The following is a 139843-nucleotide window of genomic DNA, read 5'->3' as shown; positions in this document are numbered from 1 at the left end:
AGAGGGGGGGAGAGAGAGAGTAATGATGCTGCACTTAACCTGTCAACTTCTCAAGAACTGAAGAACTGATAACCTGGGGGAGGGGGTATATTTGTGTCCTGCCTACGGGTCCATGGTGACTGCCTGCAAAGTTTGTCAAGCCTAGCCGTGAGCTGGACAGACGAATGGATAAACCTGATGCCTCAGCTACAGGAGCTGACCGTGAATACCCCAAGCAGACTGAGATAAAGAAAAACGAATGACTGCAAAACATCACTTGGGGGCAGATGAAAAGTAACATCCTGAATATGTGTGCTTGTAAAGTAGCTATTATTAGAGCTTGTGATTTTGTGTATAAAACCACCTGTATTTACTAGCTAGTTGCTAATAAGAAACTGCACCTTGTATTGTATAGATTTGTCACTTGTAAAAGAGATGTTAGAGTATGGAAATTTGCAGCAGCTGCTAGAAAATGCTAAGGCAAAAGCTAGAAAAATTTTAATGCAATGGTAGTGTTATAAAGCAGGTGATGGAACAAATTTAAGAGGGGGGGAGAATTCCACTGGTAAGAAATTTCTTTGGCTAGTCCTTCACTGCCATCAGCATCTTCAACATGCTGCTGCACCCTGTAATAGTTACTCTGCTAATGTAAATTTGTGTGTGCCTTGCTGTAGTAGCGACTTGTTACTGGATAAAACAAAAGGGGGAAGATGTGGAGACAGTGTTCTCACAGGAGAATGCATAAGTGGTACATAAACTTTGAATAGTCCTGAAAGATACAGCAAGGCCATGGGAGGCCCGAAGAAGCTTAAGCAAGCAAGATAAGAGGCTGGAATTCACCAAGTTAATGAGAACTGTGGACTGTTGGCAAGCTTTCAAGGTTGAGTTCTCACACCTGTGTTTAACCAATTATATGTTAGTCACTAAGGGTCTTCAAAACATGTATCCAATCATAATATGCCAAATCACTGTAAGTGCTTCAGCTGGGGCCTTGGCTCAACCAAGCAGACTGGGTTGCTGAGTTGCTAAGCAGACAATTCTACATCGAAGGCAATTCCTGATTTGTTTTAATGTTGACTCTGTAAGACATGCAACACTGCAGAACCTTTTGTTGTTGGAACAGGGACATGGATGTGAAGAGTTTGATGGAATGTGTTTTATGAGTCTCTCTGATTATGCTAATTGGATGCACGCACAGCTGAGAACCCTGGCTCAGCTTACCCAGCAATAGTAAATGAGCAGTATTCTAAGAGTAATTAGATGGTTGTTTTCACGGGGCATTACAGGTTGAGTCAAACACTGTTTAAAAGTATTGCACTTCTGTATCATTGATTAGGTTAATCATGGTAGCTATTAGACTTGTTTATAGTTGTGTGATAAAACAGGTGAACAGAATAACCCATAATGCCTTGCTTGCACAAAGAAAAAGGGGGGAATTGTTGCAGAATGACTCTAAGAGCAGGACCATAGAGTTCTGGAGGACTGTGCAAGCAAGGCAGGGGGTGGCCCCCACAGGTGGCCGGAGACCGGACCTGGGAGGAGAATGTGGAGGAAGCTGTGGGGGGCTAACCAATACTGTTATGCCAAGAAGGAGTGGCTGAATACCACTCCTATATATGTGTGAACTGCGTCACAAATAAGGTAGAAGTTGCTTATCACCCATCTTGGGTTGGCCTGTCTGCTTCTCCTCCCCGCTTACAAGGATAGGATATTGTTTATAGCCTTGTCCAGAGGGGAACAGAGCTGAGGCGTGTCAGAAGTTGCTGGGGGCAAGGTGCATGATTTTGGCATCGAGCCGTGAGGGCCAGACTGGCTGCTGAGTGAGTGCAGGAGGTCGGTGTGGGGAAGGTGCTGCTGACCCTAGAGAGAGGACAAGGCTCTGGGCCCAGCCCCTGACGCTGACCCTTGAGAAAGGGAGCGGAGGAGGAGAAAGCCAACCAATGAGCCTGCAATCTCCCAGTCCAGAGATGAAGGGCCACCTTTATTGTGCCGATGGAGGGGGATCAGAGCTGTCGCTCAGAGATGAAGCATGCTTGGTCCCACGGAGGTACCCGGGCAACGTGTTGGGAGATTGGGCCCGATGTTGCAAGCGGGAGTTGTCTCGCACCCACGTGGGCTTAGTGGGGATGGAGCTGCTTGCCGCGTTCCAGTGCTGCGGAGCCAGAGGATGCCACGGATGACCGCTGCCTGCCGGTGCTGGTGCTGCTGGGCTCAGGTATTGATAGGTGAGCACTGGGACAGTCCCGCACTGCTGGCTGTGGGTGCTCCTTTCACCACGTGGTGCTGGCGGTTGGCTTCTGGCCCACGTGTAGGGAGTTTGGTCTGACAGTTCAACTGGGAGCACTTTCAACCATCGATCGGGCTCCTGGGGGCTGGACCTGCTGCTGCCCTCACATATTGAGGGGCCGGCATGTGGCCCCAGTGTCGCATTGCCAGGGGCGGCTGATGTTTAGTACCAGAGAATTGTGGCATGGCTATAATGCCTCCTGGCTGTCACTGCTGGGGTTGCTGCTGTCTAAACCAAGGGAGCCGTGGGTGGACAGCGATGACTCCTGGCTGTCACTGCTGGCGCTGCTGCTCTCTGTTTCTTGGGAGCCATAGGAGGACAGCGATGACTCCTGGCTGTCACTGCTGGGGCTGCTGATGTCCAATGCTTGGTAGCCATAGGAGGACAGCGATGACTCCTGGCTGTCACTGCTGGGGCTGCTGCTCTCTGTTTCTTGGGAGCCATAGGAGGACAGCAATGCCTCCTGGCTGTCACTGCTGGGGCTGCTGCTGTCCAATGCTTGGTAGCCATAGGAGGAGAGCGATGACTCCTGGCTGTCACTGCTGGGGCTGCTGCTGTCCAATGCTTGGTAGCCATAGGAGGACAGCGATGACTGCTGGCTGTCACTGCTGGCGCTGCTACTCTCCGATGCTTGGTAGCCAGAGGAGGACAGCGATGACTGCTGGCTGTCACTGCTGGGGCTGCTGCTGTCCGATGCTTGGTAGCCAGAGGAGGACAGCGATGACTGCTGGCTGTCACTGCTGGGGCTGCTGCTCTCCGATGTTTGGTAGCCAGAGGAGGACAGTGATGATTCCTGCCTGTCAGTGCTGGGGCTGCTGCTCCCTGATTGCTGGGAGCTACAGGAGGACAGCCATGACTCCTGGCTGTCACTGCTGGTCGCAATTGCTGGGGAGCGCTGGGAAAGCCCTGACACAGCCTGTCCGGATGCCCACCTTTTCGCACGTGGTGCTGGGGTGTGGCTGCGCTCACGGAATCTTTTTCGCCGCATGGTGGGAATTTGGGCCCGACGTTGCAAGCGGGAGTGGTCTCGCACCTGCACAGGCCCCGTGCATCTTGAGGTGCTGCCTCTTTGGCTTGCTCTGGAGCCACGGGATGATGCTGATGGCCGCTGTCTTCTGGTGCTGCGGCTGCGGATCTCACATGCTGGGGGGCACTGGGACAGCCCTGACACCGCCTGGCTGTGGGTGCTGCTCGCAGCTTGGCTTCTCTCTCGCTCTCCTGTTGGTCGTGTATAGGGAGTCTGGGTCTGACGGTAACACCGGGTTCGGTTCCGCCGTCGATGAGGCCCAGGGAGGCTGGAGCGGCTGCTGTGCTCAGGCAGTGGGAAGCCATGGAATGGCCCCGAATCCAACTGTCTGCTAGTGCGCAGGCTGATGGTCTGCTGTGCTGGAGGTCCCAGAGTCTGCCCAGATGCTGCTGGGGTGCTGCTGCTGGGACCAGCAAGCTCTGAGCTGACTCTGGAGGCTGCAAGGGGAAGAAGGTAGGTCAAGGGTACGGCTCCCAGTCCTGGGGCAGGATAGGCCAGAGCCGTGCCACAGCCCTTCCTGGAGCCAAGCTCACAACAGCCACCCACTTCCGGGCCTTGCAGGGCCCCCAGCCCCGGCACATCCACGTGCTTTCACACTTACAGTTGCCCACGCCAGCACAGCTGTCACACTCCCATCTCTCCCTGCTGTTTCCCAAGTTGGAGCAGCGTCTGTGCGTGCCCTCAGCAGCGCAGGATTGGCACAGGAGCAGCTGCCAGGGCCTGCGGAAAGAACCACCTTCATGGTTCTGACGATAAAGCGCCCAGAGCATGGGATCGTTCAGTAGAGCTCTTGTTCTCAGCCCTTCTGCTTCAAGCCCTTACTGAGACAGAGATCCCATCCCGAGCCCCGCAGTGCAGCTTTGGCACCTTACCCCTCTGGCTCTGCCTCCTCCCTGCCTCCTGGACAAAGGCACTCCCTGGCATCGCAGCTGCTGTGCCTCTGGTACAGTGGTGCATATGCACTGTTGTCCTCCCATGACGCTTGTCTGATGGAGAAAGGAAAATTGATGAGCCCCTGCTGCCCCGGCAGACAGCAGATGCAGGGCAGATGCAGCAGATACAGATGCAGCAGATGCAGCAGGTCCAGGCGTGGCACAGCGCCGGGCAGGATGACACCAACCTTCTGGGGATTTGGATCCCCATGAGGAGCATTTCCTGGAGAAATATATTCCTGTTTCTACATAGAGGGCACTGTAAGCAAAAAAAGCCGGCGGAAACAGCCTGTTTCTGCAAGGAGAAACACAAGGAGCACAAGTGAGACTCCGGTGCTGCTGAGAGGCTGCCGTGCCTGGGGCGAGGGAACGGCTCCTACCTGGACGCAGGCCCTGTGGAACCAGGCGTGTTTGCACACCGGGCACACCATGGTCCCATAGGTTGTTCTGCCTTCGACAGGGTTCAGGCAGATGAGGCAGGTGGTGCCCCCTGGAGCCACCTCCTCTTGCTGCCGTGGGCGGTGCTCCCAGCAATAGGAGCTAGAGGAAGAAGGAAAGATGGGTGAGTTGAGTGCCACTGGGTTCTTCCCTGGTGACGGCGAAGAGGGGGAGGAGGTACCTGTGCGGTGGGATATAATGGTTGATGCATTCACCCTCCATGGCACAGGGGAGATGGAACCTGCGGTCGCAGCCCGTTGCCTGGCAGGTGATGGTGGCCCCGCTCTCACCACACACGAAGCAGTCCTGGAAAGAGCACAGCAGCCCCCATCAGCGGCAGCCTCAGGGCCTCCACAGCAGGACCCACACCTCAGGGGCAGGGCGCGGGATGTGCCCAATACCGGGTCACAGGCCACAGATCCGCCTGGCAGAGCAGGCTCCTGTGCTGGAGCCGATGTGCAGCTGCTGGGAGCAAGACTTTTGTCCCAGAGCTGGGTGGAAGGGCAGGGAATTTGGTCTTGGCATCTGGGCTAAGCTCCCGCAAACATCTCCTGGCACAAATCTCCCTGATTGTCTCAGATCCTCACCCTCTGGGCTGCCTGCTCGACTGTACGTTGAATATACACAGGGAGATGTTGCATGACTTCTTCCTGTTCACTCACATCTAGATGAATTTCGTTGGCTAAACGCTGCAGAAGAGAAGAGAGGAGGAGCTGATGAGGGGCGCGCGGCAGGGCCGGTGTGTCGCAAAGCTGCAGCCAGCCCCAGAGGTACTCACCAGGCAAAAGAAATGGGCACAGATCCCTTGATAGTCCTCTATTGGCCCGCAGACGTCCGGGTCTGCATCTGACCGGTGACACAGAATGCATGCTGGAGGGGAGAGAGCAAATGCCACTGGGAATGAGCACCCCTGTGGGGCCGGGGACACAGCCCTGAGGGATCGCCCCCAAGGGCTGCTGTGTCCATGCCTAGCTGAGTGCTGGGCAGGGCTGGAAGCCTTGGGGAGGAAAGGGCATTGCAGGCACGGGTGTCCCAGTGGGTGCCCGCTGCCCAGCCGGGTCCCGCTTGCCGAAGAGAGTAGGGGGCCTCTCAGAGGGTGGTGTGGGAGCTCCTGACACCCCCTGCCAATGCTCCCGGCCCCACGCTGACCGCCCCAAGACTCCCTCTGCCAGGCTGTAGGAGCGGGACTTTGCTCTCACCCTGCTCCATCGCGCCGGGTGTCCTACACCTCCTTGCGGATGTGTCAGACATGAACGGTGTGTGTTTGGAGACTCCCCGTCCCAGCAGTGCTGGGGCGTCTTCTCCAAATGCTCCTCTGCTACCTCTGAGGGAGAAGCGAGACGTGGGTGAGCTTGCAGCACAGGCCCAGAGCCCTGTGGTGTGGAGCTCCCTTCCTCCCTCTGCAGCCCCCCGAGAGCACCGTCCCTGCCCTGCCCTCTCCGCACCTCAACTGGTCGCAGTGACGCACTGTGCCCAGCGTTCCTTTTTCATAGGTCTCCCCTCGCCACTGGTCACAGTGGCCACTGTGATATCAGCATCGCTGGCCCGCGTGGGCCCCGAATACGGGCAGGGGCACCCTCGACCACACACCACCCACTGTGACACGGCCACTGCATCACCGGGCTGGCTCACATCACAGGCGGGGACCCAAGCTCTCGGCACCCACCTCACAGGGGCGGCTGCTCCAGCAGCAAGTGCTGAGTCAGGGGCCAGCTCAGGACATGGTTTCCTGGTGGACGCGGCAGTGTTCGGCTTACGCCTGGACTCGGTGACCTTTAGGGCCTTCTCCAATTTAAATGAGTTCTGTGACTCTCATTACCGTTCCGCTATTACTTTATCACCATTTGCTTACCCTATGATTTTCCTTCAATTGTCAATTCCTTACCGTTTGATCATCACTTCACCACGAAGAAAGCCCTTTTAATTAACCCGCCAAGGATGACTTCCCTGAATAATCCACCTGCGGCACCAGGACAAACACCAGGCCCTGTTTCGGGCGCAACCAGAGTAGGAAAAAGGAATCGTGGAATAGTTTGGGTTGGATGGACCTTCAATGGTCATCCAGTCCAACACCCCTGCAATGAGCAGGGACTTCTTCAACTAGATCAGACTGCCTCGAACCACACCCAGCCTGGCCTCGAATGTCTCCAGGGATGGGGCATCTACCATCTCTCTGGGCAGCCTGTGCCAGGATTTTACCACCCTCATTGTAAAGAAGTTCTCTCTCACATCCAGCCTCAATCTTCCCTCTTTTAGCTTAAAAGCGTTACCCCTCATGCTATCGCAACAGGCCCTGCTAAAAAAGTCTCTCTCCGTCTTTCTTACAGGCCCCTTTTAAGAAATGAAAGGCTGCAATAAGGGCTCCTCGGAGGCTTGTCTTCTCCAGGCTCAAGAAACCCAATCCTCTCAGCCTTTCCTCAGAGGAGAGGTGCTCCATCCCTCTGATGGTCTCTGTGGCCCTCCTCTGGACCCTCTCCAACAGGTCCATGTCTTTCCTGGCTGTTAGGCAGGGCTCCAGAGGGCTCCAGAGCTGGATGCAGGACTGCAGGGGGGTCTCACCAGAGCGGAGTAGAGGGGAAGAACCCCTTCCCTCCACCTGCTGGCCACTCTCCTTTGGATGCGGCCCGGGACACGGTTGGTTTCTGGGCTGCAAGCGCACACTGATGGGTCATGTTGACTTTTTAGCCAGCACCCCAAGTCCTTCTCCTCAGGGCTGCACTGACCAAGTAACCAGTGTTAAAACACTCACCTCAAGCAATAATCTATGCCTGTCTTCCCAAACATCTCTTTCTTCACTGAGGTCTACCGATTTACAAAATAACTTCGGGCCCCCTGCACAAAAAGAATATATTAACGTGGTTACACCCTTCTGAATATGCTCCTCTTTGTAACTCTCATGAACGACACAGCAACAAAGTCAGACAGCCCGTTCTCCATATTCCCCTCTCGCCCCCCCCCCCCCCCCCCCCCCCCCCCCCAACACCGGGGCCTCCAACAGAAATGTTACGTATTACAGCCTTGCGTCCTAAGAAAAACGAACGGCAGCAGCAGCTTCCCCTGATATGCTCAAATATAGACCGCAGTGAAACAGCATTTGTTTCATTAGAAGCTCAGCACCACTATCCTGCATCTGCCAAGAAATTGGCTAGAATATCAAAAGCAATTGCTTTGGTGGCCTACGAGTAGTTGCTGGTTTGTTTGTGGTTTGAGGCTTTTGGTTGTTGGTTTGTTGTTTTCTTTGCTTCAGGGCTTGTTTGGTTTTATTTTGGGGGGTTTTTGTTTGTTTGTTTGTCTTTTTGGTTGGTTGGTTGGTTGGGGATTTTGGGGGCTCTTTTTTTTTTTAGTTCAAAGTTAATTACATTAACAAGAAAAAAAACCCACAATATTTTGGATCAAAAACCTTGTGGGCATATGTGACTGATACGAATAGTCAATATTTTTAACAAGAACGTCAGAAACACTGGAAACAATTAAGTATCGGATATATGCCTGAAAGGATCCAAAATATCTAGATAACTTGTCAAAAAGAGGGTGACCAAGTCATGTTATACCTCTTAGGCGTGTTATACCTCCATCATCTTTGGAGAAGAAGAAAGATCTAGCACGTTCTGTCTGTGGTAAAGAGAAAAAACGAGAAAAAATAGAAAGGAAATTCAGCATCGTAAGAGTTAGTGTTAAATTCCATTAGCCCAAGTCCAAGCTGTAAGGCTGTAAGGCTCCAGAGAAATAGTATCTCGGGCAGGACACTATACCACAGTAACCCAATACAACCTCCTATAAGAAAACCTTTCTGAAGAAAACATCACATGCGATTTGACTTTGGGCCAAGCCCACTACCCAGCTGAGTTCTCATCACTGAGCTAGAAAGTCAGCTTTTCTTCTCAACAATCACGTGTGGCATTGGCATTTTTGACTACTACACTCTGTGAAGCAAGGAATGCTTTCCACAGACGACTGTACTTGCCCAGAGATGTGGAATGAAGATGTCAGTCTCCCCGTGAGCCAGGTGCTGTTATTAATATTCTCATAGCATCAACCCACCACAACCAAGTAGACAACAACTACAAATAAAACTTGCATTTCTTTGTCCCTTTTGCTTTCTGATACCCCTGGTTGATCATCAACCTCAGAACTGCCATCTTGGAAACATTGGATCTTCTTGCCATGTGACTTTGGACAGGTTTTATTGTTTCAGCTATGTTGGGCACTGCAGTAGTTAAAAAAAAAGTAAAATCGAATTCTTTCCCTACAACTAGATCATCACTTCATCATGATGAAAGCCCTTTTCATTAACCCGCTGTGGAGGACTTCCCTGAATAACTCACCTGCAATACCAGGACCATGTCTCGGGCACAACCAGAGTAGGAGCAAAGGAAGGTGACATCCTCCTAGTGGAGAATCCAGGTCCAATCCAGGCAATTCAGGACCAAGACGGGAACCTTAAGCCCCCAGAAGCCTTCCTCCGTTACCAGCCGGCTGACGCTGCTGAGAGTGACCAGAGGCTTCCCAGGCTGCTTCCTTCAGCTCCTGCCTTTAGAGCATCCTCAGCCACCCTCTTCTACCAGCCACGTTCCAGGACAGACTCTAGTGCTCAGTTTCCCCTTGTCCCCCGGCTTCCTGAGACTTTGCTCGGCCTTCCGACACCAGGGCGTTCGAGAGCTCCGTCACCTACAGAGCTGACCGGTGCCAGGGAACAAAGACCTCGGTTCACAGTGACGCTGTGCATGGCCACAGCCCTTTGGCCAGCTCCACTCGAGCACCGCTGCTCGGGAGTGCCTCGGAGCTCACCGTGCAATCCCCCTGAAGAGCACGACCTGCTCTGACCATGCCCACGCCTCGCGTCTTCCCAATCACAGCGGTCAAGAGGAAGGGGACAAAGTGTTGGCCCGAGTCCTCTTTTGCACCCTCGATACCTCCTTCCCTTCCGCACTGCCTCGATACCTCCTTCCCTTCCTCAAAAGCCTGACAGGTTCCCTCCCAGCTTCCCCTGCCTTGCTCAGAGAGGACGCTGCCCCCTACTCCACTGAATCAGTTTTCAAGCTGCATTAAGACCTATCAGGAAGGCACTTGGGGTGCACAGCACCTGTAAGACCACCTGTAATTTGCCTGAAGAGCAAAGGGCTGTTTGAACCTGAAAACCCTGTGGGATTTCCTTCATGCCTTGTCCCCCATTATTCTTTGATTCAGCCTTCCAGCCCTCCTCCAGCTTCCACAGAGCAGCTGCTTGGCAGTCGTTCTGCAGCCACATCTTTCCTCCGTCCTGCACTGCCAAGGTACTCACTGGTCTTCAAGACGAGGGCAATCCTTTCAGAGGACTGCCATTTCCCAGGGCCCCTGTCGCCCTCCTTGTGAAGTACGTGGGGGATTTTTGCTCTAAAGGGCACACGAAGGGACTCAAGCCCGCAACGCCAGGTAGCGCTCTGACCCTCCTGGACTTTGTGGCGGAAACTCCTTACCAGGTGTTTGCAATCTCTAGTCAAGAGGATTTCTTGGCTCATAGTGCTAGAAGGAAGCCTTCCGTTGGCACAGCAGCAGTGCGTCATGTCACAAACATGGACGTGACACTGAAGTGAACTCTTAAAGAACAGCAGCTTTGCCCCACTGCCACCATTCCCACTAACCTAGGCAATGAGGATACGTTGCAGAATGACTCTAAGAGCAGGACCATAGAGTTCTGGAGGACTGTGCAAGCAAGGCAGGGGGTGGCCCCCACAGGTGGCCGGAGACCGGACCTGGGAGGAGAATGTGGAGGAAGCTGTGGGGGGCTAACCAATACTGTTATGCCAAGAAGGAGTGGCTGAATACCACTCCTATATATGTGTGAACTGCGTCACAAATAAGGTAGAAGTTGCTTATCACCCATATTGGGTTGGCCTGTCTGCTTCTCCTCGCCGCTTACAAATGGCGCCCGAACAGGGACGCCGACTACAGGGCCCTGGTCGCTGGGGACCCGGAATACAGGGCCCCGACTAGCGGGGACCCGGGATACAGGGCCCCGGCCGACGGGGACCCGGGATACAGGGCCCCGACTAGCGGGGACCCGGGATACAGGGCCCGGTCGACGGGGACCGGGATACAGGGCCCCGACTAGCGGGGAAGCGGGATACAGGGCCCCGGCCGACGGGGACCCGGGTACAGGGCCCCGACTAGCGGGGACCCGGAATACAGGGCCCCGACTAGCGGGGACCCGGGATACAGGGCCCCGGTCGACGGGGACCCGGAACGGCGAGTGAGCGGCGCCGGCGGCAGCGGCCGGGAAGCGCGGGCAATGCTGCTGCGGTGGCGTGACGGACCCGGGTGCTTGGGCTAACCGAAAGAATCCGCCGCTGTGGTGAACCAGACACTGCTGCGTCGGGAGGCCGATCCGGAGACCGAGGTTGCAGGACGATCCAGGAGAAGACGATCCGGAAAACGCTGCCATGAAAATGGACCGAGAGGTAGCCCTGGACTTACTACAGTGCTTCTTATAAAAGCGGGGAACTGAGCCCTGAACTTTTTACAGTGCTTTTTATAAAAGCAGGGAATTGAGCCTGAGACTCTAAAGCAGCTATCAGGTCTACTGGCTGTAGGGAAGACTAAGATTTTTTTTTGCAGATCCTAATACAATATTTGAGGAGAGTGAGTGGCGAAAGTTTGGTGATGAACTATTTGACTCAGTGCTTAATGATTATAAAAAGACAAACTCAGTAAACCACGGAGGGAAGTAATGAACTGTATAAAAAGATACAAGGCAGAAAAGAAAACTGCTGCGGTAGCAACGGAGAAACTAGGAACAGACGTCCCCGGTCGGTTGAAACCGGGGGAAGATTACAACTCGTTTCCCCCAGCTCGCGGGAGCACAGGGTTTCCCCCCACCCCCTTCCTTTTCTCCCCCTCCATCAGAAGGTGCCGCGGAGGAGGTGTAACCCCCTGCTCCCCCACCACCCCAGTTCCGAAAGTAGGGACTTTGAAAAGGACAGAGAAAGTATATTAGAAGGTATACGCATGATAAATGTCGAGAAATCCGAAAGAAAGAGGGCGGTGCCTCGGCGCCGGATCGATTGCGGCGCCACTGTGAAGCACGCAGTAGAAAATAGGGATCACGCGCGAGCGGGAGATTTAAAGGAACCGCGAGCCTCTCCAACCCACTATGCCTTAGAGTGAAAAAATTTTTAACTCAGTCACGGAGGAGCCAGGTCTGCAGATGGCTACATACCGAACGAGATACACCTGATAAGAAAGACACAGCTGCGAGCAACGGAGACCCCGAGTTCGGCGCAGGATCAGCCCCCGAATCCCCTGAATCCGAGCCAGATTTATATCCTCTGCTTCCAGACCCTGACTCTTCGTCTCCCGGGTGGGTCTGCTCAGACTTACTGGCCCTGGAGACGCTCAGTTGTAACAATGGGTAACCAAAGAGGTGAACATTACTGGGGAATTTTCTGCAATGGGCATCTTTGCCTATCCTGTGTTTACTACACAGCAGGGGGCTAAAGAGTGGGAAGCTCTTGATCTCAAAATAGTTAAGGAGGCCTGACAAACAGTGACCACGTATGCGTTAAAATCCTCTTATACTTAAGCTGTATATATTATGATTTTTTTCTTGCAATTGACAGGGGGAGCCCATACAGTTTCTCTGTGATACTCATGTACTAGAAGTTGGTAAATATAAGTATGTCCAGGTTTCTGTCAACCCTTGGAGACCTCTGTAGATACTGCTGGCCACTTCTTCCAGCACAGGCTGGCCACCTGTGTCGGAATGAGTGTGCATTTTGGTCAGTATAAAAGCCCAAGCCTCATACGATGTGGGGGGAGGCAGAGCCTCTGTGGGGACGCCTGCTAAGGTTGAGCCTGCCACCTCGCACTGCAATGATGCTTCTCGGAGCTGGTTTGCTGTTAGTCTCCACAGGGTCCTTGTTCTGTACGTGGGACTGTAGTGGGAGTAATGATGGCTTTTGCAGGGACTCAAAAAAAAAAAGAGGGGGGGAGAGAGAGAGTAATGATGCTGCACTTAACCTGTCAACTTCTCAAGAACTGAAGAACTGATAACCTGGGGGAGGGGGTATATTTGTGTCCTGCCTACGGGTCCATGGTGACTGCCTGCAAAGTTTGTCAAGCCTTGCCGTGAGCTGGACAGACGAATGGATAAACCTGATGCCTCAGCTACAGGAGCTGACCGTGAATACCCCAAGCAGACTGAGATAAAGAAAAACGAATGACTGCAAAACATCACTTGGGGGCAGATGAAAAGTAACATCCTGAATATGTGTGCTTGTAAAGTAGCTATTATTAGAGCTTGTGATTTTGTGTATAAAACCACCTGTATTTACTAGCTAGTTGCTAATAAGAAACTGCACCTTGTATAGATTTGTCACTTGTAAAAGAGATGTTAGAGTATGGAAATTTGCAGCAGCTGCTAGAAAATGCTAAGGCAAAAGCTAGAAAAATTTTAATGCAATGGTAGTGTTATAAAGCAGGTGATGGAACAAATTTAAGAGGGGGGGAGAATTCCACTGGTAAGAAATTTCTTTGGCTAGTCCTTCACTGCCATCAGCATCTTCAACATGCTGCTGCACCCTGTAATAGTTACTCTGCTAATGTAAATTTGTGTGTGCCTTGCTGTAGTAGCGACTTGTTACTGGATAAAACAAAAGGGGGAAGATGTGGAGACAGTGTTCTCACAGGAGAATGCATAAGTGGTACATAAACTTTGAATAGTCCTGAAAGATACAGCAAGGCCATGGGAGGCCCGAAGAAGCTTAAGCAAGCAAGATAAGAGGCTGGAATTCACCAAGTTAATGAGAACTGTGGACTGTTGGCAAGCTTTCAAGGTTGAGTTCTCACACCTGTGTTTAACCAATTATATGTTAGTCACTAAGGGTCTTCAAAACATGTATCCAATCATAATATGCCAAATCACTGTAAGTGCTTCAGCTGGGGCCTTGGCTCAACCAAGCAGACTGGGTTGCTGAGTTGCTAAGCAGACAATTCTACATCGAAGGCAATTCCTGATTTGTTTTAATGTTGACTCTGTAAGACATGCAACACTGCAGAACCTTTTGTTGTTGGAACAGGGACATGGATGTGAAGAGTTTGATGGAATGTGTTTTATGAGTCTCTCTGATTATGCTAATTGGATGCACGCACAGCTGAGAACCCTGGCTCAGCTTACCCAGCAATAGTAAATGAGCAGTATTCTAAGAGTAATTAGATGGTTGTTTTCACGGGGCATTACAGGTTGAGTCAAACACTGTTTAAAAGTATTGCACTTCTGTATCATTGATTAGGTTAATCATGGTAGCTATTAGACTTGTTTATAGTTGTGTGATAAAACAGGTGAACAGAATAACCCATAATGCCTTGCTTGCACAAAGAAAAAGGGGGGAATTGTTGCAGAATGACTCTAAGAGCAGGACCATAGAGTTCTGGAGGACTGTGCAAGCAAGGCAGGGGGTGGCCCCCACAGGTGGCCAGAGACCGGACCTGGGAGGAGAATGTGGAGGAAGCTGTGGGGGGCTAACCAATACTGTTATGCCAAGAAGGAGTGGCTGAATACCACTCCTATATATGTGTGAACTGCGTCACAAATAAGGTAGAAGTTGCTTATCACCCATATTGGGTTGGCCTGTCTGCTTCTCCTCGCCGCTTACAAATGGCGCCCGAACAGGGACGCCGACTACAGGGCCCCGGCCGACGGGGACCCGGGATACAGGGCCCCGACTAGCGGGGACTCGGGATACAGGGCCCCAGTCGACGGGGACACAGAATACAGGGCCCCGACTAGCGGGGACCCGGGATACAGGGCCCCGGTCGACGGGGACCCGGAACGGCGAGTGAGCGGCGCCGGCGGCAGCGGCCGGGAAGCGCGGGCAATGCTGCTGCGGTGGCGTGACGGACCCGGGTGCTTGGGCTAACCAAAAGAATCCGCCGCTGTGGTGAACCAGACACTGCTGCGTCGGGAGGCCGATCCGGAGACTGAGGTTGCAGGACGATCCAGGAGAAGACGATCCGGAAAACCCTGCCATGACAAATGGACCGAGAGGTAGCCCTGGACTTACTACAGTGCTTCTTATAAAAGCGGAGAACTGAGCCCTGAACTTTTTACAGTGCTTTTTATAAAAGCAGGGAATTGAGCCTGAGACTCTAAAGCAGCTATCAGGTCTACTGGCTGTAGGGAAGGCTAAGAGATTTTTTTTTGCAGATCCTAATACAATATTTGAGGAGAGTGAGTGGCGAAAGTTTGGTGATGAACTATTTGACTCAGTGCTTAATGATTATAAAAAGGCAAAGAAACTCGGTAAACCACGGAGGGAAGTAATGAACTGTATAAAAAGATACAAGGCAGAAAAGAAAACTGCTGCGGTAGCAACGGAGAAACTAGGAACAGACGTCCCCGGTCGGTTGAAACCGGGGGAAGATTATGTCATAAATTGAGACCACAACGGATCATAATCCAATTAAAATTTTTATTAATTATAGCAAGTAGGATATGAGCAAAAACAGCGCTGGACGACAGGGGAGTCTGCGCTCCGACAACTGCCGTACTGAGCAGTTCAAATAGTCCCTTTTTATACATCTTTACTTCCGTGCTCGTGAAGTAGTGGAGGTACTCTGCGCATGCTTCAGCTGTTGCTAGGGGGTCACTTCTGTCTCCTGGTGGTCGTTGAGGCTGAAGTAAGAAATCTTCCTCCTTCATCCTATAGTTGACCTTTTACCCATATGTCCTTATATGGAGTTGTTTTATCTTATTTCTGCCAGTTCCTGAAACATCTTACTGTTATCTTTAGTCCACATCTGCTATGTTTGTCTAAGCGGTACTTGATTTAGTTTGTGTAAGTGTTTGCGGCTATCTTATCTTGCACAAGCTGTGTCCGGTGACTGTTTGAGTAAGTGATTTCACATTTTTTTGTTGTCTAACATAAATCTTAATAAACAATACCCTTATTCTTAGTTTCTTACACCTAATCTTTACGTTGGACTTAACATAAATCTTAATAGACAATACCCTTATCCTTAGTTTCTTACACCTAACCTTTACATTGGGCTTAACATAAATCCTAATAAACAATACTCTTATCCTTAGTTTCTTACAATCCCCCCTTTTTCTTTTTATCCTATTATTGTTTATTAGACGCTACTTTCATTCTCGGTACTGCAAGCAATCCTTTTTCCACACTCCCAACATTTATCATAACACTTACAATGCAATATCTCGCAATTACAAACATAGTTTTTACGTGGCATAACACATTCACAATAATCTTCATTCTCATTATCTTCATCCTCATTAATAGATACGCTCTTATATTTTGCTCCAGACCTCGTGGTTAAAATAAGCAGTTTAGCTATGTCAAACCGTTCTCTAATAAAGTGTAAAATATAGCGTAATATACAAGGCCCAAATATAAGTCCCAAGATCAACATAATAAGCGGTCCTGCTAAAGCAGACAACAAAGTGGTTAGCCAAGGTGAAACCTTAAACCAGTTTTCATACCATGACCTGCCCGCCTCACGATCTTTCTTACGTTGATCTAACCTTTTCCGGAGTTCAGACATGGTGTCTTGGACTATCCCCGTATGGTCAGCAAAAGAACAACATTCTTCATTGAGAGCTACACATAACCCTCCCTCCTTTAAGAACAATAGATCTAATCCCCTTCTATTTTGCAGTACTACTTCTGATAAAGACTTTACTGAAGTGGCTAAATTTTGGATAGATTGTTCTATTTTTGCTAAATCCTCATCTACAGCCATCTGCAAACTTTGTAATTCCTGACCTTTTACTAGGGAGGCTATGCCTGTGCCTGCTCCAACTCCACCCGCTATCAGCAGTGTAGCTAAAGTTACCACTGTAATTGGCTCTCGTTTTTGTCTATTCAGGTCTCCTTCAAAATGGTGTAACACCTCCTCAGAGGTGTGATAGATCAGACGAGGAACAATAATCACCTGTACGCAAAACTGAGATTGATTAAACACTTTTAGGGATAGGCAAGGCGTTACTCCGATGTCTGAACAAACCCATTTAGCTCCTGGTGTCGGGATAGCCCATTTGTCATTTTTATTCTTGTGTTTCTCTATAGTGTGTTTTTCTATAGTGATTGCTCGGTTGCACAAAGGTTGATACTTTTTGGGCACTGTACCTATACATTTTCCTTGACCTGTTACTAATTGAATAGTAATTCCTTGCATATGGTTCCTCTGGTCATTCCATGGGCATTCTCGTGGGTTTGAACCATTAGACCATTGAATCCTACCTGGTTTTCCAATTGCCTCAAAATATGGTGGCCTAACACTATAACATAACCAACATTCCTCAGTTAAATTTGGTTTGCTTTCATTAAGGGCATGATAAGAGGCTTGCATTAGATTCCATAAGGGGTCTTTGGATTCTGACAACTCTAGATCCCTGGATACAATGCCATTAGTTGTTTTCGAAAGGGAGTCTGGAGAAGTGGGTGCGACACTTGCGGGGGCAACCTTTTCTTCAGAGAAAGTGGGTGGATTTAGGACCAGATTTGGTCCTACTGGTAAAGGATCATGAGGAAGCTTTTCTTTAATTATTCTAAAGCAACTTCCCCTATCTGCTCCTGATTCCCAATATCTAATTCCCCAGATGCGGCCAACTAACCATGTGTCATCTTGGGGTTCTTTTATAATGATTTCAATTCTGGTACAGGACACGGACACGCTGCCACAGGGTCTTCTAGGGTGTCCATCAAAATCATGCTTTGGGGGAGTGCAGCCCGGGGGTCCCCAAGTTACATCTATATATTTATCTCCCCGCGTTTTCCAATTTGAAGCAATAGTTTCACAACCCCAATAGCCACAGTAAAAATGACCTGGATAATTACAATAACTTCTGCCAGGGTTACTTGCTGGACATATATAAAATGCCTTGCATTGGGCCTGAAGCTTTGCTAGATCTGGGGTAAAAACAGGGGAGTCCTGTTCTATAGGTATCAGGGAATATAGATGCACGGAGAAATTCCACTTCCCTGGACCGATCTGAGTTTGAATTAATTTTGACTCTGGTAAATTATATAATTTCCAGGCCATAGGTTCATGAGGGTTTCCATTTGCTTGGGTTATTATCAATAACAAAACTAATGGCATACCAGGAAAAAGGGTGTCTGTCAATTTTTCCAGTTTAAGTATATTTTTACCAGTCCTGGGGAAGTTCGGCCATTGCTGCTTTTGCGTCCCATTGCTCTGGTTCTTTTCTCCACAGTTTGTTCCTCCTCTGCCTCGCCCGTCGACTCGGTTGCTTCGAGCCACGGGGTGTACCATCTTCTTGGCAGCAAGGGAATTCTTCAGGAGAGTAGCTGTTTCGGGCTTTCTGCCTATTTACATAGGCTTCCCACTTTGCAGCTTTAACTAATGGGGCAAAGCAAGGCACAGTTAGTACTTCCCTTCTACACTTACACTTTATAACCAAAATTTCAGTTACAAAGGGGACTGGTTCGTTGGAGTGGTAACAATAATATTGAGGGTTTACTCCTTTGGCAAAAAAATCTTCCACTACTCATGGAATTCCCGAATAATTTCTTGTTTTAGACTCTAATTGTTTTAATTTCCACTCAGTGAGAGTTCTTTGGATTTTCCAATACCGTGTGCAAGCTTCTATCGGAGGGTATCCATATTCACAGTGTGCCCACCATTTATCCTGGCATACCTCACACCTAAAACAAGCAAATGGATAACAATTGCAGTTCAAATTATTACACCTAATTTTTACATCAGCATATCTTCTATATTCACTATTGTGTGGTTGCATAAGTTTAGCAATTTCCTTCAACACACTTTGTACACTTCCATATATAATAGAAAAAAAGAGAAATAATTATCGCAAATATAAACAGCAATACACACTTTATACCAAAAGGTAATGCGGCAAAATAATCAAATAAAGTCTCTATCATTATGTTATCTTTTCAGAATTATCTTGGTGTCACCTGGAGTACTGATTACTTTCCAGTGGGGTCTCGTCACTGGGCCTTTAATGCGACTGGCATGAGTCCATCCACGCTCAGCAGTCCGGACAGCTGTTTCTGTTGTAAGCAAAACAAGATAAGGTCCCTCCCAATTGGGTTTTAGGGTTTCTTCCTTCCACACTTTAATCAATATCCAATCCCCAGGTTTAACATTGTGAATTTTTAAGTCCAACGGGGGTCGTTGCACAATCAGTCCATGTTCCCAAAGCTTGTTACGATGTTCTGCTAATTGTGAAACATATGCATTAATCACACGGTCTCGAATTAAAACATTTGTTTGTGGACTTTCAATTCTGTAAGACATTCCATACACCATTTCAAACGCTGATATTCCTACATCTGCTCGGGGTCTGGTTCTGAGAATTAATAGTGCCATGGGTAGGCACTTAATCCATGATAATTTGGTTTCTATCATTAATTTAGTCAAAATAGTTTTGATTTCTCCATTCATCCTTTCAACTTTTCCTGAACTTTGTGGATGCCATGGTGTATGGTATTCCCACTTAATACCCAAGCTTTCTGTTAGATCTCTAACAATTTTTGACACAAAGTGTGTTCCTCTGTCCGAGTCGATTACTTCAGGTACTCCATATCGAGGTATAATGTGTTCAAGTAACACTTTAGTAACTTGGTTAGCAGTTGCCCTGGAGGTAGGAAAAGCCTCAACATAATGTGTTAAATGATCCACCATAACTAATAAATATTTATAACGCCCTGCCCTAGGTAGTTCAGTAAAATCTACTTGTATGTGTGAGAAAGGTCTGTATGCTGGGGAACGTCCTCCAAGAGGTCTTTGTCTCATGTTGTTTCGATTAATCTTTTGACAGGTCTCGCAGGCTGCCGTGACTGTCTTTGCTATATTATATACGCCTATACAGGCAAACTGTTGATTGAAATGATCAACTAACGCCTGTGTTCCCCAGTGTGTTTTACTGTGTATTTTTGAAAATATTTCGAGTGCTATGCCTTTCGGCAAGACTTCTCTCCCATCTGGCAATATGTACTTCCCATCTTGTTCCTTAGCTCCCATTTGTTCTAGTTTTTCCTTTTCTGCAGACTCAAAACTCAAATTCTTATTAACAGGTACTTGTTGCATAGTCAAAATCATACTATAATTGCCTGCCACTCGTTTTGCTTCTGTATCAGCTGCATTATTTCCCCTAACTTGATAACTTGTACCTCGCTGGTGTCCCTTTATATGTACAACTGCTATTTTATTCGGCATTTTCAATGCCCCCAGAACTCGCCGAATTAATTCCGGGTGTGTTAGTTCTTTTCCCTGTGAGTTAACAAATCCTCTTTCCTCCCATATTTTTCCAAAAGTGTGCACTACTCCGAACGCATAGCGTGAGTCTGTATATATAGTTCCATCCTTTCCTTTTAGTGACACTAATGCTTTCCACAATGCATACAGCTCACAGGCTTGAGCTGACCAGCTGGCACTCAGGGGGCCTGATTCTATTGTCCTAAATTCCCCTTTTTCCAACTTAACGATGGCATATCCAGATAATCGTTTACCTTTCACTATTCGTGATGACCCGTCTATAAATAATACTTCTCCACATTGTAGTTCTTCTTCTTCTAAATCTGGCCTAATGCGTGTCTGTTGTTCAATTGTTTGAAAACAATTGTGCAATAATTCATTACCTTCTCCTGGGTACAAAAATTCAGCGGGGTTAACTGCTCCAATAGTTTTCAAAGATAGTTTAGGGGATTCTATAAGTATTCCCTCATATTTTAATAATCGGCTATCTGTAAGCCATTTTTCTGCTTTTTGTTGTAACACTCCCCGGATGTTATGAGGCGCATATAAGACAACCTCTCCATTAAAGGTAATGCGATTTGTTTCCTCAAGTAATAAGGCAGCAGCAACAATGATTTGTAAACAACTCGGCCAACCCCTGCTCACAGGGTCCAATAACTTTGATAGGTATGCCACCGGTTTCTTCTGTCCGGCCCATTCCTGAGTTAATACTCCGAATGCCGTTCCTTCATGTATGTTAACAAATAAATGGAATGGCCGCTTTAAATCTGGTAGGCTTAAAACCGGTGCTTGACTTAACTCTCTTTTGAGACTGACAAACTGCTCTTGATCCTGAGGGGTCCACTTGGGTATTTTGTCTTTAGACAGTTGTTCATATAAGAATTTAACTTTAAAGCTATAGTTTTCTATCCATTGCCTACAATACCCAAATAGCCCTAATGCCTGCCGAATTTGCCTTTTAGTAACAGGCATAGGTAATTCCAAAATTCCTTTAATGCGCTCTGGATCCAATATCTTCTGGCCGTTAAACAAATAATGTCCCAAATATTTCACTTTTTCCTCCACAAATTGTAACTTTTCTTGTGATACCCGTAGGCCCTTTTGTGCAAGAAAGTTTAGAAGTCGAATGCTTTCTTTTCTTACATCCTCCTTATTATTCCCTGCTATGAGCAGATCATCTACATACTGTAACAGCACGTTCCCCGTTTGTACCTGGTATTCTTTTAAGAGCTCTTCCAGGGCCTGTCCAAACAGATTAGGGGACTCAGTAAACCCTTGGGGAAGCACAGTCCATCTCAATTGCTGTCTACGGCCTGTCTCTATGTCTTCCCATTCAAAGGCAAAATAATCACGGCATTCTTCTGCCAGTGGACAGGCCCAAAAGGCATCCTTTAAATCAGCCACACTATACCAGGAGTTATGGGGTCCTAGTTTGCTTAGCAGTGTGTATGGATTTGCTACTACAGGGAACCGGGTGATAGTTCTTTTGTTTATTTCCCTTAAATCATGTACGAGCCGATATTTCCCATTTGGTTTCTTTACAGGCAAAATGGGGGTGTTAAAGGGTGACATACAAGGCTCTAAGACTCCTTGTGCTAACAATCGATCAATTTCTGGCTTTAATCCTCTTCGTCCTTCTAGGGATATGGGGTATTGCCTTACCCTCACAGGTATGTGGGGTTCGGAAATTTGGATTTTAATTGGTGGAATTTCCAATCTACTAATTGTGTCCGGAGAGTACCAGACATCGGGGTTAATTTGTTTTTGATCATCCACGGTCAAAGGATAAGCAGACACTGTCAGCTCTTGATTTTTCACTTTAATTTCTAATTGCAATTCAACAATTAAATCTCGTCCTAACAGATTAAATTCTGCTTCAGGGACGAGCAAGAGTTCACCCATTCCAAATTTATTTTCAGTTTCGAATACCACATTTTTGATTTTGCTTACTTTAAAGGGTTCTCCTTTTGCCCCAATTACTTGTACTTTTTCAGGGGAAACTTTACATCCCTCAGGTATTTGCTTAATAGTTGATTTTTCAGCCCCAGTGTCTACTAAAAAGGTGAACTCTTGTTTATGGGGACCTATTCTTAATTTTATCAAGGGCTCATGATGACTCCGGTCCCCTAAGATATAGAGCCCCTGACTCTCCTATTCCGTTTTCAACATTTCCTCATCCCTGATCCTTTGTCTGCAATTCTTCTTTATATGTCCCTTCTTTCCACAGTAAAAACAATATCTCTGTTCCTTCTCTACTACTATGTTCCCTTGTTTCGTTCCAGCAGATCTGTGTTCACCAGTTCGCCCTTTGCGATCCTCTCTGACCACTGCTACCATCATTTTTACTTGTCGCTTGCTGCTCTCTTCTTCCCGCCTTACATAAACTTTCTGAGCTTCTCTCAGTAATTCATCCAGCCCTCTATTCTGCCAGTCTTCTAACTTTTCAATCTTCTTTCTGATATCTTCCCATGATTTTGCCACAAACTGAGTTTTGAGGAGCGCTTGCCCTAAAGGGTCGTCTGGATTTACCCCAGAGTACAGCTGAAGGGCTTTCCTCAGTCGTTCTAGCCACTCAGTAGGGCTTTCATCTTTCTTTTGCATTTCATTAAATGCTTTATTGATATTCTGGCCACGGGGTACTGCTTCTCTAATTCCCTGAATTACTATAGTTCTCAGATCCTGCATATGAGTTCTATGTACCGGATCTTGATTATCCCAATTAGGTCTTTGGAGTGGCCATTTAATATCTGCTTGGGGTCCCTGGACATGTTGAGCATCCCACAGTCTCATTCCTGCTCGTCTAATCATATCTCTTTCCTCAGTAGTAAATAATTGACCAAGGATAGATTGCATCTCATCCCAAGTATAAAGGTTTGGTCCCAAAAATTGATCTAATCTTTCTGCCACTCCGAGTGGGTCCTCAATTAAGTTTCCCATCTCGGTTCTTTTAAAATCTCGTAGGTCAGCCGAATTTAAGGGTACGGAAATATATCCGATCACAGGTTGAGGTCCCCCCATGGGTATTTCCCTTAGAGGGTACATCTGAGCTGCCCCTTTTTGACTTCTAGTTACGCGTCTAGGAGGAGGGGGAGACTCTTGTTCCGACTCTGGTGGGGGAGTGGATGCTCTGGGGGCCTCTGGAGGGGCTGTGGGAGCAGGAGGAGGAATATAAGGAGGGAGGGTTAGAAGGGTTTCGTCTAATTCTTCCTTCTTTTTCTTTTGTTTAGTTTTTATTTCATTCAACGGGTAAAGTCTAGCTCCCGATTTTTCTAGCCACACTTCCGCATATTGACTCTCCTCCGGGTTAAGGGGTTTTTTATTATTAACCCAGAGGTTTAATTGCTGTCTTACCCAATCTTCTTCTGACCCATAGACTGGCCAAAAGACATTTTTAGAAATCTTCTTCCCTCCCCATATCTTAGTACAATATTCTATCATTTTTTGTTTATCTTTTCCTAGGGTTCCAGGGAAATATCTCCAATTGTCTAAGATATATGCCAGAGGGCTATTCTTAGGTACAATGGGTACCCTTCCCATGGGAGTCGAAGGCTTGCTGCCCTTCGCCCCTATCTTCTGGAATATCCACAAACATACACTCACTCACTCCTCTTGTTCCTGGCCCAGTCCCTCGCGGGAGATGGGAAACGCAGTACTTAAGAGTCCACACTCGCTTGGTTCAGTATATCGAACCTCTCACTCGTTATATTCCAGGAAACCCAATCCCGCCCGAACGGCAAACCCACGAACAACTTCGCAATATACTTACGCATCCTGCGTCTTCGTCCGGACTCCCGTGCACAGAATTTTATGGGATTTTACCGGTTTCTCCTTTGCTCATTATTCTAGAATTTAGGTTCGTCGGTAAGGTTGGGGTGAGCTGTTGGTCGCGGGGCCGCGAAATGTCGCGGGGCGCCTCCCCGGAGGACCAAAGCCCACCGTTCCTTATCCGAGTCACGGCACCAGAAAATTGTCATAAATTGAGACCACAACGGATCATAATCCAATTAAAATTTTTATTAATTATAGCAAGTAGGATATGAGCAAAAACAGCGCTGGACGACAGGGGAGTCTGCGCTCCGACAACTGCCGTACTGAGCAGTTCAAATAGTCCCTTTTTATACATCTTTACTTCCGTGCTCGTGAAGTAGTGGAGGTACTCTGCGCATGCTTCAGCTGTTGCTAGGGGGTCACTTCTGTCTCCTGGTGGTTGTTGAGGCTGAAGTAAGAAATCTTCCTCCTTCATCCTATAGTTGACCTTTTACCCATATGTCCTTATATGGAGTTGTTTTATCTTATTTCTGCCAGTTCCTGAAACATCTTACTGTTATCTTTAGTCCACATCTGCTATGTTTGTCTAAGCGGTACTTGATTTAGTTTGTGTAAGTGTTTGCGGTTATCTTATCTTGCACAAGCTGTGTCCGGTGACTGTTTGAGTAAGTGATTTCACATTTTTTTGTTGTCTAACATAAATCTTAAACAATACCCTTATTCTTAGTTTCTTACACCTAATCTTTACGTTGGACTTAACATAAATCTTAATAGACAATACACTTATCCTTTGTTTCTTACACCTAAACATTACATTGGGCTTAACATAAATCCTAATAAACAATACTCTTATCCTTAGTTTCTTACAATTACAACTCGTTTCGCCCAGCTCGCGGGAGCACAGGGTTTCCCCCCACCCCCTTCCTTTTCTCCCCCTCCATCAGAAGGTGCCGCGGAGGAGGTGTAACCCCCTGCTCCCCCACCACCCCAGTTCCGAAAGTAGGGACTTTGAAAAGGACAGAGAAAGTATATTAGAAGGTATACGCATGATAAATGTCGAGAAATCCGAAAGAAAGAGGGCGGTGCCTCGGCGCCTGATCGATTGCGGCACCACTGTGAAGCACGCAGTAGAAAATAGGGATCACGCGCGAGCGGGAGATTTAAAGGAACCGCGAGCCTCTCCAACCCACTATGCCTTAGAGTGAAAAAATTTTTAACTCAGTCACGGAGGAGCCAGGTCTGCAGATGGCTACATACCGAACGAGATACACCTGATAAGAAAGACACAGCTGCGAGCAACGGAGACCCCGAGTTCGACGCAGGATCCGCCCCTGAATCCGAGCGAGATTTATATCCTCTGCTTCCAGACCCTGACTCTTCGTCTCCCGGGTGGGTCTGCTCAGACTTACTGGCCCTGGAGACGCTCAGTTGTAACAATGGGTAACCAAAGAGGTGAACATTACTGGGGAATTTTCTGCAATGGGCATCTTTGCCTATCCTGTGTTTACTACACAGCAGGGGGCTAAAGAGTGGGAAGCTCTTGATCTCAGAATTGTTAAGGAGGCCTGACAAACAGTGACCACGTATGCGTTACAATCCTCTTATACTCAAGCTGTATATATTATGATTTTTTTCTTGCAATTGACAGGGGGAGCCCATACAGTTTCTCTGTGATACTCATGTACTAGAAGTTGGTAAATATAAGTATGTCCAGGTTTCTGTCAACCCTTGGAGACCTCTGTAGATACTGCTGGCCACTTCTTCCAGCACAGGCTGGCCACCTGTGTCGGAATGAGTGTGCATTTTGGTCAGTATAAAAGCCCAAGCCTCATACGATGTGGGGGGAGGCAGAGCCTCTGTGGGGACGCCTGCTAAGGTTGAGCCTGCCACCTCGCACTGCAGTGATGCTTCTCGGAGCTGGTTTGCTGTTAGTCTCCACAGGGTCCTTGTGCCTTGTTCTGTACGTGGGACTGTAGTGGGAGTAATGATGGCTTTTGCAGGGACTCAAAAAAAAAAAAAAGAAGAGGGGGGGAGAGAGAGAGTAATGATGCTGCACTTAACCTGTCAACTTCTCAAGAACTGAAGAACTGATAACCTGGGGGAGGGGGTATATTTGTGTCCTGCCTACGGGTCCATGGTGACTGCCTGCAAAGTTTGTCAAGCCTTGCCGTGAGCTGGACAGACGAATGGATAAACCTGATGCCTCAGCTACAGGAGCTGACCGTGAATACCCCAAGCAGACTGAGATAAAGAAAAACGAATGACTGCAAAACATCACTTGGGGGCAGATGAAAAGTAACATCCTGAATATGTGTGCTTGTAAAGTAGCTATTATTAGAGCTTGTGATTTTGTGTATAAAACCACCTGTATTTACTAGCTAGTTGCTAATAAGAAACTGCACCTTGTATTGTATAGATTTGTCACTTGTAAAAGAGATGTTAGAGTATGGAAATTTGCAGCAGCTGCTAGAAAATGCTAAGGCAAAAGCTAGAAAAATTTTAATGCAATGGTAGTGTTATAAAGCAGGTGATGGAACAAATTTAAGAGGGGGGGAGAATTCCACTGGTAAGAAATTTCTTTGGCTAGTCCTTCACTGCCATCAGCATCTTCAACATGCTGCTGCACCCTGTAATAGTTACTCTGCTAATGTAAATTTGTGTGTGCCTTGCTGTAGTAGCGACTTGTTACTGGATAAAACAAAAGGGGGAAGATGTGGAGACAGTGTTCTCACAGGAGAATGCATAAGTGGTACATAAACTTTGAATAGTCCTGAAAGATACAGCAAGGCCATGGGAGGCCCGAAGAAGCTTAAGCAAGCAAGATAAGAGGCTGGAATTCACCAAGTTAATGAGAACTGTGGACTGTTGGCAAGCTTTCAAGGTTGAGTTCTCACACCTGTGTTTAACCAATTATATGTTAGTCACTAAGGGTCTTCAAAACATGTATCCAATCATAATATGCCAAATCACTGTAAGTGCTTCAGCTGGGGCCTTGGCTCAACCAAGCAGACTGGGTTGCTGAGTTGCTAAGCAGACAATTCTACATCGAAGGCAATTCCTGATTTGTTTTAATGTTGACTCTGTAAGACATGCAACACTGCAGAACCTTTTGTTGTTGGAACAGGGACATGGATGTGAAGAGTTTGATGGAATGTGTTTTATGAGTCTCTCTGATTATGCTAATTGGATGCACGCACAGCTGAGAACCCTGGCTCAGCTTACCCAGCAATAGTAAATGAGCAGTATTCTAAGAGTAATTAGATGGTTGTTTTCACGGGGCATTACAGGTTGAGTCAAACACTGTTTAAAAGTATTGCACTTCTGTATCATTGATTAGGTTAATCATGGTAGCTATTAGACTTGTTTATAGTTGTGTGATAAAACAGGTGAACAGAATAACCCATAATGCCTTGCTTGCACAAAGAAAAAGGGGGGAATTGTTGCAGAATGACTCTAAGAGCAGGACCATAGAGTTCTGGAGGACTGTGCAAGCAAGGCAGGGGGTGGCCCCCACAGGTGGCCAGAGACCGGACCTGGGAGGAGAATGTGGAGGAAGCTGTGGGGGGCTAACCAATACTGTTATGCCAAGAAGGAGTGCCTGAATACCACTCCTATATATGTGTGAACGGCGTCACAAGGTAGAAGTTGCTTATCACCCATATTGGGTTGGTCTGTCTGGTTCTCCTCCCCGCTTACAAGGATAGGATATTGTTTATAGACTTGTCCAGAGGGGAACAGAGCTGAGGCGTGTCAGAAGTTGCTGGGGGCAAGGTGCATGAAGAAGGAAGTCAAGGGTACGGCTCCCAGTCCTGGGGCAGGATAGGCCAGAGCCGTGCCACAGCCCTTCCTGGAGCCAAGCTCACAACAGCCACCCACTTCCGGGCCTTGCAGGGCCCCTAGCCCCGGCACATCCACGTGCTTTCACACTTGCAGTTGCCCACGCCAGCACAGCTGTCACACTCCCATCTCTCCCTGCCGTTCCCCAAGTTGGAGCAGCGTTCATGGTTCTGACGATAAAGCGCCCAGAGCATGGGATCGTTCAGTAGAGCTCTTGTTCTCAGCCCTTCTACTTCAAGCCCTTACTGAAACAGAGATCCCATCCCGAGCCCCGCGGTGCAGCTTTGGCACCTTACCCCTCTGGCTCTGCCTCCTCCCTGCCTCCTGGACAAAGGCACTCCCTGGCATCGCAGCTGCTGTGCCTCTGGTACAGTGGTGCATATGCACTGTTGTCCTCCCATGACGCTTGTCTGATGGAGAAAGGAAAATTGATGAGCCCCTGCTGCCCCGGCAGACAGCAGATGCAGGGCAGATGCAGCAGATACAGTTGCAGCAGATGCAGCAGGTCCAGGCGTGGCACAGCGCCGGGCAGGATGACACCAACCTTCTGGGGATTTGGATCCCCATGAGGAGCATTTCCTGGAGAAATATATTCCTGTTTCTACAGAGAGGGCACTGTAAGCAATTATTACAGCCTTGAGTCCTAAGAAAAACGAACGGCAGCAGCAGCTTCCCCTGATATGCTCAAATATAGACCGCAGTGAAACAGCATTTGTTTCATTAGAAGCTCAGCACCACTATCCCGCATCTGCCAAGAAATTGGCTAGAATATCAAAAGCAATTGCTTTGGTGGCCTACGAGTAGTTGCTAGTTTTTTTGTGGTTTGAGGCTTTTGGTTGTTGGTTTGTTGTTTTCTTTGCTTCAGGGTTTGTTTGGTTTTATTTTCTGGTTTTTGTTTTGTTTGTTTTTTTGGTTGGTTGGTTGGGGATTTTGGGGGCTTTTTTTTTTTTTTTACTTCGAACTTAATTACATTAACAAGAAAGAAACCCCACAATATTTTGGATCAAAAACCTTGTGGGCATATGTGACTGATACGAATAGTCAATATTTTTAACAAGAACGTCAGAAACACTGGAAACAATTAAGTATCGGATATATGCCTGAAAGGATCCAAAATATCTAGATAACTTGTCAAAAAGAGGGTGACCAAGTCATGTTACACCTCTTAGGCGTGTTATACCTCCATCACCTTTGGAGAAGAAGAAAGATCTAGCACGTTCTGGCTGTGGTAAAGAGAAAAAACTAGAAAAAAACACAAAGGAAATTCAGCATCGTAAGAGTTAGTGTTAAATTCCATTAGCCCAAGTCCAAGCTGTAAGGCTGTAAGGCTCCAGAGAAATAGTATCTCGGGCAGGACACTATACCACAGTAACCCAATACAACCTCCTATAAGAAAACCTTTCTGAAGAAAACATCACATGCGATTTGACTTTGGGCCAAGCCCACTACCCAGCTGAGTTCTCATCACTGAGCTAGAAAGTCAGCTTTTCTTCTCAACAATCACGTGTGGCATCGGCATTTTTGACTACTACATTCTGTGAAGCAAGGAATGCTTTCCACAGATGACTGTACTTGCCCAGAGATGTGGAATGAAGATGTCAGTCTCCCCGTGAGCCAGGTGCTGTTATTAATATTCTCATAGCATCAACCCACCACAACCAAGTAGACAACAACTACAAATAAAACTTGCATTTCTTTGTCCCTTTTGCTTTCTGATACCCCTGGTTGATCATCACCCTCAGAACTGCCATCTTGGAAACATTGGATCTTCTTGCCATGTGACTTTGGACAGGTTTTATTGTTTCAGCTATGTCGGGCACTGCAGACTCTAGTGCTCAGTTTCCCCTTGTCCCCCGGCTTCTGAGACTTTGCTCGGCCTTCCGACACCAGGGCGTTCGAGAGCTCCGTCACCTACAGAGCTGACCGGTGCCAGGGAACAAAGACCTCGGTTCACAGTGACGCTGTGCATGGCCACAGCCCTTTGGCCAGCTCCACTCGAGCACTGCTGCTCGGGAGTGCCTCAGAGCTCACCGTGCAATCCCCCTGAAGAGCACGACCTGCTCTGACCATGCCCACGCCTCGCGTCTTCCCAATCACAGCGGTCAAGAGGAAGGGGACAAAGTGTTGGCCCGAGTCCTCTTTTGCGCCCTCGATACCTCCTTCCCTTCCTCAAAAGCCTGACAGGTTCCCTCCCAGCTTCCCCTGCCTTGCTCAGAGAGGACGCTGCCCCCTACTCCACTGAATCAGTTTTCAAGCTGCATTAAGACCTATCAGGAAGGCACTTGGGGTGCACAGCACTGGTAAGACCACCTGTAGTTTGCCTGAAGAGCAAAGGGCTGTTTGAACCTGTACAATCACCCTGTGGGATTTCCTTCATGCCTTGTCCCCCATTATTCTTTGATTCAGCCTTCCAGCCCTCCTCCAGCTTCCACAGAGCAGCTGCTTGGCAGTCGTTCTGCAGCCACGTCTTTCCTCCGTCCTGCACTGCCAAGGTACTCACTGGTCTTCAAGACGAGGGCAATCCTTTCAGAGGACTGGCATTTCCCAGGGCCCCTGTCGCCCTCCTTGTGAAGTACGTGGGGGATTTTTGCTCTAAAGGGCACACGAAGGGACTCAAGCCCGCAACGCCAGGTAGCGCTCTGACCCTCCTGGACTTTGTGGCGGAAACTCCCTACCAGGTGTTTGCAATCTCTAGTCAAGAGGATTTCTTGGCTCGTAGTGCTAGAAGGAAGCCTTCCGTTGGCACAGCAGCAATGCGTCATGTCACAAACACAGACGTGACACTGAAGTGAACTCTTAAAGAACAGCAGCTTTGCCCCACTGCCACCATTCTCACTAACCTAGGCAATGAGGATAGGATATTGCTTATAGCCTTGTCCAGAGGGGAACAGAGCTGAGGCGTGTCAGAAGTTGCTGGGGGCAAGGTGCATGATTTTGGCATCGAGCCGTGAGGGCCAGACTGGCTGCTGTGTGAGTGCAGGAGGTCAGTGTGGGGAAGGTGCTGCTGACCCCTAGAGAGAGGACAAGGCTCTGGGCCCAGCCCCTGACGCTGACCCTTGAGAAAGGGAGCGTGGGAGGAGAAAGCCAACCAATGAGCCTGCAATCTCCCAGTCCAGAGATGAAGGGCCACCTTTATTGTGCCGATGGAGGGGGATCAGAGCTGTCGATCAGAGATGAAGCATGCTTGGTCCCACGGAGGTACCCGGGCAACGCGTTGGGAGATTGGACCCGGATGTTGCAAGCGGGAGTTGTCTCGCACCCACGTGGGCTTAGTGGGGATGGAGCTGCTTGCCGCGTTCCAGTGCTGTGGAGCCAGAGGATGCCACGGATGACCGCTGCCTGCCGGTGCTGGTGCTGCTGGGCTCAGGTATTGATAGGTGAGCACTGGGACAGCCCCGCACTGCTGGCTGTGGGTGCTCCTTTCACCACGTGGTGCTGGCGGTTGGCTTCTGGCCCACGTGTAGGGAGTTTGGTCTGGCAGTTCAGCTGGGAGCACTTTCACCATCGATCGGGCTCCTGGGGGCTGGAGCTGCTGCTGCCCTCACACACTGAGGGGCCGGCATGTGGCCCCAGTGTCGCAGTGCCAGGGGCTGCTGATGTTTAGTACCAGGGAATTGTGGCATGGCTATAATGCCTCCTGGCTGTCACTGCTGGGGTTGTTGCTGTCTAAACCAAGGGAGCCATGGGTGGACTGCGATGACTCCTGGCTGTCACTGCTGGGGCTGCTGCTGTCCAATGCTTGGTAGCCATAGGAGGACAGCGATGACTCCTGGCTGCCACTCCTGGGGCTGCTGCTCTCCGATTCTTGGGAGCCATAGGAGGACAGCGATGACTCCTGGCTGTCACTGCTGGCGCTGCTGCTCTCTGTTTCTTGGGAGCCATAGGAGGACAGCGATGCCTCCTGGCTGTCACTGCTGGGGCTGCTGCTGTCCAATGCTTGGTAGCCATAGGACAGCGATGACTCCTGGCTGTCACTGCTGGGGCTGCTGCTCTCCGATTCTTGGGAGCCATAGTAGGACAGCGATGACTCCTGGCTGTCACTGCTGGGGCTGCTGCTCTCTGTTTCTTGGGAGCCATAGGAGGACAGCGATGACTGCTGGCTGTCACTGCTGGGGCTGCTGCTGTCCCATTCTTGGTAGCCATAGGAGGAGAGCGATGACTGCTGGCTGTCACTGCTGGCGCTGCTGCTCTCCGATGCTTGGTAGCCAGAGGAGGACAGCGATGACTGCTGGCTGTCACTGCTGGGGCTGCTGCTCTCCGATGCTTGGTAGCCAGAGGAGGACAGCGATGACTGCTGGCTGTCACTGCTGGCGCTGCTGCTCTCCGATGCTTGGTAGCCAGAGGAGGACAGCGATGACTGCTGGCTGTCACTGCTGGGGCTGCTGCTCTCCGATGCTTGGTAGCCAGAGGAGTAAAGCGATGACTGCTGGGTGTCACTGCTGGGGCTGCTGCTGTCCGATGCTTGGTAGCCTGAGGAGGACAGTGATGATTCCTGCCTGTCAATGCTGGGGCTGCTGCTCCCTGATTGCTGGGAGCTACGGGAGGACAGCGCTGACTCCTGGCTGTCACTGCTGGTCGCAATTGCTGGGGAGCGCTGGGAAAGCCCTGACACAGCCTGTCCGGATGCCCACCTTTTCGCACGTGGTGCTGGGGTGTGGCTGCGCTCATGGAATCTTTTTCGCCGCACGGTGGGAATTTGGGCCCGACGTTGCAAGCGGGAGTGGTCTCGCACCTGCACAGGCCCCATGCATCTTGAGGTGCTGCCACTTTGGCTTGCTCTGGAGCCACGGGATGATGCTGATGGCCGCTGTCTTCTGGTGCTGCGGCTGCGGATCTCACATGCTAGGGGGCACTGGGACAGCCCTGGCACCGCCTGGCTGTGGGTGCCTCTCGCAGCTTGGCTTCTCTCTCGCTCTCTTGTTGGTCGTGTATAGGGAGTCTGGGTCTGACGGTAACACCGGGTTCGGTTCCGTCGTCGATGAGGCCCAGGGAGGCTGGAGCGGCTGCTGTGCTCAGGCAGTGGGAAGCCGTGGAATGGCCCCAAATCCAACTGTCTGCTAGTGCTCAGGCTGATGGTCTCCTGTGCTGGAGGTCCCAGATTCTGCCCAGATGCTGCTGGGGTGCTGCTGCTGGGACCAGCAAGCTCTGAGCTGACTCTGGAGGCTGCAAGGGGAAGAAGGAAGGTCAAGGGTACGGCTCCCAGTCCTGGGGCAGGATAGGCCAGAGCCGTGCCACAGCCCTTCCTGGAGCAAAGCTCACAACATGCTTTCACACTTACAGGTGCCCACGCCAGCACAGCTGTCACACTCCCATCTCTCCCTGCTGTTCCCCAAGTTGGAGCAGCGTCTGTGCGTGCCCTCAGCAGCGCAGGATTGGCACAGGAGCAGCTGCCAGGACCTGCGGAAAGAACCACGTTCATGGTTCTGACGATAAAGCGCCCAGAGCATGGGATCATTCAGTAGAGCTCTTGTTCTCAGCCCTTCTACTTCAAGCCCTTACTGAAACAGAGATCGCATCCCGAGCCCCGCGGTGCAGCTTTGGCACCTTACCCCGCTGGCTCTGCCTCCTCCCTGCCTCCTGGACAAAGGCACTCCCTGGCATCGCAGCTGCTGTGCCTCTGGTACAGTGGTGCATATGCACTGTTGTCCTCCCATGACGCTTGTCTGATGGAGAAAGGAAAATTGATGAGCCCCTGCTGCCCCGGCAGACAGCAGATGCAGGGCAGATGCAGCAGATACAGATGCAGCAGATGCAGCAGGTCCAGGCGTGGCACAGCGCCGGGCAGGATGACACCAACCTTCTGGGGATTTGGATCCCCATGAGGAGCATTTCCTGGAGAAATATATTCCTGTTTCTACATAGAGGGCACTGTAAGCAAAAAAAGCCGGCGGAAACAGCCTGTTTCTGCAAGGAGAAACACAAGGAGCAGGAGTGAGGCTCTGGTGCTACTGAGAGGCTGCCGTGCCTGGGGCGAGGGAACGGCTCCTACCTGGACGCAGGCCCTGTGGAACCAGGCGTGTTTGCACACCGGGCACACCATGGTCCCATAGGTTGTTCTGCCTTCGACAGGGTTCAGGCAGATGAGGCAGGTGGTGCCCCCTGGAGCCACCTCCTCTTGCTGCCGTGGGCGGTGCTCCCAGCAATAGGAGCTAGAGGAAGAAGGAAAGATGGGTGAGTTGAGTGCCACTGGGTTCTTCCCTGGTGACGGCGAAGAGGGGGAGGAGGTACCTGTGCGGTGGGATATAATGGTTGATGCATTCACCCTCCATGGCACAGGGGAGATGGAACCTGCGGTCGCAGCCCGTTGCCTGGCAGGTGATGGTGGCCCCGCTCTCACCACACACGAAGCAGTCCTGGAAAGAGCACAGCAGCCCCCATCAGCGGCAGCCTCAGGGCCTCCACAGCAGGACCCACACCTCAGGGGCAAGGCGCGGGATGTGCCCAATACCGGGTCACAGGCCACAGATCCGCCTGGCAGAGCAGGCTCCTGTGCTGGAGCCGATGTGCAGCTGCTGGGAGCAAGACTTTTGTCCCAGAGCTGGGTGGAAGGGCAGGGAATTTGGTCTTGGCATCTGGGCTAAGCTCCCGCAAACATCTCCTGGCACAAATCTCCCTGATTGTCTCAGATCCTCACCCTCTGGGCTGCCAGCTCGACTGTATGTTGAATATACACAGGGAGATGTTGCATGACTTCTTCCTGTTCACTCACTTCTAGATGAATTTCGTTGGCAAAAAGCTGCAGAAGAGAAGAGAGGAGGAGCTGATGAGGGGCGCGCGGCAGGGCCGGTGTGTCGCAAAGCTGCAGCCAGCCCCAGAGGAACTCACCAGGCAAAAGAAATGGGCACAGATCCCTTGATAGTTCTCTATTGGGCCGCAGACGTCCGGGTCTGCATCTGACCGGTGACACAGAACGCATGCTGGAGGGGAGAGAGCAAATGCCACTGGGAATGAGCACTCCTGTGGGACCGGGGACACGGCCCTGAGGGATCGCCCCCAAGGGCTGCTGTGTCCATGCCTAGCTGAGTGCTGGGCAGGGCTGGAAGCCTTGGGGAGGAAAGGGCATCGCAGGCACGGGTGTCCCAGTGGGTGCCCACTGCCCAGCCGGGTCCCGCTTGCCGAAGAGAGTAGGGGGCCTCTCAGAGGGTGGTGCGGGAGCTCCTGACACCCCCTGCCAATGCTCCCGGCCCCATGCTGACCGCCCCAAGAATCCCTCTGCCAGGCTGTAGGAGGGGGACTTTGCTCTCACCCTGCTCCATCGCGCCGGGTGTCCTACACCTCCTTGCGGATGTGTCAGACATGAACGGTGTGTGTTTGGAGACTCCCCGTCCCAGCAGTGCTGGGGCGTCTTCTCCAAATGCTCCTCTGCTACCTCTGAGGGAGAAGCGAGACGCGGGTGAGCTTGCAGCACAGGCCCAGAGCCCTGTGGTGTGGAGCTCCCCTCCTCCCTCTGCAGCCCCCCGAGAGCACCGTCCCTGCCCTGCCCTCTCCGCACCTCACTGGTCGCAGTGACGCACTGTGCCCAGCGTTCCTTTTTCATAGGTCTCCCCTCGCCACTGGTCACAGTGGCCACTGTGACATCAGCACCGCTGGCCCACGTGGGCCCCGAATACGGGCAGGGGCACCCTCGACCACACACCACCCACTGTGACACGGCCACTGCATCACCGGGCTGGCTCACATCACAGGCGGGGACCCAAGCTCTCGGCACCCACCTCACAGGGGCGGCTGCTCCAGCAGCAAGTGCTGAGTCAGGGGCCAGCTCAGGACATGGTTTCCTGGTGGACGCGGCAGTGTTCGGCTTACGCCTGGACTCGGTGACCTTTAGGGCCTTCTCCAATTTAAATGAGTTCTGTGACTCTCATTACCGTTCCGCTATTACTTTATCACCATTTGCTTACCCTATGATTTTCCTTCAATTGTCAATTCCTTACCGTTTGATCATCACTTCACCACGAAGAAAGCCCTTTTAATTAACCCGCCAAGGATGACTTCCCTGAATAATCCACCTGCGGCACCAGGACAAACACCAGGCCCTGTTTCGGGCGCAACCAGAGTAGGAAAAAGGAATCGTGGAATAGTTTGGGTTGGATGGACCTTCAATGGTCATCCAGTCCAACACCCCTGCAATGAGCAGGGACTTCTTCAACTAGATCAGACTGCCTCGAACCACACCCAGCCTGGCCTCGAATGTCTCCAGGGATGGGGCATCTACCATCTCTCTGGGCAGCCTGTGCCAGGATTTTACCACCCTCATTGTAAAGAAGTTCTCTCTCACATCCAGCCTCAATCTTCCCTCTTTTAGCTTAAAAGCGTTACCCCTCATGCTATCGCAACAGGCCCTGCTAAAAAAGTCTCTCTCCGTCTTTCTTACAGGCCCCTTTTAAGAAATGAAAGGCTGCAATAAGGGCTCCTCGGAGGCTTGTCTTCTCCAGGCTCAAGAAACCCAATCCTCTCAGCCTTTCCTCAGAGGAGAGGTGCTCCATCCCTCTGATGGTCTCTGTGGCCCTCCTCTGGACCCTCTCCAACAGGTCCATGTCTTTCCTGGCTGTTAGGCAGGGCTCCAGAGGGCTCCAGAGCTGGATGCAGGACTGCAGGGGGGTCTCACCAGAGCGGAGTAGAGGGGAAGAACCCCTTCCCTCCACCTGCTGGCCACTCTCCTTTGGATGCGGCCCGGGACACGGTTGGTTTCTGGGCTGCAAGCGCACACTGATGGGTCATGTTGACTTTTTAGCCAGCACCCCAAGTCCTTCTCCTCAGGGCTGCACTGACCAAGTAACCAGTGTTAAAACACTCACCTCAAGCAATAATCTATGCCTGTCTTCCCAAACATCTCTTTCTTCACTGAGGTCTACCGATTTACAAAATAACTTCGGGCCCCCTGCACAAAAAGAATATATTAACGTGGTTACACCCTTCTGAATATGCTCCTCTTTGTAACTCTCATGAACGACACAGCAACAAAGTCAGACGGCCCGTTCTTCATATTCCCCTCTCGCCCCACCCCCCCTCCCCCCCCTCCCCAACACCGGGGCCTCCAACAGAAATGTTACGTATTACAGCCTTGCATCCTAAGAAAAACGAACGGCAGCAGCAGCTTCCCCTGATATGCTCAAATATAGACCGCAGTGAAACAGCATTTGTTTCATTAGAAGCTCAGCACCACTATCCCGCATCTGCCAAGAAATTGGCTAGAATATCAAAAGCAATTGCTTTGGTGGCCTACGAGTAGTTGCTGGTTTGTTTGTGGTTTGAGGCTTTTGGTTGTTGGTTTGTTGTTTTCTTTGCTTCAGGGCTTGTTTGGTTTTATTTTGGGGGGTTTTTGTTTGTTTGTTTGTCTTTTTGGTTGGTTGGTTGGTTGGGGATTTTGGGGGCTCTTTTTTTTTTTAGTTCAAAGTTAATTACATTAACAAGAAAAAAACCCCACAATATTTTGGATCAAAAACCTTGTGGGCATATGTGACTGATACGAATAGTCAATATTTTTAACAAGAACGTCAGAAACACTGGAAACAATTAAGTATCGGATATATGCCTGAAAGGATCCAAAATATCTAGATAACTTGTCAAAAAGAGGGTGACCAAGTCATGTTATACCTCTTAGGCGTGTTATACCTCCATCACCTTTGGAGAAGAAGAAAGATCTAGCACGTTCTGTCTGTGGTAAAGAGAAAAAACTAGAAAAAAACACAAAGGAAATTCAGCATCGTAAGAGTTAGTGTTAAATTCCGTTAGCCCAAGTCCAAGCTGTAAGGCTGTAAGGCTCCAGAGAAATAGTGTCTCGGGCAGGACACTATACCACAGTAACCCAATACAACCTCCTATAAGAAAACCTTTCTGAAGAAAACATCACATGCGATTTGACTTTGGGCCAAGCCCACTACCCAGCTGAGTTCTCATCACTGAGCTAGAAAGTCAGCTTTTCTTCTCAACAATCACGTGTGGCATCGGCATTTTTGACTACTACATTCTGTGAAGCAAGGAATGCTTTCCACAGACGACTGTACTTCTCCAGAGATGTGGAATGAAGATGTCAGTCACCCCGTGAGCCAGGTGCTGTTATTAATATTCTCATAGCATCAACCCACCACAACCAAGTAGACAACAACTACAAATAAAACTTGCATTTCTTTGTCCCTTTTGCTTTCTGATACCCCTGGTTGATCATCACCCTCAGAACTGCCATCTTGGAAACATTGGATCTTCTTGCCATGTGACTTTGGACAGGTTTTATTGTTTCAGCTATGTCGGGCACTGCAGTAGTTAAAAAAAAAGTAAAATCGAATTCTTTCCCTACAATTAGATCATCACTTCATCATGATGAAAGCCCTTTTCATTAACCCGCTGTGGAGGACTTCCCTGAATAACTCACCTGCAATACCAGGACCATGTCTCGGGCACAACCAGAGTAGGAGCAAAGGAAGGTGACATCCTCCTAGTGGAGAATCCAGGTCCAATCCAGGCAATTCAGGACCAAGACGGGAACCTTAAGCCCCCAGAAGCCTTCCTCCGTTACCAGCCGGCTGACGCTGCTGAGAGTGACCAGAGGCTTCCCAGGCTGCTTCCTTCAGCTCCTGCCTTTAGAGCATCCTCAGCCACCCTCTTCTACCAGCCACGTTCCAGGCCAGACTCTAGTGCTCAGTTTCCCCTTGTCCCCCGGCTTCTGAGACTTTGCTCGGCCTTCCGACACCAGGGCGTTCGAGAGCTCTGTCACCTACAGAGCTGACCGGTGCCAGGGAACAAAGACCTCGGTTCACAGTGACGCTGTGCATGGCCACAGCCCTTTGGCCAGCTCCACTCGAGCACCGCTGCTCGGGAGTGCCTCAGAGCTCACCGTGCAATCCCCCTGAAGAGCACGACCTGCTCTGACCATGCCCACGCCTCGCGTCTTCCCAATCACAGCGGTCAAGAGGAAGGGGACAAAGTGCTGGCCCCGATTCCTCTTTTGCGCCCTCGATACCTCCTTCCCTTCCGCACCGCCTCGATACCTCCTTCCCTTCCTCAAAAGCCTGACAGGTTCCCTCCCAGCTTCCCCTGCCTTGCTCAGAGAGGACGCTGCCCCCCACTCCACTGAATCAGTTTTCAAGCTGCATTAAGACCTATCAGGAAGGCACTTGGGGTGCACAGCACCTGTAAGACCACCTGTAGTTTGCCTGAAGAGCAAAGGGCTGTTTGAACCTGTACAATCACCCTGTGGGATTTCCTTCATGCCTTGTCCCCCATTATTCTTTGATTCAGCCTTCCAGCCCTCCTCCAGCTTCCACAGAGCAGCTGCTTGGCAGTCGTTCTGCAGCCACGTCTTTCCTCCGTCCTGCACTGCCAAGGTACTCACTGGTCTTCAAGACGAGGGCAATCCTTTCAGAGGACTGCCATTTCCCAGGGCCCCTGTCGCCCTCCTTGTGAAGTACGTGGGGGATTTTTGGTCTAAAGGGCACACAAAGGGACTCAAGCCCCCAACGCCAGGTAGCGCTCTGACCCTCCTGGACTTTGTGGCGGAAACTCCCTACCAGGTGTTTGCAATCTCTAGTCAAGAGGATTTCTTGGCTCGTAGTGCTAGAAGGAAGCCTTCCGTTGGCACAGCAGCAATGCGTCATGTCACAAACAAGGACGTGACACTGAAGTGAACTCTTAAAGAACAGCAGCTTTGCCCCACTGCCACCATTCTCACTAACCTAGGCAATGAGGATAGGATATTGCTTATAGCCTTGTCCAGAGGGGAACAGAGCTGAGGCGTGTCAGAAGTTGCTGGGGGCAAGGTGCATGATTTTGGCATCGAGCCGTGAGGGCCAGACTGGCTGCTGAGTGAGTGCAGGAGGTCTGTGTAGGGAAGGTGCTGCTGACCCCTAGAGAGAGGACAAGGCTCTGGGCCCAGCCCCTGGCGCTGACCCTTGAGAAAGGGAGCGGAGGAGGAGAAAGCCAACCAATGAGCCTGCAATCTCCCAGTCCAGAGATGAAGGGCCACCTTTATTGTGCCGATGGAGGGGGATCAGAGCTGTCGCTCAGAGATGAAGCTTGGTCCCACGGAGGTACCCGGGCACCGTGTTGGGAGATTGGGCCCGATGTTGCAAGCGGGAGTTGTCTCGCACCCACGTGGGCTTAGTGGGGATGGAGCTGCTTGCCGCGTTCCAGTGCTGTGGAGCCAGAGGATGCCACGGATGACCGCTGAATGCCGGTGCTGGTGCTGCTGGGCTCAGGTATTGATAGGTGAGCACTGGGACAGCCCCGCACTGCTGGCTGTGGGTGCTCCTTTCACCACGTGGTGCTGGCGGTTGGCTTCTGGCCCACGTGTAGGGAGTTTGGTCTGACAGTTCAACTGGGAGCACTTTCACCATCGATCGGGTTCCTGAGGGCTGGACCTGCTGCTGCCCTCACACACTGAGGGGCCGGCATGTGGCCCCAGTGTTGCAGTGCCAGGGGCGGCTGATGTTTAGTACCAGGGAATTGTGGCATGGCTATAATGCCTCCTGGCTGTCACTGCTGGGGTTGTTGCTGTCTAAACCAAGGGAGCCATGGGTGGACTGCGATGACTACTGGCTGTCACTGCTGGGGTTGCTGCTGTCTGATTCTTGGGAGCCATAGGAGGACAGCGATGACTGCTGGCTGTCTCTGCTGGTGCTGCTGCTCTGTGTTTCTTGGGAGACATAGGAGGACAGCGATGCCTCCTGGCTGTCACTGTTGGCGCTGCTGCTCTCCGATTCTTGGGAGCCATAGGAGGACAGCGATGACTCCTGGCTGTCACTGCTGGGGCTGCTGCTCTCCGATGCTTGGTAGCCAGAGGAGGACAGCGATGACTGCTGGCTGTCACTGCTGGCGCTGCTGCTCTCTGTTTCTTGGGAGCCATAGGAGGACAGCGATGCCGCATGGCTGTCACTGCTGGGGCTGCTGCTGTCCAATGCTTGGTAGCCATAGGAGGACAGCGATGACTCCTGGCTGTCACTGCTGGGGCTGCTGCTGTCCGATGCTTGGTAGCCAGAGGAGGACAGCGATGACTGCTGGCTGTCACTGCTGGGGCTGCTGCTGTCCGATGCTTGGCAGCCATAGGAGGACAGCGATGACTGCTGGCTGTCACTGCTGGGGTTGCTGCTGTCTGATTCTTGGGAGCCATAGGAGGACAGCGATGACTGCTGGCTGTCACTGCTGGGGTTGCTGCTGTCTGATTCTTGGGAGCCATAGGAGGACAGCGATGACTCCTGGCTGTCACTACTGGGGCTACTGCTCTCCGATTCTTGGGAGCCGTAGGAGGACAGCGATGCCTCCTGGCTGTCACTGCTGGGGCTGCTGCTCTCTGTTTCTTGGGAGCCATAGGAGGACAGCAATGCCTCCTGGCTGTCACTGCTGGGGCTGCTGCTCACCGATGCTTGGTAGCCAGTGGAGGACAGCGATGACTGCTGGCTGTCACTGCTGGGGCTGCTGCTCTCCGATGCTTGGTAGCCAGAGGAGGACAGCGATGACTCCTGGCTGTCACGGGTGGGGCTGCTGCTCCCCAATGCTTGGTAGCCAGAGGAGGACAGGGATGACTCCTGGCTGTCACTGCTGGGGCTGCTGCTCTCCGATGCTTGGTAGCCAGAGGAGGACAGCGATGACTCCTGCCTGTCACTGCTGGGGCTGCTGCTGTGCGATGCTTGGTAGCCATAGGACAGTGATGATTCCTGCCTGTCAATGCTGGGGCTGCTGCTCCCTGATTGCTGGGAGCTACAGGAGGACAGCCATGACTCCTGGCTGTCACTGCTGGTCGCAATTGCTGGGGAGCGCTGGGAAAGCCCTGACACAGCCTGTCCGGATGCCCACCTTTTCGCACGTGGTGCTGGTGTGTGGCTGCGCTCACGGAATCTTTTTCGCCGCATGGTGGGAATTTGGGCCCGACGTTGCAAGCGGGAGTGGTCTCGCCCCTGCACAGGCCCCGTGCATCTTGAGGTGCTGCCTCTTTGGCTTGCTCTGGAGCCACGGGATGATGTTGATGGCCGCTGTCTTCTGGTGCTGTGGCTCTGGGTCTCACATGCTGGGGGGCACTGGGACAGCCCTGGCAGCACCTGGCTGTGCGTGCTGCTCGCAGCTTGGCTTCTCTCTCGCTCTCCTGTTGGTCGTGTATAGGGAGTCTGGGTCTGACGGTAACACCGGGTTCGGTTCCGCCGTTGATGAGGCCCAGAGGGGCTGGAGCGGCTGCTGTGCTCAGGCAGTGGGAAGCCGTGGAATGGCCCCGAATCCAACTGTCTGCTAGTGCTCAGGCTGATGGTCTCCTGTGCTGGGGGTCCCAGAGTCTGCCCAGATGCTGCTGGGGTGCTGCTGCTGGGACCAGCAAGCTCTGAGCTGACTCTGGAGGCTGCAAGGGGAAGAAGGAAGGTCAAGGGTACGGCTCCCAGTTCTGGGGCAGGATAGGCCAGAGCCGTGACACAGCCCTTCTTGGAGCCAAGCTCACAACAGCCACCCACTTCCGGGCCTTGCAGGGCCCCCAGCCCCAGCACATCCACGTGCTTTCACACTTACAGGTGGCCACGCCAGCGCAGCTGTCACACTCCCATCTCTCCCTGCTGTTCCCCAAGTTGGAGCAGCGTCTGTGCGTGCCCTCAGCAGTGCAGGATTGGCACAGGAGCATCTGCCAGGGCCTGTGGAATGAACCACGTTCATGGTTCTGACGATAAAGCGCCCAGAGCATGGGATCATTCAGTAGAGCTCTTGTTCTCAGCCCTTCTACTTCAAGCCCTTACTGAAACAGAGATCCCATCCCGAGCCCCGCGGTGCAGCTTTGGCACCTTACCCCTCTGGCTCTGCCTCCTCCCTGCCTCCTGGACAAAGGCACTCCCTGGCATCGCAGCTGCTGTGCCTCTGGTACAGTGGTGCATATGCACTGTTGTCCTCCCATGACGCTTGTCTGATGGAGAAAGGAAAATTGATGAGCCCCTGCTGCCCCGGCAGACAGCAGATGCAGGGCAGATGCAGCAGATACAGATGCAGCAGATGCAGCAGGTCCAGGCGTGGCACAGCGCCGGGCAGGATGACACCAACCTTCTGGGGATTTGGATCCCCATGAGGAGCATTTCCTGGAGAAATATATTCCTGGTTCTACAGAGAGGGCACTGTAAGCAAAAAAAGCCGGCGGAAACAGCCTGTTTCTGCAAGGAGAAACACAAGGAGCATGAGTGAGGCTCTGGTGCTACTGAGTGGCTGCCGTGCCTGGGGCGAGGGAACGGCTCCTACCTGGACGCAGGCCCTGTGGAACCAGGCGTGTTTGCACACCGGGCACACCATGGTCCCATAGGTTGTTCTGCCTTCGACAGGGTTCAGGCAGATGAGGCAGGTGGTGCCCCCTGGAGCCACCTCCTCTTGCTGCCGTGGGCGGTGCTCCCAGCAATAGGAGCTAGAGGAAGAAGGAAAGATGGGTGAGTTGAGTGCCACTGGGTTCTTCTCTGGTGACGGCGAAGAGGGGGAGGAGGTACCTGTGCGGTGGGATATAATGGTTGATGCATTCACCCTCCATGGCACAGGGGAGATGGAACCTGCGGTCGCAGCCCGTTGCCTGGCAGGTGATGGTGGCCCCGCTCTCACCACACACGAAGCAGTCCTGGAAAGAGCACAGCAGCCCCCATCAGCGGCAGCCTCAGGGCCTCCACAGCAGGACCCACACCTCAGGGGCAAGGCGCGGGATGTGCCCAATACCGGGTCACAGGCCACAGATCCGCCTGGCAGAGCAGGCTCCTGTGCTGGAGCCGATGTGCAGCTGCTGGGAGCAAGACTTTTGTCCCAGAGCTGGGTGGAAGGGCAGGGAATTTGGTCTTGGCATCTGGGCTAAGCTCCCGCAAACATCTCCTGGCACAAATCTCCCTGATTGTCTCAGATCCTCACCCTCTGGGCTGCCAGCTCGACTGTACGTTGAATATACACAGGGAGATGTTGCATGACTTCTTCCTGTTCACTCACTTCTAGATGAATTTCGTTGGCAAAAAGCTGCAGAAGAGAAGAGAGGAGGAGCTGATGAGGGGCGCGCGGCAGGGCCGGTGTGTCGCAAAGCTGCAGCCAGCCCCAGAGGAACTCACCAGGCAAAAGAAATGGGCACAGATCCCTTGATAGTTCTCTATTGGGCCGCAGACGTCCGGGTCTGCATCTGACCGGTGACACAGAACGCATGCTGGAGGGGAGAGAGCAAATGCCACTGGGAATGAGCACCCCTGTGGGGCCGGGGACACGGCCCTGAGGGATCGCCCCCGAGGGCTGCTGTGTCCATGCCTAGCTGAGTGCTGGGCAGGGCTGGAAGCCTTGGGGAGGAAAGGGCATCGCAGGCATGGGTGTCCGAGTGGGTGCCCACTGCCCAGCCGGGTCCCGCTTGCCGAAGAGAGTAGGGGGCCTCTCAGAGGGTGGTGTGGGAGCTCCTGACACCCCCTGCCAATGCTCCCGGCCCCACGCTGACCACCCCAAGACTCCCTCTGCCAGGCTGTAGGACGGGGACTTTGCTCTCACCCTGCTCCATCGCGCCGGGTGTCCTGCACCTCCTTGCGGATGTGTCAGACATGAACGGTGTGTGTTTGGAGACTCCCCGTCCCAGCAGTGCTGGGGCGTCTTCTCCAAATTCTCCTCTGCTACCTCTGAGGGAGAAGCGAGACGTGGGTGAGCTTGCAGCACAGGCCCAGAGCCCTGTGGTGTGGAGCTCCCCTCCTCCCTCTGCAGCCCCCCGAGAGCACCGTCCCTGCCCTGCCCTCTCCGCACCTCAACTGGTCGCAGTGACGCACTGTGCCCAGCGTTCCTTTTTCATAGGTCTCCCCTCGCCACTGGTCACAGTGGCCACTGTGACATCAGCACCGCTGGCCCGCGTGGGCCCCGAATACGGGCAGGGGCACCCTCGACCACACACCACCCACTGTGACACGGCCACTGCATCACCGGGCTGGCTCACATCACAGGCGGGGACCCAAGCTCTCGGCACCCACCTCACAGGGGCAGCTGCTCCAGCAGCAAGTGCTGAGTCAGGGGCCAGCTCAGGACATGGTTTCCTGGTGGATGCGGCAGTGTTTGGCTAACGGCTGGACTCGATGACCTTTAGGGCCTTCTCCAATTTAAATGAGTTCTGTGACTCTCATTACCGTTCCGCTATTACTTTATCACCATTTGCTTACCCTATGATTTTCCTTCAATTGTCAATTCCTTACCGTTTGATCATCACTTCACCACGAAGAAGCCCTTTTAATTAACCCGCCAAGGATGACTTCCCTGAATAATCCACCTGCGGCACCAGGACAAACACCAGGCCCTGTTTCGGGCGCAACCAGAGTAGGAAAAAGGAATCGTGGAATAGTTTGGGTTGGATGGACCTTCAATGGTCATCCAGTCCAACACCCCTGCAATGAGCAGGGACTTCTTCAACTAGATCAGACTGCCTCGAACCACACCCAGCCTGGCCTCGAATGTCTCCAGGGATGGGGCATCTACCATCTCTCTGGGCAGCCTGTGCCAGGATTTTACCACCCTCATTGTAAAGAAGTTCTCTCTCACATCCAGCCTCAATCTTCCCTCTTTTAGCTTAAAAGCGTTACCCCTCATGCTATCGCAACAGGCCCTGCTAAAAAAGTCTCTCTCCGTCTTTCTTACAGGCCCCTTTTAAGAAATGAAAGGCTGCAATAAGGGCTCCTCGGAGGCTTGTCTTCTCCAGGCTCAAGAAACCCAATCCTCTCAGCCTTTCCTCAGAGGAGAGGTGCTCCATCCCTCTGATGGTCTCTGTGGCCCTCCTCTGGACCCTCTCCAACAGGTCCATGTCTTTCCTGGCTGTTAGGCAGGGCTCCAGAGGGCTCCAGAGCTGGATGCAGGACTGCAGGGGGGTCTCACCAGAGCGGAGTAGAGGGGAAGAACCCCTTCCCTCCACCTGCTGGCCACTCTCCTTTGGATGTGGCCCGGGACACGGTTGGTTTCTGGGCTGCAAGCGCACACTGATGGGTCATGTTGACTTTTTAGCCAGCACACCAAGTCCTTCTCCTCAGGGCTGCACTGACCAAGTAACCAGTGTTAAAACACTCACCTCAAGCAATAATCTATGCCTGTCTTCCCAAACATCTCTTTCTTCACTGAGGTCTACCGATTTACAAAATAACTTCGGGCCCCCTGCACAAAAAGAATATATTGACGTGGTTACACCCTTCTGAATATGCTCCTCTTTGTAACTCTCATGAACGACACAGCAACAAAGTCAGACGGCCCGTTCTTCATATTCCCCTCTCGCCCCCCCCCCCCCCCCCCCCCTCCCCAACACCGGGGCCTCCAACAGAAATGTTACGTATTACAGCCTTGCGTCCTAAGAAAAACGAACGGCAGCAGCAGCTTCCCCTGATATGCTCAAATATAGACCGCAGTGAAACAGCATTTGTTTCATTAGAAGCTCAGCACCACTATCCTGCATCTGCCAAGAAATTGGCTAGAATATCAAAAGCAATTGCTTTGGTGGCCTACGAGTAGTTGCTGGTTTGTTTGTGGTTTGAGGCTTTTGGTTGTTGGTTTGTTGTTTTCTTTGCTTCAGGGCTTGTTTGGTTTTATTTTGGGGGGTTTTTGTTTGTTTGTCTTTTTGGTTGGTTGGTTGGTTGGGGATTTTGGGGGCTCTTTTTTTTTTAGTTCAAAGTTAATTACATTAACAAGAAAAAAACCCCACAATATTTTGGATCAAAAACCTTGTGGGCATATGTGACTGATACGAATAGTCAATATTTTTAACAAGAACGTCAGAAACACTGGAAACAATTAAGTATCAGATATATGCCTGAAAGGATCCAAAATATCCAGATAACTTGTCAAAAAGAGGGTGACCAAGTCATGTTATACCTCTTAGGCGTGTTATACCTCCATCACCTTTGGAGAAGAAGAAAGATCTAGCACGTTCTGTCTGTGGTAAAGAGAAAAAACTAGAAAAAAACACAAAGGAAATTCAGCATCGTAAGAGTTAGTGTTAAATTCCATTAGCCCAAGTCCAAGCTGTAAGGCTGTAAGGCTCCAGAGAAATAGTATCTCGGGCAGGACACTATACCACAGTAACCCAATACAACCTCCTATAAGAAAAGCTTTCTGAAGAAAACATCACATGCGATTTGACTTTGGGCCAAGCCCACTACCCAGCTGAGTTCTCATCACTGAGCTAGAAAGTCAGCTTTTCTTCTCAACAATCACGTGTGGCATCGGCATTTTTGACTACTACATTCTGTGAAGCAAGGAATGCTTTCCACAGATGACTGTACTTGCCCAGAGATGTGGAATGAAGATGTCAGTCACCCCGTGAGCCAGGTGCTGTTATTTATATTCTCATAGCATCAACCCACCACAACCAAGTAGACAACAACTACAAATAAAACTTGCATTTCTTTGTCCCTTTTGCTTTCTGATACCCCTGGTTGATCATCACCCTCAGAACTGCCATCTTGGAAACATTGGATCTTCTTGCCATGTGACTTTGGACAGGTTTTATTGTTTCAGCTATGTCGGGCACTGCAGTAGTTAAAAAAAAAGTAAAATCGAATTCTTTCCCTACAATTAGATCATCACTTCATCATGATGAAAGCCCTTTTCATTAACCCACTGTGGAGGACTTCCCTGAATAACTCGCCTGCAATACCAGGACCATGTCTCGGGCACAACCAGAGTAGGAGAAAAGGAAGGTGACATCCTCCTAGTGGAGAATCCAGGTCCAATCCAGGCAATTCAGGACCAAGACGGGAACCTTAAGCCCCCAGAAGCCTTCCTCCGTTACCAGCCGGCTGACGCTGCTGAGAGTGACCAGAGGCTTCCCAGGCTGCTTCCTTCAGCTCCTGCCTTTAGAGCATCCTCAGCCACCCTCTTCTACCAGCCACGTTCCAGGCCAGACTCTAGTGCTCAGTTTCCCCTTGTCCCCCGGCTTCTGAGACTTTGCTCGGCCTTCCGACACCAGGGCGTTCGAGAGCTCCGTCACCTACAGAGCTGACCGGTGCCAGGGAACAAAGACCTCGGTTCACAGTGACGCTGTGCATGGCCACAGCCCTTTGGCCAGCTCCACTCGAGCACCGCTGCTCGGGAGTGCCTCAGAGCTCACCGTGCAATCCCCCTGAAGAGCACGACCTGCTCTGACCATGCCCACGCCTCGCGTCTTCCCAATCACAGCGGTCAAGAGGAAGGGGACAAAGTGCTGGCCCCGAGTCCTCTTTTGCGCCCTCGATACCTCCTTCCCTTCCGCACCGCCTCGATACCTCCTTCCCTTCCTCAAAAGCCTGACAGGTTCCCTCCCAGCTTCCCCTGCCTTGCTCAGAGAGGACGCTGCCCCCCACTCCACTGAATCAGTTTTCAAGCTGCATTAAGACCTATCAGGAAGGCACTTGGGGTGCACAGCACCTGTAAGACCACCTGTAGTTTGCCTGAAGAGCAAAGGGCTGTTTGAACCTGTACAATCACCCTGTGGGATTTCCTTCATGCCTTGTCCCCCATTATTCTTTGATTCAGCCTTCCAGCCCTCCTCCAGCTTCCACAGAGCAGCTGCTTGGCAGTCGTTCTGCAGCCACGTCTTTCCTCCGTCCTGCACTGCCAAGGTACTCACTGGTCTTCAAGACGAGGGCAATCCTTTCAGAGGACTGCCATTTCCCAGGGCCCCTGTCGCCCTCCTTGTGAAGTACGTGGGGGATTTTTGCTCTAAAGGGCACACAAAGGGACTCAAGCCCCCAACGCCAGGTAGCGCTCTGACCCTCCTGGACTTTGTGGCGGAAACTCCCTACCAGGTGTTTGCAATCTCTAGTCAAGAGGATTTCTTGGCTCGTAGTGCTAGAAGGAAGCCTTCCGTTGGCACAGCAGCAATGCGTCATGTCACAAACAAGGACGTGACACTGAAGTGAACTCTTAAAGAACAGCAGCTTTGCCCCACTGCCACCATTCTCACTAACCTAGGCAATGAGGATAGGATATTGCTTATAGCCTTGTCCAGAGGGGAACAGAGCTGAGGCGTGTCAGAAGTTGCTGGGGGCAAGGTGCATGATTTTGGCATCGAGCCGTGAGGGCCAGACTGGCTGCTGAGTGAGTGCAGGAGGTCTGTGTAGGGAAGGTGCTGCTGACCCCTAGAGAGAGGACAAGGCTCTGGGCCCAGCCCCTGGCGCTGACCCTTGAGAAAGGGAGCGGAGGAGGAGAAAGCCAACCAATGAGCCTGCAATCTCCCAGTCCAGAGATGAAGGGCCACCTTTATTGTGCCGATGGAGGGGGATCAGAGCTGTCGCTCAGAGATGAAGCTTGGTCCCACGGAGGTACCCGGGCACCGTGTTGGGAGATTGGGCCCGATGTTGCAAGCGGGAGTTGTCTCGCACCCACGTGGGCTTAGTGGGGATGGAGCTGCTTGCCGCGTTCCAGTGCTGTGGAGCCAGAGGATGCCACGGATGACCGCTGAATGCCGGTGCTGGTGCTGCTGGGCTCAGGTATTGATAGGTGAGCACTGGGACAGCCCCGCACTGCTGGCTGTGGGTGCTCCTTTCACCACGTGGTGCTGGCGGTTGGCTTCTGGCCCACGTGTAGGGAGTTTGGTCTGACAGTTCAACTGGGAGCACTTTCACCATCGATCGGGTTCCTGAGGGCTGGACCTGCTGCTGCCCTCACACACTGAGGGGCCGGCATGTGGCCCCAGTGTTGCAGTGCCAGGGGCGGCTGATGTTTAGTACCAGGGAATTGTGGCATGGCTATAATGCCTCCTGGCTGTCACTGCTGGGGTTGTTGCTGTCTAAACCAAGGGAGCCATGGGTGGACTGCGATGACTACTGGCTGTCACTGCTGGGGTTGCTGCTGTCTGATTCTTGGGAGCCATAGGAGGACAGCGATGACTGCTGGCTGTCTCTGCTGGTGCTGCTGCTCTGTGTTTCTTGGGAGACATAGGAGGACAGCGATGCCTCCTGGCTGTCACTGTTGGCGCTGCTGCTCTCCGATTCTTGGGAGCCATAGGAGGACAGCGATGACTCCTGGCTGTCACTGCTGGGGCTGCTGCTCTCCGATGCTTGGTAGCCAGAGGAGGACAGCGATGACTGCTGGCTGTCACTGCTGGCGCTGCTGCTCTCTGTTTCTTGGGAGCCATAGGAGGACAGCGATGCCGCATGGCTGTCACTGCTGGGGCTGCTGCTGTCCAATGCTTGGTAGCCATAGGAGGACAGCGATGACTCCTGGCTGTCACTGCTGGGGCTGCTGCTGTCCGATGCTTGGTAGCCAGAGGAGGACAGCGATGACTGCTGGCTGTCACTGCTGGGGCTGCTGCTGTCCGATGCTTGGCAGCCATAGGAGGACAGCGATGACTGCTGGCTGTCACTGCTGGGGTTGCTGCTGTCTGATTCTTGGGAGCCATAGGAGGACAGCGATGACTGCTGGCTGTCACTGCTGGGGTTGCTGCTGTCTGATTCTTGGGAGCCATAGGAGGACAGCGATGACTCCTGGCTGTCACTACTGGGGCTACTGCTCTCCGATTCTTGGGAGCCGTAGGAGGACAGCGATGCCTCCTGGCTGTCACTGCTGGGGCTGCTGCTCTCTGTTTCTTGGGAGCCATAGGAGGACAGCAATGCCTCCTGGCTGTCACTGCTGGGGCTGCTGCTCACCGATGCTTGGTAGCCAGTGGAGGACAGCGATGACTGCTGGCTGTCACTGCTGGGGCTGCTGCTCTCCGATGCTTGGTAGCCAGAGGAGGACAGCGATGACTCCTGGCTGTCACGGGTGGGGCTGCTGCTCCCCAATGCTTGGTAGCCAGAGGAGGACAGGGATGACTCCTGGCTGTCACTGCTGGGGCTGCTGCTCTCCGATGCTTGGTAGCCAGAGGAGGACAGCGATGACTCCTGCCTGTCACTGCTGGGGCTGCTGCTGTGCGATGCTTGGTAGCCATAGGACAGTGATGATTCCTGCCTGTCAATGCTGGGGCTGCTGCTCCCTGATTGCTGGGAGCTACAGGAGGACAGCCATGACTCCTGGCTGTCACTGCTGGTCGCAATTGCTGGGGAGCGCTGGGAAAGCCCTGACACAGCCTGTCCGGATGCCCACCTTTTCGCACGTGGTGCTGGGGTGTGGCTGCGCTCACGGAATCTTTTTCGCCGCATGGTGGGAATTTGGGCCCGACGTTGCAAGCGGGAGTGGTCTCGCCCCTGCACAGGCCCCGTGCATCTTGAGGTGCTGCCTCTTTGGCTTGCTCTGGAGCCACGGGATGATGTTGATGGCCGCTGTCTTCTGGTGCTGTGGCTCTGGGTCTCACATGCTGGGGGGCACTGGGACAGCCCTGGCAGCACCTGGCTGTGCGTGCTGCTCGCAGCTTGGCTTCTCTCTCGCTCTCCTGTTGGTCGTGTATAGGGAGTCTGGGTCTGACGGTAACACCGGGTTCGGTTCCGCCGTTGATGAGGCCCAGAGGGGCTGGAGCGGCTGCTGTGCTCAGGCAGTGGGAAGCCGTGGAATGGCCCCGAATCCAACTGTCTGCTAGTGCTCAGGCTGATGGTCTCCTGTGCTGGGGGTCCCAGAGTCTGCCCAGATGCTGCTGGGGTGCTGCTGCTGGGACCAGCAAGCTCTGAGCTGACTCTGGAGGCTGCAAGGGGAAGAAGGAAGGTCAAGGGTACGGCTCCCAGTTCTGGGGCAGGATAGGCCAGAGCCGTGACACAGCCCTTCTTGGAGCCAAGCTCACAACAGCCACCCACTTCCGGGCCTTGCAGGGCCCCCAGCCCCAGCACATCCACGTGCTTTCACACTTACAGGTGGCCACGCCAGCGCAGCTGTCACACTCCCATCTCTCCCTGCTGTTCCCCAAGTTGGAGCAGCGTCTGTGCGTGCCCTCAGCAGTGCAGGATTGGCACAGGAGCATCTGCCAGGGCCTGTGGAATGAACCACGTTCATGGTTCTGACGATAAAGCGCCCAGAGCATGGGATCATTCAGTAGAGCTCTTGTTCTCAGCCCTTCTACTTCAAGCCCTTACTGAAACAGAGATCCCATCCCGAGCCCCGCGGTGCAGCTTTGGCACCTTACCCCTCTGGCTCTGCCTCCTCCCTGCCTCCTGGACAAAGGCACTCCCTGGCATCGCAGCTGCTGTGCCTCTGGTACAGTGGTGCATATGCACTGTTGTCCTCCCATGACGCTTGTCTGATGGAGAAAGGAAAATTGATGAGCCCCTGCTGCCCCGGCAGACAGCAGATGCAGGGCAGATGCAGCAGATACAGATGCAGCAGATGCAGCAGGTCCAGGCGTGGCACAGCGCCGGGCAGGATGACACCAACCTTCTGGGGATTTGGATCCCCATGAGGAGCATTTCCTGGAGAAATATATTCCTGGTTCTACAGAGAGGGCACTGTAAGCAAAAAAAGCCGGCGGAAACAGCCTGTTTCTGCAAGGAGAAACACAAGGAGCATGAGTGAGGCTCTGGTGCTACTGAGTGGCTGCCGTGCCTGGGGCGAGGGAACGGCTCCTACCTGGACGCAGGCCCTGTGGAACCAGGCGTGTTTGCACACCGGGCACACCATGGTCCCATAGGTTGTTCTGCCTTCGACAGGGTTCAGGCAGATGAGGCAGGTGGTGCCCCCTGGAGCCACCTCCTCTTGCTGCCGTGGGCGGTGCTCCCAGCAATAGGAGCTAGAGGAAGAAGGAAAGATGGGTGAGTTGAGTGCCACTGGGTTCTTCTCTGGTGACGGCGAAGAGGGGGAGGAGGTACCTGTGCGGTGGGATATAATGGTTGATGCATTCACCCTCCATGGCACAGGGGAGATGGAACCTGCGGTCGCAGCCCGTTGCCTGGCAGGTGATGGTGGCCCCGCTCTCACCACACACGAAGCAGTCCTGGAAAGAGCACAGCAGCCCCCATCAGCGGCAGCCTCAGGGCCTCCACAGCAGGACCCACACCTCAGGGGCAAGGCGCGGGATGTGCCCAATACCGGGTCACAGGCCACAGATCCGCCTGGCAGAGCAGGCTCCTGTGCTGGAGCCGATGTGCAGCTGCTGGGAGCAAGACTTTTGTCCCAGAGCTGGGTGGAAGGGCAGGGAATTTGGTCTTGGCATCTGGGCTAAGCTCCCGCAAACATCTCCTGGCACAAATCTCCCTGATTGTCTCAGATCCTCACCCTCTGGGCTGCCAGCTCGACTGTACGTTGAATATACACAGGGAGATGTTGCATGACTTCTTCCTGTTCACTCACTTCTAGATGAATTTCGTTGGCAAAAAGCTGCAGAAGAGAAGAGAGGAGGAGCTGATGAGGGGCGCGCGGCAGGGCCGGTGTGTCGCAAAGCTGCAGCCAGCCCCAGAGGAACTCACCAGGCAAAAGAAATGGGCACAGATCCCTTGATAGTTCTCTATTGGGCCGCAGACGTCCGGGTCTGCATCTGACCGGTGACACAGAACGCATGCTGGAGGGGAGAGAGCAAATGCCACTGGGAATGAGCACCCCTGTGGGGCCGGGGACACGGCCCTGAGGGATCGCCCCCAAGGGCTGCTGTGTCCATGCCTAGCTGAGTGCTGGGCAGGGCTGGAAGCCTTGGGGAGGAAAGGGCATCGCAGGCATGGGTGTCCGAGTGGGTGCCCACTGCCCAGCCGGGTCCCGCTTGCCGAAGAGAGTAGGGGGCCTCTCAGAGGGTGGTGTGGGAGCTCCTGACACCCCCTGCCAATGCTCCCGGCCCCACGCTGACCACCCCAAGACTCCCTCTGCCAGGCTGTAGGACGGGGACTTTGCTCTCACCCTGCTCCATCGCGCCGGGTGTCCTGCACCTCCTTGCGGATGTGTCAGACATGAACGGTGTGTGTTTGGAGACTCCCCGTCCCAGCAGTGCTGGGGCGTCTTCTCCAAATTCTCCTCTGCTACCTCTGAGGGAGAAGCGAGACGTGGGTGAGCTTGCAGCACAGGCCCAGAGCCCTGTGGTGTGGAGCTCCCCTCCTCCCTCTGCAGCCCCCCGAGAGCACCGTCCCTGCCCTGCCCTCTCCGCACCTCAACTGGTCGCAGTGACGCACTGTGCCCAGCGTTCCTTTTTCATAGGTCTCCCCTCGCCACTGGTCACAGTGGCCACTGTGACATCAGCACCGCTGGCCCGCGTGGGCCCCGAATACGGGCAGGGGCACCCTCGACCACACACCACCCACTGTGACACGGCCACTGCATCACCGGGCTGGCTCACATCACAGGCGGGGACCCAAGCTCTCGGCACCCACCTCACAGGGGCAGCTGCTCCAGCAGCAAGTGCTGAGTCAGGGGCCAGCTCAGGACATGGTTTCCTGGTGGATGCGGCAGTGTTTGGCTAACGGCTGGACTCGATGACCTTTAGGGCCTTCTCCAATTTAAATGAGTTCTGTGACTCTCATTACCGTTCCGCTATTACTTTATCACCATTTGCTTACCCTATGATTTTCCTTCAATTGTCAATTCCTTACCGTTTGATCATCACTTCACCACGAAGAAGCCCTTTTAATTAACCCGCCAAGGATGACTTCCCTGAATAATCCACCTGCGGCACCAGGACAAACACCAGGCCCTGTTTCGGGCGCAACCAGAGTAGGAAAAAGGAATCGTGGAATAGTTTGGGTTGGATGGACCTTCAATGGTCATCCAGTCCAACACCCCTGCAATGAGCAGGGACTTCTTCAACTAGATCAGACTGCCTCGAACCACACCCAGCCTGGCCTCGAATGTCTCCAGGGATGGGGCATCTACCATCTCTCTGGGCAGCCTGTGCCAGGATTTTACCACCCTCATTGTAAAGAAGTTCTCTCTCACATCCAGCCTCAATCTTCCCTCTTTTAGCTTAAAAGCGTTACCCCTCATGCTATCGCAACAGGCCCTGCTAAAAAAGTCTCTCTCCGTCTTTCTTACAGGCCCCTTTTAAGAAATGAAAGGCTGCAATAAGGGCTCCTCGGAGGCTTGTCTTCTCCAGGCTCAAGAAACCCAATCCTCTCAGCCTTTCCTCAGAGGAGAGGTGCTCCATCCCTCTGATGGTCTCTGTGGCCCTCCTCTGGACCCTCTCCAACAGGTCCATGTCTTTCCTGGCTGTTAGGCAGGGCTCCAGAGGGCTCCAGAGCTGGATGCAGGACTGCAGGGGGGTCTCACCAGAGCGGAGTAGAGGGGAAGAACCCCTTCCCTCCACCTGCTGGCCACTCTCCTTTGGATGTGGCCCGGGACACGGTTGGTTTCTGGGCTGCAAGCGCACACTGATGGGTCATGTTGACTTTTTAGCCAGCACCCCAAGTCCTTCTCCTCAGGGCTGCACTGACCAAGTAACCAGTGTTAAAACACTCACCTCAAGCAATAATCTATGCCTGTCTTCCCAAACATCTCTTTCTTCACTGAGGTCTACCGATTTACAAAATAACTTCGGGCCCCCTGCACAAAAAGAATATATTGACGTGGTTACACCCTTCTGAATATGCTCCTCTTTGTAACTCTCATGAACGACACAGCAACAAAGTCAGACGGCCCGTTCTTCATATTCCCCTCTCGCCCCCCCCCCCCCCCCTCCCCCCCCTCCCCAACACCGGGGCCTCCAACAGAAATGTTACGTATTACAGCCTTGCGTCCTAAGAAAAACGAACGGCAGCAGCAGCTTCCCCTGATATGCTCAAATATAGACCGCAGTGAAACAGCATTTGTTTCATTAGAAGCTCAGCACCACTATCCTGCATCTGCCAAGAAATTGGCTAGAATATCAAAAGCAATTGCTTTGGTGGCCTACGAGTAGTTGCTGGTTTGTTTGTGGTTTGAGGCTTTTGGTTGTTGGTTTGTTGTTTTCTTTGCTTCAGGGCTTGTTTGGTTTTATTTTGGGGGGTTTTTGTTTGTTTGTCTTTTTGGTTGGTTGGTTGGTTGGGGATTTTGGGGGCTCTTTTTTTTTTAGTTCAAAGTTAATTACATTAACAAGAAAAAAACCCCACAATATTTTGGATCAAAAACCTTGTGGGCATATGTGACTGATACGAATAGTCAATATTTTTAACAAGAACGTCAGAAACACTGGAAACAATTAAGTATCAGATATATGCCTGAAAGGATCCAAAATATCCAGATAACTTGTCAAAAAGAGGGTGACCAAGTCATGTTATACCTCTTAGGCGTGTTATACCTCCATCACCTTTGGAGAAGAAGAAAGATCTAGCACGTTCTGTCTGTGGTAAAGAGAAAAAACTAGAAAAAAACACAAAGGAAATTCAGCATCGTAAGAGTTAGTGTTAAATTCCATTAGCCCAAGTCCAAGCTGTAAGGCTGTAAGGCTCCAGAGAAATAGTATCTCGGGCAGGACACTATACCACAGTAACCCAATACAACCTCCTATAAGAAAAGCTTTCTGAAGAAAACATCACATGCGATTTGACTTTGGGCCAAGCCCACTACCCAGCTGAGTTCTCATCACTGAGCTAGAAAGTCAGCTTTTCTTCTCAACAATCACGTGTGGCATCGGCATTTTTGACTACTACATTCTGTGAAGCAAGGAATGCTTTCCACAGATGACTGTACTTGCCCAGAGATGTGGAATGAAGATGTCAGTCACCCCGTGAGCCAGGTGCTGTTATTTATATTCTCATAGCATCAACCCACCACAACCAAGTAGACAACAACTACAAATAAAACTTGCATTTCTTTGTCCCTTTTGCTTTCTGATACCCCTGGTTGATCATCACCCTCAGAACTGCCATCTTGGAAACATTGGATCTTCTTGCCATGTGACTTTGGACAGGTTTTATTGTTTCAGCTATGTCGGGCACTGCAGTAGTTAAAAAAAAAGTAAAATCGAATTCTTTCCCTACAACTAGATCATCACTTCATCATGATGAAAGCCCTTTTCATTAACCCACTGTGGAGGACTTCCCTGAATAACTCGCCTGCAATACCAGGACCATGTCTCGGGCACAACCAGAGTAGGAGAAAAGGAAGGTGACATCCTCCTAGTGGAGAATCCAGGTCCAATCCAGGCAATTCAGGACCAAGACGGGAACCTTAAGCCCCCAGAAGCCTTCCTCCGTTACCAGCCGGCTGACGCTGCTGAGAGTGACCAGAGGCTTCCCAGGCTGCTTCCTTCAGCTCCTGCCTTTAGAGCATCCTCAGCCACCCTCTTCTACCAGCCACGTTCCAGGCCAGACTCTAGTGCTCAGTTTCCCCTTGTCCCCCGGCTTCTGAGACTTTGCTCGGCCTTCCGACACCAGGGCGTTCGAGAGCTCCGTCACCTACAGAGCTGACCGGTGCCAGGGAACAAAGACCTCGGTTCACAGTGACGCTGTGCATGGCCACAGCCCTTTGGCCAGCTCCACTCGAGCACCGCTGCTCGGGAGTGCCTCAGAGCTCACCGTGCAATCCCCCTGAAGAGCACGACCTGCTCTGACCATGCCCACGCCTCGCGTCTTCCCAATCACAGCGGTCAAGAGGAAGGGGACAAAGTGCTGGCCCCGAGTCCTCTTTTGCGCCCTCGATACCTCCTTCCCTTCCGCACCGCCTCGATACCTCCTTCCCTTCCTCAAAAGCCTGACAGGTTCCCTCCCAGCTTCCCCTGCCTTGCTCAGAGAGGACGCTGCCCCCTACTCCACTGAATCAGTTTTCAAGCTGCATTAAGACCTATCAGGAAGGCACTTGGGGTGCACAGCACCTGTAAGACCACCTGTAGTTTGCCTGAAGAGCAAAGGGCTGTTTGAACCTGTACAATCACCCTGTGGGATTTCCTTCATGCCTTGTCCCCCATTATTCTTTGATTCAGCCTTCCAGCCCTCCTCCAGCTTCCACAGAGCAGCTGCTTGGCAGTCGTTCTGCAGCCACGTCTTTCCTCCGTCCTGCACTGCCAAGGTACTCACTGGTCTTCAAGACGAGGGCAATCCTTTCAGAGGACTGGCATTTCCCAGGGCCCCTGTCGCCCTCCTTGTGAAGTACGTGGGGGATTTTTGCTCTAAAGGGCACACGAAGGGACTCAAGCCTGCAACGCCAGGTAGCGCTCTGACCCTCCTGGACTTTGTGGCGGAAACTCCCTACCAGGTGTTTGCAATCTCTAGTCAAGAGGATTTCTTGGCTCATAGTGCTAGAAGGAAGCCTTCCGTTGGCACAGCAGCAATGCGTCATGTCACAAACACAGACGTGACACTGAAGTGAACTCTTAAAGAACAGCAGCTTTGCCCACTGCCACCATTCTCACTAACCTAGGCAATGAGGATAGGATATTGCTTATAGCCTTGTCCAGAGGGGAACAGAGCTGAGGCGTGTCAGAAGTTGCTGGGGGCAAGGTGCATGATTTTGACATCGAGCCGTGAGGGCCAGACTGGCTGCTGAGTGAGTGCAGGAGGTCGGTGTGGGGAAGGTGCTGCTGACCCCTAGAGAGAGGACAAGGCTCTGGGCCCAGCCCCTGACACTGACCCTTGAGAAAGGGAGCGTGGGAGGAGAAAGCCAACCAATGAGCCTGCAGTCTCCCAGTCCAGAGATGAAGGGCCACCTTTATTGTGCCGATGGAGGGGGATCAGAGCTGTCGCTCAGAGATGAAGCATGCTTGGTCCCACGGAGGTACAAGGGCACCGTGTTGGCAGATTGGGCCCGATGTTGCAAGCGGGAGTTGTCTCGCACCCACGTGGGCTTAGTGGGGATGGAGCAGCTTGCCGCGTTCCAGTGCTGCGGAGCCAGAGGATGCCACGGATGACCGCTGCCTGCCGGTGCTGGTGCTGCTGGGCTCAGGTATTGATAGGTGAGCACTGGGACAGCCCCGCACTGCTGGCTGTGGGTGCTCCTTTCACCACGTGGTGCTGGCGGTTGGCTTCTGGCCCACGTGTAGGGAGTTTGGTCTGACAGTTCAACTGGGAGCACTTTCACCATCGATCGGGCTCCTGGGGGCTGGAGATGCTGCTGCCCTCACACACTGAGGGGCCGGCATGTGGCCCCAGTGTCGCAGTGCCAGGGGCGGCTGATGTTTAGTACCAGAGAATTGTGGCATGGCTATAATGCCTCCTGGCTGTCACTGCTGGGGTAGCTGCTGTCTAAACCAAGGGAGACATAGGAGGACAGCGAAGCCTCCTGGCTGTCACTGCTGGGGTTGCTGCTGTCTAAACCAATGAGAACATAGGAGGACAGCGATGCCTCCTGGCTGTCACTGCTGGGCCTGCTGCTGTCCGATGCTTGGTAGCCATAGGACAGCGATGCCTCCTGGCTGTCACTGCTGGGGCTGCTGCTGTCCGATGCTTGGTAGCCATAGGAGGACAGCGATAACTCCTGCCTGTCACTGCTGGGGCTGCTGCTGTCCGATGCTTGGTAGCCATAGGAGGACAGCCATGACTCCTGCCTGTCAATGCTGGGGCTGCTGCTCCCTGATTGCTGGGAGCTACAGGAGGACAGCGATGACTCCTGGCTGTCACTGCTGGTCGCAATTGCTGGGGAGCGCTGGGAAAGCCCTGACACAGCCTGTCCGGATGCCCAACTTTTCGCACGTGGTGCTGGTGTGTGGCTGTGCTCACGGCATCTTTTTCGCCGCATGGTGGGAGTTTGGGCCCGACGTTGCAAGCGGGAGTGGTCTCGCACCTGCACAGGCCCCGTGCATCTTGAGGTGCTGCCTCTTTGGCTTGCTCTGGAGCCACGGGATGATGCTGATGGCCGCTGTCTTCTGGTGCTGCGGTTGCGGGTCTCACATGCTGGGGGGCACTGGGACAGCCCTGGCACCGCCTGGCTGTGGGTGCCTCTCACAGCTTGGCTTCTCTCTCGCTCTCTTGTTGGTCGTGTATAGGGAGTCTGGGTCTGACGGTAACACCGGGTTCGATTCCGTCGTCGATGAGGCCCAGGGGGGCTGGAGCGGCTGCTGTGCTCAGGCAGTGGGAAGCCGTGGAATGGCCCCAAATCCAACTGTCTGCTAGTGCTCAGGCTGATGGTCTCCTGTGCTGGAGGTCCCAGAGTCTGCCCAGATGCTGCTGGGGTGCTGCTGCTGGGACCAGCAAGCTCTGAGCTGACTCTGGAGGCTGCAAGGGGAAGAAGAAAGGTCAAGGGTACGGCTCCCAGCTCTGGGGCAGGATAGGCCAGAGCCGTGCCACAGCCCTTCCTGGAGCCAAGCTCACAACAGCCACCCACTTCCGGGCCTTGCAGGGGCCCCAGCCCCGGCACATCCACGTGCTTTCACACTTACAGGTGCCCACGCCAGCACAGCTGTCACACTCCCATCTCTCCCTGCTGTTCCCCAAGTTGGAGCAGCGTCTGTGCGTCCCCTCAGCAGCGCAGGATTGGCAGAGAAGCAGCTGCCAGGGTCTACGGAAAGAACCACGTTCATGGTTCTGACGATAAAGCGCCCAGAGCATGGGATCGTTCAGTAGAGCTCTTGTTCTCAGCCCTTCTACTTCAAGCCCTTACTGAAACAGAGATCCCATCCCGAGCCCCGCGGTGCAGCTTTGGCACCTTACCCCTCTGGCTCTGCCTCCTCCCTGCCTCCTGGACAAAGGCACTCCCTGGCATCGCAGCTGCTGTGCCTCTGGTACAGTGGTGCATATGCACTGTTGTCCTCCCATGACGCTTGTCTGATGGAGAAAGGAAAATTGATGAGCCCCTGCTGCCCCGGCAGACAGCAGATGCAGGGCAGGTGCAGCAGATGCAGATGCAGCAGATGCAGCAGGTCCAGGCGTGGCACAGTGCCGGGCAGGATGACACCAACCTTCTGGGGATTTGGATCCCCATGAAGAGCATTTCCTGGAGAAATATATTCCTGTTTCTACAGAGAGGGCACTGTAAGCAAAAAAAGCCGGCGGAAACAGCATGTTTCTGCAAGGAGAAACACAAGGAGCATGAGTGAGGCTCTGGTGCTGCTGAGAGGCTGCCGTGCCTGGGGCGAGGGAACGGCTCCTACCTGGACGCAGGCCCTGTGGAACCAGGCGTGTTTGCACACCGGGCACACCATGGTCCCATAGGTTGTTCTGCCTTCGACAGGGTTCAGGCAGATGAGGCAGGTGGTGCCCCCTGGAGCCACCTCCTCTTGCTGCCGTGGGCGGTGCTCCCAGCAATAGGAGCTAGAGGAAGAAGGAAAGATGGGTGAGTTGAGTGCCACTGGGTTCTTCCCTGGTGACGGCGAAGAGGGGGAGGAGGTACCTGTGCGGTGGGATATAATGGTTGATGCATTCACCCTCCATGGCACAGGGGAGATGGAACCTGCGGTCGCAGCCCGTTGCCTGGCAGGTGATGGTGGCCCCGCTCTCACCACACACGAAGCAGTCCTGGAAAGAGCACAGCAGCCCCCATCAGCGGCAGCCTCAGGGCCTCCACAGCAGGACCCACACCTCAGGGGCAGGGCGCGGGATGTGCCCAATACCGGGTCACAGGCCACAGATCCGCCTGGCAGAGCAGGCTCCTGTGCTGGAGCCGATGTGCAGCTGCTGGGAGCAAGACTTTTGTCCCAGAGCTGGGTGGAAGGGCAGGGAATTTGGTCTTGGCATCTGGGCTAAGCTCCCACAAACATCTCCTGGCACAAATCTCCCTGATTGTCTCAGATCCTCACCCTCTGGGCTGCCAGCTCGACTGTACGTTGAATATACAGAGGGAGATGTTGCATGACTTCTTCCTGTTCACTCACGTCTAGATGAATTTCGTTGGCTAAACGCTGCAGAAGAGAAGAGAGGAGGAGCTGATGAGGGGCGCGCGGCAGGGCCGGTGTGTCGCAAAGCTGCAGCCAGCCCCAGAGGAACTCACCAGGCAAAAGAAATGGGCACAGATCCCTTGATAGTCCTCTATTGGCCCGCAGACGTCCGGGTCTGCATCTGACCGGTGACACAGAACGCATGCTGGAGGGGAGAGAGCAAATGCCACTGGGAATGAGCACCCCTGTGGGGCCGGGGACACGGCCCTGAGGGATCGCCCCCAAGAACTGCTGTGTCCATGCCTAGCTGAGTGCTGGGCAGGGCTGGAAGCCTTGGGGAGGAAAGGGCATCGCAGGCACGGGTGTCCCAGTGGGTGCCCGCTGCCCAGCCGGATCCCGCTTGCCGAAGAGAGTAGGGGGCCTCTCAGAGGGTGGTGTGGGAGCTCCTGACACCCCCTGCCAATGCTCCCGGCCCCACGCTGACTGCCCCAAGACTCCCTCTGCCAGGCTGTAGGAGCGGGACTTTGCTCTCACCCTGCTCCATCGCGCCGGGTGTCCTACACCTCCTTGCGGATGTGTCAGACATGAACGGTGTGTGTTTGGAGACTCCCCGTCCCAGCAGTGCTGGGGCGTCTTCTCCAAATGCTCCTCTGCTACCTCTGAGGGAGAAGCGAGACGCGGGTGAGCTTGCAGCACAGGCCCAGAGCCCTGTGGTGTGGAGCTCCCCTCCTCCCTCTGCAGCCCCCCGAGAGCACCGTCCCTGCCCTGCCCTCTCCGCACCTCACTGGTCGCAGTGACGCACTGTGCCCAGCGTTCCTTTTTCATAGGTCTCCCCTCGCCACTGGTCACAGTGGCCACTGTGACATCAGCACCGCTGGCCCACGTGGGCCCCGAATACGGGCAGGGGCACCCTCGACCACACACCACCCACTGTGACACGGCCACTGCATCACCGGGCTGGCTCACATCACAGGCGGGGACCCAAGCTCTCGGCACCCACCTCACAGGGGCGGCTGCTCCAGCAGCAAGTGCTGAGTCAGGGGCCAGCTCAGGACATGGTTTCCTGGTGGACGCGGCAGTGTTCGGCTTACGCCTGGACTCGGTGACCTTTAGGGCCTTCTCCAATTTAAATGAGTTCTGTGACTCTCATTACCGTTCCGCTATTACTTTATCACCATTTGCTTACCCTATGATTTTCCTTCAATTGTCAATTCCTTACCGTTTGATCATCACTTCACCACGAAGAAAGCCCTTTTAATTAACCCGCCAAGGATGACTTCCCTGAATAATCCACCTGCGGCACCAGGACAAACACCAGGCCCTGTTTCGGGCGCAACCAGAGTAGGAAAAAGGAATCGTGGAATAGTTTGGGTTGGATGGACCTTCAATGGTCATCCAGTCCAACACCCCTGCAATGAGCAGGGACTTCTTCAACTAGATCAGACTGCCTCGAACCACACCCAGCCTGGCCTCGAATGTCTCCAGGGATGGGGCATCTACCATCTCTCTGGGCAGCCTGTGCCAGGATTTTACCACCCTCATTGTAAAGAAGTTCTCTCTCACATCCAGCCTCAATCTTCCCTCTTTTAGCTTAAAAGCGTTACCCCTCATGCTATCGCAACAGGCCCTGCTAAAAAAGTCTCTCTCCGTCTTTCTTACAGGCCCCTTTTAAGAAATGAAAGGCTGCAATAAGGGCTCCTCGGAGGCTTGTCTTCTCCAGGCTCAAGAAACCCAATCCTCTCAGCCTTTCCTCAGAGGAGAGGTGCTCCATCCCTCTGATGGTCTCTGTGGCCCTCCTCTGGACCCTCTCCAACAGGTCCATGTCTTTCCTGGCTGTTAGGCAGGGCTCCAGAGGGCTCCAGAGCTGGATGCAGGACTGCAGGGGGGTCTCACCAGAGCGGAGTAGAGGGGAAGAACCCCTTCCCTCCACCTGCTGGCCACTCTCCTTTGGATGCGGCCCGGGACACGGTTGGTTTCTGGGCTGCAAGCGCACACTGATGGGTCATGTTGACTTTTTAGCCAGCACCCCAAGTCCTTCTCCTCAGGGCTGCACTGACCAAGTAACCAGTGTTAAAACACTCACCTCAAGCAATAATCTATGCCTGTCTTCCCAAACATCTCTTTCTTCACTGAGGTCTACCGATTTACAAAATAACTTCGGGCCCCCTGCACAAAAAGAATATATTAACGTGGTTACACCCTTCTGAATATGCTCCTCTTTGTAACTCTCATGAACGACACAGCAACAAAGTCAGACGGCCCGTTCTTCATATTCCCCTCTCGCCCCACCCTCCCTCCCCCCCCTCCCCAACACCGGGGCCTCCAACAGAAATGTTACGTATTACAGCCTTGCATCCTAAGAAAAACGAACGGCAGCAGCAGCTTCCCCTGATATGCTCAAATATAGACCGCAGTGAAACAGCATTTGTTTCATTAGAAGCTCAGCACCACTATCCCGCATCTGCCAAGAAATTGGCTAGAATATCAAAAGCAATTGCTTTGGTGGCCTACGAGTAGTTGCTGGTTTGTTTGTGGTTTGAGGCTTTTGGTTGTTGGTTTGTTGTTTTCTTTGCTTCAGGGCTTGTTTGGTTTTATTTTGGGGGGTTTTTGTTTGTTTGTTTGTCTTTTTGGTTGGTTGGTTGGTTGGGGATTTTGGGGGCTCTTTTTTTTTTAGTTCAAAGTTAATTACATTAACAAGAAAAAAACCCCACAATATTTTGGATCAAAAACCTTGTGGGCATATGTGACTGATACGAATAGTCAATATTTTTAACAAGAACGTCAGAAACACTGGAAACAATTAAGTATCGGATATATGCCTGAAAGGATCCAAAATATCTAGATAACTTGTCAAAAAGAGGGTGACCAAGTCATGTTATACCTCTTAGGCGTGTTATACCTCCATCACCTTTGGAGAAGAAGAAAGATCTAGCACGTTCTGTCTGTGGTAAAGAGAAAAAACGAGAAAAAATAGAAAGGAAATTCAGCATCGTAAGAGTTAGTGTTAAATTCCATTAGCCCAAGTCCAAGCTGTAAGGCTGTAAGGCTCCAGAGAAATAGTATCTCGGGCAGGACACTATACCACAGTAACCCAATACAACCTCCTATAAGAAAACCTTTCTGAAGAAAACATCACATGCGATTTGACTTTGGGCCAAGCCCACTACCCAGCTGAGTTCTCATCAATGAGCTAGAAAGTCAGCTTTTCTTCTCAACAATCACGTGTGGCATTGGCATTTTTGACTACTACACTCTGTGAAGCAAGGAATGCTTTCCACAGATGACTGTACTTGCCCAGAGATGTGGAATGAAGATGTCAGTCTCCCCGTGAGCCAGGTGCTGTTATTAATATTCTCATAGCATCAACCCACCACAACCAAGTAGACAACAACTACAAATAAAACTTGCATTTCTTTGTCCCTTTGGCTTTCTGATACCCCTGGTTGATCATCACCCTCAGAACTGCCATCTTGGAAACACTGGATCTTCTTGCCATGTGACTTTGGACAGGTTTTATTGTTTCAGCTATGTCGGGCACTGCAGTAGTTAAAAAAGAAGTAAAATCGAATTCTTTCCCTACAACTAGATCATCACTTCATCATGATGAAACCCTTTTCATTAACCCACTGTGGAGGACTTCCCTGAATAACTCACCTGCAATACCAGGACCATGTCTCGGGAACAACCAGAGTAGGAGAAAAGGAAGGTGACATCCTCCTAGTGGAGAATCCAGGTCCAATCCAGGCAATTCAGGACCAAGACGGGAACCTTAAGCCCCCAGAAGCCTTCCTCCGTTACCAGCCGGCTGACGCTGCTGAGAGTGACCAGAGGCTTCCCAGGCTGCTTCCTTCAGCTCCTGCCTTTAGAGCATCCTCAGCCACCCTCTTCTACCAGCCACGTTCCAGGCCAGACTCTAGTGCTCAGTTTCCCCTTGTCCCCCGGCTTCTGAGACTTTGCTCGGCCTTCCGACACCAGGGCGTTCGAGAGCTCCGTCACCTACAGAGCTGACCGGTGCCAGGGAACAAAGACCTCGGTTCACAGTGACGCTGTGCATGGCCACAGCCCTTTGGCCAGCTCCACTCGAGCACCGCTGCTCGGGAGTGCCTCGGAGCTCACCGTGCAATCCCCCTGAAGAGCACGACCTGCTCTGACCATGCCCACGCCTCGCGTCTTCCCAATCACAGCGGTCAAGAGGAAGGGGACAAAGTGTTGGCCCGAGTCCTCTTTTGCACCCTCGATACCTCCTTCCCTTCCGCACTGCCTCGATACCTCCTTCCCTTCCTCAAAAGCCTGACAGGTTCCCTCCCAGCTTCCCCTGCCTTGCTCAGAGAGGACGCTGCCCCCTACTCCACTGAATCAGTTTTCAAGCTGCATTAAGACCTATCAGGAAGGCACTTGGGGTGCTCAGCACCTGTAAGACCACCTGTAGTTTGCCTGAAGAGCAAAGGGCTGTTTGAACCTGTACAATCACCCTGTGGGATTTCCTTCATGCCTTGTCCCCCATTATTCTTTGATTCAGCCTTCCAGCCCTCCTCCAGCTTCCACAGAGCAGCTGCTTGGCAGTCGTTCTGCAGCCACATCTTTCCTCCGTCCTGCACTGCCAAGGTACTCACTGGTCTTCAAGACGAGGGCAATCCTTTCAGAGGACTGGCATTTCCCAGGGCCCCTGTCACCCTCCTTGTGAAGTACGTGGGGGATTTTTGCTCTAAAGGGCACACGAAGGGACTCAAGCCCCCAACGCCAGGTAGCGCTCTGACCCTCCTGGACTTTGTGGCGGAAACTCCTTACCAGGTGTTTGCAATCTCTAGTCAAGAGGATTTCTTGGCTCATAGTGCTAGAAGGAAGCCTTCCGTTGGCACAGCAGCAATGCGTCATGTCACAAACACAGACGTGACACTGAAGTGAACTCTTAAAGAACAGCAGCTTTGCCCCACTGCCACCATTCTCACTAACCTAGGCAATGAGGATAGGATATTGCTTATAGCCTTGTCCAGAGGGGAACAGAGCTGAGGCGTGTCAGAAGTTGCTGGGGGCAAGGTGCATGATTTTGGCATCGAGCCGTGAGGGCCAGACTGGCTGCTGAGTGAGTGCAGGAGGTCGGTGTGGGGAAGGTGCTGCTGACCCTAGAGAGAGGACAAGGCTCTGGGCCCAGCCCCTGACGCTGACCCTTGAGAAAGGGAGCGTGGGAGGAGAAAGCCAACCAATGAGCCTGCAATCTCCCAGTCCAGAGATGAAGGGCCACCTTTATTGTGCCGATGGAGGGGGATCAGAGCTGTCGCTCAGAGATGAAGCATGCTTGGTCCCACGGAGGTACCCGGGCACCGTGTTGCGAGATTGGGCCCGATGTTGCAAGCGGGAGTTGTCTCGCACCCACGTGGGCTTAGTGGGGATGGAGCAGCTTGCCGCGTTCCAGTGCTGCGGAGCCAGAGGATGCCACGGATGACCGCTGCCTGCCGGTGCTGGTGCTGCTGGGCTCAGGTATTGATAGGTGAGCACTGGGACAGCCCCGCACTGCTGGCTGTGGGTGCTCCTTTCACCACGTGGTGCTGGCGGTTGGCTTCTGGCCCACGTGTAGGGAGTTTGGTCTGACAGTTCAACTGGGAGCACTTTCACCATGGATCGGGCTCCTGGGGGCTGGACCTGCTGCTGCCCTCACACACTGAGGGGCCGGCATGTGGCCCCAGTGTCGCAGTGCCAGGGGCGGCTGATGTTTAGTACCAGGGAATTGTGGCATGGCTATAATGCCTCCTGGCTGTCACTGCTGGGGTTGCTGCTGTCTGATTCTTGGGAGCCATAGGAGGACAGCGATGACTCCTGGCTGTCACTGCTGGGGTTGCTGCGGTCTGATTCTTGGGAGCCATAGGAGGACAGCGATGACTGCGGGCTGTCACTGCTGGGGCTGCTGCTCTCCGATTCTTGGGAGCCATAGGAGGACAGCGATGACTCCTGGCTGTCACTGCTGGGGCTGCTGCTCTCCGATTCTTGGGAGCCATAGGAGGACAGTGATGACTGCTGGCTGTCACTGCCGGGGCTGCTGCTGTCCAATGCTTGGTAGCCAGAGGAGGACAGTGATGATTCCTGCCTGTCAATGCTGGGGCTGCTGCTCCCTGATTGCTGGGAGCTACAGGAGGACAGCGCTGACTCCTGGCTGTCACTGCTGGTCGCAATTGCTGGGGAGCGCTGGGAAAGCCCTGACACAGCCTGTCCGGATGCCCACCTTTTCGCACGTGGTGCTGGTGTGTGGCTGCGCTCACGGAATCTTTTTCGCCGCATGGTGGGAGTTTGGGCCCGACGTTGCAAGCGGGAGTGGTCTCGCACCTGCACAGGCCCCGTGCATCTTGAGGTGCTGCCTCTTTGGCTTGCTCTGGAGCCACGGGATGATGCTGATGGCCGCTGTCTTCTGGTGCTGCGGTTGCGGGTCTCACATGCTGGGGGGCACTGGGACAGCCCTGGCAGCGCTTGGCTGTGGGTGCCTCTCACAGCTTGGCTTCTCTCTCGCTCTCTTGTTGGTCGTGTATAGGGAGTCTGCTTCTGACGGTAACACCGGGTTCGGTTCCGTCGTCGATGAGGCCCAGGGGGGCTGGAGCGGCTGCTGTGCTCAGGCAGTGGGAAGCCATGGAATGGCCCCGAATCCAACTGTCTGCTAGTGCTCAGGCTGATGGTCTCCTGTGCTGGAGGTCCCAGAGTCTGCCCAGATGCTGCTGGGGTGCTGCTGCTGGGACCAGCAAGCTCTGAGCTGACTCTGGAGGCTGCAAGGGGAAGAAGGTAGGTCAAGGGTACGGCTCCCAGTCCTGGGGCAGGATAGGCCAGAGCCGTGCCACAGCCCTTCCTGGAGCCAAGCTCACAACAGCCACCCACTTCCGGGCCTTGCAGGGCCCCCAGCCCCAGCACATCCACGTGATTTCACACTTACAGTTGCCCACGCCAGCGCAGCTGTCACACTCCCATCTCTCCCTGCTGTTCCCCAAGTTGGAGCAGCGTCTGTGCGTGCCCTCAGCAGTGCAGGATTGGCAGAGAAGCAGCTGCCAGGGCCTGCGGAAAGAACCACGTTCATGGTTCTGACGATAAAGCGCCCAGAGCATGGGATCATTCAGTAGAGCTCTTGTTCTCAGCCCTTCTACTTCAAGTCCTTACTGAAACAGAGATCCCATCCCGAGCCCCGCAGTGCAGCTTTGGCACCTTACCCCGCTGGCTCTGCCTCCTCCCTGCCTCCTGGACAAAGGCACTCCCTGGCATCGCAGCTGCTGTGCCTCTGGTACAGTGGTGCATATGCACTGTTGTCCTCCCATGACGCTTGTCTGATGGAGAAAGGAAAATTGATGAGCCCCTGCTGCCCCGGCAGACAGCAGATGCAGGGCAGATGCAGCAGATACAGATGCAGCAGATGCAGCAGGTCCAGGCGTGGCACAGCGCCGGGCAGGATGACACCAACCTTATGGGGATTTGGATCCCCATGAAGAGCATTTCCGGGAGAAATATATTCCTGTTTCTACAGAGAGGGCACTGTAAGCAAAAAAAGCCGGCGGAAACAGCCTGTTTCTGCAAGGAGAAACACAAGGAGCACGAGTGAGACTCCGGTGCTGCTGAGAGGCTGCCGTGCCTGGGGCGAGGGAACGGCTCCTACCTGGACGCAGGCCCTGTGGAACCAGGCATGTTTGCACACCGGGCACACCATGGTCCCATAGGTTGTTCTGCCTTCGACAGGGTTCAGGCAGATGAGGCAGGTGGTGCCCCCTGGAGCCACCTCCTCTTGCTGCCGTGGGCGGTGCTCCCAGCAATAGGAGCTAGAGGAAGAAGGAAAGATGGGTGAGTTGAGTGCCACTGGGTTCTTCCCTGGTGACGGCGAAGAGGGGGAGGAGGTACCTGTGCGGTGGGATATAATGGTTGATGCATTCACCCTCCATGGCACAGGGGAGATGGAACCTGCGGTCGCAGCCCGTTGCCTGGCAGGTGATGGTGGCCCCGCTCTCACCACACACGAAGCAGTCCTGGAAAGAGCACAGCAGCCCCCATCAGCGGCAGCCTCAGGGCCTCCACAGCAGGACCCACACCTCAGGGGCAGGGCGCGGGATGTGCCCAATACCGGGTCACAGGCCACAGATCCGCCTGGCAGAGCAGGGGCTGACTCATGCTAGGGAACAACGACCTCGGTTCACAGTGACGCTGTGCATGGCCACAGCCCTTTGTCCAGCTCCACTCGAGCACCGCTGCTCGGGAGTGCCTCCGAGCTCACCGTGCAATCCCCCTGAAGTGCACAGCCTGCTTCAACCATGCCCATATCTCGCATCTTCCCATTCACAGCGGTCAAGAAGGGGCAGACAAAGTACTGGTGCCGAGTTTTCTTTCGCACCCTCGATACCTTCTTCTTTTCTTCACTGCCTCAATACCTCCTTCTCTTCTTCAGTGCCTCGATACCTCCTTCCCTTCCTCAAAATCCTGTCATGCTTTTTGGAGCATCAGTGCCTGAAGCTGAAGGGCTTTGTGTAGCAGCCAGTCCTGTTGGGATATGAACCCAATCTGGATGTGCTTCTTGGTGAACCTCGTGTGCAGCAGCTCAGTGTGACAAGTATGGAGGAGAATGGTTGCAAACAGGCCTTTTCCCTTGTTTTCCAGTTGTTTTTACAGAAAATAAGGGGGTTTTGAGCCAAATTCTGTCCTTCTCTTATTTTTCTTTTGTCTGGTTTGAGCTCGGGGCAGACCCAATGATGCATTTTTGGGGGTTTGTGTAAACGCTCGTGTTCTGTTCTGAGTGTTCTGCTTCCTTCCAGTAACGGAGAGGAAGTTGCAGTCCATGGTTGATGTCAGCAAGCTTCTCTGAATGTACAGTGAGTAATCCTGTGGCTCTGCAGCAGCAGCTGGATCTGCTCTGGAGGATTCTGGATCCAGGACCTCACACAGCTTTGCAGATGAGGAACCTCCCACCCTTCTCACTGTCAGACCCAGCATCCCTGTGCTCAACTGGCCTCCTTCAGTCCCTGCACTAGATAAGCTTTAAGGTCCCTTCCAATCCAAGTAACTCCATGATGCAGACACAGCTGGAACAGGGCTGGCTTTAGCCCAGTTCAATACTACATTTTGGTGGAGCTTCAGAGTGTCTGACCCCTGCCCTAGCCTCTCTCTCTCAGAAATACCTCACCTGTGGGCCAGTGAAGGTGACAAACCCTCATCACCCACTGGGGCAGACCAGTATCTCCAGCAAGTTGGTGTGTAGCAAGGTGCCTGCTGTGTTGCTCTCTTGCCAAGGCTGCCTGTGCTCTACTCACCCCATTGGCACGCAGGCAGCCACACTGATTAAGCTGATGAGCACGGAGAGTTCTGTGCAGTCCCTTTAGTCTGCTTTTCGTGGCCTCAGGGCTGGAGCTGCTCAACCCCAGTCCCAGTGTCCTCCAGCAGCGCTGTTTCTGTCACCCTCAGTGCTGCCAGGAGGAAAGGCAGCAGCAGGAGCTGGGTGCTGCTGTGGTGCAGGGTGGCAGGTGCTATCGACCCTGCGGTGAGCTGTGTCTGTGAGAGCTTGTGTTCCTCCCAGGCTCCAAAAGCGCCAGATGCACAAAGCCTCTGTGATGAAGTACGGGGAGCTTGCACAAGGTGAGGGTTTGCTCTGCAGCTCCACACATGGGTGCTGCTCCATTACCATCTCCACCACTCCTCTGAGTCCCCCCTTGCTGCGTGGTGCTCCCTCTCCCCTCCATGATGGACCCAGTGCTGACCGTGCCTGGGGGAAGGTGTGTAATGTTCCACAGCACAGAGCAGCACCTGCAGATGGGGCCCAGGGCTGGTGTGGTGGTCCCCAGCTTCCACTGGAGCTCCCTGGCTCTGGAAGGGGGGTCCTGCTTGGGTGCTGGGGGTGATGGTTCATGGGAATGGAGTGATCTGTGCTAATGCCAGCTCCAGAGATGAGGCCTGGACTGAGGTGATCGATACCCTCACAGCGGCTGCCGTCAGGTTTGAGATGCTGAGCACTGCTCACTGCAGTCAGGTAGGACAGTGGTCTGTACAGAGATAAGCCATGACAGAGACATGCACACAGCAGTGGAGCAGCCGGGACTGTGACTTGTCTCTGCCCTCAGATCACCCTGGACCTGGAGGACAGCAGCACCTCCACCAAGGGAACCAAGAGCGGCATTTTTGTGATGTACAACTGTGCCTGGCTGGCCACGCTCTTCGACACCTTCCAGCAGGCTGTGGAGCAGGGTGAACACCACCTGCATCCCTCATGGCCACTGCGGGGCTGTTCCTCACACCTGGAGCCACAGCGCTTTTTTAGGCATGAGAGCAGCTTCCCACCTCCTTTCCAGGCATGTACCCACCTTTGCCACCACCCTCAGAGCCGAACTTCTCCTGCGTCCGTGAAGAGGTGAGTGCTGATAAGGGGAATGTGGGGATTAGCTCTGGTGATGCTACTGGTTGGGAGGACCCAGCCCTCTGACACAATCCTTTCACAGGGTGAATGGCTCCCACTCTTCAACTATCTTTTGCCCTTCCCTGAAGTCATGCAGCAGGCAGCACAGCTGCCCACCCCCACCAAGGGGATCCGAATCACAGCCCGCACAGAAGCAGTAAGTGCACATGCCATAGCACTCATGGGTGCTGCTCCACCAGTCCCAGCCTAGGGCAAGGCTACCTGCTGGCCAGGTGCTGCCCACTGTTGAGCAATGCAGGGGGAATGCCAAGGGGAGATTGCAGCACCCCTGGGGCTGCTCCTGCTGTGCTTGGGGCAGGGAAGGGCTGCCAAGGCCAGCCAGACCCCACCAAACCAGCAGAAACTCTGCCTTGCAGGTATGCAAGTTCCTGATCCAGCTCAGCATGGATTTCAGCTCCTACTACACCGGGTGCACACCCTGAGGGTGAGTTGGACGTCCCAGCCCTAAAGTCCTGTGGCTGCATTCCATGTGTACAGCAGCCACATGGAAAACAGGCTTTGGAGTGCCTGTAGCACAGTGCAGCCCTGCACCAGCCCCTCAACGATCTGTACACAGGGGAGAGAAGCAGCAATGCCTCCAGGGCCAGCCTGTTGAAGGACCATACAGCCACCAGCCCCAAGTCACTACTTTTGTCCCCACAAGCTGTTCCCTCATCTCTTTGAGCAGATGTTTGCCTGTCTCCTGCTGCTGGCAGCAGTGCAGGACATGTTCCACAGTGCACTGGGCACACTGCACCTCCCACCCCTCAGCCAAATCCGAGACACTCCTCGAGAGCCATGTCAGAGCGTGACAGGCACCAGAACACTCCACCACAAGGGAAGGACGAGGGCGCATCCTCCCCAGAAGGGTGAGGGGCTGCCCCACTGTCAGACAGAGGGGTCAGGACATGCCTCAGACCATGAAGTTTGGGCATTAGGCTACCTGCACCTAGTGTGCCGTGTCCAACCAGAAGGGAGGATGCTGGAGTGCCCTGTAAGCCAGACAAGGGAGTACTGGGAGAAGCACCACCAGGGACCACACACCACAAAGCCAGGCACCAACTGTGCTTCCTTCCAAGCTGTTTATTGAAGGTTGCTTCTTGCTGGCAGGGAGCTCCTGAGGCTCATGGCTCCTGTTGATGCCTGGGCCAGGCCCCGACACTGGGGTCCAATACATTTGTTGCTGGACGAATGCTCGTGTGTGTGCCTGACTCTAACAGAGCACCGTGTCCCATGTGGGGCTCTAAAGAATCTGTCCCTACTTGTGTCAGTACAGTCTCCAGCACTGCAGGGGCAGGGCTGCTCCACAGGGCCCTACCTCAGAGACCACAAGCTGCAGCCTGCCACGTGCTGCACCATTGCCTTGTCTTGCCCTCCTGCTGCCCTCAAGCACCCTATTGAGCATGTTCCTCTATGGGATTAGGGCTGGAAAGCCTGGACATGGGTTCCTCTCATCTTGGGGTGGACGAACTCCTCCTGGGCAGGGTGGGCTGTGAACCCCACTCCTCCTTTATTGCCTGGGGAGCTGCAGCTTGTCCAGGAGGGGTCACCTCTGCTTTGCCCCCTGAGATCACCAGCCTTGAGCACTGCAAAATGTGGCTGTGCTGCCCTCAAGGAGCCAAATATACCTGTGCCCTCAAGGGCACATCAGCATGGAGGGTGGCACAGAGGCTGCGGTAGTGGGCACAGCACAAGTGCAGGAAATCAACTGGGCCACACTTGCCCTCCTACTGGGGAGGCTCTGATGGAGGGGGCTCAGGGGGGATTGTGCCACGCAGCATCTCCAGCCCCACCCCGCAGAGCACACAATAGAACCACTGCTCCCCACCAGCCTCCACCCCCTCCCAGCAGTCCAGCTCGGCCAGGTCGGGCACATGGAAGAAGGTTGTGCTGAGCTCTTCCAGCCCGCCTGGGCCACGCTGCCACAGAGTCAGGCGCTGGTCCACTGAGGCAGAGAGCAGCAGGTCTGGCCGCAGCACCCGGATCCCCATCACATGCGCAGCATGGGCACAGGGCTGGGCCACCCGCTCCAGAACGTGCAGGCAGGCCCCCGCCATGGGGTTGTCCCCATCTAGGGTGACCTCCAGCAGGCAGATGTGGATGGAGCCATCATCGCTGCCGCTGGCCACCAGGTACCGTCCCTCCAGTGTCTCATAGATGTGCAGGCTGTTCACACCACAGCTATGGGCCATCACAGTGAGCAGTGGGGCTCCCAGCGCTGGAGAAACAGGGTCAGTAGGAGAGTGATGCTCACCTTGGTCATAGGGAGCAGGGGAGCCACCAGTGTGGCATCTACAAGAGGCACAGCAGAGCCACTGGCCAATGCACTCACCCAAGGGCTTCACCTCTCCCTCTGCTTCATTCAAGGCATCCACTGCATCCGCAATGGGGCTGGTGATGTCCCAGAAGGCGATGCTGCCGTCAGTGGCTGCGCTGCACAGGAGGTGCCTCCTGGAAGGGAGGTGTTGGGGAGCCTCTGGCCACAGCCCTGAGGGTCCCCACTGAGATCAAGGGAAGCCGAGCAGCCACAACAGGCTGATTTCACCCTTCCCTCCACCCGCTGCCACCCCTGCAAAGACCAGCACTTCTCCCCAGAGCCCCATGGGCTGCAGCGCAGCGTTCCAGGTTCACCTCTCCCCTCCTGCCCGTGTGTGCAGGAACGCCTCCACCTTCAGCACGCAGCGCTGGTGGTGAAACGACTCTGCCACCAGCACCAGCTTCCGGGTGGCCTCCAGCAGCCTGAAGAGCCTGCAATGGAGCAGAGGACAGTTGGATGTGCGAGACGAGGACTCCCTGCACCTCTGCCTCCACTGCCCACGGTGCACTGTCCTGTTCCTGGCTCAGAGCAGGCCACATCTGTGGCAGCAGCCTCCCCTGTAGTGCCTGCTCCTCTCCGGTCATCAGCCCCAGCTCTGCTCTCCCTCATGACAGCTTCTCACCGGACCGATCCATCACTGCAGGCAGCAGCCAGGAACTTCCAGGGACTCGGCATCTGCTTGGTGCTGGTCCCAGGTATGACCGAGAGGGACATATACCTGCAGGAAACACACAATGCTCACCAACACCTCAGTGATGCCTGTGGCCTAGGGTACAGGAGGCCCAACTGAGCAGCCCAAGCCTAGCACAGGACACAGCTCCAAGCACTCAGAGGAAGTACAAGGAAAGACCAAGGCTTTCTCTAACCCCTAAAGCCCCTCAAGGCTCAGCCACTGGACATAGGACACCAGGGATGAGCACAGGAAGCCACACCATGTCCTTCTGCCCGCAGCCACACAGAGGAGGTATCCCAGTGCTATACCCAGCACTCTCCTGGACCATGGTCACCGTTAACCCCACCTCAAGCAGGCCCTGAGCATCACCTTGTCTCCGGATCCATCTTGACAAGCTTGTGCCTGTTCTTCTTCCGCTCCCAGTGCTCATCCAGCCGGTGGGAAGCCACGTGGATGACCTGGCAGCCAACAGCACCTTCGGAGGCTGGGTCCGCAGCACACAGCAGCCGGTAGCACTCAATCTGTGCCCGGCCCCCCGCAGAGAAGAGCAGGGTGGACAAACCCTCATCATCAAAGCCCTCCTCACCAGGTCCCACGGGACCAGCCAGCACCAGTGCCCTCACACTGGAAACATGGTCACTGAGCCGAGTGAGGGGCACAGCAGCCTGGGAGCACTCACTGAGCACCAGAACACAGGCCGTGGTGTCCTCGCTGCCCGTGACAAAGATATTAACGGCAGCACGGCCGGGCACCTCCACCGCGCCGAGGCGCCGCACGCAGGTGATCCCCCGCCCGTGCAGTGATGGCAGCAGCACCTGCTGCTCATGGGGCTCAACCCCACGCTGGTACAGCAGCACATCTCCACACTTGATGAAAGCAACGACCTCGGCCTCGGGGCTGCTGCAGTAGCTCCAGGAGCGGTGCCCCCCACCGCAGGGGATGCAGTGGAGGTTCTCACCCATCCGGCTGCTCCACACCAGGAAGTTGTCAGCATGAAAGCCCAGAACCAGCAGGTCTCCGTCTGCAGTGAAGCGCAGCTCCTCAATCCACTGCAGCCCTTTGCAGGGCCTGTGCTTCCACAGCACCTCCAGCTGCTGGTCCTGCACACGGAGCTGCCGGTACACTCCGTCTCGGCCCGTGCTGTAAATGTAGCCCCCATGGCAGGTCACTGAGGTAACTCCGGTCTTCCCGTGAAGCCCAAAGAGCACCGACAGCGGGGCCTCGAGGGGAAGAGCTTCTTTGTGTGACAAGCAAGACAGCTCCAGCTCGCGGCTGGTATCCTCATAGACCGGGTTGGTCGCATTCTCGACAACCAGGTCAGTAATGCCATTGGCAATGCTGGCGCTTTCCACAGCCTGTCCTGAGGACCTGCTGCACGGGAAGAGGAGGAGGGACCCCCGGCGGTCCCCACAGAGCAGGAGCCCTCCCTGCGGCAGGAATGCTGCACAGGTATGCCAGCGCTGCTTGCAGAGCGGCAGCAGGTACCGTCCCATGACCTGTACGCGAGGCGCCCGCCCAGGCCGGTGGGTGACATCCAGCCACAGCATCTCTCCGTCGGGCCCGGAGGCCAGCAGGGACGAGGCACCGGGGAGCAGCCCAGGGCGGGGGGCCCAGCACAGCCCGCGCACGGCCCCTTCGAACAGTCTCAGTTCGGTGGCGTCCCCGGGGCAGCTCAGGGCGAACAGCAGGAGTCGCCCATCGCCACCGGCCAGGGCACAGAGCGTGTCCTCCCCACTGGGCAGCGGGGAGGCCGCTAGCAAAGCGCGGGGCCCGCCGGCACCGGGGGGCAGCACTGGAGCCCAGCGCCCCGCCGCCGCCTCGTAGGCCGCCAGCCCACCCGCCTCGCCCAGCACCAGCACCCGCCGCGGCCCCGCCAGCACCACAGACCGCGGCCGCAGCGGGGACCCCAGCGCCACCACCGGAGCCGCGGCCGCCCGCCGGGGCCGCCAGAGCCGGACGCCGCCGTCGTCGCCGCCCGTGGCGAGGCAGCCGCCGGCAGGACGTAGCGCCAGAGCGCGCAGAGCCCCGCGGTGACCGCGCCGGTCTCGCCACACGTCGCCACCGCCGTCCCACTCCAGGCAGGCACCGTCCTCACCGGCGCTGACCGGGCACTGACCCCGCAGCACCACGGCGGCCACCCGCGCACCGTGCCCGTAGCACACGAGCAGGCAGGAGCCGTCCCCAACCCCGTCCCCGCCAGCCAGGTCACCCACAGCCCAGAGCCGCACGCTGCGGTCCTCGGAGGCAGAAGCGAGCAGCCCCCGCGGTGCTGAGTAGCAGAGCGCCAGCACCGTACCACAGTGCCCGCACAGCCGCCGCTGCGGGACCTGGGACGCCGCCACCCGCCACACCACCACGGTCCCCATCGCCGTCCCGGCCGCCAGCGCCAGCCGCGTCCAGCCCGTGCCCGCCAGCACGGCGCAGCGCAGCGCCCCGGCCCCGTCGCAACTCGACCGCCGCAGCCAACACCCGCCGCCCCGCCACTCGTACAGCGCCACGGCTCCGCAGCCCAGCGCCAGCACCAACCGCCCGCCCGGGACCCACCGCGCCTCCCACACCCGCGCCCGCAGCTCCCGCGCCTCGCCGCCGCCGCACACAGCCAGCCGCGCCCCTCCGGCCCGCACAGCCAGCACCGCCAGCCAGCGCCCGCCGAACACCGCCACCCGCCCCGCCGCCGCCCCGGGGCCGCGGTCCGGCCTCAGCCCCAGCACGCTGGCCTCACGCAGCACAGTCCTTCGCGCCGCTGTCCCGCCTCCGCTGAGCCGGAACGCCACCACCTCCGGGCCCGTTCCTGTGGGACACCGCGTCAGCCTCCGCTGGTCCCGCTACCTCCCGCAGCCCCAGCCGGTCCCGGTGCTCACCCGCCAGCAGCACACCCCCAGCGAACTCCAGCGCCGTCACCGGCGCCACCAACGACACCGACTCCATGTTAGCAAAGGCACCTCCACCCCACTGATTGGCAGAGACCGCCTCCACTACCGCCCCGCCCGCTGCTCATTGGTAGGGTCCCCCGCAGCCCCGCCCCTAGAGCACGCGGAGGCGACGCTCCGTCTCTCCACGCTTTATTGGTGCGCCGCGCGCCATCGCCCCCTCCGGCCCAGCGCGGGAAAAGGCCACGTGCGCGCCGCCGAGCAGCCTTTTCCCGTCAGCTCTACAGCTCCAGGTGCATCCCGCTGTACGCTTTATCCACTGTCCACTCCCCCGGGGCTCCTGGGGCTCCAGCCGCCGCGTATCGCTCCATTTCCTGCTGGAACTGCAGCTGGCGCCGCCGGTTGGGATCCACATTGATCCAGTTGTTGGCAATCCACTTGGTGCCCTGTGTGACCAGGCAGCCCCCGTGAAGGGCGAAGTCATCCAGCTCTCCTACCCAGCCTGTGGAGCAAAGCCATGTCAGGAGGGAGTGAGGAGTGCTGCTCTCCCACCCACGGCATTGGCTTGGGTTTTGGCTCTGGTGAATCTTACAGGAGTTGGCTCCTCCTGGCACCCCTCTATCTTAGTGCTAGCCCTAGCACCTACAAGGAGTGCACCAGGGCAGGCTTCCCAGGTGCAAAATGCTCGTTGCTGTCTTGTCTCTACCCAGCACAAGGGGCTCTTGCATTCTGCATCCCAGCCACTGTTTTTCTCAACTCTTTCCAAAAGGGAATGGCATGGAAAAGACAGGTGTTGCTGTTAGAAAACCTGTAGAAGTCAGGCTCATGGACACATTACGGACTGCATTCTAGCAGTTCTAAATGATCCTGTCTTTACAGAGGTCTCATGTTATTTTCTGTAGCAGACTTGCATCAGCAGCCAGCTTCCATTTCGGAACAATCTGCTCATAAAAACACAACAGGGCACCTCTTGCAGGACAGTGATGATGTTGATTATTATCATCCAGCAGTCCAAACACTGGTCTTGTGACCTTCTCTGTGGATTTTCTAGCGATGGAAACATGGGCTGCTCCCAGGAGACCTCCTTCCACCACTGTTCAAAATCTGCCATCGAAATTTTCTGGAGTCACTCTTCAGCAGCCTGGGAGGTTCGTGTCAATCCCTCAGCCTGCCTGCCAGGGAAAACCATGCTGTGCTTTGGGAGAAAAACAGCCCTGAGGACACATCACCCAGCTGCGGCTGAGCTATAAAGCAGGAGCTGGCCCCAAGCATGGCAGAGCCGTGCATGGTGCAGATTGTGCCTCCCTGTGCTGCAGAGCTGATGGCTGTGCCTTTGTCTACCTCCCCTCTGGGCAACACCACATCAGTGAAACATTCTGAATTGCAGACCAAGTTCCAGTAGGAGTTTGAGCTTGCACAGTGGGACAGCAGGCAGCAGGCGATGGCTACTGCAGCCAAGGTCTTTGTTTGCTAGCTGCTAGTCCTGTCCCCTAAAAGCATCAGGAGCCACTGACCTACTGCCTGTAAACAAAGGCTTTTCAGAGTCAGGAAGCTCCTACCCGCCTGGTGACAAGTACACTCTATAGTTCCCACTAGCAGGCAGCTACCACCCCTTGGCTCCCTTTTGAGCTCCCAGCCACTGCAAGAAGATGATGGCCATCACCTCTCACAGTTCTATCCCTCCCATGAGCCAAGTCTTGAAACCAGCTCATACCTTCTCCATCTGACAGGTAGTTGTACCAGAAGACAGCAGTGCCTTGCTGAGGTTTCACTCGCAAATTGCCCTTGTTGCAGTTTTTCCGTGTATCTCGCAGGTCCACGTCGTTCTGAATCAAAGACTGGCAAGAAACCACAGAGAAGGTGATGCAAACAGGGCTGGAACGAAGTGCACGCACTGGGCTGCCAGTGCTCACCCTGCCCTCTGCCTGACTGCCCCGCAGGGACAGCTCAGGGCTTTCACAACCCACCCACAGCAGCCAGTTTCAGGCCCCTGGAGGTCCATAACCTGTTTCTGAGCAGCCGCCCAGTCTTAACGCATTGCCTGACAGGAGCACAACATACCCACTAAGACTTAGTCTGAGGAAACCTGTCCAGACAGAAGCAAGCAGGACCCATTATGGCAGCAAGGCCACCAGACCACCACTTGCACCTCCCTGTGCTCGTATGAGCGTGAAATGTGTTCCAGCCTCACACACCAGACCCCTTCTGCAGCCATAGAAAATAAAGACACTCAAAGACTGTCTCCCCAGGGGTAATGTATAAGTGAGATTCATTTACCATCTCTTCGTATGTCCTGTTGTCAGCTATAGGAAAGACTGTTTCGCCTCCCCCAGTCACGTTGTTCAGGTAGAACAGCACCGTCACATACCTGAAAGACAGACTGGCTGTTAGGGGACACAACTGGAACAAGAGGTGATGCACAGGGGCTGTCTATACCTTGTCCCTCCACTGTACATACAGCGGTTCCTCCAAGACATCATGAGGTATGGGATTTCTTAGAATCCCAGACTGGTTTGTGTTGGAAGGGGCCTTAAAGCTCATCCAGTTCCAACCCCCTGCCACGCACACAGACACCTTCCACTAGAGCAGGTTGCCCCAAGCCCCGTTCCACCTGGCCTTGAGCACTGCCAGGGATGGGGCAGCCACAGCTTCTCTGGGCACCCTGTGCCAACGCCTCAGCACCCTCACAGGGCAGAACTTCTGCCTAAGAACTCACCTCAGTCTCCCCTCTGGCAGGTTAAAGCCATTCCCCTTTGTCCTGTCCCTACAGGCCCTTGTCCAAAGCCCCTCTCCAGGTTTCTTGTCGGCCCCTTTAGGCACTGAGAGCTGCTCTAAGGTGTCCCCAGAGTCTTCTCTTCTCCAGGCTGAACAAGTCCAACTCTCAGACTGTCAAGCTCTCAGCTTTGATGATTTGCATCATCAGCTTTTCTCCAAGAACAAGACAAGGACAACAAAGAAGATCCCCACTCACTCACAGCAGTGAAGGTGTGTTTCTAGTCTCCGATGGGGATGACCCAACAGCTCTGCAGAACCACTCTGCCCTCCTTGCATGGACTCACAGGATTTGCCCACCAACCCCTTTAAACCCCTTCATGACAGTTATCTCCAGAGCGGTTTACGAGCCCACCAGCCAAGCACTGACTGCTATACGAGGTGAGGTGAAACATCTCTCCACCTCTCCTCTAGCACGTTCCAGATTGTTCCAAGGTAGACCGTACCGGCAGGAGGTCTCAAAGGGAGCGCTTTCATTGGCGACCAGCTTCGTGTGACTGCAGGCAGTCTCGGGGAAGACAGGACCACTGTCCATATGGGCATGGTAGTGCCCTCCTTGGTCATAGCGCACAACCTGGAGGGGCTCACTGTGCTCCACGATCTCGGGGGGCAAGCGAGTCAGGCGCATTACCCTGGGGAAGAGGAGAGCAGAGCAGGTGAGGGGAAAGCACCAACACCCTGTCAGCCACTACTACCAAGCAGCAAATGAATCTAGGGAAAGAGAACCCCCTTCCCAACAGACTGGAGAGATGGATGGGCTGCAGCAAGCATGCCAAGAGGCAGACTAGGTCCTTAGAGATCTGTTGGACTATTAGCATCAGCTCAGCAAGTCATTATTAATGTTACTTCAAACAAAACCGAAGGGTGCATCACCAGCAGGGCTGCTCTGAGGAAGATTTTGCTTGCTCAGCAAGATCCCTTGTGTGTGGGGCTCCCTGGAGCCTTCACGTGCCATCTCATCACTTCTCTGGACTCCTGCTCACCACCTACAGACCTTGGGACACTTAGCAAAGCACAGGGCCCCTGCTGAGAGTGAAGGAGAGACTAGCTCTAGGAATATTCTTGTCACCTAACTCACCTTTCCCTGTTGCCTTTTCAGCAGCCTCCCTCCCAGGGCAGAGGGGCACTGGAAGTGACCAAGGAGACCGGAGCCCTGCTGCTCTGGGATTTTTTCCGCTGCTACATCTGAGATCATCCCCAAGGCAAGCAGGTACGTCTCGAGACCTGCCAAAGAATACTCAGAGCTCTGAGAATCTGGACCGGTAAAGCCCTCAGGGCAGGTGCAAGGGGAATGTGGCACCCAGGCAGGATGGCAAAGCCCCTCTGAGCACCGCACAGTCCCAAGGGAGGATTAACAGCCTCCTTCAGCGCTATGTCTTCACATCCTCATGTAACAGAAGCCAAATGAAGAGCATAAAAGCAGTGTGCTGATGCCTGTGTGCGCTGGCTAGCTGGCACGGAGAAGGTGGCAACCACAGTCTGCTCTAATCAAGGCAATATGTGACCCCATTCTCCTGCTGGAATGTCCTGAAGAAAAGGAGTAGCCAACAGCCGTTTTCAAGCCTCGGGACAGATTTTACCCACCCATGTTCTGGGCGAGGACCAGCACCACAAGAACAAGAGAGTCTCCAGCCAATTATCTGAAACTCACCACAGCTAAATGACTTGGCCTGTGTGCCGGGTTTCAGTGCTTCCCGGTACCAAATCTGAGATGAAGGGAAGGGTAAGAGGTTCTCCTCTCTGCCATGAGCTGCCCTGTGATACGTGTGCTCAGAGGATTAAACTAATTTGGCTTCCTTGAGGTGAAGTTGTGCTTGTTAAAAAATCAGCTCTAAACAGCCGGATTTCAGTGAAATGTGTGAGTAACTAAAGCAGATGACAGCAACTACTGGCACCCAGACAGCATTGGAAATGGGCAGTTTCTCCCAGTAAGCTCATTTACTAATTAGAATGAATTACTTCATATAATGCCAAGTCTTCCTGGTTTTATAGGGCTGTTCCCAAAAGTGAATGGAGATGCTGCAAGGGTTGATTTTTCTTTTTCCTTCTCCATGGGACAGTAAAAAACTTTGTTCTAATGAAAACCTCCTCCCCACATTTTGGAGCTCTGTTCATTGCTCTTTATACTCCAAAGACTTTTCACACAATTAGGAAGTGTGAATATTAGCAAGCCTGCTGCTGCTTTTCCCAGCACATGTGCTCCTTGTGCCTACACAAACCCAACCACACCTTGGCTGCCTGGTCCTTACCTTTGCCGTATGGATCTCATCACCTGGTGAGCCCCCTCGCCCTGGTACAGCCATGTGTGCTGGCTGTTGCGCACCAAGTCACTCATCTTCGCTTTCTGGCTTCCCATGTACTTGTGGAAATCATGGATATTCAATTGTTTGAACTCCTCCAAACTCAGCACACCTATGAGAAGAGAGGAAAAGCTGGTGACACTCCCGCAGGTAATAAATAGTTCCTGGTGTTCTGTATCCAGAGAAGCCACCAGCTGAGGGCACTGCAGAAACTGCCTTCCTCAAACCAACCCCATCCACACTGGGGATCAGGTCGCAGAGACCAGAGGATGCTGCCCAGCAGCCAGCACACATCACGGGCTGCAAGCAGAGCTCACCCAGACAGTGAACCCAGTGCTGCTGTGGTGCCAGCTTATCTCTCTTGGACAACAGCACTCAGTCACCAGGGTCAGCCTGGGACAGGTCCTTGGATGCCAGTGGTCATAACCAAATTATCCACCATTATTATTTCTAGTGTCTCCATGTCCCCACATCCCCCCTGCTCCACAAGGTCTTTCATGACGCAGTGCCACATCCAGGTTGTGACCTGGTCTCCTGGTGTCACATACCAATCTAACAACAGAAGGAAGCAGCACTCTGGAAGTAAGGTCCTGCCAAGAGCATGTTAACAGGACCTTACATTTGTTAATGTCTGGAATGGTGGAAAAGCCATGGAGGACTCAAACATACGCTCCTACCCCTGCCAAGAATGCCACCGGTACCCTCTGGATATTTAGGCATTCACACGGGTACTGCTTCAACTCCAAAGCAGCTCCTCCTGAGCAGCTCTCAGTGCCAGGTCACTGGAAGACAGTGTGCAGAGCCTGTGTGTTCACTTAATTTGATTAGGAAATGGACAGTTGCTTAATTGAGGCCACACTAATTAGAGCAGCAGAAGTTAGAATACACATCCGGACCAGCAGGAGCCCTTGGGAGACCAGGGGCAGGAAGAGCAGAAGTGTCCTCACAGAATACAAGAGTTTGCAGTGGCAGAGATGGGGGTCAGTAGCAAAGGCTGACCAATAAGACCATCTCCACTTACTGAGGCCTGCCAGGGATGTGGGGCTCCCAGCTTGCTCCAGAAGTCTCCATGAAAACAGGGTGGAAGTGGAAGGCACCTTAACACCTGCAGCCCACATAACAAGGGCTACATAGTCAGAAACAGAGCAGTCTGTCAGACCACAGGAGCACACACTGAAGATCATATTATAGCAGGGCATGAACCAAGGCAGGTCTGAGAGGTGAGAGGGAGCACAGAGCTGTGTTCTGGTCCTACTTCTGCAAGATCCAAGCCCAGGAGGTAGAACTATCTGCAGCTAGACTGGTGTCTACTGGTTTACACTGATTTTACTTTTCTGCCAAGTCTCTAAAGCAGTGTTATTTTCCTTTGAAGAGCACAGGTAGAGAAATGAGCCTGGGCAGGAACATTGCTCCTGCTTTGCCCCACATGGCTGTGCGAGGTGTCAACCGTGCTGAAGGTGAAGGCATTCCCATGGAGCTGCTCTTACCATTCCCATCAGGATCAGCCTTGACAGCAGTGTACATCTCCCGGATGTTTTCGGGGGTCATCCACCTGCCGTTCCCAAGCCGGGTGTGAGTCAACACCTGAAATTCATAGATGGATCAACACCAGACACTGGTTTCTTGTACTACCAAACCCTACAGATTGCCCTGCTTGAGGCCTGGTGGGCTCTGCTCTGCAGCCAGGCATCAGCATGTCTCTGCAGAAAGACGACTTCAGGGAGAGCCATCTGGCAGCCACACACAGCATGTGGCTGATGAGTGCTGTTATTTCCACTTTAGGTCATGGCAAATGACTGCTGGGACATTGTTAACCAGTCCTGAAGTTCCTTCTCTTGAAGGGAAAGTAAAACCCACAGCACCAGGAACGTTTTACCCAGCATATTCAAAACACATCTGCCAAGGACCATCGCTGCCTCCCAACAGCAGCACAACTGCTGTATACCTCCCTAGAAACTTCCATGTGGAAGGCCAGCACAAGTCTTGAGACATAGAATTAAGCAAGTACTGACTGGAATATACTGGGGTCTGGCCCTACCCAAGCACATGTGTAATGAAGAGACCATCTGAGCAGGAGACCGCTGAGAAGGTGCCCAACAAACATTCCCAGGTCTGTCCCACACTCTACCTCTTTGAGCTGCAGCTGCCCATCCTGGTTGTGGTCCAGCAGATTGAAAATGTCCATCTGGCTGATTTCTATCATTTCCATGGCTTCCTCATAGTCATCCGTTGGCAGGATCTGGCTCTTCTGCAGCCCCTTCAGCTGGGCCAGATGGATGATGAGCTTGCACTCCTCCTCTGTCAGGAAGTCAGGAATTTCTGCAGCAGAAGCGTGAGCAGCAACAGACACTGAGGAACTGTTATAGTGAGACCCCAAACCAATGGCAGGGCACTCAGAAAAAGGAGAAAAAAAAGGGTGTGAGGAATTCAGGAACTGACTAAGTTTGGGGCATTCAAACACATCTGAGCACACACCATACACCTGTGCTGCTGGGGGTGGCTATTTTTACAGCAGCAATTCATAAATGTTTGGATGCAGAGGTCAAGCCCTTAAACTCTCTCACAGATACCACAATGGACAAAGGAGTGAACAAACACCTGCGTATCACCACATATTATCACTTCAAAGGTGACATGTGGATCACAGTCTGGGAACTGCTGCTCTACAGGAAGAGAGGCGAGAAAAACTTTGTGGTGGGCAGTGGTGACTGCAGGGTTTCAGGCTTCTGTGGTCTCACGTGGAGAGGACAGCGCCGTGACCCTGGCACAGTGAAACCCAAAGAGCAAGGAGAAGACTTTCAAGCTTACTCCCACTCATTCACTTGCTTCCCCACTAAAAAGGGTCTTTAAGTGCACTATTAAAGGGGAGGGCACTGCACATGGTGGACGCCACATTCCATACTGAGGTACTACCTGGGTGTAATTAGCTTTTTTTTGCAGCACAAAACTAGCAGCAATCAGGCAATAGTAGGAGCCCAAGCAGATTTAAATGCAGATAAATGACTAAGAAATTTCTCACTGCATAGTGCATGGGGCACTTGCAAAGTGCTGACAAGGTCTTGTTCCACAGCAGTTAATGCTGTGAGGTTGAGAAGATCCTTCTTGCTGGTGTCTGCCACTCCCGGGTCAATCTTGTTACCAGCTACTGAGGCTTTTGAAGGTGGAAATCAAAAACATCACAGCAGTACAGGCTTAAGTGCTCCTAAGCCAAAGGTCCTGCTCTCCAAATTGCAGCTCCCTAGAGCTCCTGGAGGTATGTGCCATGGACACATTACATCTCAACTACAGCAACCCTCAAAGCATGGAAAACAGTCATTAGTTATTTCCATGACCTGAAATCAACCCTATCAGCTCAAACTGTCAATGAGCAGTTGGCTTCTTCCTAAGTACAGACCAGAACTAGCCCTGTGGAAAACAAGCTGTTCCTGGGAAGCCCCAGCAACACAATGCAGCTGCCTGTATCCGTGACACCCACTGAGGAAACAAATTCCACTACTGGCAGTGCATCCCAAAGGATGCTTCAGAGCCAGAGCTTCCACTGACCGCTTTGAACCCCATAGCACACCACCAGAATGAACTGTGCTGGCAAGCAATGCTCCCAGTATTTCCAGTTCCGCAAACTGGGCTATAGTAATGATAGCTTCTGGAATCTTAATTATGTGCTGGAAGAAGGACAATCCCTCTCTCCAGAAGGATTTCTGAATGAAGGAACAACTCTCTTAACCAGAAACCATGCTCTGTCACACAGGCTGCGGGGTGAGGGGGTCCAGGAAGGTGTTGCCAATCCCATCTGCAAACAACCTGGCTCCAGAGCTGCAAATTAGTTCCTCTCTACCCTCAGCTCTCCCAAACAGTTAACTTCTGGCTGTGAGACCATCCTATCTCCCTGCCCGCTCAACAATAGATCCTGCTAAACAAATGCCTCTTAATTGACTTTGACTTTGAGCTTTTACAAAAAAACAAAAGAGAGGAAAACATCGGGCCTTATGAAATAATGACTAATCCTGGAGCCAGAGAAAGGGGAAGGGTTAGAGCATTGGTGTCAAACAGAGATTCAATCTTGGCTGAAAGAGCTCCAAGACACATGGGCCAAATCATTCATCCCTCCCCAAGTGCCCTCATTTCCACACCTGCTGATCTAAGCCAAACCCCTGCTAAAATCCAAACAATCAGGGCCGCTGGCAAATGAAAACTGGAGCATTGTCTTCCCCATGAGGGCTCTGAAAGGGCCGCACTTAATGAGGATAGATTGACAGAGAGGTGGCTCCTAGGCTATAAAAGGCATCCCACAGTCGGAGGCAGCTCAGTCTGGGGTGTGCTGCCTGTCTTCCTGCTCCAAGAATGATCACAGCCCACCACAGGCACCCCTTGAGGCTGGGTGGCCCATGGCTGCTGGGCGTCCTGGTGTACCTGCTGCTCTGGGGGTCTCCAGGGGCCTGGGCGAGCTATCTGAGGAGATCCTCCAGCTGCACACCCATCCCACCCCGCATGGCCTTGTGCTACAACATCGGCTACTCCGAGATGAGGATTCCCAACCTGCTGGAGCACGAGACCATGCCAGAAGTGATCCAGCAGTCCTCCAGCTGGCTGCCCTTGCTGGCCAGGGAGTGCCACCCAGACGCTAGGATCTTCCTCTGCTCCCTCTTTGCACCAATCTGTTTGGACAGGTAAGATGTTTTTACAAGTTATTCCTGCTGTCTTAAGTAACTCCCTGAAGAGCACAACTGCATTTGACTTTCGAGAGAACCCACGTCCAGTGCGACCAGTGCTGTCCCCAAGAAGCTGTGTGTCCCTCTTGGCAAGGGGCAATTGGACTTCCCACGAGGGACCATCCCTCTGAAAGTGAAACATGAGCATTCCATCTCTCAGGAGCAGGAATATTATGTTCCCTTCTGTGGGATTTCTTGCTCTCCCACCCCAGGCACTGTTGCCATCTCCCCCAGCCACCCCTCTCACACACCACAGTATCTGCTGGTACCCACCAGCACAGCCCTGAGCAGCAGCAAACCCCTCAGCCTGCTGCCAGGAGGAGCCCAGAGGTGCTGCAATCCCCATCCCCTCCCCAGGGTCATCTACCCCTGCCGCAGCCTGTGCGAAGCCGTCAAGAGAAGCTGCGCTCCTGTCATGGCTTGTTATGGGTATCCCTGGCCCGAAATCCTCAACTGCAACAAGTTTCCTGCTGATCACGAGCTGTGCATCGCAGCAGTGTCCATGGATGAAAACTCCACCAGTAGGAGAAGTAAGTTTGGTTCTTTTCTCCTATGTTTTCCCACAGGCAACACTGAAAGCTCAGCGGATCAGCCTGCCCAGAATTTCTGGGTTTAAGCTGTGTTTAAAGAAGTTATAAATTCCAGTTTTGTTCTCTGTGGGAGCGCCACTGTGTCTGGAAAATTAGTGTAACATTGACTGCAGCTTGTTCCCCTCTCTGCTGTATTCATTAGCTCCCTGGGTGCCATCAGACCACGCAGGGTTTGGGGCAAGGGGAAGGAATTGCTGTCAAAAGCCTAATGCCCAGGAACAGCGTGAGAGCTCATGGCATGCAGGCTCCAGGCAGTGAGACGTGTTTCCAGCAGGGCTCTGGAGCTTCAGCCCTCATCTTTCAGCTGTGTCCAGGGTTTAAAAACATGCAAAAAAGGAGAACTGTTTTGTAAGCCTTGTTTTTAAACATTAGGAAACACCACTAAGGGGCATGAGCCTCTGCAGACATGTCACACCAGAAAAAAAGAATCTCTAAGACTGAAAGACTGAATTAAACACTCACATACTGGTGAATACTGGGGTAGATCCAAGAACAGCTAAGGGCAGGACTTATGCCTCATTTCAGCATCACTGGATGTAGTCTGGCCATACCAGTGGTTTTACTGTTTCACCCACACTAGGAGATCTTCACCAAGCATTTTCACTGCTGCTTTAACATGCAGCAACACACACAAGCCTAAACAAAGCACAACAAGCAGCATCTTCCCCAGCCCCAGAAAGGAGAACTTGACATTTCCCACCCTGGCAATCTGAGATGTCCTGGGTAGCTCAGGAGGAAGCACCACTCAGGAACAGCAAGCCACCACTTGCAGATATCAAAAGTATCATTATGCCTTTTCCAATGATGCTTGACAAGGGTGTTCTAACTAGATTTCTGTTGCAGCAGTACCCCGAGCCAGCTGCAAGGACTGTGAGCTTGAGGAAGCCAGCACTGCCAGGGAGATCCTGGAAAACCTCTGTGCCAATGATTTTGGTGAGTACAACCCCCCCCATTCTCTCAGTTGCTGCTGTTCCCTCTAGCAGCCACGTACTGGCATGGACAGAAAATGGCTGCAGCTTTTACAGCAGACGCCAGGGATTTTAGGTATTAAGCATTCCCCAGGGAAGTGGTGAAGTCAGCAACTCTGGAAGTATATAAAAGATGTGTAGATTTGGCACTGAGGGATATGGTTTAATGGTGGACCTGTCAGTGCCGAGTTAACAGTTTGACTCAATGATCTTAAAGGTCTTTTCCCACCTAAATGATTCTGTGATTCTAAAAATGGTGTTCAGTACTGGAAACTCACTTCAAATGAGAACTTTTATAAGCTCACTGCAATTACAAGGGATGGATGTGTCACCACATTACAAGAACAGCATGAAAGCCTTGCGTTGCTGTGTGATTAAGTAGTTAAGAGCTATATGGAAAGTAAATAGAACTAACATCTCTTTTTCCAACCCCTATAGCAGTGAAAATACGAATCCTGAGGAAGAACACCACAACTACCATCTCAGACTTCGACCTGGACACCTCCAGGGTGGAGGTCCTGAAACATGGTCCCCTCCTCAGAACTGAAGTCCCCGGCAGGCTCCAGCAGTGGCTGGACATAGACGCAACCTGTGTCCACAACATCATGAGAGGCACGCACACAGGGGTCTTCGTTGTAAGCGGTGAAGTGCAGAGTGACAAAGTGGTGGTGAACAAGGCCTACGCCTGGCAGAAGAAGAACAGGAACCTGCACCAGGCAGTGCGGAGGTGGAAATATCACCGCTGCCCCGACCAGGCTGGCCGGAAGGTCTGAAAGGTCTGAATTCCAGCAATAAGAAACTGCTCCCTTCCCTATGGCTAGAAAACTCCTTTCCCTGGAAGTTGGTGTTTTCGAGATGTACAGTCAATATTTTTAGGTGATTCAAAGCAGTCATAGTCCACAGATAGGGCCTCACAACACATTTACAGATCCCTGTTTTACTGAGACAGAGCTTGAGGGTGCAGGTTTAACATACTCCTCACACAAGGCTCTATAGATCCAGGACTTGCAGTGGATGGCTTTGTATAGGATCCAAGGTCACAACAAAACCAAACTGAACTCTGCAGGCAAGAGATCTCTGGTGCCAGTTTCTCCTAGATCTTGTCATCGAAGTTGATAGCCATTTCAGCTTTATTATTTGAACCAGAGCCACTGATGCTGTCCAAGTGCCTGCTTGCTTTCTGTTCAGGGAGATTAGACAAAAGTCCCCCTGACTGCTAAGAGATGCTGTTTGTGTAATGGAAAAAATACTCTTGAACAGTCTGAGATAAACTAAGGGGGAGACAACCCACCCCTGCAACGTCTGGCCCCTTAAAGAATTAGCTGTCTCTTCAGCTTGCTGCATGAGAATTGATGAGCATCTTCAGAGGTAAAAGAAACAGCTGTTCTCAGGCAGGAAAGGCAAACAGCAAAGATAGCTGAGGGCTTCTGCACAACAGGGAAAACCACTTTTTAATACCAGAAATTCAGTTTGGATGCCCAGTAATTGGGTTATCAAGATCTCACAAGAGCCTTGAGAAAGAGCAGAGCAGGAATGAGACATCAGCCATTGAAACCTCTGCTTTTGTGGGCAACAGCAGCTTTGCTTGGGACTTGGAGTGAGCCCTAATCCCAGCACAACAGCAGCTACTTGCAGCTGTGATAAGGGAAGGGGAGAGAAACATTACACAGCTGTCTGGCCTTCCTTCTGCATGCAAAGACAGAAAAGGTTGAAAAAGTCAATCTCGCCAAGTTCTCTGCAGCTCACTCTCACCCAGGTAAGCAGGGACTAGTTCTCTGCTGTAGCTCTACAATCCAGATCAGAGAGCAGAAAACAGCAAATCCCCAAATAAAGAAACAAGTTGGATTTCTACGGCCTAACAAAAATTAAGTGGAAAGTTTTCCACACTGGATTAAACTTGGGAAAGGGGAAAAACAGCTTTTCTGTGTGGTTCATGCTGCCTGAGGTCTTGGTTGTGGGCAGTCATCCGCTTTGATGGAGACACATTGCCTCCCTCTGCTTGTAAAGCACACCAACAACCCGTGATGTGATCTCTTCAGCTTCAGCGTGGGCTGAGACGAGCCCTCAGATGCTCACACTGAAATTCAGCTGCGCTTGACATTTGTGCAGCAATTACTTCTACTCCCTGAGGATCTGAAGAAAAACACAGCCAGATTTCCTAGGTTTTATTCCTCCCTGCTACCTTGTCTTGCAAACTGCCATCCAATCCACAGAATCCACTGTCAAGTAGTCCTGGCAATGGCAGCATCTTCTGAACTATGTTTGGAAAACACACCAGAACATATAAAAGCTCTGAAGGTTGAAAACGCTTTGCCTGATATTTGTTTTCTATTAATAGGATTATTTGATCACTAATGTTGCCTAACTAAAAAGTGCACAGATGGTCTGACTTATGAGCTTTAGAAAAGATGTCTCGTAGCCAGAGGCGGGGGAAAAAATAGGGCAGGGACTTTTTCATAGCTCCATGAAATACATCTGGGTTCAATGCAGATGACTTACATTTAAAAGAGAAACCACAAGTTCCCCTATGGTACCGGTGCCATACTCCAAAGCACAGAGCTCACATTAAGTCATAAATGAGCTGTCCATTGCTTTGGTCCCACTACAGCCCAAAGAAAAGATCACAGACCAGCCACTTATTTCCTTAAATAGGCTCTCACATACCACAACACTTTGTGTTAAGTAAAATCTCAGGAAATTTAAGAGTCCTTGTTTGCTAGTGACTTCTGGGTTTAACACAATCAAGTTAAATACACACTTCCAGACATAAAATAAATCAGGGGTATTCTTAAACCAGATGATTTAGATTGGTTCTGTTTGCATAGATAGAGAAGCCTCTGGAAGTCTTTTAAAGTCAGAGCTGGCTCCTGGCAGGTTTATCTGGGAAATAAGAGCTGTCTTGCTTGAAGTTTCTAAATAGGGGCCTTCTTATCAGAGACGAAGGAGAACAGACTCTGTGGGTCAATGTCTGTCAGACACCATCCTCAGGGAACGAAGCTTCCCCTGGAACCAATGGTGGTGCCGGAGTGACAAGTTAAAAGTTGTGGGATTACTGCTGCCAGGACCAACCTGCCTCTGAGCAGCTTCAGCACCATCCTCACAGGCCAGGATCAGCTCTTGTACTTAACTGGTACCTGTAGGGCAGAGAAGGTGGAAACAGTTTTCCCAAGTGAAAACCAGAAACTGTGGTTCTCGTGATGGCACTGGGTTTGTGATTGCTGTGGGGTGTCAGCTCCGGGCTGGTGTGTCAGACAGAAACCCACTCTGAAATTTGCAAACCATAAGTACAACATATGTGGAGATGCCAAAAGAACTCTATATATTTCTTCCAGATACTTATTGCATTGAGTTTAGTAAGAACCCTACCTGATTTATGGCCAGGCTTTCAGTGCCTACATTCCATTTGCAATTGGAAAAAACCCTCTTTATGTATTATTGAGAAAACATCTAAAAGACTCTCAATGTTGGTTTTCAGATAACAGGTTTTCTTTGACGTTGCAGTAGTAGGATTTTTGTAATCATCTGTACCCCAAAAATCAATTTGTATATTCTCAGTGGATGTCCAGAACACAAGAGTTCAATTAATGAGACTTTACCAGTCATCACAGAAAGGTAAAGGTTTTAAAACATCTGGAAGAAGGATGTTGTGTGGCTGCTTATCAGAGCACTCAGAAATATACGTAAATCTGGAATAAGATGTAAAATGGTGGCAGACATTAAATCTGTCAATTCCCCTGTCAGTCATTTTCTCAGCACTGAAGCACCAACACTAAATTGCTTTATCACCATTCGTTACCAAAACTTTGGGGATCTCTTGCACATTCCTAATACTGAGAAGCTTCTTCAAGGTCCTCTTCAGCGATCTGCTGCCTGTTCATGGAATTTTAAAGGGAATCTGGAAAACCTGGAAAGGTTTATCTTCCAAATCTTTCTAAGTAGACCAGCCAGAAAAGTCACTCCTGCAAATACCGTATCAAAATGCCTTGAACAGAATCACACTCGTTATAAGGCAGCGCCGAGGAGAAGCGAATATGGCAGAAATAGTTTCCCCCAGGTAAGGCAGCGGGAGGGAGGCAGGACCCCCCCATCCTCGGAACCCCCATCCCTGCCGGCCGCTGCCAGCCGGGAACGGCGGGCACCGCTCCCGCAGCCCCGAAACCGGGTGACGGCCGCGCTGACACCGCAGGGGAAGGGGGAGAGGGGCCGATCCGCCCGCTCCCGGCGTGCCCGGTGCCCGTCGCTGCGGGGCCGGTACTCACCGAAGAGCAGCGGCTTGAGGCTGAGGGTGCGCACGGCGTGGACCCTGCCCGGCACCAGCTCCACCCGCTGCGTGTGGCCCACCTGCGGGGGGAGAGCAGCGGTGAGCGGCGGCCGCAGCCCCGGCCCCAGCATCACCCCCCAGGCGCGGCCTTGCCTTGATGCCCTCGAGGCGAGGGAGAGCGCGGGCGGGCGGAGGCGGCGGTGGCTGGGGAGCGGCGGGCGGCCCGCCGGGCTCTCCGGCGCTGAGGTGCACGAAGAGCAGCAGCCCCAGCACGTTGAGGACGTAGAGGTGGGCGAACACCATGAGGACGAGGAAGTACGGCCGCGAGCACACGGGCCTCGGGCGGCCGCCGGGCGGGCCGGGCAGCGGGGGACCCTCCGACCGCGAGGCTGCCGGCGCCGCCGCCGCCATCGCGTCCCCCCCGGCCCGCCAGGCCTCGCAGCGTCACCACGGCAACCGGCCGGCGTGCTGCGTCACCTCGCCGCGGGGGCGTGGCGATGGCGGCAAAGAGCCCCCGTCCCATCCCATCCCATCCCGTCCCGTCCCATCCCATCCCATCCCCTCCCGTACCATCAAGAGCCAGGACACCTCCGGAGTTAGAAATCACGATTTATTTCAAATAAACCATGGGCACACCGCTGGCAAAATGTCTCCCGGGTAGTTTTTCTGCCCCTGGCCCTCTCCGGTGCCTGCAAAGGAAAGCAAGGGGCAGCAGCACTCCGTTAGGGTCACCCCCAGCCTGGAGCAAGGGAAGGCATTCCCAGAACAAGTGCCAGATTTAAAAATAAAGTTCTATTTTATTATTTTTTCCCCACTTGCTTAAAAATTCATAAAACTTGAGAATGCGAGAGTATAGTACAGAAACCTCCTGCAGCCCCAGCCCTGCAAAGGCAGGAACAGCAGTCATGCAGTTCGTGGTATCCATAGAAAACATTTTGTTACAGTCTGGGAAGCCTGAGGACTATTAGAGATGAGGCAGTCAATGTACTAACACGAGCGAAACTGAAATAAAGAGAATGGGATGCAAGGATGGAGGTGTCAGACTGGTGTGGGGACCGGAAATGGGTGGGAAAACTAAAAGTTGTAGCAGTAACAGACCAAAGGGAAGCTGTACCTGGGAATTAAGGGCTCCTGAGATGCCTTCTACTCACCTACATTCATAGAATCATGGAGTGGACCTTAAAGCTCATCCAGCTCCAAACCCCTGCCACAGGCAGTGACACCTTCCACTAGCCCAGGTTGCATTCCTTCACCATCCTCATAGTGAAGATTTTATTCCTAGTGTCTAACCTAAATCTATGCTCTTTCAGCTAAACCATTTCCCCCATGTCCTGTCACTACATGCCGTTGTAAAATCATGTACCCTCACTGGCACATAAAGAGCTGTGTTCCTACTAGAGGAGAAAAACATGGCCTCATCTTTTGGTGTTGAGAATTCCAGTCTCCTCCCTGTCACCTGCCTCGCTGGCAGTGTAAGTCACTCCACACAAGGAGTCAGCAGTTCCCATGCTCTGCAGGTTTCATTCCAGAGCCTATGACTTTCTGTATGACACTACAACAGCAGTCACTCACCCTGCCCAGGCTGCATATCAGTCCTGTTGCGTTCCAGAGTATGCAAACAGGATCTGTGCATGCAAAGCAGGACTTCAAGCACCTTCAGAACAAGTGTTTTGATTTCTTTTCGAATAAATGGAACTGGTTTCAGAAAATTAGAAGAATTAGGGGGGACACTGTGCAATAATTATTACTGTTCCTTAGCAAAGCATCGTGGCAGCCTGCTCAGAAAGTCTGGCCACAGCTGTATGGTTGGGCTTGTCTATAAACAAGGATTCATAGCAAAGCATTTTGTGGGAGAAAGGGAGGAAGGGCAGCAGGCGGGGAGGGAGAGAAACAAAACCCCATTCTTATCTAGCTCAAAGCAGGACATAACAGCAGGGAGAGTTCTTTGGGATTAGGGAACTCAACATACTTGTTCTGCAAAATCTGGTGTTGTGACAGTTACATTTAGACAAGAACAACAGCAGCTTTTATCCTAATTAGTACTTTGCACATTACAGTTTTAAAGAACAGTTTAAACATTGATTCTAGGCACTGCAAACTGCTGGGTCTTGGCAAGCCTTACGCCATGCTGTCCCTTCCCCTGAGTGCCGTGTGCCCAGACTTTGACAGTCCTTTGGGAAAAGGAGGGGAACAGAGAGTCTGATCTTTAGAATATACAGGGCACAAAGAGGCTGCTGCTGGGGAGCAGAGGACAGAATGATGTCAGGAGGCAGTGGCTGGAGCAATGACAGAATACAAAGACCATGGTTATGGAGCCCTCTTCCACAACAAGCAGCACTGCCACCAGAAACCACAGGCTCCCTCCCGGTCCCTACCCCGCTCCCTGGCTCCAGCTCTGCAACCCCACTCTACCTTCAGCTGCCTCTGTTATAACTCCCACTCCACTGCCAGCAGCTCCTTGGCAGTGAATTCCTCCATTCTCTGAGGATACATCCTACACCAGGGAAGGCAGGGAGGAAGGAAAGGGCCTCTCAGTTTGAAACGTTCTGCTGTGTACTAAAAGCACAGCCACAGCATTAGCTCCTACAACAGCTACTCCTCTTGTAACTGCTTGTTGAAATGCATCTGTCCAGTTACAACTGCTGCAAATCATAGAAACCCAGGATGGTTTGTGTTGGAAGGGACTTTAAAGCTTATCCAGTTTCAACTCCTGCCACGGGCAGGGACGCTTTCCACTAGAGCAGGTTGCTCATGTCACAGGTATATGAAAAAGGTTCCAACAGTTCGCTTATTCTGACATGCATTAATTTAGCGCTTCCACTCCCCTCCAGTTTAATCTTTACCAAGTGACATTGTATAAGAGTAGTACAGGGATGCATCAAAAGCAACACTTCCATATACAGCATGGAAGACAACCCCATGAGTTCCCCACAGAGGTGAAGATTTCCTCAGATCAGACTCCAGCTTCACCTTACTGGCTGCAAACAGCATGTTCCTGGAGCAGGTGACATACATGCCTGTGAAATCTTAGCATGAGGCCTGCTTCTTGCAGCAAACAGGCAAAGCTCAGCATTCAAGTAAACCTTTTCCATGTTAACCCCTATTAAGATGAACTAGGTTTTCATATTTTTATTTTAGTGTATATTTTACATTAGAAAAAAGAATGTTAATAAAAAAGCTCCACATGCTCCTAACAACCAATTTTTCTGATAAGTCCCCACCAGTATCAATACTAATATACAAATAAATTAATTTTGCTAATTTTTCTGCCTCGCTTGGTGCAGGCTCTGCACAAGCAGTGCACCTGTATTCAAGTGTCCATCCACATTGCCAACATGGGCCAGGGAGTGTGTTGTACATAATTCCTTCCTCCTCATAATGTAGCAGTGTTTAGTCTCATCCTCATGAACGGGATCAGATTTTCTGAGCCATGTTACCCAGCAGGCACAAATAATCTTTACCAGGCTGCAAGGCACTGTTATAACATCGATTGTTTCACTCCTCAAAAGCCCCAAGCCTCGATTAACAACTGTATGCTACTATTCTCTCATCACTCACTTTGGCAATACAACATCCTCCCCACAAAAACAAGTAAAGCAAAAAATCTATATGGAAGACCTAAAAATTCATCAAATGCAGAATCTGACCTGACTCTAGGCATATTCCCCAGTGTAGGTCTCTCCCCTACAATTCCTCTGTTTGCTTTTGTTGGTTTAACAAGATTTTGCACATTTGTTTGACAAGAAGAGATGTCACATGTCATTATCCTAAATCACAGCCACTGCTGGTACTGTTGGGTCAGACACAGCAGCAGCCACTCTTAACACCAGCCACTCTCCTCGTGCAATGACAATGCTATAATGCCCTGGTTAAAGGAGCATTGGGAAATAGCCAAGATTTTGTATTCTCCTTCAGTGCCTAGGAGGATTTTTGGGTCAGAGGAAAGGAGAGGGGGGGTAAAAGCCCATTAGATATACAAGCAGATTAAGGAAAAACACTCCACTGCCAATTTACTTTTAAAAAGGGTTGTGTGTTATTCTAAGGTTTGTCTGTATAATTGTACAACCGTTGAAAATTACATAAATTGTAATGATCTAATACTATTAACAGCCATTCAGAGAAAAACTCCCTCCCCTTCAGAAACCATCAAGGGCAGGAGGGAAATGTCCCAAGAAATATGCCAATCTGAACTCTGGCCTCTAGCCTGGCAGAAACAGAAAAAGAAAGATAAAAGAACAAACTGGACTAAGATGTGGTGTTTGCATGTGTCTGACTTGCAAGGGGAGGGGTGACTTTGTCCTTGGCCGTGTTATCCCAGAGGCAGTGCCTGCTTATCCTGGTGAAGCTGCCATCACTTCACTCGTTGCTCTCACCCCTGCACTTTGTCACTTCCTCTTGACTTATGTGTCATGGAAGTCTTTCAGCAGGGTCCTCCGTCTCTGCTCTGCTATGTGCATCTGATTCTCTAAGTCCTGGTAAAACAGAAGGTAGAAACTGTCAGCACAAGTTCACCAGAGAAGAAGAGCTCATTTTCTTTAGGGAGAGACTAAGCTCCAGCCTGAGAAGCACCAAGCTTCATGCACCACATGCACTCCGGATCACAAGATTGCAGATCCTTTTCCCTTTGGCAAGGGCTCCCTCTGCAGTTACCTGGCTCCTACTCTGTTTAGAAAGCTACACACTTAAGGAATCTGCTCTTCACCAGAGGGTTACATGCAGCTTCCTCTAGAGCTTTGCTGGTCCTGTTTCAGTCTGCAGGAGATTTGCTGCAGCCCTCTCCCATTAGGCAGTGAGCACTTCACTTCTACATCTGCTGGCTAAAGGTGTCTTTCTGGATGCAGTTTCTCAGAATCCTCACTTTAATGCCTTAGCAGTGTGAAGGCCAAACAAAATCTGGCCAACAGGCTCAAGCAAGCAGAACACTCACCCCTCTGTCATAGCTGTCTGCTCGCTCCACCTTCCATGAGAGATTTTCAATTTCAGCTTCCAGCTGGGCCTGCTGGTATTCAAACTGCAGAAGGAAAAATCGGAGACAGCAATAAGAAACTAGTTTAGTGGAGCAGTTTCATACCACACACTACACTTGAGAGCAGACAAATGTGTTCTGCTGACAGTTGTGCTGGCAAAACAGGTTTGTGCCTCCTCCTTATCCACCTTCAGCTAGACAGCATCACTCCTTCCAGCAGCTTCTTGTGTAAGCATTTCCCAACCTGCACCACTGAAAATTAATCCAGTTAGCCCAAAAACACCGCAAGTGACAGATAACTCCTCACTCGGCTTATTTTGCCACAAACAGGTCACAAAATGCTCTTGTGAGCAGCTCTGCAGGTAGAGCAGAGGAATATTAGGCAGAAGTTCTTCCCTGTAAAGGTGGTGAGGCGCTGGCACAGGGCACCCAGAGAAGCTGTGGCTGTCCCATGCCTGGCAGTGCCCAAGGCCAGACTGAACAGGGCTTGGAGCAACCTCCTATAGTGGAAGGTGTCCATGTGCGTGGCAAAGGGTTGGAACTGGATGACCTTTAAGGTCCCTTCCAACACAAACCACTCTGTGTTTCTGTGTGACTGTTAACCACTGCTGGGAGCAGTAACTTGTTGCACTGGCACAGTCAGATCCAGCAGAGAACATCTGTCCACAGCCTCAGAGAATACACATGATGTTGTGGGGAGAGACTGGGTAACAGGTTTTACTGGACAACTGAGTCAAAGAAACCACCTCTTCAGTGATTCTAGGGTTATTTTTGGACTTGTCCAGCCTGTGGTATGCACCAAGCCAGCAAGAAACTTACAGCAGGAATAAAAAGCAAAGCTACACCCTGATCCAAGTCTGGAAAAGCTAGTCTCCAACAGCTCTTCATATGAAATATGGCCCACCGCACTCTGGTAAGTCTTACCAAGGAATAAATGCACACTTCCAGCCTCAAAACATTCTGGATAAATTGCTTGTTAGTGGAAGTGCAGTGAAGTGCCCTGGGAAAATAATGTAATGTATCAGAGGACTGAGTTGCTGGTAACTCAAAGTGAAGAGGAAAGGTGCAAAACCACCTATTATTTGTCCTGTCCTTACCTCAAACTCAGCACTTTTATGTCAGACACTGCCAAGCTCTGGAATGCAGCCCAGCATGCTGCCAGCTACAGCACAAAAAGTTATCAGCACAGAAAGAGCAAAACTTCTTACCAGTTTCTTTCTGGGACCAGATTCCATGTAGTAGGCATACGGGTATGTGTACTGCAGGGTGTAACGACACTGTTGGGGAGCGGGAGGAAGAGAGAGAAAAGAAGGACAAGAGTCTCAGACTTGGAAGCCAACACTGTCATATTTGCGTGACCACTATAGGCTAAGAGGCCACCTTCTGACACAGACAACTGGGCACTTCATGGTGGAATTTCCTCTATTTTCCTTAGAGGAACTTGTGCAGTTAAAGTATAACTTCACAGAGGTGACTTCCGAATGATTTTTGGTCAATGATTCGTGTCCTAGACCAGACGTACTGCCCCACATACCCACAAGCTCTAAATTCCCTTCTTCAGTGCTGTGAATTTAGCACTCTGGTGTGTGCTCTCTGTGACAACCAGGACACCACTACTTACCTTTGCAAGTAGTTTTGCAGCATTTTGTAGGTATTGCCAGTCTATCCATGTTCCCAAGTTGTTCATAACTCTTTCTTGAATTTTCTCCTGGATTCGTTGGTACGTCTGCGCCTCCAGCTGTAGGCTTTTGTTGTGGTTCTCCCACTGCAAGGGGTGAGGGATGGGAGACAGGGAAAGACAAAAATGGCATGAGACCAGAGTACTGCTGCTGTAAAAGCACAAGCTCTAGCAAGCAGAAATTGAACTGTGGCAGAAGTCCAGCAAGGCAAGACATGCTGTGGGAAAGAACAGCCAGGCAGCACCTCCAGCAGCAAGTGATGGAGGCTGTGTACAACAGACTGACAGCAGCAAAGAGCAGGGAGCAAACCCAGCTCCTCAGACTGGGAATGCCCTCAGGTCACACAACGACCTTGTGTCTAACAAGATGAATACTAATGGTGATTCCCCTACTTAAAGGATTTCTATAGGAATATCAAGAGTTTAACATTTAACACAGGCTTAGTGAACTCCAATATCCGTGTGCACATTGTAAACATGGACATTCCCTAAAACCTATTGGTCTGGAGAGCCAGGAATGAACACATGTTTTATCACAGGATTTGGCTCATGGTGTGAAGAATAAACTCATTTTAAGGGGGAAACTGAAATGCAGCAGCATTTAATCTCTACCACATTCTCTTCTAGAGATACTGCTCTAGAATTGCACTGTATGGCCAGGTGCATCGAGGCTGCTGTGTGGACAGAGATGCTCTGACTGCAGCTTTTAACTATGTGATTAATATGAGGGAAACTTTGCTACAGCCACTGGAGCTTTGACCATGGCAGAGCTGGTTTAGTCTTTGTCTCTATAAAGACAGTCTACAACAAAATGAAGTTCCCTGGATCCTGGAAGGAAATGATTGGAGCAATATCTATCTACTGCAGCAGCACTCAGCCTGCAGGAAAATGGTACAGTGGCACACAGGTAATACTTATTTCCTCTAGCACAAGGAAATACAGGACCAAATGTGATTTGCTTTGGGTACAACATCACTGGTTTGGATGGGACTCACAGGGCAGGATTTTGAGTGACAAAACAAACAGGGCCTGAATATTCTGCACAGATTCTCTTTGGGCAGTTTTTTGCACGGAGATTGCTGGCAATGACCTTTGCACCAGGCAGGGAGCATTAAAAGGCTACAGCAGCTCTGGCCAAGGAGATGTCTCCTACCCTCTCAAAATAGAACAAGTACTTCTTAAGGGCCTCCCTGGCCTGTGCTTGCTGACTCTGGTTTACAATATCAGGATTCTCTTTGTACCGACTGCATTCGTAGTACTCGCTGCCATGAGTCTTCCAGTCTCCCAGACACATCCAGCAGAAGTCTGCAGAAAACAGTGAAAAACCCACTGTGATACACAGGAAAAAACACCTCCAAGAAAGAAAAGCTTCAGGAGACACAGCCCATCTGTTCTCAGATATCTCTGCTAAGCCAAGAGACATATACATTTTGTACCATCTTGCATAACGGAACACAACAGTGAGCCACAAATACCAGCCTGTCTTGAAGACTTTCATTGTACAGCCTCCTGAGCAACTATGGAAAGTAAATCCTGAAGTGCTGCATCCTGTACACCAGGACCAATAGGTAGAACTGCACCTGGACTCTGCACAGGCTGTCTGTCAGTCTAGATTAAAGAAGAGGCAAGCTGCAATCTTATTTGTGAGTTGCATCCTCCCCATCACAGACATACTGCCCCATGTGCACCTCTGGCTGAATAAAACATGATCAAATGCAAAAGTGAACTAACTCATACAAAAGAAACTCTGCCCTCAGTTCTCTCAAGAGGGGAACTACCCAACTAACTTCAGAGATCAGTGGTTTATGACACTTCAAGTTAGGAACTGCTGAATTGGGAAGAAAGTAGAGGAAAGAGAGCAATAGCAACACCCATGTGAAAGTTTCCTGCTTTAAGACTGAGGCTGTGGCTGTTTTACTGGGAAGGAAAAAGAAGGAGATTAAGTTGCTACAATAGGAATCACTTCTGTGTTACTCATAATTGTATGTCCAGAGATCACCAGCCTTCCCAGCTACTAGTCCCTGTGGTACCTTGGCATTTGTCTGCTCACCCTTGTCACAGAGCTTCATCAAAGCACATCCAGTGCTGCTGAGCACCCCAAAGCAAAGAAAATGAGAGAAGACAGTAATCTTCAATCATCTTCCAGAGAAGGTATTACAATATCTCCTAGTGGCACACTTCACTGAGAGGGCTGAATACAAACTATATCGCTCCAAGGCAACAGGAATTGATTCTACCATGAAAACATAAGTGCAAGAACAGGCTGTTGTTCTGTAGGATCACACAATTGGTCAAAGATGCTCAGGCTGCTAATTGCACAGCAGCAGACTGAGAAGTCCAGCAGCTGACATTACACACAACGATTCACAGCTCCTGCAGTTTCAGCTGGGTTGAAGCTCATTATTTCCATCACTAAGCAGAAGGGCTTAAAGCTGATCTGAGTAAATGGTTCAGTTTTGCCAGTATTTTCAGTGGATGACAATTATATGGAAAGCATTTAATATGCTCCTCTGAGATGGAGTCCACTGCTAATACTATGGCAGAGATGGAGACTTCTCGGTAGAATGAACATGTCAGGGAGAAGGAACCAAACCAGCACTGAATCAGAACACAGCTGAGACCACAGCCAGTGGGAAAAATATACAAAATAAAGGCATCACACACCAGTCTGTAACTAAAATCCTGTTCACCTCTGACTTGGGGGAAAAACATTTCAGTCAATGTTCACAATTTGTCCCATATCGCAAAAGAAAAAAAAAAAGAGAAAAGAACATCACCACTAACAAGCTCTGCAGAGAAAATTTCCTCCAAATCCAACTTACCATGCTTGCACTTGGAGCATTGCTGAAAAAAAGAAGACACAGGAGGCACTGGTTAGTGAAAAGTGTGCGGGGATAAATATTTGCTTAGAAGAAGGAAGGTCTGATGTGTTTGGGAAATTGCTCACCATGTGATTACAGCCTCCATTCTTTTCAATACAGATATTGCACTTGGGACACTGCAGAAACAGAAGCATTTGTTAGATACAACTCTGCCTCTAGCAGCCTTCTGCAGAATGACAACACTTGTGATTGTTCCCCCCCTGCTTTTCTTTTTATATATATGCATAGGCATATATGACAAAATTAACATACATACATCCTGCCTCCCACCCATTCCTGACAGCTCCATTTAAAAAGGAGCTAACACAACTGAAGCTTATGGCCCATTAGCACTGTCATGTTTGTCATTCGCTATGGTAGAACAAGTGCCAGCTAAGAACTGTTTTGAAGTCAGGCCACAAAATCCCCAAAAGACACGAGAAGTTCTAATTTGCAGACAGCTCATGTAGAGGATATAGGTAGTGTATCTATGATTTTAGAAAACAATTCTACAGGTAGAGTGCAGAGTATGTAACACTTCTTTTTCTTTGGTCTAAATCTACTAGAAGCACCCCAGTTTCTCATTCACAGACTTCATCTACTCCATTTTGCTGTCCTTACCAAATCAAGACTTTATCTCCCTCACCTTCCAGTTCACAGTACTCTAGAGTTCAAGTTTAAACATTACTAGTGCCTTATTTGGCACTGACTCTGCTCTTACTACACTCTCTCCTTCCTACATTTAAATACATCTTCACTGATCATTTCAAAGTTCTATCACAGGACCTAGGGAGCTGTGAGGATCTACAGTCTGTGAAAAAGCAGCATACAATGCTATGTATGCGCAGAACTGTATCTCGCTTCCCAGGCAGCACTCGAGGACAAGAAAAAACATGCAGGTGCTTGCCCTTACATCTTTAGTGTGAGCACTGATGTAGTTGGCTGTTTCGGAGTCATCTGCACACTTGGTGAGCCATTTCCGAATAGTAGCACAGTCTGTGGGTGCGTGGTACATCTGCCGACACTTAAAGCTGAACAGGGGGAAAAAAAAAGACACATTGATTTCCAAGGAATGGCTCAGGAATTGAGGTTTTCCTGATGACCAAAATCTGGGAGGCCAAGCGAGGATAAGGGAGGCAAATGTACTTGCGTATTACTGGAGTGCAAAGAGCAAGGCTGAACTCCAATAAGCCCCCACCCTCTTGTGCAGAACCTGTACTCAGGGTGAGAGCAAACTGAGGCATTCCCTGACACATCTCTCCCTGGACCCTACCTATGTCTGCTCTAACATGACTGCAGAGGCCCGGGGCGTACCAGTGACCTTACAAGTAGCCTGACTCCAGTGGTAGATATCAGGCACCTGGCACTAGCATGACCTAACCAGTCCCAGGTGAGTAAGGGCCATTTATGTGGAGATACCAGTAAGCTGGGTCTTTAAACCAGTATGTATTGTGCTCCACATTCTCAACAGCAGTGATTCTGGAGTACCAGGAGCAGAAGACATTTCAGCAGCCCACAAGCTATCTCTTTTATCTGGTCCCATATACACTTGAAGTCAGATGAGGAACATTAGCATTCCCATTCAGCAGAGTATTCTTGCATGAGCCTCAAAACACACCAGACGCTCTGGGAGTCAAAGGCTTGTAAAAAAAACTCAATACCAGCAGACAGTGGTGAGGCCTCCACATCCATTACCAGAATCTCTACCAGTCACTATGTCTGTACCGAACTTTGTAACCTAGCCAAGATAGGAGAATGGCAGAACCCCTTCATTACTCAAGCCCTGCATTCCCTGGTTGTCAGAGCACCCAGCTCCCAAGGAGTTTGTGGAGCAAGGGGATGGCTGACCACCTGCAGAAGTCAAACCCAAGTATTTAATTCCTCAAGCTAACTTAAGTTACAAACAACTCCAGCAAAGCATTTGAGATGTTTCTACACTCTAAATCTGCTGGCAAACAAATGGAGTAGCTCTGAGGACAGCATACACTTCCCCCATGATCTTTAAGCTTCTCTGCTTCTTACCAGAAGACCTCATTGCAACGATTGCACTGCACTCGTCGGGCTTTTGGCTCTTGTACCTGTATAACCATAGGGCAATCTGCACCAGGACACAGCTGCAGCTGATAATGGCTCTGTGAACATATCAAGGTGGTAAGATCAGCAGTGGGTGCAGAAGGGCATTATCTATGCAAGTTTCACCACTCCTGTCCTCAAAACCATATAAGTCAATTATCTCTTGTTGAAAGAGTGAAAACTGTCACCAGGTTTTGGTTAACAGAGCAGATAAACCTCTTCCACATTAGGAGAAGGAGTGCTACTTACAGCCTGTCCAGGACAGGGAATTCAAATGAAGTGTTACAGACCAAGTAAGAACAGCAACACAACCCTAAGACCCCATCAAGTTACTGAACAAACAATTTTACTCCATTTGAGCTCTTTCCCCACCCTCTCCTCATGCTGCAAAATGTATTCAGCTGCTCTCCTGCGGTGGCTATTCCCTCCCAAAGGGTCTCTTATTGAAGAGAGGTGACACTGCTCTTTCATGCTGCTTCTTGAGTTCCCAGTTACCAGACTGTTCCTGCACTTTCAACCTTAACAACTGCTTTAATTTCAAAACACATAAAATTTTACTGAAGAAGCCAATTCAGTTGGGGCACACTAAGATGAAGGACTTGTTTTAGGTTCCAAAAAATATCTATGCGAGAGCAAGAAGGACTTTAAAACTCTGACTGAAGTTCTCAGCAGCAACATTCTGAGAATTCTGAAGCACCAGCCAAGGAGTTAGTGGGTGACCTTAGAGCTAAATGTACTCTGGCAACCTGCTGGAGCATTTCGTCAGTGAGACTGTCCTACATGAGCAGCCACATCATGTTTCTCAGGGACACTTTTGCTGCAGTTACTGCAGTTCTAATCAAAGATGCAAGACACTTCAAATGAGATTTCTGCAAGTCATTGGTGAATTGACTGAAAAAACACACGTACCTCCACATAATCCCTGAAGAGGTAGCGCCTATATTTGTCTTTCAGTTCCTCACTAGGCAGCAATGGAAACACAAAGTCTTCTGGTGTCCGAAGTAGGCAGTCCTGAGCCATGCAGGAGACCCCTGAAAAAAGGAAAGAACCAGTTAGTTTAGTACCAGTTAGTTTAGCACAGTGCAACTTAGACTAAAAAGTGAATGCAAACAGAGCATTCAAGGCAGTTTCCTAGGTACCATCTGTTGTTGTAGCAAGAGGGACACAACTGTGAAACAAATCTATCAGAGCTGCTGAAAAGCTGAAGCCCAGCTGTCTTCACCAAAGGATGACAGGATCACATGTGCATCCAGAACCAGGAAGTGCTTCAAACAGTATTCACAAGGTCAGATACTTCAAGTATAAAATTGCATGTTACTGCCATGCCAGCATGAAAGACAGGCTAGGAAAAGCCCAAAGCAACTCTGGCAGCTATGGGCTTCTACCCAACACAAAGTAAGCATGATTGCATCCCCAAGCACTCCAGAAGCAGTGCAATGATATATCATGAGAGAGGCAAACTCCAAAGCAGCAGATTTGCACCTTCTAATCTAGCCAGGAGTAGAGCTTTCCTGGTGGTGGTATGTCAACACTAACCAGGGATTATGGAAGGACCACTAGTTCAAGTCAAGTTTGTCACAAATTCTCATTCCATGCTCCATTTTCTCATTACTGAGATGCTTTAGACCAATTCAGCCAGTCAGCATCAGAATGGCCAACATGGCAAACACAGACCCAGCACCATATCCACCTTGAACTCACCGACTCCAACACCATCCTTGACGAGCACTGTGCAATGTTGCTCCCAACAGCTGCGACAGAACTGGTGCTGACAAGCCAGAGAGAGCAAGTTCTCCTTCCGGACAAACTGCATGCACACAGCACAGTGATGGGAGGAATGTACCATTGCCTGGGAGAGAGACAAACCAGCATTACAGTGAAAGCATCCCAGCTCTGCCAGGGAATTCTCACCTCATCCACAGGCACCTTCATTGTGACAATGGTCTCTGATGAGCTGCAGGGCAGAACAGGTTCAAAAGGAGCTGCTGTGTTGGGATGCTGCATTGCGCTTCTCAAGAACTTCTTTAATCTCACAGAGCACAACAAATCAATGGTCACTGAACAGCTCCTGCCTCTAATATAGTGCTACCCAGAACTCACCTTTACTTTTCTGGTTCTTACTCTTACCTTGTTTGAAAAATAAGGAAATACATCATGTTGTCCTTCCCTGAATTTACTGATACTGTTAGCTAGGTCAGACTCTATCATTGTTCCACAGGCCCTGGAGAGCAGCTAGAGCTGCAAGCAGGCTTAGCAGTGCCCTTTACTGGACAATTATTTTTGGGTAAGAGGAGAGGCAACAGAAGCTGCAGTGCGTGTACAGAGGAAAGGGAGCTTGACGACCATCATCTCACATCTCTTCTGTGTATGCCACATTTGGCAAAGCAGACATCATCCCTTCAGCTGAAAAGGATTAGAGGGCTTGTTTCAAGTCAGGCATAATTCTGCTATAGCTGCACCAAACCACTGAGAAGCAGCCTGAATCTCCTCTTGGGTAGCACTGAGCTAGTCCCTCGACAACAGATCTAGCCTTCAACACCTCTCAGCTCACCTTTGGGACCTGAAGAACTGGGTCTAGCACAGCATCATCAAAAGAAAGTCTCTACAAACCTGTTTGTTAGCAGGAGTTTATCTTCCTATTTCTCCTTTCAAAGAGAAGTCATACAATCACTTCTCATATACTTAAACCTTTGCTACTCCTGAAGAAGCTTGTGTGATCTTGTGAGACAGCAGCCACCAGTTTCCATGCCACAGCTGCAAAGAAGCAGCTGCATGATCCACAGCCACACACTGTTGGAGAGCAGGACTACATGAAAAAGGAAATAATGTGACTCTGTTCTCAATGGCCTCACCTATGGACCAGAACAAGACTCACTGAGTCTGCAACTGTGCTGACTGCCTGGACCAACTGCTCTTCTTGAACAGCACACGCACTGCCTCAACCCCTCCCGAGCTGAGCCACTGAGCTCACCACCATAGCTTCTCCATACAGTTGCCCTACAGACACTCAGTAGGAGCATCTGCCCCCAAACTATCATCATCCTGCATTAGGAGCTGAAGCACAGAGCAACTTGCTCCAGCACGTACAAAAAGACTGGAACAAATTACCTACCAAACCAAGTTTGTCAAGACCTTTTAACTGTAATCTCTCCCTAAAGTGAAATCATCATTGCAGTGGAGAGTACTTAAGTGACATCTGATACAAGATTCAGACGTATCTCAAAACATATGGACCAATTTGCAGGTATGTCAAATAACAAAGACTTTTTCTGGACTCTACGCAGATACTTTGAGTCCATGAAGCTTACTCCTGTCAGCTATTTTAGATGCTGAATCAGGTTTCCAAAATCTCCCCTCTCCCCCAACCCAAGGAGAGTTTCTCAGATGTAATATTTTACCACTCAGAATCTGTCACATGGCAACGTGTTTCCTTTGGGTAACTGTGGATTGTACCAAAACACTCACTGTGAATGAAACCTGTAAACATGCAACAGTTTCTATTTAAAGAGGGGAAAAAAAGAACATCTAAAGACTTGTATAGCCCTGGCTGCAAAACACAAGCTGTTGGTTCAAACAGCGCCACTGACTGGCTCAGCAGCAACAGCACTAGGAGATTTGGCTTAAGGATTCCTGAGCAAAAAGTCGTAATAATATGGAAAATAATAATAATTATCAAAAAGTCTGTGTTCCAGTCACAGAAAAGCTCTGTTCATCCTGTGCAGCCAGAGCTTCCCTTTAGTGTCTTTTACAAAGACAGCATAACTAGAACAGGTAGCCAAGCCCACGCACTCTGCTCCTTCCATTGTGTACCAGCACTCATGCCAAAAAGCTGATCTTAATTTTCTTGAGGCAAGTAATTCTTGAACAATGCTCGTTAAATGTCAGACACCTCTTGAATGTGTTCTCATTTAAAAAGTAAACCCAGCATTGAGTTAAGGTGCTGGACCTTAGTTTGTGAAGGGTTAACATGGGTCAGATTATGCCATTAGTAATGCAGTCCTCCAGTGAGGTGGGTCAGAGGTGTCTGCCAAGGGAACAGACCAAAATAGTTAGCATACTTACATGTTTGGATGAGGTGGGCTGAACTCTTGCTTCTACTAGCAATTGGGCAGCATTAGACTTGTGTCTGAAAAGGCAATTGAAGAACGACCAAATCAATCTCTGAATACATTTTGCTTTGTTAAATTGATCTTTCTCACCTGAATAAATAATAGGCTCTGAGCAAATAGTAGGGAAGGTTTGCATAAGGAAGGGGAAATGTGTCCTGTGTGAGGATCCTTCACAGCGACCTGAACTCTCATCAACACAACTTTGATATTTTCTTCAAAATCAGAAAAAAGAACAATACCTCTTGCAGTAATGGATTAACATTTCTCTCCTACTCCTTGATGAACATTTTCCTACAACTCTCTTCCTCCCCCCAAAATATTATTTTTGAAGCTCAGATTTTCTATCCGTGCTCCTGGAGGAGTCCTAAACCACTGCCCATAACAATACACTGCAGTGAGGCTCCTGTCTGTCTCCAGCTCCTTTGTAAAAAATCAAGCTATCTTTGTTAGGTCTTACATCGACTTCAGTCTATTATCCAGTTAAGTATTTACTCTGTGACAGATTATCACCCTTTAGGCATATGAAGCTGTCTACCAGCAGCCTCAGAATTAAATATGCTTTGCTCTTTGTGCTTTCCATTGCAGAGGAATGTTTATATCTCAATGAATGCAGAAATAGCAGCATCACTGTTGTAACAGTGCTGTAAATCCTCCCCACTAGCACTTTGCAGTTGTGCTATGGAGCTTTTATTTGATAACGTCACTTTGTACCAAGACAAAATTCTGATGACCAGATCAACTAGAGAACAACTTGCAAAGCCATAAAGTAAACCATTCCCCAAACTTCCTCGTTTAAATTTCATTAGCTAACCTGCAGAATCACCCTGAGCTGCTATGCAGGAATCTCACCCTCCACGTTCCCCAGAAAACAGCCTTCACAGGATGCATGGTATCCAATGAGCCCATTATCAAAGATGCTGCAACAATATCCATATATGAGATGCATCTCCCATATGTTCTCTGGATGAAGTTGTTGGCTACAGGGCCAAAAATGGCATGGCAGCATGACTCAGCCTGATGTGGTCTCTATTTTCAGACAATGTTCAGTTCTGAGCCAGTATTTGCTGGAGGGGCTGCCAGACAGCACTGCCTCCTGACACACTTCCCATACATGCTTGGGCAGAGTTCGAACCCTCCTTCTGAAATCAGTTGGAGGACTTTGTTACAGTGACACTGACCAAGCAACAAAGGAGCTGCACTTCTCAGTTCTCTCACATCATCTTTGTCTGCTCACCAAATGCCAGTCAGCTTGGAGAAAAAAGTGTATATTCAGAAGGAGCAAAAACGTCAATGTGAATGTACTCATAAAGGATACATCAGCGTAGGTTCAGTGCTGCTTTATGATTTATGGCTCATATGCTCGAAACAGAACATATGTTATCTTTATATTTCCCTACTGTTAAAGTAGGGAAATACAGATGCACCACTCTCAATCTGTTACCTCAAAGTTTAAGCTTAATGTATCCACAGGGTTCCCAGCATGATACCAATTCCTCAAACTGAAAAACACTTGCTACCACTAACCTCTCCTATTTACAGACTTCTTACATGCAATGCAGCCTCAACAATGCAGCCTCTCCTCCCTGAAGTGGACTACGTGGCATGATTCAGGTTCAAAGACCCATGTCAAAATGATACCTGTGGACCATCCTGAGCATTCCTGCAAAGCAAGGAGCAAAAGCATTAAGCACAGAATAAGACTATTTACACTTACCTTTCCAAAATCTCTGAGATTTGCCAGTGGAAACTAACTAATATTAGCTTTGCAACGGCATGTGATACCTAGGTAGAAAAGGAAAAAGTCAAGTTAGGCATGTTTTGAGGCCACACCTCTGCTTAGGTCTATGATTTTATAAAACTAGCAAGTTACACAAACTCAGCACAATACCCCCACAATACTCAATTCCCATTGAACTAATAAAGTTCATGGCCAGTGCACCTGCAATACACATGCTGGAATGAAGCATGGGTGTACCCAAACTCACATACTGAGTCACAACAACCCAGAGAGGAAGGAATCAAGAACTCACTGGGGTAGCTTAACTGCTCATAGAAGCCTCACATCCAGTCCTGGCCATGGCCAGTACTTGAGAGGCACAGACCAGGCTGGGATCAGGATTCTCACTGAGTGGGTAAAGTAGGAACCACAGGGCAGATGGATACCACTTACTAAGCGACGCGCAGTAACATGCTGCAAATACAGGTATGCTGTGACAGCAAAGGGCAGGGAAAAAAACCAAAACATTTTCCCAAACCTTCACTGTAGAGGAGAAAGTTTTATGCTGGACTGGAATAGGAAGCTAGAAAGCTACAGTGACAGGGGCTATTTCCATGCAGAGTTGTTTGCATTACGTGGACTCCTGGCAAACACTGGCACAGTCCACGCTAGTCCCAGCATTCTCGAGAACACTGCAACATGATATTTAAAGTCATGTTACAAGGGTACAAGCAAACAAATTCTCCTTTGCACCTATGCATTAGTTTATTTCAGAAGGTTACAGACTGGTTTGCTGGCACAAAAAGGCTGATACCCACCAAGACCACAGGCATCTGCTGAGCTGCTGGAGGTTCAACTTGCCTCTCAACTTCTTCATGCCCTAGAGTTCAAACAAAGCATTCGAGACACCTCTTCCATGGGAATGCCTGGAAGGCAGACTCATGACCCCTGTCTCCTTACTCCTTTCTGTGCTAGGAAACACGGGTGCAAGCCCAGTGGTCTGCACATTCTGCATTCAAACAATCTCTGATGTTAAAGGGCTCTACCTCCTACACTCCAAGACAAGCTATCACCACAGCACCTCTCTACCATACATACATAGAAATCACAACTCCTTCCATCCTAACTGAAGGAAGAGCTTCTCCCCCCCCCAAGAAGCTGACAGTCCAAATCATCAGCTGAAAAGCCATAAGCCTTCTTGAATCCTGCCAAAAATGAACCACAGGATCCAATGCACTGGTAATACAGATACACAGGAATCACACCATAGCCCTGGAAGGAAAAACAAGCAATGGTCACTCCTTCAAAAAAAATAACTCTGCACACCTAGGAGCAGCATATTCATTACTCTTCTAAATCTACCCCACTGAAGAGGTGCAGTTTCACAACACCACTGACCTATTCCTGCCATATGATACTGCCCTGGTCCTACACTGGCATTTCTCAGCATTGGATGGTGGATTCAGTGAGCTAAACCAGTGTAGCACCAACACAGCACAGATGGAGTTTTAACTGTTTCTCATCCACCTCTACTTTGTGATTTGCCTGCTTTGCTGGCCACTAAGACATCCCAGTAATAAAAGAGTAATTTTCAATGTTTAGATAATCCCTTTTCTAGAAGGACTGAAGCATCAGCTCTGGTGTGTCACCTTCCTCAACTTCACCGCTGACATGTCCCTCAGAAAACAAAGGCTGTCCTCCCTCCCAGCACAAAAGCTTGGGATGAGCTGGAGCGTGTCAAGCAGGGCTGCTGCTGACAGCACATGCAGTCTGCTCCGGTTTTCCACATGAAGTGCCACTGCCAGCCTTGGATGGGTTTGTTATCTCAAGCCCCCAGCCTGGGAGACCCAGACAAACACCTTTGACTTACTTGTACAAGGAAGACATCTGCCTTTTGCGTTTGTAAAACAAACAAGCATGAAGAATGTGGTCTCTACAAGACTGGCTTCCTGCAAATGCAAACCACACACTAATAAATCACTCTCTAACAGCAATGAAATTATCCCTCAGTAGCAGAAAGGAAGAACTACCATCCTGATGAACCACCTGACTGAAATATATGTAATACATGAAAATGAGTATTTTTCAGTTGGGTTTTCAGAGCCTGAGGTGTAGCACCCACTGCAGCATCATGACTCCATGAAGTTACTTGTTCCCAGGCAAGGAACCAAGTACATTCAAGAATGAAGATGTATAGAAAGAGACATATAAATACCAGCATACTCATTTCTGAGATCTAACAAACTATCCTAATGGAATCAAATGCTTTTTAAGTCAAATTATTTGTCAGACAACTTGTGAAAACAATGCTCCAGAAAGATGCCAGATTAACAGATCTAGAAGAATAATAAAGCTTCTGTGACCATTTCTATTTTGCTCCAACTGCAAACACTGACAGGATCAGCTGTAGGTAGTGCTAATTTTAGTACTTTTGTCATAGAAGCAGCCAAGAATAAAAAACATTTTCAATTCATAAAGCTGAGTTCATCTCATTTCATAAAAGCCCCGAAGCACAAAAGTTTTTGATACTACCTGGTTGGAGTACATGTCATCTTGTACAGAAAAGTCCCAGAGTCAGCAACGTACCCACAGTCTGTTTGGCATGGCAGGACTAGTTCTTACATGATAAAGATAGATAACATGCAAACTGGAAGAAAAAGGAATGGGAAAGGAACAGGTAACTGATGAGGCTGGGACCTTGCCTGCTGTGTGGTCTCACCCCATTACAATCTACGTCCTGCTCACCACCAGCAAGGCTTGGAATTCAGAAGGCAAACATGAATATACCCATCAGGGGACAACACTACTGGAGAGATTCAAGAAAACAAGCATGAAAAGAAAAACAACTGTTTAACAAAAGCCTGCTCCTATTGACTAGCAGCACTCTCCAGTCTCTTCAATGATTGTACATTCACAATGAGTGAATGATTGTACCAAGTCAGCCAGTTCTTCCACAACACCACCCCAAAATAATTGAAGTATTTCTATGTAAGCAGGAGCCAAAACATGTTGTGTGCAGAAAAATACCACTGTGATCATAAGTTGGGTCCACATGTACATAATTTATTACCTTACAGTACCGGAGAAGCAGTGCACAAGCAGATACTACTGGCTGAACTATTCAGTTAGAAGACAACAACGCCCCCTCCATAAGCACCCACAGCAGCCCTCTTAGCTTAAGAAATACAAGTCTTGGTTGCTGTCCAGGCACACTGTCTAATACAGCATTTCCTGGAGAGTCAGAAGTTTCACACAGTAAGAGATCTCAGACTTTGATTCAGTCTCCTACCAGTCACTGGGTGCCACAAGAACCTCAGCTTATCCAGGAACAATAATGCTTTCTCTCAGACACAAAACAAATCATAGCATCATAGAATGGTTTGGATTACAAGGAACCTTAAAGTTCCAACCCCCTGCCATGGGCATGGCCACCTTCCAGTAGGTTGCTCCAGCCCCATCCAACCTCAACTTTGAATAAATTAAAAAAGTTTTTGATAAGCCAGCTTTGTTTAAACTCTCCTATTCTTGTTTCAGAATACCAAGATCCAAAAAAGATGGAGAGATAGCCTACTTGGTGTCTTGCTGGCAGCACGTCATTTCAGTAAAACACAAGACACAGAAGGGAATGGCATATTCTAGATGTTGCATGACTATGTTAGTTTTTTGTCTGCACCTGATGAATTGTGCCAGTACTTCCATATAACTTGACTTCTCCAGAACTCTTCTTGCTCTGATTAAATTTATTAAAGTTTAGAAGATCAAAGCTGAAAGCAGTAGACATGCTACAAGATTTCTTTCTTTCTTTCCCTCCTTTCCATTTCCCCATTTTCTCAGCACCAGCTTAAAAGTTTAACATCAAAATTCAGCTCAGTCTAAATCTGAACCTGGAAAATTTGAAGCTGAAAGAAGCCTGAAAATCAGGCTTCTTTCCTCAAGATCAGGCTTCTTTCTTCATAATGGGGTAGCAAAGCTGAGAAAAAGAGCAACTCATCCAATGTGCCATTTCCAATTGCCCCTTAAAACAGGAATCTGATCACCTCAGAAGCCTCTTCCAAACCTCCGTCAGCTTAACTCTCACTTACCAGTGACAGGAGGCTGCTGATTGCCAGAAATGGGCAGCAAATGCTAATGCTTATCACTGCACTTGAAAAGGGGTGCAGTGCCTATGCACACAGGATGGGTGCCAGGGGGAAGCTGCATAAGAGAAACACTCTACAGGAGTTGTAAAGAGTCTGAAAAATTTAAAAAGTGCTGGATAAAATTAGCTTCTGAAAGTAGAACAAGGAAGAAATCTCACTGCATTAAATACCCATCTATTTGCTCTCTGCAAGAGAGCACAGTATTTATTTTTTCTTATTATTTTTATCACCATTTATCGCCTGGGTTCTTTACTCCCCAAGATAAGCAAAATCCTCACACTTTGAAGTGAGAGAGTCTGGCGCTCTTTAGGACAAGACTGTATCAAAAGAACAAAAATATCAAACCAAGAACAAAGCATCAAAGAAGCTCTGCAGGTACCTTGTGTTTAGAGAGCTCTAAGACAATTGTGCCTCAACTTGCATCCTTAGATAAGCTAAACTGTTTGAAGAGCTGAAGCTTCGTGCCTCTACAGCAGGACATCTTTCCAACCATGCCACTCTGACAGTTGCTAATTCAGACAGAAATGTCTCCTAAAAGCTCAAAAACCACTGTCTTTTGTAGAGCTTACATTCTACAGAACCCCCTCATGCATATGTATGTTGCATGAATATTTCATGAGTTCATTTCACTTCTCTCCAAGGGATGGCCTATATTTTGGAGGTGTGTTTCAATCCTCACTTTCAGAGATGTGGTATCAGGAATTCAAACCAAGAATCATCACATGATTCTTAAAGAGATTCAATTCAGAATGTGTTGGAGATACTATGATCTGGTTGGGGCTGACATCCCATGGCTTTGCATCAAGCTGACAATTCCTGTTAGATCACGGTTGCTAAGATGAACACAAACCTGGCGTGAAGAAATGCAGATTCTATTTCTTGTCCTTCCCCTAATCAAAGGTTTTTATCCAAAGAGATTTAAGCAAATAGGATTAATCTTGAGAAGCATTTCTTTTAATCCATGAATGGCTTTTGTTAGTTCTACAAGGAAAGGATGAACTTGGGAAGGTATTAGTTTGTGTGTTACATCAAAACTTCTAAAAACCCACTCTTCAACCTTTTCAACAGTAAAAACAGACAGCAAGAGCCTCTGAAATTGTTGTTAGTGGTGAGCAACTATGGGCAAAAGAGAGTCTGAATTGAGCTGGTGACAGAGTAACACCTTGGAGAGAAACCATAATTTGTATGGAATAATTTTGCTGAAGAAAAAAACCCCTTCAGACACGCTTTATTAAGGCTACTGAGGTAAGGAAAGTGACCCACAGATAGAAAAAACACTGGTTTGTACACATTTCTCTTGTGGAAGGAAGATGTGACTCCCTCCCCACCCCACTGGAAAAAGATTTCTGACTGCCCTGTTTTTACTGGAGGTTTTCTCAGAAAACTGCAGAAATGTTAGGAATTAAGAAATAAAAGGGCAACCAAAAAGCTTTTTTTGGACCACATTTTCTCCTTTGCTCTGATCTACCTCTCTTTCAAACAGACTTCCAATATGCAGTCCTGGTAGAAAACTCTTGAGGTTTCAAGGACTTGAGCTGTGATTAACGTCACATCAGTGTTCAACATCTTTTCAAAGTCCTCTGTATCTCTTACAGGGTTCTGAGCATTAGAAGGCTGTTTATAAAACTGAATTCAAATTTCACTTATCAAGGACAAAAAAACAAAGTCACAACAAAATCAAACACCCTGTTCTTTCATTTTGGGTTCAATCAGGCTTAAAATTGTCAGAAAGAGCCTTCCACCTTTTCACTCACAGTATCGCTTACAATTTGTCAGACATTTCAGGCCCCCTTCTGATTACAGACTGCAGGGAAAGAAATACAATTTGGAATTTGTGGACTCAATACCATGGAAAAGGTCTGACAAGCAGCAGTACATGAGCTGTGCTTCATGGTAGGGTTTTAATCTGTACCCCATCACTCACACTCTGGCATGCAGAGATCTGGTGTCAATTCACAAGATTAGAAGCATATTAGGGAGGCAGAGTGGGAATGACAAATACTGCAGGTGTTATACACATGATTTGTGAAAACACCAGCGCATAACCTAGTTGCCCAAATACTCAAGAAAGGGGATCTTGGGTTAAATTCTAACTCCTTCTCCACACTTACACATTGCTTTAATCCATCCATTCTCCTACACAGGATAGCAACAATTTCAGCTGCAGCTGCCAACAAACAGGATCAGTAGGACTCAGCTAGGAAATCTCAGCACACGTATTTCTCAAGCTATTAGGCCATCCTGAGGAGATTCAGAAATAAATTACAAAAACTAAGACTTGAGCAAGATGCTATGCCAGAGGCATTACAAAATAGCTATGAGATTCCTTCTTTGGAAGATTCAGAGCAAAAGAAATGCAGCAAGAAAGCTGTAAGACAGCACACAGATAAAAGATTGACATGAGACTCCCCAGCTGTACTCACTGCAGCTATTCTTTCCAACCTAATGCAGTGTTTGAGAGCATCAGTGCCCCATGCACATTACACTGCACTCCCCATGTGCTGCCAACACCCCCCACGGCACTCAGTTCAGCCCCTGCCTAGGTGTTTTCCCAGCAAAACTCAGAAGTGGACAATTCCCTCTGGTTGACAGGAAGGAGGATTCTAAGGATACACAAGGAGGAAGCAAAGGGCAGGTAATAACCCGAGCTCACACAACTGCGACTCCCAGTCACTCAGGACACAGGGCTGATAATGGAAACTGGAAAGCACTTGTGCATGCACACAGCAGGGCACAGGGTTTAGCGCCAAGTGTGCAGTGAGTATTGCCAAAAAACACAGTCCTTTCCTTGACAGTTCCAGCTTCCAGGGTGTTTTTCTTCTGTTATAAAAAGAAGGGGAGGAGGAACAACTGTGTAAGCGAGTGTTTCATAGCACACAGCCTAGCTCACTCCCACTGCGCCATTCTTAACAGGCACAACATCCTGGTTTGGCAATGTGCTTTAGCTGCTTTATGGCACTCCTCTGATCCTGTTGTCCAGCTGTAAGCTTGCAACATGAAACAGTTACTGAAAGATTGTTTTGGCATATTTAATGACTTGCGTCTTGCCTCTACCTCCCAACAAGATCATACTCATCAACAGCTGTGAACAGACTTTAGCTCTGCTCCCTGCAGTCACACTGACTGCAAGATACACTTAAGGCATGAATCACAAAGAAATGTGTGGGCTATAATCACCCTCCACATTCGTGGCTCATTTTCCCAATCGAGTTGAGAATTTCAGCAATAAGGAACAAACTGATTTCTCTCCTCAAATGACTTAGAATCATAGAATAGTTAGGGTTGGAAAGGACCTTAAGATCATCTAGTTCCAACCCCCCCTGCCATGGGGCAGGGACACCTCCCACTAAACCGTGTCACCCAAGGCTCTGTTCAGCCTGGCCTTGAACACCATCAGGGATGGAGCATGGGCTTCATGAAATTGTCACAAGGTCAGGGGTCTCCAGTCAGCTATTATCTTCCTGGCCAGAAGTCTATGAAAAACTACTACACCTTCTTTCCCTAAAGACCTTTAGAAGTCAAAATAAAGCACACACTAATGACAGTTACGGACATACTCATGCTCTCTTGATGTTTAACATACTACTGAATCCAGTAGGCAACAACACAGTTTTTATACAGCAGAACTTCCAGGTTCTTCCTGCTGAGGAACAAAAAGTGGGTAAAGAACAAAGGTATGGCCCAAATGCATGTGCTCCAAAGGATTCCAGCTTCAGCCTGGATGCCCCACATAATGTTGGCTTGATATTAAAACACAGAACGTGGTACAGATATAAACCTAACTAATCTAGGGTTTACAGGTACTTGGAAATAGCATGTTATCATTGCCAAACAGCACCAGAGGGGTTCTGTAGAGAAGTCAAATTTGCCTATCAGGCTCTACCATTTATTATAAATGTTTAAATATTTACTGTTTACTAATATATACTTATATTTACCAATGTTGGCTCTTATGGACATTAACATTGAACATAAATTTTTCAAACCCTGTTCTTATATATATGCATGTTAATATTTCAAGGGACTTTCGTACCTCTCCTGCGCTTGAGGAACTCGTGTACGGCTCATCTTTTATGACTTCCATTTTATGTTGCATGTAAGTTTAATGAAGCCATTATAGCACCAAAAAAACGACAAGCATGCCACACAGCAGGTTTGTTCAGATAAGCACCCCACACCACATGCCCGGTCATGGTCTGCACAGCAATGCAGGGAGGCACACACTGGTGTCTCGATAACTGGATCTTTATGGACTTTTTTGGATCGCATTGAACAGGCATCCTGCAAGCACCAACTCCCGTGGGTAGGGCTGCTCACAGAGGCTGCCAATCTCCACGCAGATGACTCTGGATCTGCTAAACATGGTATTTGAAAAGGACCGCTGCCAGCATTCACCAGGCAGCTCTAAAACTCACTGTTCTGTGTCAGCGCAATTTGAGTGTGTGGAAGTTTCAGAGGGACATGTTTTTCTGAGCAAATACTAATTTGATTGCATTAAAAGATGCGACATCAATGAGGTGAGCAAGAACATACAAAAAACTCGTTTATCTCTGAAAAATCCATAGTGATAACATGGATTAACAGATTCAGAACTATGTCATGTCATCAAATACTTTTTGCATCTACCAAGTTTTATTCTTCAAGGAACAGGGCTAAAAAAAAATACCTCACAACACAAGCTGTTATTTTAAGTAGCAGAAGAAGTAAACTTTTTGCTGTCTGGTAAATATTTGCACATTACTTGCTTTAGCAAAGTGAAAATTCCAAGTTCTTCAATTTTACAGTTCCTTTGGTTTTCATGGAACAACTACATCAGTATCATTTGCCTGTAATACACAACTAACTTTTCCTTGTTCCCTTGTACGTGCAGAAATATCTTAGCTTCATGACTGACAATCAGCTTCTAAAAAGATCTACAGTCTATGAATAAATCATTACTTGACTGTAATTGTTTTATCCAGTGGTTTATATCAAGAGTTTTAAAAAACTATTGCTAAAAACTAGAAAGACCCATGTCACCACTGAGACAGAGCAACTACTGCCAGTCATGTGGAACAGCACAGATATTCCAGACTTGCATCGGGACTCCCAGCAGAGCCAGGAAGTGTCATTCACAAACAAAAACAGTATGACATCATCACACACTTAATTGCTTGCCAGTGACAGGGTCAACTTTGTTTGCACAACTGTTGCCTATCGTACTGTTTGTATGCATGGACTGATACTGCCACACCAGGATCCACAACCACTCAATGACCCCTGACAGTTATCTTGAAAACAAACTTACTGCTATGCTATTTCAATTCATTATTTTTTAAAGATAATGGAAGTTATAACTACTTTTGAAAAAGAACTGCTGTAATTCCTTTCCTTGTCTGCAGGCAATACATGCCAGTCTGCTTTCAAGAGCATTGCCCTTAACAAGTGCTGACTTCTGGTCAAGTGACCTTTTGAGGAATGAAAAGTGATCTGCTTCAATTCACAGGCCTTTTGGTCACAGAATCACAGTTTTGGATATCAGTTTGAGGTTTTCTTCTGGCATATTGCAGCAGGGATAGCCTGTCCTAATTTTAGTCAGGGTATTAACTGAACCCTCCACAAACAGGCTTCCAAATTAACAGCACTAACCCAGAAGCAAACATTTCCTCCTGTTTTCTTGGAAAGCAAGGACTTTAGCTCTTACTAAAACCAAAATGAGGAGAAACTTTCAGAGTATCACTTGCAAAGTCCCTCTTGCTTCTGCATGGTTCTGGGATAACCACTACTATAGTTGCAAACCTGCCACACAGCACAGCTGATTCTGTCTACCACTACGCTGTTTGTACTGGGTTTTCTATGCTCTAATCCCCCACCAGATAAAAAAAGGGAGTCAGAAAAATTCAAGGTAAAAGTTTCCTATGACAGTAAAAGATGCAAGAACATACATCTAACTACATGCTGGGTTTCATGCTTTCATCAGATTTCAGCTTTTCACTGATTTTTGTCTCTCTGGCATAGATAAAAAGCAAGCACTGCATTCACACTTTTAACATATGCAGAGCCCTCACACCTGACCTGAGGTTCACCAGCCAATGCAAGGTTTGCTCACTCATCTGTTTAGCTTCAGTACCAGTGAGAACAAAGTCAGCTGTAACTCATGTGGAATTAAGTTAGCCAGGAGGGCTTCCAAGGAGGATCACTCTTCACCTCCACACTCTTAAGAACATAGGAATTCAACGATCAGCCTGAAACAGCTGAAGAGGTTAAAAACCAAATGTCGAGGGTTAATAAGCACAGCAACTGAAATACTATTTATTTAGATTATTATTAGCTGGTAACACTGCAGATTGCAAGTATGAAGACATAAAGCTCCAAATATCCATTACTGGTCTTAAAAGTGTATAGACAATATGCCACAGAGAAAAAAACATGCTTAATACCCCCAATTCAACTTTTGGAAAGTGACTCACCTAATGACAATATAGTGTCAGAACATTTAAACATGGCATTGAGTCTATTTATTGCATTCATTTTTTTTTCTTTGTTTTAGGAAACTGTATTAGTCTATTAATTTCTTGTGATAGCAAACTGCTCAGATATCATACCATGCATTGCCTTTAACATTGTACCTCCTGAAGAGTCTTCAGTTTACCTTCATCTCTATCAGGAACTCTGCCTTAATTCCCAGCTAATGCTCAGACATAACCAGTAGCTATCACAAGGTAAAGAAGATTAAATCAACAAAACAAACTAGCGTGCTCCAAAAGAACCACTACCACTATCCAAAATCCCCAAGACGTTATGAAAAGTAGTCTCTAAAAGGAAGTTTTTAGAGCTCAAGCAAGTTAGAGGGAAGAAGTTAACACAGTTCTTACAAAAGTCTGCCCCTGTTTACTCATATCCATTAAATCAATGGAAAATAACAATAACAAATAGCTTAACACGTTCTATTCGATTTCATTCTTCTCTAAGCTTCTTAATTCAATGCAAATTCTTTCCACTCCAGTTTGTCTCAGAAAACTAACAAAATGACAAGTTTCCTCGGGGAGAGAGAGGGGAAGGAAGAAACAGGGTCACTGAAGTATTGTGAGAAAGTATGCCAGGAAACAAAAAAGCACATGCTGCAGATTCACAGCAAATTTCCAAGAAAGGAACAATTCTTGCACCACTGCTGCTAGCGAACAGAGTTAATGCGGCACTTCAAGAACTAAGGTCTTTGTGGCTTACAAGATCACAGTTTTTCAGGTTTCTACCCAAATATATTTTTACCTTCTCATGCACAAACCAAAATGTAGCACTTCATGTAAGCATATTTTTCATATAAATGGAATCTAAATGTTCCCTGCTTGGATCATATTTGGGGTGAGAGTCGAGCTAGCAGGTTGGTATTATCTTGGCAGGCCAATGAGGTCTTCAGAATTCTTGGAAAAATTACTTTAGCTCTGGAAGCCTAATTTTAAAGGCTAAATAAAGTATTTCTTTTGTTAATTCAAGAGAGCAATATGGCAGGGGTCACCTTTTTGAAGAGGGCTCCATTTGAAGGCAAACTAAGGGGCAGAAAAGCTGTTCTAAATCTTTACTTAATCACTAAGAACCAAGGGCAACTGGCAGCTGGACCAACTATTCTCATTTGTTCTTTTCCTTTGCCTCCCTTTCTAACAATCTGGAGGGAACAGCAGGCATTCAGAGCTCAAACTGCACATTCTGAAGAAATCAAAACACGAGTTTGACAGTCAAGAAAGAGTAAACATTAATTCTCTGAGATGGTGAATGCTGGGAACAAGCACACAGCAAAATCAGAGACACAGCAAAAAGTATGGGTGCTCTTCAGAGCCTGTTGTTTACAGGCTTCATAGTCCTATTGTTATACTGCTTCTATGGACACCAATGTGCAAGTAAGGATCAAGAGATCCCTGTCATTGTTTAAAATCAGGTTTGATTCATACCAAAATAAATAGGAATAAAAACCTATCCAACATGGTTTTTATATGGTGCAATCACCTATCCTGCTTTCAAATGCTGCTCCAAAGAGCAAGCAGTAGGAGGCCTGTTACAGAGTAGATGCATCAGCAATTTCAACCCAGTGTCTACATCTAGACCTTAGAAAACTCTGCCTTTGTCTGACCGGCACTGGGACTGAAGCACACTGACAAGGCAGAGGGGGAACCTCTTATTCTTACCCTGTAGTAAAGTGCATTGGTTGCACAAAGAGAAAGAAAACTTCGTAAAATTCTTATTGAGCATAATACCATGGAGCTGACTCACAGTGTGACTCTTCTGTGATGAATTAGTCACTACAAGAGCAGGCAAATGCATTGTACTTTAATTGCTATCACTGTAATGGTAGGGTTAATAACTGGCATGACACCTGATCTGTCTTTGAAAGTCTGATTATGTTCTCAGAACCAACAAAGAAAGGCGATTTTGTTAGAATTACAGAGTTTCAGCATGTCTTCCTATCTGTCAGATTCCTCGCACACAGCTGTACCAGTCTGCACCATTTATGACTCGGTTCGTGTCTTTTCTATATATCCTCTTTGCACTGTGTTCATGCAAAGAGTTGTAACTCAGGAATTTTGGTTATGAAGCTCAGCTCTGTAAAAAAAAAAAAAACCCACAACCTGTAAGAAGGAAGACTTTTCAGGCCCCAGAACCAGAATGCAACAACTGTAAACCTTGGAGTCAGTTTTGAACCAGGGACCTTTAATAATGTTCTTCCAACCCCCAGTTGGAAGTCACAGTTTTTATTTCAAAGTCTATACTCCACATTTGCCTTTTCAATCACAGACTTATTTCAGGGTCAAAAACCTTTCCTCACCTTTAACGTGGCAGCCAAGCTGGCCATATGTTCATTCAGAGTGCTCTCCGACTCCTTGTAAGTCAGGCAGGTGAACTGATACTCCTCTGGATCAAAGGCATCTGCTCCCTGCTGCTCCACGTCATTAGCTACCCCATCATAATAATCCTCAATATCCCCAGGATCCTCATCCTCTTCCTCCTCCTCGCAATTCGGGTCATAATCCTCTTCATTGCTGTCAGAGCCCTGGCTGTTCATGTCCACGGACATCTTAACGCCCTGCCAAACTGCAGACCAGGAAAGCAATTGCAGCTTCTTTTTCTCCTCCAAACTTTATCCTTCTTTTGATTTCATCTGAGTTGTGTCTCCTAAGGGGGAAAAAACATTTTTTTTTCTGTTGCCTAAGGAATTGTAAGAGAGGCCACATCAGTATCATACAGGTGATCAAACAGCCAGGAACAGATTGATCCAATGGCCCAGCTACAGATGATTCTGCTGTGCGGGTCCCTGGTTTGGATCCCCTGCGACTCCTGTACCTGCAAAGCCAAGGCTGCTCTTACAGGCAAGGTCTAAAACCTCAGACTGGTTTATTCCATTCCCAAAGTGGGCCCTGAGACTTTTGACATTTGAAAAGCGGCTGCATAACCTTCACTACAGATCTTTTCAGAGATACACAACTAAGTTTATGGTATTAAGTTTTTACCAACAGCCTGAAATGCTGCAGAAAAGCATCACATCCATCTCCTCAACAGGAAAAACACTAACCCCTTAACTATGACCACAGGAGCCAGAAAGGCCACCTGTGACACCCTGTACAAGTCCACGTTGCTTCAGAACCACAAGCACTGAGTGGGACTTTGGAAATTAAGACAAGCAAACAGATCTCTCACATTCACCCAATTTAACACTCCTCAAAACTGTCTCAAAAGAAATGGTGAAATTAATCAATCCCTTTAAGTAGGTTTTACTGGATGTGATGTGATTTGGGCTTTACATTTGAGGGGGAAATAAAATTAATTCTCTCATTTTATTACCTTCCAATAGATACTTTTTACCCTCTGAGTGTAAAAATTTATGCTCCTGTGGACTGCTGCTATTCAAGAAGATTCAGAACAGCCAACTGAACTACAAACCTTCTGCTGTGTAACTAAACCATAGGAATGTAAGTTCTTAGAGGTTCAGCAGCAGAGCACACATCAACTTTGAATTGTGCCACCTCATATATAGTCACAAATTTTCATTTTAAACCAAATCGTTTAGGTTCAAGAAAGAACATACTAAATACAAGACTTAAAACAATGCTGCAATTGAATTTTACATATAAAATTATATACATAAAAATATAGCTGTTTTCCACAAGCAGCATGTACTGCATTTCTTATACATTTGCATTTTGCATTACTATGTTGTTAGCTTTGTTACTGAAATATATTCCCACTGTATTACAATTTGTAGCTGCTGGGGAAACCATGATCAAGCTCTGAGAATCCTGACTTCAGAGCACAGGAAATCACAACCACAAATTTCATTACTTTTCCTCAACTTGTTTGCTTTCTGTTTCCGGACAACCTGGCCAAGCAGCACAGAATAACCAGGAAGAGATGTGATGTACAATTAATTTGAGGGGCAGCAGATACAAACCTCCACTGAGAGAAGATGAAGGCTAGCAGCTAATTGTATTATCCCTTGAATTCTGGTACCCATTCCCTCCGTTTGCCTCTTGGTTCCTCAGCCATCCACAAAATAAGTAGCACACAAGTATTTTAAAACACTGCTTCCCACTGAACTTCAGAGGAGCAGAAGCACCATCTCTCCATACTGGAAAGAGACAGGCATGAAATCTGATTTGACAGACACAAGGCAAACCAAAATCATCCCTCCCTCTACCCTGCTTAATGATTTAGTTCTGGGCTTAATCTGTATCAACACTGACTTCCTGCATACAGACCAATAGATCTTTACCTGCTAAACCTTATGTTAAAGGAATAACTGTGAACACTCCTACAGAACCATCAATAGCCCAATGTGCCACAGCTTTGTTCAGCCAACCTCAGAGCATCACAAAGCCCAGGCAAGTTCCACCAGTCAGGAAACTTCCCAAACTCACTCAGATCATCCCACACCCTAGAGGTGGAAAAAAAAACCCAAACACTGGGTTCATTTGCTCTCTCAACACCTGTCGAGTCCCATCTAAGCAAGGAGATGTTTTTAGGTACCTAAGGAGAATAACAGGCCCCCCTGGTACTTCAGCAGTTACATACCAGTCACTGGGGAGGAGGCTCAGAAGAGCACAGAAATGTTTCTCTGTGACACTAACACACTTGAACAGGGGAACTGCCTGCACGGGCAAATGGGACACATCAAGCAGAAAACAGTCTGCAAACGAGATAACTTTCATGACTCCTGTCACAACACTCTAGGAAAGAGCTCACTTCCAGCATAATGGAATGTCACTCAGACATGTGGAGAAAGGAAAGCTAAGGCACTATCTCAGTGGACAAAGCATAGCAGGGTACTAGGAAAACGAGGCACAGAACTCACCTAACACTCAGACCAATGCCCTCATTCATGAGCAAATCACAAGCTCTGAAGATAAGGCAAGACACAGGTATACTTGACAGCACTAGCTTTTAAGATAATAAAGATGTTAAGCTCAAAAGAGAGGGTCTAAACAGCAAAGAGGTTTTAGATTAAATAATTACCGTAATCCCCCAAATCAGATTAGAAAATTTTAAACTGTACTTAGATTGCTTTCCTACCCAAGGGAGGATGAGGTCCTTCTTTACCACCTTCATCCATGATACTCCTTCATTTTCTCTAACACAGGTACAATTTAATCCCCTTCCTCTCTCCAGTCTCCTTGCAGAAACTCCCAAACACACTCACCCCTATGCTCTGCTGCCTGCTAGCTCCAATGGAGATGCCCTCTTGCTGACTGCTGCTTTGCAAAAAATCTTCTCCACAAGGTCTTCTGAAGCAAAACAGCTTCAAATACGACACCATCAGTCTCTCTCTGATCTCACTACCTCGTATCTTGTCCCACCGCGTCATTCTCTTCTGATTTCTTGCCCTGTGTCTCTACCTGTGTGATTTCTATCGTAAGTCTTTCGAAGGATGCACCTCTGCTCTTCTTGTAGTATTTCTCAGCCATCTGAGATGGCTTTTTCTCCTTTCGCCTCTTGATTGATAATTCCAAAACAGAGACAGTGTAACTCAAGTCTGTCTCCTGAACCACTTATCCATGTAAACTGTAAACAGGCCAACACTATTCTCTGAAACCATTTACAACCCAGCTCCACACTGGCTATCAATGTTAATCACACCTTCCCTCAGGTCACCCAAATGTGTCATCCACGGATTATACCCAAATTCTCTACCACACACACAGCACATACGCCTTGTAATTTTCCACTGAAATTTTAGATAGGATTTCTTTATCCCAAGAGTGAGAAACTAGAACGACACCCCCTGGTCTCCACCACAGATGACTCTGCAGAGCCCTCCATATACGTCCCTAATGAATGGGGACACTCTCCTCCCACTGCTCAGTCTTTGTTCATCCTAGCATGCCTGCCTTGTCCTTCTCAACTCATTCAACCCATTTCATTCCCATCCTTTCCAATCTATCAAGTTATTTCACGTATACCTATGCAAGCCTACCCTCAGTAGTAGCTCTGAGCTCAGGCAAAAAGGTGCCCACTCCACTTAAATTACCTCACAGGCCACCTCTTTTTCTAAAGCGTGCAAGACTAAACCCTACTTGTCCCGCACAGCCAGAACAGGAGAAGGGAAGCCCGCGAGAACCGGGAGCTGCGGAGGAAGGGCCAGGAGCAGGGAGCCCCTGCAAAGCCCAAGCCCGTGCCCCTGCCCGGCTTCTCGCCGCGGAAGTCAAACCCCAGCACTAAACCGAGCACAAGTCCCAGAGAAGCGGCACCAAGTCCCTCCCGCGGGGTTCCCCGCCCCCCCCCCGGACCTGCCGCGCCACCCGGACCCCGCGGAGAGGCACGGACAGGGGCCCGGCATGCGGCGGCCGCATTCCCCGAGCACTCACCGCTCCCCGGGCACTCCCCGGGCACTCCCCGCTTCCCGGCACCGTGACACAGACGACCCCCATCAGAGCTCCCCGCACTTACCGGGCGCCGCGGAGCGCGTCCGTGCGGCGGCGTGGCGGGCAGGGAGCGGCGCCGGGCTCCTCCTGCCGGGCCACCGCTGCCTGCGCGCCGGAAGCACCGGCCTCCACGGGGCGTCACTTCCGCCGGGCGGGGGCCCAGCTCCGAACACAACCAAGCCCCAGAAGAGGGATGAGGTGAGGGAGGGGGTCGAGCCGTTTAAGTGCTCTCAGGAGCCGCTCTGGGCCCGGCGGAACCTCAGCCGGTAGCAGCGCTCGATGGGGGAAGGTCCCGCAGCTGCTGCCGCGCTCCCGACCTGCCCCGCGCTCACCGCCCCCAGCATCTCGGCGTGCCGCGCGGCCCGGCACTGGGGTAAAGGTCACGGGGCGGACGGTGCGGCACGGGGTAGGCGGGAATGCAACGCTGTGGCCCGGTTTTTCAGCCGCCGCCGCCGCTGCCGCTATGGCGGAGCAGGCGCAGCCCATCAGCCCCGTGAAGAATTTCTTTGCTGGCGGCTTCGGGGGGGTCTGCTTGGTGTTCGTGGGGCACCCGCTGGACACCATCAAGGTGAGGCAGTGGGTACCGACGGGGCCCGGTGCGGTTCGGTTCGGTTCAGTTCAGGCCGTGGCAGCCGGCGGGGACTACGGTTCTGGGCGGGCACTGCGCGGGGAGAAGCACGGCTGCCTGCGGGCGGTGGTGGGAGGACTACGTATCCCGACGTGCACCGCGCGGAGGGAGGCTGGACGGCTTTAAGGTGCCTGTGTACCTCGTGGGGCCGGTAATGCGCCGGGGCGCCCTCTGCCGGTGCGGAGGCCGCCGGGTCCCGTTTATAGCTGGTTTGTGGTAAACGTTAAAACAAGGGCGTCGGTGTTTTTGGCGTTGGAAGGAGTCGGGAGGTGAAGCTGATCCCGTCAGCACCGGGCTGCGGCGGGGACCCGGCCCTCTGGGTCAGGAGACGCAGGGCAGACACATGGAGACAAGTGGGGTGCAGAAGGAGGGTGCACACACACACACACACACCCCCCCCAAATGTGTGAGGAAGTGGAGCAGTGACACGACATTAGCTCTCAGGTAATGAGGTGGGGGTGTTATCCTGATGTCATCCCAGCGATTAATTCACTGAATATGTTAATAGTTAAATGCATTAAAATTCAATCTCTTCTGCAAAGGGTGAAAGTGGTGTCAATCTCTAACGCCATCATAAAGTCCAGTCACAAAGCTTATTTTGTAACAATCATATCATCATAACATAGAATGGTTTTGGCTGGAAGGGATCTTAAAGCTCATCCAGTTCCAGCCCCCTGCCTTAGGCAGGGACACCTTCCACTAGATCAGGTTGCTCCAAGCCCCATTCAACCTGGCCTTGAGCACTTCCAGGGATATATTTCATATAGAGGTATTCTCAGAATTAAAATTTATACAGTAATATTTAATAAAATATTGGTTTCATATCTCATCTCACTAGGTCAGACTGCAAACCCAGCTGAAGCTGCAGCCTGGTCAGCCTTTGCTCTATTCTGGGACCTTTGACTGCTTCAGAAAGACTCTGGTTGGAGAGGTACAGTGTTAGCATGTCATCTGCAGCGCCTGCCAAAAACATCAGTTGTTTCTGTGTGTGGCAGGAATGGAATCGTGTGGGAATGTTGCCCTCCTGGAGACTACACCATTCTGGGGTTACCAGCTGGAGTGGTTCTAATCCAAGTTTATAGATGGGTTAAAAAATTTGTGGAATACTTGTCATCCACATGACCTCCATGTGTATGTCTCTATTTTGTTAAACGCTTTTGGTTCAAAATAGCATGCTATTAATGCCTGAAGTTATAGGCTGGAGTGAATGTTGGCAGCTGTTTGCCAGCTTTGTTGTTGCAGTCAGTGGAATCTTGCTGTCTTTGGTATTTGGAGTTGTCTCTGGAAATGCTGATATAGGCAGAATATCAACTTTGTTGATACAAGTAGTATTTTTGCTTTTTTCTATAATGTGTTATACCGCCTGCAAGAAGGCAGAGGAGCATTAATAGGCCGTTTTATTTCTCTTTCTATTTGGTTTTTGGATAACAGAGGGACAGTTATGTTTTGTAGCAGTTTTGTTCAGTTTTCAGAAGGTGGACAGTGGCTTTCACTCCGGAATCAGCCCTATCACGTGATTGAACCCTAGTCTATTTTGGTTTTAGAAGGACAGGCAGCCTTGGTTTAAAGTCTTGTAAGTGACACAGAACCTATTTTTCTGCTTCACAAGTTTTCCCAGCAGCTATTTACCACTTAGAAACAATGGCTGTAAAGCCCAACTGTTGGTTTACTAGTCTGATTTCTAACCATTGGATCTTGTTGGGTAACTAAGGTCTGCCTCATATCCAAAATCTTCTTTCATGATGGTATTAACAGGTTGTTATGCAACCAAAATAAATCTTGTTTCCCTAGTCTCTCCTACAAAGCACTGAAATGCTTTTTTAGCCCTGAATCTCCTGTGTTTTTTAACACCCCTGCTGAAGCACAGACATTAGAGCCGAACCATAATAATAGCCTTTTGATGTGAAGTTCGAAGGAATGCCGTCTCTCAACTCCTACTCAATACTCATCAATTTTTATGAGGAAAACTATTAAACCTCCCTGCCAAGGCCTTTTTTTCCCTCTGGGGGAAATGGAAACGGGGAACTGCTCACAGGAAGGTTGAGCAGGAGTGTCTGATCTTTCTCAGCCACATCCAGTTTAATTACAGTCAGTTGTGCCTATAAGAGTACAGACACGTACTGAGATACAGTAATTTATTTTGGGAGAGGAAAGAAAGGGGTGGACAGACCAGCAAATGTTTAATTTGTGCATCTAGCCTTTATCTAGAAAGATAACTCCTTTCTGTTAGATAAAGTTCAGTTCAAAGGCAAGATAAATGAAATAACTGCTGCTGCTGGGGTCAGCATGAGAAGTTTTCCATGTGTGTAGCCTGCTGAAAGGAAACATCAGGAGTGTAAATTTGTATGCTGAAAAGGTTTTGACTTGGGGACAGAAAAAAACAACCCAACAATTTGCTCTTGAACTCGTTTCAAATTCGAGTTTGTGTGGGGAGTGAAGTTGTTCAGGTTGGTCTCCTTGGATCTTCCTTTATTTAGAGAGTGAATCCAGCATTCTCAGGCTCAGTGTCAGGATTTTACACTACTGCATTTGATGACTTGTTAATAAAGCACACTTATGAATAAGACTTGCAACGAAATCCTTAGGACTATTACTCTGTTGGCTTTCAACTTAATTTCCTCATACTTGAGATATAAGTACAGGATGACCAGTACTGGAACAGGAGGGTATAAGTGGTGCCTGTGTTTCCCAGGAAGGACAACTTTCCCTTGTAACAACCGCTGAGCCTCAGCTAAACATGTATCATTACAAATGAACAACAAACCCCGTTATTCCTGTGATTAATTTGGTTGTATGACTGACACTGTATTGTAGCTGTTCTCTTCTCAGTAAGTTGATGTTTGCAAAGTATGCAAAACCAATTAATTCTTGTGATATTGTTTCTTGCAGGGAGTGTGAGGCTTATACAGAGGAATGGCAGCTCCTATTATCGGAGTGACACCCATGTTTGCTGTGTGCTTCTTTGGATTTGGCTTGGGAAAGAGGCTCCAGCAGAGAAAACCTGACGACGTTTTGACGTGAGTTGCTGAGTTAATCAGACACTTGGGAAAGGCACTCCAAAGCTCTTGCAGGCTGCTGCATTGTTGCATGTTGAGTGTGATGTAAATTTGTCTCCTTTCCTAGGTTATAAATATAGTTCTAAAAATTAAAACACTTGTGTTTAAATGCTTCTGGAAGCGTGGGTCTGATAGCACAGGCTAAAAACAGACAGCATGTGGGCAGGTGCTGTGCAATTCCCTTTCTACATGAGAAAGAGCCATTAAGGAACAATTCTGGTTTAGATGGGTACAGTATGAGCTACATAATGATTGCCTGCCAACAGTCTTCGTTCTAACAGAAGCTGTGAGAGAAATAAATTCATGGCCAAGCGGTCTTGACAGCGTTCACAGTACTGGTTCTGTTTCCCCTGTTAGCTGTGACTCTTGCTGTGTCCTTACATCAGGGTATAGTAATAGCCACAGAAGTGTTTCATCACTAGTTTCTGAAGGGAGGTGTTTATGAGCAGCCCTTCTCTCAGGCATGTTTAAGCTTCTGGAAAAGAGGTAGGAAGCTAAGAAAACATTGTGTGGTTTTCTACATGCTAACTTAGGCATGACAAAAGCCCCCCACCCATAAAGTGCTCTGTTAACTAGTTGTGATTTCTATCTCTACAGGAACAGAGCTGTAGCTTAGCAACATTATATTCTATTATTTGTGCAATACACAGGAGCTCAGTCAGGAATCAGGAGTCCACTGTGTTGAGCCACGTGTGGTGGGGTGCGGAGATGTGGTTTCTCTTGGAGACTTGCCTGCATGGGGACTGCCCAGGTGGTGTGAGTGCATGTGGCTCTGCAGCACTAGCCACTGCTGAGACAGAGTGAGCTTCCTCTGCTCGGGTAGCTCAGAGGGAGCAGTGCTGAGATGCTGGGGCACTGGTCACCCCCTGTTTTAGTGTCCTCATGCGGACAAGGCTGAAGGGTAAGACCGGGGGACAGTACGGAGTGGGCAGTACAAGGAAACAAATGGGCTATGGGCTTATTTCCAGCAGCCTAATTGCCTCAGTTCCTTGTGTTTTATATGCATCATACCAAAGGGATGCTTTAAGAAGCAAGCTGGAGAAGGGCAGTGTAGATTTTTGAGTCTTCATGTGGAACTCCTCTCAAGCAGAACAGTGGGAGAGAAATAGATGGTGGAACTGCTGTTGTGCCCAACTGTGCTGTGCTGTGGGTGCAGACTTGACACAGTAAGATAGTGAGCTTGGGACATGAGGCTTAAAAATAAAGGTCAGACTCTTAGCACCGCGGTTATAGGTCTAGAGACAGGCAGGGTGGCAGTGGTTCCCAATGCAGGGAAGATTTGGAAGGAAGGAGATAGAACAGGCTCCTCAGGTTTTGCTCCGTCTTTTCTAGGCCTGACTAATCCGAAGGTCAGCTAGAAAACAAAAGCTCAGTTTGAGCAGGAGGTGCATGTGGAGTGGTGAAGGAGGTCTGAATGGTCAGGAAGATTTAATGGGAATTTAAGAGTAAGGAAAGGTGGAAGAATTAGAAAACCTGAGTAGAACGCCATCTCTTGGGCAAGTGAAGAGAAGCAGGAGATGTGGAATTTAGTTAAATTGAGATGTTAGATCCTCTTACTAGAGGAGGTAGCAGGAGGTTGGACTTGAAGATAAGTTTATGATGCTTCTGTATGGAACTTCTGTCACAGAGACTTTGCCATGTGAAAGCAGATGTGGAATGACTGAGATGAGAGCATCGATGCTGGCAGAGGCTGGAGTGAGGTACTGAGAGGTTACAGAAAGGAGGCTCCTGGCTGCACAAGTAGGAATAAGCATGGAAGCTGAGGTCACTGAGAAGTGTGGGAGACTGGAGGAGGAAGAGACTGCTGGGAATAAAAATGAATGGGGAATGCTGTAGTAAAAATATGCAAGTATAAGGAATACTAACAAATACAGCAGATATGAAGAGCCGAGTTATAGTTGCTGTGGGAACCAGCATGTTGAATCCTAGAGATGTTAAATATTTAGCTCTAATTATGCATTGATGAGGCACTTCTGCACTGATCAAAAGCAGTGGATTAATTTCTAGTTCCACTACTACTGTGTGGAACAGCATAATCTGGTGATAACAGGTGTCTTTCTGCCCTTCGTTTCTTATGTACTGTGTGTGTCAACATCTTTTCTGTTTCCTCGGGCAGATATCCTCAGCTGTTTGCTCCTGGCATGTTGTCAGGTGTGTTCACAACAGCAGTCATGGCTCCAGGAGAGAGAATCAAGTACAGGTAAGGCATTGGATGGTGGTGATCAGAATTTAATTTTAGGGGTCTTGTCTTTCCATACCGGGAACTTCTTTGGTTAGTGTATTTGTTCTGTTTTTTGACAGGAGACAACTGCCATTTAATGCAACTGTGTCACGCAGAAGCATTATACAAACTCACCGTGACGGTATAAGTACACACAGCATTCATTGCTCTAGCCATTTTACAGAGCACAAACACAATACTATCTAGTACTGGCATTGGTAGATGCCTTGGTTCACTTCAAAGTCTGGAAAAGTCTGTTTTTTTTTCAGTATGGAAATGTTACCTTGACAGGTTCCCAACACAGAACTAAGGAATGCATTCCAAAACACATGAAATGGTGCCGTGATGATACATTAGAACCTTTTCTACACATACAAATTAAAAGTGACTTTTTGTCAGTGCAAATGTCGAATTACCTAACTGAGTTCAGTTGTTTCAGGCTTATACTGTGGAAAAAATAAGGGAGAATCTAGTCTCTGCATGCAACAGTAAACAGATCCTCAGCTTGAATGTGAGAGAGCTGTTTGAGGAAGTGACAGAGAGGTTTCATATGCAGGAGTGCCTGTGGGACGAGTATGTGCTCCTTCCTGTCTGGAAACACGCACATGGCTTTCTAACTATTAGCTAAAAGATTGTTCACCAGCCAGAAACCTTCACTAGTCAGAAACTATCACTTTAATCCTTCAGATCCAGGCAGCTACGGGTGAAACTAAATACAGTGGCTCTTCGGACTGTGCAAAACAGCTGTACCGTGAGGCTGGGATTCGCTGTGTGTACAAGGGGACCATGCTCACCCTCATGAGAGGTAACTGATGGGGTTATCACGATGCTTCTTCTGTGTGAGGTACTTCAAGAGAGGAAGCTTGACATGTTATCATAGATCTCACCGTCCCTTTAGACAGTTGAAGGTGCTGTCACCCTTCTTCCTTTTTTTGCAGTCTGCAGAGCTACTCCAATGCCTCAAAGGGACTGAGAAATAAACATGAGATTCTCAGTGAGGGAAGAAGAGATTAGATGACAAGGATCAGAGGGATATAGAAATTAAGACTGGGAAGCCTGAAGAAATGAGAGACTTCAGGAGAGGAGCAGAGAGAGCAAAGACAAATACAGAAGTGAGCTTTGTGTATTCCTTTTTTTTTCCTTCCTTGGAGAAGGCCTGTGACTGTCTGTTGCTGTATCATGCTGCTTTTGAAGAGGTGATTTCAGCAGTTCTGCTTTCTACCCAGTTGAGTGTGGGTTATTTTGGACTGGGATGTCATGACCCCTCTCACAACAACAACAGAAGTAATTGTGTCAGACATTGAATCCTTCATGTGTTTTGGTACTTTATTGTTTGAAAGGCGTTAAATTGTTCCCTGTACTGGGGCAACATTTCCCAATGTCTGTGCTTTGATATCCCAGTTTAGGCATTTGTTCTATCCAGTGCTTCTCATGGAAGTGTAGCAGGTACCAATGTAACTCTGGCAATGCAGCTCAGGCTGGTTCTCCAGTTCAGGCATGAGCTAAGAGTGGGAGTACCTTAATAAAAGCCCCAAAATAGAATTATTAGAACAAATAATGTGCAAAGCTCCTTAACTGTTCTGGTCTGCTGTGCAGTAATTAAGAAAGCTTAGAGCTTTCTCATCATTAGCTTAACAGCCAGCAGGCAGGTTACAGTCTGACTTGAAAGGCTGCTTGTAGAAGTGCTTGCAAAAGGGTGCCCAGTTCTTGCCTTTAGCACCTGCTCTCCATTGGAAAGTTCAGGCTCCTCTGTCCAGAGCAACAGAAGATTTGGTCTGTAGAGGAGGTTCAGAAAGGAATCGGGATGTGCTCAGTGGTGGTGCTGAGCTGGCATGGGGCTGCTCTGCCTCTAGGCTTCCTTTTGCACTACTCATAGTCTTTGCTGTTTACCCACCAGATGTCCCAGCCAGCGGAATGGACTTCATGACATATGAGTGGCTGAAGAACATTCTGACCCCTGAGGGAAAGAGGTTAGTGAGATCTCGCAGTCATTATTTTCTGGACTTTCCAGGCACTGCTGGCTAATCTCCCCAGATACAAAGAGATTTAGAGCAGTGTCATCAAAACAAATTAAATAAAATGGTTGCTCATCTTGTGAGTTGAAGCTCGTTTGGGCTGGGGTTAACTGACAATCAAAAGTGTATTTGAGGTTCTCTCAGATTTGAGCCTCGGATCTTATTAGCCAAGTAAGCAATACCTCAAGTATCTTCATTTTCACCCTTTTGTGTGCACAGAGCTGGGGATTTTGGTTGCTGGGTCTTTTGTTCAGTTTTTTTCACAGAGCAGCTGTTGTGTGCTGCTGAATGAACCTGTAGGGCGGAGTTAGTACATTTGCCCACAAAGCTCTGATTCTTGGAAGTCTTGCTCAGACTCTGTGCTCTGTGTGTGTCTGCAGCATTGTGCTGCCTTCTGGCTCTCAGCTGGGCTGCCTCTTTGTCACCTTAGTGAAAACAGATGAGAATTTGCTTCTTTTTTAATGTTCTCTGGTTTTGTTTTCTTTTTTCCTTTCCTCCCACCCCAGTGTGAATGACCTCAGTGCAGCAAGGATCCTCTTTGCTGGGGGCCTGGCTGGGATCTTCAACTGGGCAGTTGCCATTCCACCAGACGTGTTGAAATCCCATTTCCAGACTGGTGAGTTTTATGTCAGCTTGTCACAACTACACTCAGTGTGGTGCTTTGGGAATGGGATGGGCAGCAATGGAAGATGCCATCTGAGAATGCATCTGGGAAGGAGCATGTCTTGAGCTTGAGACACGTACGTGAAGAACCCAAGTATGTTCCTAGCTTTTTAGGTGGTTTGGCGGACTAGATGATGTAGATTTTTTGTGGTGATGGTGAGCACTTACCTTCTGTTTACTGAGCCTTTAGTAAGATGTCTTTTTTTCTTTGCTTGCTTTTGACTGAGAGAGAGAATTTTCCTGAGCAGATGTTGTCACAAGATAGCTTAAGCAGTGCTTTGATTCTGATGTCACCTAGATGGCATAGCAGTATGAACCTGTTGAAAATCCTGTGCTGTTAAATTTATGCTTGTGACTACCACACAGCTACTAGTGTGGTTTGCATCCCTTTCAGCTCCTCCAGGAAAATATCCAAGTGGCTTTAGAGATGTGCTGAGAGAACTTACCAGAGAGGAAGGAGTTGCATCTCTGTAGAAGGGCTTCACAGCTGTAATGATAAGGGCATTTCCTGCTAATGCAGTAAGTAAATTGTGATCCCAGCTGGGGTTTGGGGATGGCTGCTCACAGGGAATGTCTGCAGTCTGCAGAGGAGAGAACTGGCTGATCAGTGTTGTACCATTTCGGTGAGATTCTTGTCTCTGCAGGTGCTTTTAGCTGTTGGTATCTCAGTTCTAAAAATGTGCCTTAGTCTAGGAGGAACACCAAATAAACCTTTCTTCAAAGCTTTGTGTGAAAGCCTTTTGTTGACTCTCTGATAGTCTTTCTCTACTGACCTGACATCCAGTAGAAGACAGAAATCCATGGTTAAATTTAGACCAGCCTCCCCTTCAGTAAATAATGAACTGAACAGAGAAAAAAATGTGCTTTTTTGTGGAGAGATATAGTAGAATTCTTGCCCCTGGTTCAAGACCTTTTTTTCTTCTCTTCCTCTTCCCACATCAGCCCCATCAGGTGTGCATAGTGCTGCATTTGAAAAACAGTTTGGATCAGGTTTCTAGAATACTTAACATGTTCTGTGTGTTCTCTCTTTTCCAGGCATGTTTCCTTGGTTTTGAAGTTGCTATGAAGTTTCTTAACTGGGTTGCACCAGGTCTATGAAGACTAGGAAGTCTCTGGAAATGAGAGAGGAGGAGAGTGCAAGTCTGCCTCAAAGGAATAAATGAATGATCACTTGAAGTTTCAGGAATAATTGCTTGCCTAATACCTTTTTGCCTTCCTCACATTCTCTACGTGGTGCTATGTCCTGTTCAGAGACGTAAGCCATAGCTCTGAAACAGAGTTAATGAGGAGTCACAGGTGATTCACCTGTCTTCTGAGCCAATGTACCGCAGCAGTACTGCTGCTAACAGACAGCTATCACTATTACACAATTACACACGCAACCTTAAGTCCTTCCTCGTGGAGGAACGGGACACTTTTTATAATGTAATTCTTTATTTACTGAAGAAACATGTAGCTGTTCATGCTGAAAAGCTTCCTCAAAACAGTTGTTTGGCAGTGTGTACTTAACTCGGGGTGTACGTTAGCAGCTGCACACCACACACTAGTGTCTATAAGCGGTGTCAGAGCATTCTTGTCTCCTGTAGTTTTAGTTGTGGCTATTCCTATGTTTTCAGCTTATACGCATGTAATGAAGCAAGCGCAGAACTAAGCAGAGGAGGCCGGAGCTATGTTTCAGGAGGCAGGAGGTGTTACAGATGCTGTATCGGATCTTGCACACTGGTCTTTTCTGTGGAAGTAGTAGGGAAAATGAATTACGCTTAACATTTGTACTAAGCTTTACTGAGGCAGCCAGATGGGAAACGTGTTTGATTAACCTGAACTTTTCTCCTAAATCCCTTTCTGTTCCACTGAAGATATCCAAATGTGACTTCAAAAGTACAGCACGGTTCATAGCAACCCATGGTATATTTGATTCATCAGATGCCGCGTCCTGGGATTCAATCCCTGACACTGACCTGAGAAAATTTAACCGCACTTCCGAGAGCTCCGCTGCTCTGACACCAGGGGGAGTACAGGAAGGGGACGCTGGCTCTGCATCTTATCTAATTTTATTCTTGCTCCTGTTCCTTGTTTTCTCTTAATATCATTAAACATGATCACATTTTCATTGAGAAATGACTAATGTTGAGAAGCAAAAAGGAATTCTAATTTCTCTTGGTTTTGATGCAGTGTTACGAAACTCAATAAAGCTAACTATTGCTAGGCTGGAACGTGTGCTGCTGTTCATTCACTTCTTGCATGGTTAGTTTTGCAAACGTTTTCCAGTTCTTAACTCCGAGATGTGACTGTGAAGTATGTTGTGTTGTGCTGCCTGTAGCTGTTAACTGCTTGCCTCTGAGTTGTTGGATTTCTGACACGAGCTGTGGAAATGAATGTTCTGCTCTTCACATGTTTGTCATGCAAGTCCTGTTAGGAGTTGTGTTGCAGATGTTATTTTACTGTTAAAAAGTCACATCAGCTAAACATGTATCATTACAAATGAACAACAGACCCCGTTATTCCTGTGATTAATTTGGTTGTATGACTGACACTGTATTGTAGCTGTTCTCAGTAAGTTGATGTGTGCAAAGTATGCAAAACCAATTAATTCTTGTGATATTGTTTCTTGCAGGGAGTCTGAGGCTTATACAGAGGAATGGCAGCTCCTATTATCGGAGTGACACCCATGTTTGCTGTGTGCTTCTTTGGATTTGGCTTGGGAAAGAGGCTCCAGCAGAGAAAACCTGACGACGTTTTGACGTGAGTTGCTGAGTTAATCAGACACTTGGGAAAGGCACTCCAAAGCTCTTGCAGGCTGCTGCATTGTTGCATGTTGAGTGTGATGTAAATTTGCCTCCTTTCCTAGGTTATAAATATAGTTCTAAAAATTAAAACACTTGTGTTTAAATGCTTCTGGAAGCGTGGGTCTGATAGCACAGGCTAAAAACAGACGGTGGGGAGAGGACAGGGCAGTACCGGGACAGGGGCGGAGGGGTGGGGGGGAGGGCCTGCCCTGGGGAGGGCGAGTGGGACTGCCCGCTGCTGGGGGGAGCCTGCACGGAGGAGCAAGGGGGCTGCGCCAAGGGCGAGAGGGCGGGACGGGTGCGGGGAAGGAGGAGTTGTGGAGCCTGGGTTCGGGGACGGGAAAAGCCGGGGCGCCGGGCCCGCGGCGGGGAGCAGCCCCGCAGCTCAGCCCCCCCTCCTGCCCCTTCCCTTTGTCCCGCGCCGCCGGTCGAGCGCGGACCCTGCCTGGGCCGCGAACGGAATCTAGTCCGGCCCGACCCGGCGCGCAATGCGGCTCCATGCGTCTCTCGCTGCTAGGTTTAAAGCAAAAGGAGCTGGCAGCGGGTGCGGAGGGGCTCGCTCCGCCCGCACATGGCTCCGCGGCCTCCGCCTACAGTCACTAGCGTCTTCCCTGTCGGTGCACTCCCCGACTTGGCGGGACGCAAGCAGATTGGTGATGAGGGCAGAAGGTTTCCTGAAGAAGGCTTTTCCTTGAAACAGCTCCAGCCACTCTCGTGTTGTGTTTTGGGTAACACCAACAGAGGATATACAGCTAGGAGCTTGGAAGATGCTGGTTTGTGAAAGCTGTGTGGAAGAGAAGGCAAATCTATACAATACAAGGTGCAGTTTCTTATTAGCAACTAGCTAGTAAATACAGGTGGTTTTATACACAAAATCACAACCTCTAATAATAGCTACAAGCACACATATTCAGGATGTTACTTTTCAGTTGCCCCCAAGTGATGTTTTGCAGTTATTTGTTCTTTCTCTTCCTCTATCTCATTCTGCTTGGGGTAATCATGGTCAGCTCCTGTAGCTGAGGCATCAGGTTTATCCATTCGTCTGTCCAGCTCATGGCAGGGCTTCACAAACTTTGCAGACAGTCACCATGGACCTGTAGGCAGGAGGACACAAATATATCCCCTCCCCCAGGTTATCAGTTCTTCAGAAGTAGACAGGTTAAAGTTAAATGTAACATCATTACTCTCTCTCTCCCCCCTCTTTTTTTTTTTTTTTGTCCCTGCAA

General features: G+C 50.2%; 8 protein-coding genes across 12 annotated transcripts; 3 read left to right on the top strand and 5 right to left on the bottom strand.

The window, feature by feature from the left end:
- Window positions 1-17338: 17338 nt before the first annotated feature.
- Window positions 17339-19452, bottom strand: LOC133279327 (uncharacterized). The gene is made up of 2 exons (XM_061472905.1): window positions 18595-19452; window positions 17339-18016 (listed from the first exon to the last, which is right to left on the bottom strand). Exons 1-2 carry the CDS (start codon window positions 19433-19435, stop codon window positions 17802-17804), a joined length of 1056 nt encoding a protein of 351 aa, XP_061328889.1. The 5' UTR covers window positions 19436-19452; the 3' UTR covers window positions 17339-17801.
- A 38902-nt stretch (window positions 19453-58354) lies between these two features.
- LOC133279292 (uncharacterized protein C2orf16-like) lies at window positions 58355-61506 on the bottom strand. The gene is given in 8 exon segments (XM_061472842.1): window positions 58355-59364; window positions 59529-59647; window positions 59800-59913; window positions 60048-60160; window positions 60162-60399; window positions 60479-60603; window positions 60986-61167; window positions 61497-61506. Coding segments are annotated over 8 exon segments (1911 nt in total).
- Window positions 61507-69090: 7584 nt separating this feature from the next.
- Window positions 69091-72553, top strand: LOC133279291 (DALR anticodon-binding domain-containing protein 3-like). The gene is given in 13 exon segments (XM_061472841.1): window positions 69091-69112; window positions 69367-69495; window positions 69731-69773; window positions 69775-69865; window positions 70085-70124; window positions 70127-70157; window positions 70489-70547; window positions 70856-70938; window positions 71030-71153; window positions 71258-71316; window positions 71405-71518; window positions 71739-71810; window positions 72026-72553. Coding segments are annotated over 13 exon segments (1293 nt in total). The 3' UTR covers window positions 72452-72553.
- On the bottom strand, window positions 72425-77335 carry WDR6 (WD repeat domain 6). The gene is made up of 6 exons (XM_061472840.1): window positions 77213-77335; window positions 74721-77142; window positions 74301-74396; window positions 73993-74109; window positions 73694-73812; window positions 72425-73579 (listed from the first exon to the last, which is right to left on the bottom strand). Exons 1-6 carry the CDS (start codon window positions 77277-77279, stop codon window positions 73089-73091), a joined length of 3312 nt encoding a protein of 1103 aa, XP_061328824.1. The 5' UTR covers window positions 77280-77335; the 3' UTR covers window positions 72425-73088.
- Window positions 77336-77397: 62 nt separating this feature from the next.
- Window positions 77398-93268, bottom strand: P4HTM (prolyl 4-hydroxylase, transmembrane). 2 transcript variants are annotated; one of them, XM_061472886.1, is made up of 9 exons: window positions 92975-93268; window positions 92820-92901; window positions 84422-84612; window positions 83781-83877; window positions 82243-82405; window positions 80440-80625; window positions 79499-79589; window positions 78936-79059; window positions 77398-77723 (listed from the first exon to the last, which is right to left on the bottom strand). In XM_061472886.1, the coding sequence occupies exons 1-9, from the start codon at window positions 93230-93232 to the stop codon at window positions 77503-77505; spliced, it is 1413 nt and encodes a 470-aa protein (XP_061328870.1). In that variant the 5' UTR covers window positions 93233-93268; the 3' UTR covers window positions 77398-77502. The 2 variants fall into 2 exon arrangements, with proteins under 2 accessions (XP_061328870.1, XP_061328871.1); XM_061472887.1 differs by lacking the exon at window positions 77398-77723 and adding an exon at window positions 77755-78162.
- LOC133279321 (secreted frizzled-related protein 5-like) lies at window positions 85613-89384 on the top strand. The gene is made up of 4 exons (XM_061472890.1): window positions 85613-86960; window positions 87360-87532; window positions 88439-88525; window positions 88999-89384. The coding sequence occupies exons 1-4, from the start codon at window positions 86635-86637 to the stop codon at window positions 89331-89333; spliced, it is 921 nt and encodes a 306-aa protein (XP_061328874.1). The 5' UTR covers window positions 85613-86634; the 3' UTR covers window positions 89334-89384.
- A 2667-nt stretch (window positions 93269-95935) lies between the features above and the next one.
- On the bottom strand, window positions 95936-127400 carry ARIH2 (ariadne RBR E3 ubiquitin protein ligase 2). 4 transcript variants are annotated; one of them, XM_061472897.1, is made up of 15 exons: window positions 127274-127400; window positions 123162-123508; window positions 110223-110290; window positions 108462-108525; window positions 106101-106248; window positions 105309-105430; window positions 104349-104458; window positions 103240-103357; window positions 102413-102463; window positions 102288-102309; window positions 100619-100770; window positions 99409-99552; window positions 98996-99064; window positions 97749-97832; window positions 95936-97293 (listed from the first exon to the last, which is right to left on the bottom strand). In XM_061472897.1, the coding sequence occupies exons 2-15, from the start codon at window positions 123408-123410 to the stop codon at window positions 97222-97224; spliced, it is 1473 nt and encodes a 490-aa protein (XP_061328881.1). In that variant the 5' UTR covers window positions 123411-123508; window positions 127274-127400; the 3' UTR covers window positions 95936-97221. The 4 variants fall into 4 exon arrangements, with proteins under 4 accessions (XP_061328881.1, XP_061328882.1, XP_061328885.1 ...); XM_061472898.1 differs by having other exon boundaries at window positions 123162-123427; window positions 127274-127377; XM_061472901.1 differs by lacking the exon at window positions 123162-123508 and having other exon boundaries at window positions 127274-127361.
- A 106-nt stretch (window positions 127401-127506) lies between these two features.
- Window positions 127507-138044, top strand: SLC25A20 (solute carrier family 25 member 20). The gene is given in 9 exon segments (XM_061472904.1): window positions 127507-127816; window positions 128715-128807; window positions 130766-130893; window positions 133049-133126; window positions 133801-133958; window positions 135051-135123; window positions 135675-135784; window positions 136226-136350; window positions 136867-138044. Coding segments are annotated over 9 exon segments (933 nt in total). The 5' UTR covers window positions 127507-127711; the 3' UTR covers window positions 136930-138044.
- The last annotated feature ends 1799 nt before the right edge of the window (window positions 138045-139843 follow it).

Source organism: Pezoporus flaviventris, unplaced genomic scaffold, assembly GCF_033815535.1.
Source record: "Pezoporus flaviventris isolate CSIRO_AGI_PZ_B2104156 unplaced genomic scaffold, CSIRO_AGI_Pfla_v1 ptg000073l, whole genome shotgun sequence".
Classification (NCBI taxonomy): domain Eukaryota; kingdom Metazoa; phylum Chordata; class Aves; order Psittaciformes; family Psittacidae; genus Pezoporus; species Pezoporus flaviventris.
Note: the sequence above shows the minus strand (reverse complement) of the source record. Positions and strands in the feature narration are given on the sequence as shown.

What these genes read in the sequence shown, in the direction of transcription:
- LOC133279327 (XM_061472905.1), bottom strand. Translation starts at nt 19,435, where the DNA reads ATGAGACAAAGACCTCTTGGAGGACGTTCCCCAGCATACAGACCTTTC. An exon ending in GAAAGTAATCAGTACTCCAG is followed by an intron (nt 18,017 to 18,594) that starts GTGACACCAAGA and finishes TTGCCCCATTAG; the next exon opens with TTAAAGCTGCAAAGTGGGAA.
- WDR6 (XM_061472840.1), bottom strand. Translation starts at nt 77,279, where the DNA reads ATGGAGTCGGTGTCGTTGGTGGCGCCGGTGACGGCGCTGGAGTTCGCT. An exon ending in AAGATGGATCCGGAGACAAG is followed by an intron (nt 74,397 to 74,720) that starts GTGATGCTCAGG and finishes TGTTTCCTGCAG; the next exon opens with GTATATGTCCCTCTCGGTCA. An exon ending in TGCAGTGATGGATCGGTCCG is followed by an intron (nt 74,110 to 74,300) that starts GTGAGAAGCTGT and finishes GCTCCATTGCAG; the next exon opens with GCTCTTCAGGCTGCTGGAGG.
- LOC133279321 (XM_061472890.1), top strand. Translation starts at nt 86,635, where the DNA reads ATGATCACAGCCCACCACAGGCACCCCTTGAGGCTGGGTGGCCCATGG. An exon ending in GCACCAATCTGTTTGGACAG is followed by an intron (nt 86,961 to 87,359) that starts GTAAGATGTTTT and finishes TCCCCTCCCCAG; the next exon opens with GGTCATCTACCCCTGCCGCA. An exon ending in CCTCTGTGCCAATGATTTTG is followed by an intron (nt 88,526 to 88,998) that starts GTGAGTACAACC and finishes CAACCCCTATAG; the next exon opens with CAGTGAAAATACGAATCCTG.
- P4HTM (XM_061472886.1), bottom strand. Translation starts at nt 93,232, where the DNA reads ATGGCGGCGGCGGCGCCGGCAGCCTCGCGGTCGGAGGGTCCCCCGCTG. An exon ending in CCTCAAGCCGCTGCTCTTCG is followed by an intron (nt 84,613 to 92,819) that starts GTGAGTACCGGC and finishes CTTCTGCTGCAG; the next exon opens with AAATTCCTGACTTCCTGACA. An exon ending in GGCTGATCCTGATGGGAATG is followed by an intron (nt 82,406 to 83,780) that starts GTAAGAGCAGCT and finishes CTCTTCTCATAG; the next exon opens with GTGTGCTGAGTTTGGAGGAG.
- ARIH2 (XM_061472897.1), bottom strand. Translation starts at nt 123,410, where the DNA reads ATGTCCGTGGACATGAACAGCCAGGGCTCTGACAGCAATGAAGAGGAT. An exon ending in GCTTGGCTGCCACGTTAAAG is followed by an intron (nt 110,291 to 123,161) that starts GTGAGGAAAGGT and finishes TTTTCTACCTAG; the next exon opens with GTATCACATGCCGTTGCAAA. An exon ending in CAGACAGCTATGACAGAGGG is followed by an intron (nt 97,294 to 97,748) that starts GTGAGTGTTCTG and finishes CTGTTTTACCAG; the next exon opens with GACTTAGAGAATCAGATGCA.